Source organism: Elgaria multicarinata, chromosome 1, assembly GCF_023053635.1.
Source record: "Elgaria multicarinata webbii isolate HBS135686 ecotype San Diego chromosome 1, rElgMul1.1.pri, whole genome shotgun sequence".
Classification (NCBI taxonomy): Eukaryota; Metazoa; Chordata; class Lepidosauria; order Squamata; family Anguidae; genus Elgaria; species Elgaria multicarinata.
Window position 1 is genome coordinate 78,199,218 of NC_086171.1, and position 143,121 is coordinate 78,342,338.

At 43.6% G+C, this 143,121-nt stretch overlaps 5 protein-coding genes, 1 long non-coding RNA gene and 5 other non-coding genes across 14 annotated transcripts; 7 read left to right on the forward strand and 4 right to left on the reverse strand.

Moving 5' to 3' along the window:
• Positions 1–13,150: 13,150 nt before the first annotated feature.
• Positions 13,151–21,092, reverse strand: EIF1B (eukaryotic translation initiation factor 1B). Of its 2 annotated transcripts, XM_063130747.1 has the most exons (5): positions 20,858–21,092; positions 16,756–16,924; positions 15,786–15,949; positions 13,983–14,084; positions 13,151–13,520 (listed from the first exon to the last, which is right to left on the reverse strand). In XM_063130747.1, exons 2-5 carry the CDS (start codon positions 16,775–16,777, stop codon positions 13,476–13,478), a joined length of 333 nt encoding a protein of 110 aa, XP_062986817.1. In that variant the 5' UTR covers positions 16,778–16,924; positions 20,858–21,092; the 3' UTR covers positions 13,151–13,475. The 2 variants fall into 2 exon arrangements, with proteins under 2 accessions (XP_062986817.1, XP_062986809.1); XM_063130739.1 differs by lacking the exon at positions 16,756–16,924 and having other exon boundaries at positions 20,858–21,090.
• Positions 21,093–26,798: 5,706 nt separating this feature from the next.
• GLRX5 (glutaredoxin 5) lies at positions 26,799–35,444 on the reverse strand. The gene is made up of 2 exons (XM_063130760.1): positions 35,082–35,444; positions 26,799–30,085 (listed from the first exon to the last, which is right to left on the reverse strand). Exons 1-2 carry the CDS (start codon positions 35,389–35,391, stop codon positions 29,907–29,909), a joined length of 489 nt encoding a protein of 162 aa, XP_062986830.1. The 5' UTR covers positions 35,392–35,444; the 3' UTR covers positions 26,799–29,906.
• A 326-nt stretch (positions 35,445–35,770) lies between these two features.
• Positions 35,771–38,556, forward strand: LOC134392239 (uncharacterized). Its single transcript, XR_010025035.1, has 3 exons — positions 35,771–35,849; positions 37,425–37,624; positions 38,222–38,556. It is a non-coding gene; the product is annotated as an uncharacterized LOC134392239 (long non-coding RNA).
• Positions 37,845–38,118, forward strand: LOC134413491 (small Cajal body-specific RNA 13). The gene has a single exon (XR_010026499.1). It is a non-coding gene; the product is annotated as a small Cajal body-specific RNA 13 (non-coding RNA).
• A 5,670-nt stretch (positions 38,557–44,226) lies between the features above and the next one.
• Positions 44,227–44,297, forward strand: TRNAG-GCC (transfer RNA glycine (anticodon GCC)). Its single transcript has one exon. It is a non-coding gene; the product is annotated as a tRNA-Gly (tRNA).
• Positions 44,298–44,566: 269 nt separating this feature from the next.
• Positions 44,567–44,638, reverse strand: TRNAA-CGC (transfer RNA alanine (anticodon CGC)). Its single transcript has one exon. It is a non-coding gene; the product is annotated as a tRNA-Ala (tRNA).
• Positions 44,639–55,134: 10,496 nt separating this feature from the next.
• On the forward strand, positions 55,135–70,045 carry PDIA4 (protein disulfide isomerase family A member 4). The gene is made up of 10 exons (XM_063130774.1): positions 55,135–55,603; positions 58,238–58,406; positions 59,927–60,132; positions 61,457–61,595; positions 62,652–62,857; positions 64,383–64,541; positions 66,097–66,248; positions 67,995–68,151; positions 68,239–68,472; positions 69,164–70,045. The coding sequence occupies exons 1-10, from the start codon at positions 55,516–55,518 to the stop codon at positions 69,577–69,579; spliced, it is 1,926 nt and encodes a 641-aa protein (XP_062986844.1). The 5' UTR covers positions 55,135–55,515; the 3' UTR covers positions 69,580–70,045.
• Positions 70,046–77,011: 6,966 nt separating this feature from the next.
• Positions 77,012–77,130, forward strand: LOC134413528 (5S ribosomal RNA). The gene has a single exon (XR_010026533.1). It is a non-coding gene; the product is annotated as a 5S ribosomal RNA (ribosomal RNA).
• Positions 77,131–78,763: 1,633 nt separating this feature from the next.
• Positions 78,764–78,882, forward strand: LOC134413459 (5S ribosomal RNA). The gene has a single exon (XR_010026475.1). It is a non-coding gene; the product is annotated as a 5S ribosomal RNA (ribosomal RNA).
• Positions 78,883–82,284: 3,402 nt separating this feature from the next.
• On the reverse strand, positions 82,285–91,976 carry SLC25A38 (solute carrier family 25 member 38). Of its 3 annotated transcripts, none has more exons than XM_063130785.1 (7): positions 91,856–91,976; positions 90,445–90,566; positions 89,442–89,526; positions 88,099–88,278; positions 87,758–87,926; positions 85,496–85,662; positions 82,285–83,984 (listed from the first exon to the last, which is right to left on the reverse strand). In XM_063130785.1, the coding sequence occupies exons 1-7, from the start codon at positions 91,946–91,948 to the stop codon at positions 83,862–83,864; spliced, it is 939 nt and encodes a 312-aa protein (XP_062986855.1). In that variant the 5' UTR covers positions 91,949–91,976; the 3' UTR covers positions 82,285–83,861. The 3 variants fall into 3 exon arrangements, with proteins under 3 accessions (XP_062986855.1, XP_062986874.1, XP_062986864.1); XM_063130804.1 differs by lacking the exon at positions 91,856–91,976 and adding an exon at positions 91,711–91,796; XM_063130794.1 differs by lacking the exon at positions 91,856–91,976 and adding an exon at positions 91,146–91,685.
• Positions 91,977–104,379: 12,403 nt separating this feature from the next.
• Positions 104,380–114,878, forward strand: CX3CR1 (C-X3-C motif chemokine receptor 1). Its single transcript, XM_063116399.1, has 2 exons — positions 104,380–104,535; positions 113,735–114,878. The coding sequence occupies exon 2, from the start codon at positions 113,748–113,750 to the stop codon at positions 114,810–114,812; it is 1,065 nt and encodes a 354-aa protein (XP_062972469.1). The 5' UTR covers positions 104,380–104,535; positions 113,735–113,747; the 3' UTR covers positions 114,813–114,878.
• Positions 114,879–143,121: the final 28,243 nt, after the last annotated feature.

Consider the following 143,121-nt stretch of genomic DNA (forward strand, 5'->3'; position numbering starts at 1 on the left):
AGGTAGATTCACTGAGGAAGGGTGCAGGTGTCTTGCCCAACAGCCTTCAAAAACATGTATGGTGGGAGGTATTAATAAGACTCCATCCTTGTGGCTATTCAAGGGTTCAAGACATAGATATAGATACAGATACAGATGATACCTGCAAATAAATCAAATAGCAAAAAAGGAAGGACACAGAAGCTACTAAGCAGATAAAGGAAAGGAACCTCTCGTGCAAGCACTGAGTCATTACTGACTCTTGGAAGGACGCCAGCTTTCGCTGACGTTTTCTTGGCAGGCCTTATAGCGGGGTGGTTTGCTGTTGCCTTCCCCGGCCATGATTACCTTTCCCCCATTCCCCCAGCTAGCTGGGTACTCATTTTACCGACCTCGGGAGGATGGAAAGCAGATAAACCAATGTGCAAATAATGTATATCTTACTACGATCTTCCCCCAACCTGGGTACCCTCCAGATAGGTTGGATTGAGGCTCCCATTATTCCCATGCAGCATAGCCTGGGGCTATGCTTGGTGGAAATGATGGGAGTTGCAATCCAACACATCTGAGAGCTCTAAGTTGGAGAAGACGTATCTTTGTTTTATTTTTATTTTTTAAACCCCTTTTCTGTGAAGTTTTTGGCACTACTTCCTAATCCCCATACTCTACTGTAGCCCTTCTGAACCTGATACCCTCGAAATATTTAGGACTACAACTCCCTTCATCACTGGAAAATTAGCTATCCTAGGTGGGGCTCATGGGAGCTGAAATTCAAAACAACTGGATGGGCAAAGTTGCTCTGCTGCAACTCAGCCTAAGTAATGGAAGTAGCAGCATATTCTTCCCATTTGCTCTGCCTCCATTTCTGTCCCTTCTGTTACCTCTCTTCATAATCCTATTTCTAAATTGTATGCCAGAAGCAGCAACCAGCTGTACTGAGCCTTGTCATAAAGGTACTGAACGAAATGCTTCACACATGTAGGGCTGGCCCAAAACATTTTGCTGCCCAAAGTAAAAGACAAGATGGCGACCCCTCCCATTTCATGAAAAAATGCCCAGTGGACTGGCAGTTGAATCTTTCTTCAATACTGGGCATGTGACCGCATCCTCTGTGGCACCTGGAGGCAGAAAGTTATCTTAGCACGCCCAGGGCAGGCTGTATTGCACTTACTCCTCCAGACTTCTGCTGCTACCTCCCAGCATCTACCACCTGAGGTGACTCTCTCACTCTGCCTAATGTTAGGGCCAGCCCTGTGAACACATGCATAGCATTACACACAAACACGCAGATTTTAGTATTTCAGACATGTTAAATGCAAGATGCCAAACGTAACCAAGAGATGTAACATTGAAGTACGGCATATCTTTATTAATTAAAAATAGAAAATATATTTCTTTTCCTTATGAATGAAATTCTGAGCAAATAGTTTGAAATGTATGTCCTGATTAAATGTTAGCGTGTTAGGAATTGCACTGGCTGCCTATACGCTTCCAGTTGGAATTCAAGGTGTTGGTAATGACGTTTAAAGCCCTAAACGGCTTGGGACCTCGATACTTGAGGGAGCGCCTCTCTTTATATATGCCACCTGAGATTGAGATCTGTTGGAGGAGCCCTCCTCCGTATCCCACCAACCCAGCACATATGCTATGGTGGGATGTGGGAGAGGGCTTTCTCTGTTGTGGCACCCCAACTGTGGAATGCCCTCCCCTTGGAGGCCCAACTGGTGCCAACGCTGACTTTATTCTGGCGCCAAGTAAAAATACGGCTTTTTAATAAAGCCTTTAATGGTTAAATTCACCTGGCTTGCACATCGTTTTAACTGTTTTTACTGCTTTTAAATTATATATTGGTTTTAACTTGATCAATGGTTTAATTTGTTTTTAGCTGTGTATATATTGCTTTTATATTGTATGGTTTTATCTGTATGCCGCCCTGAGATCCTAGTGATATAGGGCAGGATACAAATGTTTTCAATAAATAAATAATGTTACAGGGGTTAAGATAGAATTGCATCTGGGGCCAGCTGTAATTCTAGGGAAATGGAGGGGAAATGGGTACACAAAGATGTAAGAACAACTGCTTTAAATGCTATTAAGGTACACGCTGTTACTCCGGCAAAAAGCCATGGGTGAATTCAAGAATATGGTGCTGCTCTATGGTGAAGTTTTCCTTGTATGACCCAATATAGGACTCTCTGAACAGGCTGCATGTATAACTGGATTAAGAACTATGTATATTATTATTATTATTATTATTTGTTGCATTTTTATACTGCCCAACAGCCGAAGCCATATTTATGGCAAGGGAACGAGAGCAAAGTGAGAAAGTGCAAATCATGCTCTATCTTTTGTACGTTTCATCAGGAGAAGGTTTTAAAGAATTGGGAAGGGCACCATGATGCTTCAATACTCTTCATTCCGTTATTTATCACTTCTCTAGTTTTACATTATACAGAATAAATGTTACTCTCTGCTATTCAATCAGGGCTAGTTAGCATACTTCCTCAAAGGTTATTTTTAGCATACCACTTCCTCTAAAAGTTCACTGTGTAGACACACTTGTGTTTCATTGGAAAAGATCTCTCTCTCTCTCTCTCTCTCACACACACACACACACACACACACACACACACACCTCTCCTCTCTATGTAAGAATGTAAGAAAAGCCATGCTGGATCAGACCAAAGGTCTATCTACTCCAGCCTTCTGTTCACACAGTGATCAGCCAAGATGCCTATGGGAGGCCCACAAGCAAGACATGAATTCTCCTGTTCATGTTCCCCAGCAACTGGTATTCATGTCAGCAATTGACATGAAGGTAACATGCGTTCATCATGACCAGTAGCGATTGATAGCCATACGCTTCATTAACTTGTCAAATCCCCTTTTAAAGCCTTCCAAGTTGGGGGCCATCGCCACATCTTGTGGTAGCAAATTCCATGGTTTTACTCATGGTGCTCTGAGAAGTACCTCCTTTTGTAGATCCTGAATCCCCCACCATTCAGCTTCATTGGATGACCTCTGAGAAATCTTTGGTTTTTACTAGAACTTCAAAATCCGCTAGCTGGAGCCTGGAACAAACAACATACACTTAGAATTAAAAAATCCTGAGCCCAGGAATTTGATTTGGCTTCCAGAACTGATTGCAGCTCACAGTCCTTTCATGCAAAGCTATACTCGTGGTCACCTCAAGGTTTCTTCATTTCAGCAGTATAATTCAAGGTGCGGCCAGGTCATTTTGTTGCTGCTATTGTCCTGGTGGATTACTGAAGATCACCCAGAAATGTACCACTACATCCAGATACTTTTTACCCCCTCCTCACCCCACCCCATATTAAAGTTCTTCAGTTTGGAAAAGATTGTGAAATATTGCAAACCAAAACAGAGAACAGCATATACCAAACTCCATAGATATGAAGCCAACACCCAGGCCACAGCTAGACCTAAGGTTTATCCTGGGATCCTCCAGGGCTCGCCCCTGCCTGAGCACTGGATCCCCTGTGTGTCACCTAGATGAACAGGTTTGACCTCTGGATGATCCAGGGATAAACCTTAGGTCTAGCTATGGCCCCAGTCTACTTCCAATTAGCTGGTAATATATGGGCCTCTTCTAGCCTAAGGCAATTGGGCTTTCAGTGTGGGGAAAAGCTCTACTTTTTTATTTTATTGGATGCTTAAAAATCTCCCTGTTTTTGAGCGTTCTTCACTTGAATATCTACCTCTCGCAAAAAGAGATCCTTCTTCTCTCCTAAAACCATCATGAAAAACATTCTGGTTCTTCTGAAACCACACATTTTTCATCACTGAGGTAGACCATTGATGTTAATTTGGCTTCTTCTAGTGGAATACATTTTGGATTAGACAGTTACTGCCAAGGCCACTTCACTTATTTCCTATTTTCATCTGTAATATAGAACTATAAAATTAGAATGGTCTGTGTGACCAGATTATTAATATTACCCTCAACATACCAGCACACCATACGTCAATGTCTCCCACTTTAGCAAAGAGAAGCATTGTAATCCAATGCCTGCAAACCAAATATGTTCAGATGCATGACTGGTTCAAGGCATTTTGTTGTCTGTGGCAAAGGACAAGATGGCGCCCCTTTCCCATGCCATGTGCAGAAGCTAGCTGGACTGGCAGCTGAAACGTACTTCAACACTTGTAATGGGATGGTATCCCTGACAACACATGAGGCAGTGGCTTAATTTAGGGGAACCAAGAAAAGTTGTACAGCATACACAGCTCGGTCCCCACAACAGAAGGAAATGGCTGGGGAGTTCAAGAGGAACAGCTGGAGGGCTGCTACCCCATCAAGCATTTGTTGTTTGAGGTGAATGCCTCGCTCTGCCTAACGGTAGGGCCTGCCCAGACGATTTAAGGCTTAAGCTATGTGCTATAGGGAAAGCCAAATCAGAACAACAGTGGCATTCTAAAATACATTCAATTCACATTTTCCCCAACACATGGAAGAAAAATGGCTAAAATTGGGGTCAGTTTTTTTTTTAAAAAAAAATCACAATTTTTTAAAATTGTTACAAGTTTTAGCCGTAAGTCACCTTGGGGGCATTGGTCAGGCCAAAAAGTGATTAATAAATGTTCAAATAAATAAACGAAAGTGAAAAACAATAAGTAGTATTTGACATGGATTCCCATTTAGTATTTAAAAAAGCAACTTTTATAAGGATTATTGTTGATTATAGATTACTTACAGGTAAAGCTATATGCAGATGGTGTCTGTGGTCTGTAATGACCCAAAATATTTAAAAGCATACTACACATCAAAGACAGTTCAGTACTAACTGACCCCACATTCCAGGAACATGAAACACTAATATACAGAATTCCAAAATTTCAGGGAAGTGGGAATAACCAATGTGTACTGAAATTTAAGAACATAAGAAGAGCCATGCTGGATCAGACCAAGGGTCCATCTAGTCCAGCTCTGTTCACACAGTGGCCAACCAGCTGTCGACCAGGAACCCAGAAGCAGGACACGGGTGCAACAACACCCTCCCGCCAATGCTCCACAGCCACTGGTGTATATAGGCTTAATGCCTTGGATACCTGAGGCAGCGCATAGCCACCAGGTCTAGTAGCCTTCTCCAGGAATTTATCCAAATCCCTTTCAAAGCCATCCAAATTGGTGGTCATATTACTATATCTTCTTCTTGTGAATTCCATAGTTTAACTATGCATTGTGTGAAAAAGTACTTCCTTCTATCTGTCCTGAATCTCCTACCAATCAGATTTATGAGATGACCCCAGACCGATTTTTAACTATCCCTTGTGATGGATGTATTTTTCATTAGAACAAAGCGGTGCTGCCATCTCATGGTTATAGCAAGCTCTAGCAGAGGCCAATAAAAATCAGCTGTTTATTTACTTGTGAGAAGTGGGAATGACAATTCAGAGCATTTTCTCATCAGATATGGGAACGAAAAAGTCGGTCACTATTAATGCCGCACCATAGGAAAACTATCCTGAATGAAATTAAAATGTTTCTCAGATAGCGGAGAATAGTCTAATGATGGCCTCTTGCCTACTTTGCCACAAGCGCCCCCTCTCCAATTGCTACATTGTCTAAACGGATATGATACTGTGACATTCAAAAATGCTGCTTTGCTTAACCTTTTACAAGCTGGTGCATTAAAAGAACAGAAACAGAAAGCTGATGTTTTAAATTTTGACACAAAGGAAAGAGAGAAAAGACAGAGGCAAGAGAAAATATATGTGCAAATAGTTGCATTCATGTGTTTATGTCTTTATTACACATACATCCTGCCTTTCCTCCAAAGACTTCAAATCACTGAACATGGTTGCCACCCCCTTTCCCCACTCAGCTTTATCCTCACCACAATCCTGTGTGGTAGATTAGCCAAGAAATAGTGACTGACCCAAAGTCACTCAGTAACCACTAAAACATGACGGCCCTTATTTCATTTTCAGAAGGGTTGAGGACTGTGTGATGTAGCCAATGACTTCCTATCTTGTTTGTAAGCCCAACCCTCCATAAGTAGGAGTGGCCTCCCAAGGAAGCACCATGTCGATTCAGGTCAATTAAAATATGGCAGTAGCACCCACCTCAGAAGCCAACAGGCTTCTGAGGTGGGTCCACAAGCCTCTGCTTTCCAGTACACAATCATTGGTCTACATGGGTTTACTTATTTGAGCGGTAACAACTACAAAAGATGCAAGTCACATCAAGCATCCTTGGACTGAATAATTGTTGTAGAAAGATTACATGTGCTCCAAGATCCCTTCCTACTCTATGATTTGGTTTTGTACTTCCTTTTTTACTTAGGGAGATACAGTACATGTGTACATCAATGCACCATGCAATTAGGAACCTTGGAAAAGCAAGGTGCTGCCTACAATAAGCTGCACGTGTGTTGCAAATATGTATTTGAGTGAGCATATGGAAGGGCAACAGCCACTGCTCTGTCATAAGCACACTTGTTGTACATGTGGAAGACCCAGACTATAGTCTGAGCAAGACTAAAGTTGTAGTGTAACAAGAGGTAAGGTGCCCCTAACTCCCCCACAAACAGTGGAGGAGGAAGCACCTGGCCTTAATCTGATATTGATTTTTCACACTGCCACAGCCACCATGATAGTGGTGGCCATCTTGTAGAACATGTGGCAGTCCAGGACTGCTTCTGCTTATCCCTCCTTATCCCAGTTGTGCTATTTTATGCCTCTCATGGCACTAGTAGTAGGAGACATCTATGAGTAGCATGAAAGCTGTCTCTCCCTTAGAGCTGGGACTGAATTTTCTCAGAAAAGACTATTTTTCCCTGAACATTTTCTCTTTAAAGCTTCTCCTAAAGTATTGGAGAATTTCTGTCCCTACCCACCCCTGGAATGATCCGGGAACATTTTTTATAAACCACCTTAACTCAGCTCTACAGTCCTGTGCCTTCTGGATTGTTTTCCCTGGATCTGAGCAATCCCGTCATCCCCTACCCCATGCCCTCATTCATCACAAACTTTTCTTTTCCATTATATTTTCTCATGTTACTCATCTGCTGCCTTAACTGAAATTAATGGCTTAACTTTGTTGGATTTTGGGCTTGGTGGCACAGAGTGCCTTCAGCCAGCTTCAGCTGGTTCACCAGCTACAACCATTTCTGGAGAGAGAATCTAGATATCATGACCCCTCTGGTAACCCCCACTTGGATTGCTGTAATGCTGCATACATGGGGCTGCCCTTGAAGACAACTCAGAAGCTTCAGATGGGGCAGAAGATGAACACCAGAATTTTGACTGGTACAGCACATTACATCAGTTTTAAATGGACTTCACTGGCTTCCTGTTCAAGGTCCTGTCATAACTTTAAATCCCTAAATGGCTTGGGACCACCAAAAAACCCAACAACCGAAGCTGCAGCTTTTCTCATATCAAGCTGCCAAAAGGTGCGGTCCTATGCATGTTTAGATGCTAGCTAGAGAATGGTGGGAGTTGTAGGTCTTTTTTCTGTCTAAACATGCAAAGGATTACATGCTAAGTAATGTTCTTCTGCCAAAGCCCTTCTTGAGGTGACTCTCTCTCAGAAAACATTTTTACTTACCCAGGCATTAAAATTTAAGCATGCTGTGATAATTTATTGTGTTACAATCCTGAAATTCTAAATAGAATGAAGGGTGGTCTAAAAATGTTTTAAATAATGAAATGGTAAACTCAGAGCAGTAGCAGCAAGAAATTGGAGGACTGATTTGTGTGCGCCACGCAGTAGTCTGCCCTGTACCCTCAAAAGTAGCCTGTTGCTTTCACCCCCAAAACTAGCTTGTTGTCTTCAGGTGTGTTGGAAGCTATTGTCTTGTTGCCAGTGTTGGACTGAGGCCTCAGCTAGACCTAAGGTTTATCCTGGGATCATCCAGGGTTCGCCCCTGCCTGAGCACTGGATCCCCTGTGTGTCACCTACATGAACAGGTTTGACCCCTGGACGATCCAGGGATAAACCTTAGGTCTAGCTGTGGCCTAAGATTCAACTGCCAGTCACTCAATCAGTGTATTATTCCAGTCAACAGGCCTCAGCACAAGACATATACAGCAGTAGACATGGGAGGATAAAATACAAGACCATAGCTTGACTTACAGAAATAAAATTCTAAAACATAAATCAAACATCTCTATTTATACAATAGTTAAAGGCCAAAGAAACAATAAAACAACATAAACAGGAAAGTTAGACTAGTTTGATAATATTTTAGACCGTATCCGCTTTGCTTTCAGGGAGTATTTAGCTGCAGTTTTTGTAACAGACTTTTGTATCAGAAAGAAGAAAAAGAACATAGTCGTCAGATGACCTTCCTGGGGCTCATCTACACCAACCAGTTTATTCCACTATGAAAGCGGTATATAAAAGGCAGGAGCCACACTACTGCTTTATAGCGACATTGAAGTGCACAGACAATTGTTGGGGGTCCTGACACATACCATATACTGCTTTCATACCACTTTCATAGTGTTATACCCTGCTTGGTATAGATGTGTCATGGCCCCCAACAGTTGTCAGTGAACTTCAGTACCACTATAAAGCAGTCATGTAGATCCTGCAGTGCACTTCAATACTGCTTTAAAGTAGTAGTGTGGCTCCTGCCTTTTATATACTGCTTCCATACCGCTTTCATAGTGGAATATCCTGCTTGGTGTAGATTAGCCCTTGGATACAAAGAGATTATTGAGTTAATTAATTCATTATGGAGATCTCAGTTAAAGTTACAGGGGGGGAAATGGCTTTACTGTTTCAGTTCCTTCTGAGACACACTGACATAAGTCTGTTGGAATAATGTACCCCTGTAAATCTCCCATCCAAGAGGGCATCACATTAAAACCTGCAAGAGCAAACACCCTCCTATACTTTGAGATGCTTAACATTTGTAAGAATTTGGCTTCAGGGTTAACAGAATGAATGCCAAATGCTAAGGGAGTGCTGGTCTTATTTGCTGCTGCAAGTGAAAGATGAGAACCTCTATCTTCAATGCACTGTACTATAGCCGTATCAGGGCCATATAAGAGAAGTAGAAGTGGGGAGAACCACTTCTGCACATGGGATGTGGGGAGGTAGCATCTTGTCCTTTGTCTCAGGAAGCAAAATGTCTTGGGCCAGTGCTGCCCATCTAAGATGCTTTGTACAAAAAACAAAACAAACCAAAAACCATTGCTGCCATACTGAGCAAATATGCATTTCTGATCCCAGGCTTGTATGCTTACTTCTGCAGTTGAGGGCTTAGGGTTGTTTAAGGCAACAGAAGGAATAAATACTTTCTTACGGAGTCCAGAAAGCACGTCATTTCCATCATGACATAAATCTAATCCTTTCCTTTCTCTAAGTTGAATGAATGAATGAATAAGTTTATTACGGTATAACAACCAGCACTCCAATCAAACACCATACAATTTAACACATTACATTACGTTACAGATGTAGAACGTGCATATATTATTATTTCTCTAAGTTAAATCTGTGGTAAAAGTGACTTTCTGATCCCTCAGTGAATACTTTGAACCTAAGCAGTTTGTTATGTATCCCTCCAAACACTAAAGGGAAGTGAACAGCAGTTTCATTGGAGGTTTGCAGCCACAGGATAAAAAGCAGACAGCTGTAGTGTGCTCTGGCTGACGCCTCTTCATCCAGGGAGGTCAGTTGAGGAATGCAACCATTGGAGAAGATAAGTAAGGAGAGGCCCCATTCACACATGCAAGTGGGGAGGATAGGTAGAACTACAGAGCAGGGAGGTATAGGAAAACAATTATATGAGGGCCTGTCACATGACCGCCAACCGCACAGCACTCATGGTTCACTTACCCCTCCCTGCTCTGTGGATAAATCCGTGTCCTCCTGCCAGTGCCTGATATCCCAGCAGCAGGCGTGACGGGGAAAGGCAAGCACTGTGCCGGGTAGAATATCTCGCTGGCCCGCTGCGTTTTCTGTCTGTGCAACCACCACAAAGTTCCCATCACATGATATGGGAATCATCCCCATGGCCTGCTACCCCCACTGCCAAAGATGGGTAAGGGGGGGTACTTGAACTATCATGGTGTGTGTATGGGGAAACGCCATACATAACACGATAACCCACCACGGATTGTGTTTTTGAGCAATCCATGGTGGGTTAACTTCTCTTTCCCTAGCAATTTTGTTACGGGAACATGGTGGCGGCAATATCTGCTTCGGGATGGTAATTGGTGTGCCAGATGTCTGCAAAGAGGGGTACCATACAAACCACTATTTCTGAGACTATTCTAAGGCGATAGACTTGTATGACAGCCAGTGTTCTGGCAAGCTAGGCTAGCAAGGACTAAATGTGCCCAGGATAAGAGAAGGAAACAGCAACTACACACACAAATCCCCTTTTGCTTCTGGAGAAATAGGAAACATTCGAAGACGCATGGGGTTGCAAGGAGCCACATATTATTCCCTCCGTTTGCCCTCCCAGTTTTAAGGGTTCCTACCTCCCATAAAACTGGCTAAAAAGTTATGCAGGCACTGGGAAACCTAACTCCTTCACAGGTTCGCTTCAATGGTCATGGTACTTCTACTAGAGGGCGAAAGAATGATGCCTTTCAAGCCAATAAGTATCTAACCTGTTTTACGTTCATACAAATGCAACCTTTATTATTTCCTCAACGTATTTACCCAGATCAAGCAATAAATTCCTGGATTTTGTAACCAGATTATCGCTTGGAATATTGCTTGTCTAATAGTGTCTTAAAAAGCTCATTCTGCCTTCAAGTCAGAGAACAGTTGCATTTTCAGCAAAATACTGAAGCAGAATGACCCCTTGAAGAGTAGCTCTTGCTGAACTGCAAAGACATATTAGACTTCCTTTCAGCCTGAAACCGGGTCACCACCCATCTTTGTCCCAAAGTAGAATGCCTAATGTATGTGATATTTACCATTTGAAAAGAAGCCCATGGTATTTAGTAAATCATCCAACCTGTTAATATGTGGTGCAACACCCCCTTAGAAGGCTTTTTTTTTACATGCTTGAAAAAGCTGAGGGAAAGACTGTTAAGAGCTCACAATTCTAGAGCTATTTTTGTGATGTTGTATAATAAAACTAGATATTTCTGAAGACAATTTTTGCAGACAGTTTATTCAGTCAGTCAACTTGGAAGTCAAGTAGCCATTAGTGTAACAACCTAATGTCTCTGTTTATTTTGATACTTCTTCAGCACATATTCGGGTAGAACTACATCACAGGTGTGAAAGATTCCAAGCTATGAATACCTCCTTTTGACTATGTAAAGTAGTTAACAGTAGCTATTCATCTCATAGTAAAAGTGTAACCCAAGAATCCACCCTTAACCTGGCTCTTCTGTGAGATTTCTTCATGCAAATCTCTGCATGAAATGCCAGTAGAATCAACAAGCCTTTCTCCATTCCTCTGCTGATCACAAGCAAATTACCCCCACCCACCATCTCAACCATGTTTCCAGATAATACTGCAACATGCAGGATAAAAAGGGAGCCAGGACTAGAGCAGACAGAGCCCCTTGGAAGAGTTGCTCAAGAAAGGCAATTTCTTTGGGGCATCACACAGGCTTTCCCTGAAATGGGACCCAGCCAGCTATGGTCTGTAGTGTGTGCAGTTTTATCACTTATCAGCTTATTATTGTGCAGTTTTTATTGCCATATTTTATTGTTGCCTTGATAATATGACATTGTAAGTTCAACAAATTGAAACTTTATGGGAAGTGATTTCTAGACCTCATTAATAGATCAGGTCCTTGATTGGCCTGGTTTGACTGGTGGATGCATCTTTCGTCCAAGCTTAAGTTCTTGCTGCAAAGCAAGTTTACCATTTCCCAGGCAGTCTTTGCAGCTCATTTGCCCCTTCTCCATTCCACCAGCATCATTTTGGAATATAGATCTCCCTGAAAAGAACCAAGGTACCTGCAGGCAAGCTTCTTGCGGTCTACAGAAGGCCCTTGCCAAGCTCTGAAAATACAGTTGTAGGGCAGCACAGAAGATTTTAAAATAAGTTTCCATGTAAACACAGTCCGGTTCTAGTGCTTTATGCTTGCCCTATCCACATCCAAACACACATTTGCCACTTCTGCTTTCTAAACTGAATTCTGCGAAAGGGAATTCATATAGATTCGCAAGAATTGGGACCAAAATGTCTGCAATTTCACATATTTGGGTAAAAGTGACATGATTCATCAGTTGCTTTATCTTATTGCCTTAAGCATACATCCCCCAAGTATAAATTAAATTCAGGTTACACTCTAGCATTATTAACACATAAATTCAATTGAATGTAGGCCCTTTGGAGAATCAGGTGCCACAGCCTACTTTAGTCTAAAAAAAAAAAAAGCATTTAAAATGGATTTCAATCAGCCATTGCCTTCTTGACAGAAAAATATGGCCATTCACTTTGTTGTCCTTGAATTCCAACCCAATCATCTATTTCTTGTATCAGATTTATAGAGGGTTGAGCATCAACATATACTTCAGGTTCAAGCTAGCAGCATACACATTCATGAGTATGAGTTCAGGAAGGGGCAGATGTTGTTTAAAATAACAGCAGTTCAATTGCCCAGAAACTCATGTGATGCTCATGGAATATGATCTGACCCTGGAATTCAACTAAGGACAGTGTATTTCAGCCCTTCTAATGATCCCTGTAAGAGTCCGGACTCGGTCTTCAAGCATCAGATTCTTCCTCAGTAATATGATTCATCCTTCCTGAAGCCAGGAAGATGTGCCTTCCTCATCAAGTAGCAACAGCTGTCCCCACATTCAATAGCATCCCCAATCCCAAAGGCCAGGACTAAAAATGTGAAGTGTATTAATATATTTGGACCATTAATAGCATAAATCCTATAGAACCCTGTTTAGCCAGTAGTGTTTTAGAACTGGAGAAGGAAGAAACCTCAGACTGAGCACCAGCAATGACATTTCCTGGACCTAAGGCTACACTTTACCCAAGTTTTGTCATGTAGTTCTGACTGTAAGCAAGCAATAGTCAGTTTACATTATACTCAACTCCAGACTGTTATGTAATCCTTATGAAATCTTGCCATCACTTTAGTTGTGCTTGTTGAATATTTTCTTCTTAGGTTTTACCTAGTTTGCCAGATAATCAAGGAAACTACAAATTTGTTGAAGGCTCTCGGTTAATACATCCGGTTAATACATCCTAAATACTCAAAGAGGTTAAGATAAGAGACATTTTATTTAAGCTGCAACACACATGGTTTTAATACAACATTTAAATCAGGTGAAAAGTAATACACTGAACTATCAGCAGTAGAACATTTCCATTGGAAATGTGTTAAAATTCTCAAGGGTCTCGTGTTACCATCTTACTGCAGTTTTCTTATGTGTTTCTAGTCTACACTCCACATGTTTTCTGTAGTCATGCAAAAGCAAATCAGATTTGGAATGGAAAGTCCATTTATGGCAAAGAATCATATTTCACAGAATAGCCAGCGTCGGCAAGAACAAAACTCGCAGAGTTCTTCATGTAAGCACACACATTTTAGAAGCCATGAACTTTCAGCTGCTCCTCCTTAACAATGCCAACCTGCAGAAGAGAAGTAAACAGCAGTAAGCTTCCTCTAATTAGAGCCTGGACCCTCAACAAAGCAAAAATGAAACCACACAATTGTCAAAACGAACAAAGACACTCAATATACAATGCCAGATAAGACTAGCACAAAATGATCTACAGCAACAGTTTATCTTACATTCAAGTAGTGACTTATTGACTGACCATTTCTGGATCAACTCCAGCTGCACATATTATATCAATTCTCTTGTTCATGTCATCAAGCAAGGTTGTCAAAGTCAAGCTTGTTCCACTCTTCCCCCATGACTCAGCTCAGAACTCTTATCAATTTAGTCAAGGGAGAAATATGGCTCACTGCTAGCAACAATGACTCATGCGGGCCCAAAAGCATATCCACAACTGCCAAATACTTAATTTAAGTAGGCTTCTATGTATATTTTAATGCTGGAATTAGCAGCTTGAACTGCCGTCACTCACCTCCAGGAGGAACTGGCAAATGTTCTTCCTCTGATCACCTTGCAACTGGATCACTTCCCCGTATTCAGGATGCTCAATCACAGTACCATTACAGGCAAATTTCTGCAGATAAATATTTCATATATCAAACTTGTTCACCCTAGTGTGGAGGAAGGGGTTTTGGAACCTGAATTGGACTCAGAATCTGAAGAAGGAACAGCAACAGAAATATACCAGCCAAAACAGGAAGCAGGGAGGAGATTCTCCAAGACTCTTCAGGAGTCAAGGAAGAATCTTCCCAGGAGCTTATCGTGCAGAATGCTGAAAGCTCAGAGACGATCTTCCTCCTGCCCTTGGGAACTCAGCCTCTGTCAGAGGGGGATGACTGAATTGACAGAGTCCACAGCAGAGTCAAGAAGGCAGAGTTCAGAGGTGGGAGGCGGTCCCTTAGGATAGCCAATCACCAGAGGCTTCTCCAAAAAGGAACCCACCCACCCCAGGTAAAATGCTGATTGGACTGCAGGGAAACTCTCCATGTTAGATGAAAGGCAACTGACTAGTTTTGTTAGGCTAATTAAGCTTAGAGAATAGTTTCTAGCATTTACACTCCCATCAGGTGTGAAGAGATGTTGATTTGTTGACTAAAGCTTTGTGGATTACAGCAGACCTCTTTATTGTATCGCATCTCGGCAGGAGGGCTTAGAATCACAACAAAACTACAACAAATTATGTGTAGATCACTCTTGGAAAAGAACCAAAATCATGGAATAAAAATGTCCACTAGCGATTTAGAACAGTAATTTTTCTAATGAGGATCTTAGGAGAAGTTCCTAAAATATTTGGGACTACAGCTCTTAGAACCGCATAGCTCCAAACCCAGCATGACCTAAATAAACTGCAGGAATTTCTCATTTCTCTGTAACTACCATTCTGCACATTTCTCCTGCACATGACCACCCAAAACGTAGCTATGTCTTGTATCCTTTGCTCAATTTCCCTTTATTTCATATATTTCACGTAAACCCCATGTCACAACTCTATTACTGCTTTTATTCCAGGATTCCTCCAGATATTGTTGCACTGCAACTCCCAATATTCCTCACCACTTGCTGATGGGAGTTGTAGTCTACCAACATCTGTAAGGCCACATGTTTCCGACTCCTGCTTTACTCCATGCTAGTCCTCATTTTTTTTTTACTCTCTCTTGATAAAAAAGCAGAAGTGAACATTAAAAATCCAACTTGATATTATTAAGTCATGTTTTGCCCAATGTAACTGGTACTATCAAAGAACAATTGACACAGCATGATGGTATTTTTTCTAAGAACAACCAACACTGCATTCTGGTTGCCTTTTGCAGCAATATTCCCAGTTCTGTGGCTTAGATTCATTTTAAAGGGTTCAGATATACTCCTAAATAGTGGCAGTTTTAGGAGACAGCACAAAAGCTGGTTGAAACCAATTCGACCAACCTTCCCCAATCTGGTGCTCTCCGGGTGCGATGGACTACAACTCCTGGTGGCTGGGGGATGCTAGGAGTTGTAGTCCAACATATCTGAAGGGCACCAAATGGGGAAGGTTGCATTAGACCACCAAATAACACTATTTTAAAAAGTTGCTTAGTTGTTCAAGTAAAGGCATTCAACAGCTATTACATTCTTTGTTTTGCAGGTTGAGACAAAGCTGTCTTTCTAATATAAGGCAGTTTTAGGATTGCTACAGCGTTTGCGTTTGCACTGACTGTTCCACCCTAGAAATTTTGTTTACAGACATTGATCTTTCAAGCTCAAACACTCCAGAACCTGAGAGACAAGAGCTCTCTACCTTTTTAAAAGCTTTTACAAGCTTCTTTTTGTCATAGTCATCTGCAATCCCCTGAACAGTAGTTAGTGTCTTTCTGCCGTTTCGTTGCTGGATCCTTATATGGATGTAGTCTTCAGTCCCTGCCGGGAGTAAGTCGTCACCCTTAGTTGCATCAGCAAAGGGGTCTGGAGTGGGGGGAAAATTCACATGAATTAGCCCAATGCAAGTCCCCACATTCCTACATACAATCATGACTTTCCTAACTGACAGATAAAACTTTCCTCTTAGTATTCTAAACTGCCTTACGCAGGCAGCCGCAACTCTTTACCATCCATCCATAGCCACAAAAATGTGATTGTGGTTTTACTGTCATGTATGGTAATTTGCATACTTGTGGGTTCTGTTCAGTTCTCCCTCCAAGATGGCTGTGCCTAGACCACCCTTGCACAACCTGGCACTCTCCAGATGAGCTGAACTGCAACGCCCATCATTACCAGTCAGCATGTGGGTGATGGAAATTGTAGTCTAACACATCTGGAGGATACCAGGTTGGGGAAGGCTGACCTAGACCTCGTTTTTCATTGTTCACTACAAGCCAGCCTGCACTTGATCTCACCAAATACTAATCAAGAATAATTGTATTCAGGACACTAACAATTATATTCAGGACAGGCTACCAATAGTGGTGGGAACACACATCCCATAAACCGTAGGTAAGCTAGCATTCCATTAGACACTTCAGTAGTGGCAATTAGACACTTCAGTAGTGGCAGGAATTTTGAGCAGCACTGCCTTTGTCTATTCCTGCCCTCTAACCCACCAACATTTCTGTATATCAGCTACACAAGTGCCACTGCTTGCCTGCCTGCTTAATGGTAGCTCTTTTCCACCAATGTTTTTTCGTCTGATGTTCAACCCGAGGAAGATCAGTTCCCAGCTTTTTCTGAGGTTTAGGCTAAGCAGCTACCCAGATCAGGAAAGTTCAATCTACCTTCAAAGAACTCCTTCCACATCAGTCTGCCATGCAACTCCTGTGCATTGTAGTGGGGAGCTTCTGGGGCCCGTTCCAAAATACATTGTCTGTTCACACCAGGCACTGGAGAGGCCTGTTGGGCTTACCCAATGACATACAGGAGCCCCTCTGCAGCTGCACACTGAACCTAGAAGGTAATGCCCTGGCAAGTTAACAAGGGGAGGCAAGGGCAAGTCCAATATAAACACCAGGTACAAGCTGTAGAATAAGGGTATGCAATAACTGCAGATGCCATTTCCAGATGCCAGAATTCTGAGTGACCACGGCATGCAGATCACATTGCCTAGATCAGAGGTGGGCAGAAGTGGGATCTCCCAATATTTTGGACTTCAACTCCCTGAATCCCCTGCCGGCATAGCCAATGTTCAGGAATGCTGGGAGCTGAAATCCAAAAAATCTGGAGATCTACTTTCTGCCCACCCCTGGCATAAATCGTGGAGTTCTCTAGCCACTTCTGGATCTCTAAACAAGTTGCATTGTTTTCAACACCTCCAATAGCTTCGGCTATTGGGTGGTATAAAAATGTAATAAATAAATAAATAATAAATAAATAAAGGCCTAGATCTCACAGATGTGACGAGCTTGTGTCTGGGCTGCTTCTGACCAGAGGAGTGGCTATATTAGAACTGTCTCCCTGACATGCCAGTTTTCTATGTTGCATGGATCTTTTATTCTGCAGAATTAAGAGCAGACTGTCAGACACAGGCTGATCATCTCCATGAGAGTCAGGCTTTAGAATAAGTGCTGTATTCTGGGAAGAACCAGGAGGTACATTATGGGAAGGAATGGCAGAATTTTAAGAAAAGAATCTTCTGCTGCTCATAATCTACTCTTAGCTGTACAGCAGAGATGGGGAAACTGTGGTCCGCTAATCCAGAAGTTGCTGGACTACAAGTCCCATGATTCCCAACCATTCGCCATGCAGGCTGGGCCTGAGGGAAGCTGGAGTCCAACTACATCTGGAAGGCCACAGCTTCCTCACTCCTGCTGTACAGATTGAGCCTAAGCAGTCTTCAAGTCCTCCCAACTACTTGATTCTCTCCAACTGAAGCTTCTGAGGAATCAGAATGTAGCATTATGAAACTAAAGCCAATTTCCTTCCTCACTCTACAACTGACAAGTTCTGAAGCCATGACCAATTTAAAAAGGCATAAACCCCTAGCTAAAAATGCAAAAATTCCTGGCAAAGTGGGTGGGGGATGTTTGTTTCCAACAGACCGAGAAGCTGGAAGCTTATGAGAAATCCAGGGCAAGGTTGGGGTCTCTATATTCAAGACAACTCAAGTAGAACTATTTTAGGATTGCTGGCTATGGTAGAGATTGTGAAGGCATGCTGCTTCCAGAATAAGGGCTCTGGAAATATAAAGAGGCATAAAACCTTGGAAGCTCTTGCTAAATAAATTTCCAGGATTCTGAAGATGGGCATCCCCAGACTGGCATCAGAAAATGGAGACTCTAAAGCTGTGCCTTAACTGTTCCACTGTGGAGCTCACAAGACTGGATGCTTCTCCCATTAAGATAAAAATCCTCTGAACCAAAGACATGTCAGGAAAAGGAAGGATTCTCGTGTAACCTTCTTCCCAACATGCAGGATTTTAAAATTTGGGGGTGCAGAAAATTCTATCATTAGAGCCCTAACCTGCAGTTTGAAGCAGTACAGTCCTGATACACGTTTGCCACATCAGGGAGAACTAGGACTGTGATCTATGAAGCTCAGAAGAATTATGCCAAACAGGCACAAAGCCATGGATCCCTCAGAAAGAGTTGCAGCAGGGCAGCCTTCCCCAACGTGGTGCCATCCAGATATACTGCTCTAGAACTTCCTGCATTCCCAGCAAGCATAGCCTGTTGACTGGGGATGTTCAGAGTTATAGTGCAACACATATGGAGGGCATCAGGTTGGGTAAGGCTATAGTAGGGTATTACTTGGAGGCAGCTAGCTTGACTTAGCATCTTTCCCAAGAATACAGTTAAGCTAATGAATAAGGAGGGGGGAAAGGAATGTCTCAGTCATGACAGCCAGGAGAAGTCAGGAGAGAACAACAGGTCTGGTGATGTGGATTGTCTGGCTGGCAAGATATCAAACCAAGTATCCCAAATATGCTGTTGGTGGAGAATGTGTCACAAATGAACTAGCAAAACTAACACAGAAGGTTATACAGTGGGCTATAAGCCAGATTTTCTCAGAACAGCAATGATTACCGTATTTCTTCGATTCTAAGACACACTTTTTTTCCAGAACATTTGAGAACTACAAGTTCAATCGCAGCTTTTAAAGCTCAACTAAAAACTGTTCTTTTTCCTAAAGCTTTTAAAACTTGATGTTGTGCAGACTTTATACTGTTAGTTTTACCCTACCCTGTGCCTGCTTACCCTACCCTGTGCCTGTTTGCATTCTCTTCCCCTCCTTATTGTTTCATTATGATTTTATTAGAATGTAAGCCTATGCGGCAGAGTCTTGCTATTTACTGTTTTACTCTGTACAGCACCATGTACATTGATGGTGCTATATAAATAAATAAATAATAATAATAATATAAACATCTCTAAAAATGGGGTGCGTCTTAGAATTGCGGGTACGTTTATTATTTCTTAGAGTCAAAGCTTTTTTTCTGTTGGTGGTACTGAAATTAGTGTGCGTCTTACAATCAATGATGTCTTAGAATCAAAGAAATACGGTATTGGCACAAGAAGTCTAAACCACTCCAAACTGAAAGAGAGAGATCTGGAGCAGAAATCATGGATGGTGTACAATAAGTGGGCAAAGTACTATGTAGTAAGTCTGCTATATAGGGAGAGGGCTGTTTTGCTTCTTACCCAAGGACTTGTTATTCATTACGAGAATATTTGTTATGAGAACCAGGGTTAGCTGGACAGCACATTGGTAAATAAAGACTTAGTAGATGACTATACATTCTAGACCGAGGTTAAGCAAGCTCTTCTAGACTAAAAGTTCTGGATAACAGCACTCAAGCATTTACACCATTGATGCCTGCTGGTACAGCATGATCAGACAGCACACTCATTTAAAAAACAAAAACAAAAACTAGGCAGCATTCAGGCCCTGTCACTCTGAGGAAGCACAGAAGTGTTGATTAAGTTCTTAAAGTCCTAAAATTTTTAAAAGATAAGCATAAGTATTCCAGTCTCATAGCAATAGATGGTGGGTTTGTATAACAGAAGTGAAAAAGATAGGCTGGAAAACACACTCTGTTCCAGCTAATCTTTTCCTAACGGATTTGGGAAGTGGAATAGGAAAATGCGTAGTTTAATCAGTGCCAGCCCATTCCTTGTCATGAGGACAGAGGTAAGGGGCAGCCAGGCCAATGTTCATCGGCGCCCAATCGCTTAACAAAGGACTGAAGGTTCTGGATAGAGGTGGGAGGAATCAGTGCCTGTGCTAGTATCGAAACCCCTGCAATCAAGGTTTCATGGTGCTGTTACAAAAGACGCTTGGTCCCTACATGGTATCACTCTAATATCTAAATGAGAACATTCTAGGTATTATGGTAAGTTACATGTATACTTTGCTAAAAGACTAGCAGGCATATATTTGGAGGGCAGGCAGGGGAAAGAAAAAGAGGAAGATTAGAGGAATCTCTCATCAGATCCTGTTTGTTAACATGAATCAGGCGTAGCCAACCTGTGGGCCTGCAGATGTTTTGGATTACAACCCCCATCAGCATAACCAATAGTCAGGGACAACGAGAGCTGTAGTCCAACACATCTACCCCCGTTACAATGTGTTGCCTACTCCCGTTATGAATGATAGATGGAGAGCGGGGGACACAATAACATGACAACGCAAGGTCTCTTTAACAAAGGGCTGGAGGGTTTGCGTGTCAATGGGGGGTTTGAGTGTCAATGGGGCGGGGGGGATGGAGATGGAGAGAAGGGACCGGGGGGGGGGAAGGGGTTGGTGGTGGTGGTAAAGAGCCAAGACATGGACCATTCCGGTCTTATCGAAGGCAACGGATTGTGGGTCGGAAGACGGCAGGCGCAGCTGGTCCCGACCGTTTCTAACGTCACATACAACGGGCAAAGGGAGCCGATTTCTTACCGAAGGATTGGAGGTTCTGGATAGTGGACATGCGATTCTGTGGCTGGGCGCTGCTCGGGGGGAAAAGGCCGCGGCTGGGTTCGCCCGGGGCTCTCTCAGGTTCAGCAGTGGGAGGAAAGAAAGAGAGAAACGCAAACAACCGGCGAGGCCTTGACGGCGACGGATACCCGAGTCGGGGCTGGGGGGACGCAGCAGTGGCAGCTACAGCAGCGGCAGCGACGTTGGCTCACAAAATGGCCGACAGCCCGTATTTAGCCTCTGCTTTGCTCAAGCACAGAGCACGTGATTGCAGCAGGCGTCCCGTAGGTTCCTGGGAAATGGAGTCCCCCCCAGAGGAGAAACTCAACGCAAACTTCAAGGAGGGACTGCAACTCCCGGCAGACAGGGCTGAACAGAATTCCCCCCCCCCGTGCAGGTTTTCATCCACCTTCTGCTGTTATCATCTCCCGTAATTCTTGCTTTGCCCCCGAATGTCTTTGCTGATCTGAGCTTAATTTCAAAGTGTTGGCATTGACACCCGCCCCGCGAGGAAAGATGCAGACTCAAGAAAGCGGGGCCGGAGAAAAGTGTGCACAAATGATTGCACCGCAAACGCTGCAGACAGGCGGCCGATGTCACAAATGTATTTTGTGTCTGTGCACGTCCTAAACTCACAGAGCAATGTGCAACACAAGCCCTCACTCCACCCGCATTCGCGTCTTTATATGGATTTTTCCACAATATAACTTGTAAGAAGAGCTCGTCTCTGCCTAAAATTATTATTATTTATTTATATAGCACCATCAATGTACATGGTGCTGTACAGAGTAAAACAATAAATAGCAAGACCCTGCCGCATAGGCTTACATTCTAATAAAATCATAATAAAACCATAAAGAGGGGAAGAGAATGCACCAAACAGGCAGTATAAAAGTCAGAGCAAAATCAAGTTTTAAAAGCTTTAGGAAAAAGAAAAGTTTTTAGCTGAGCTTTAAAAGCTGCGATTGAACTTGTAGTTCTCAAATGTTCTGGAAGAGCGTTCCAGGCGTAAGGGGCAGTCGAAGAAAATGGACGAAGCCGAGCAAGGGAAGTAGAGACCCTTGGGCAGGTGAGAAACATGGCATCAGAGGAGCGAAGAGCACGAGCAGGGCAATAGTGTGAGATGAGAGAGGAAAGATAGGTGATGCATAGATGATGCCACGTTGTCTAACCTGCCCTTCCCAGATGTGTAGGATTGGGCTGTGGTCATGAAAATGTATTCCACACATACTCAGAGGCACTCTTTCTATTCACATTGCAAAATGAACCCTGACTTTTATTTCTATATTTCATACTTCTATAGAATAAAACAATTTATGGTGACCCTTCTCGAAGAGTTGATCGAGCAATCCAACTATCAAACCTATATCCAACTATCAAACCAACTATATTAGTGATATGAGCAATGATTATATTCACATAAAGGGTTGTAACCATGCCTCAGTCCCTCTGTCTGCAATATGGGAGATAACAATATTGGCTATCTTACAGGGTTGCTAGAAGGAATACAATTGGATAGCACATGGGAAGTGCACATTCTTCTGTATTGTACACTAGCTCAAGCTTCCTGACCAGAATATGGTTGCACTCTCTTTCCCCCCTCCCAATAAAGGTCATCCATCGGGGCAACCAAAACTCATTTGATCCCATAGCCAGTTCAAAACTCAGGCTGGAATGGGTCTAGATAATCAGTATCCTCCAAGAGTGCCTGCAGTTGCTCCGCCACGAGCTTCTCAAGTACCTTCCCCAAGAAAGGGGTATTTGCGACAGGGTGGTACTTGTCAAATAAGATTGGGTCCAGAGTGGGTTTCTTCAGGAGTGATTGCACTACTGCCTCCTTAAGGGCAGCAGAAACCACCCCTTCCTGCAGGGAAGCATTTACTACTCCATGGACCTCTTCAGCTAGCTCTAATTAGCCAGGAAGGGCAAGGATCAAGAAGGCATGTGGTTGATCATGGTGAGTTCCATCACACTTACTTTTTTATCCACTTTTCATCCGTGGTTTCCCCCTCAATTTCCTTAGCGAGTCAAGTGCTGAGCACTTTCACGTGCGTGCGTTATTGCACTTTTTCAGCTCATGTATCTTTTCACCTGGAGCACTACTATATTGCCAAAATCTCCCGCCCTGCCCCCTACATTCTCTTTTCCCCTGCAGTTAATTTATTATTTTTTAAAAATATTTATTTCTGCACAAATACAATAGTACAGCAGCCTGAAACTGCACAATTACAGTAAAAGCAAAACACCACATTTTCACCCTAAGATCTTATTAAATAAACTCCAAGGAAGAGAGGCTGTTTGTAGGAAGCAGGAGGGAGCACATGGGCCAAGACTATTGCTGCCCAATGCTTGGAAAAGGTTTACAGGGGAGGAGGAGTGAAGGTTTGTTTTGCTCATTTCAAAGGGTTGGCAGATGAACAATAATCTTAACTAATTTCTTTTGTAAAGGTGGTCAAGTCCCCTACTTTGCTCCAAGGTAACCAAAATGCTTACAGCTGCATAGTTTATAAAGATAGAGAGATCAAACTTGGCATGGCGATAGCTCTTAAGGAGGGCTTTAGCCACACCATGTTTGAATCAGATCAGTTCATCCCTTGAGTTTTTAGGAATTTTTAATTTTTTCCCCTTAAACCCTTTTCCTGATAGTCCATCTATGCGAAAGTCCACCTGTTTACATTTGTGAAGGATCAATTTTCCTTTACTTTGATCATGCAAAGCTGTGCATCTCCAGTTCATAAAATAGACATCTGCTGGTTCCCTTATTCATGAGTAAATTACATTGATTTCAACTGCATTTACATCCAAGTCATACTAAAATCCAATGCATGCTTACCTTTGAGTAAGCCCCATTGAACAGAGAGAGACTTACTTCTGAGTAAACAGAAGTAAGTCCTCAGAAGCATAGGGTTGCAGAGTACTTCTTGACAGTTTGCTGTTTTACACTTTTTAAAAAAGCTTTTGAGTGACCACACTATTAAAAGTCGGTTCCACAAATCAGACACCTTGACTGGAGCTGCACTAACAACAGCATAATGTTTGCTGTGGAAAGAAGCATTATTTTCTCAGAGTGTGATTCAAGAAGGTCACAGCAGGTCTTTGAAGGGACCAGGACTCCATTCACCGGAGAGATTGTTAACAACCTCTGGACCACCCAAAAGCGCTCCGCTGTACAGCTACTCAAGGATTCAATGGCGGCAGCAAAGTAAACCTTCTTTGCTGCCTGCACCATTGTGCAATATGCACCATTATGTGGTCTATAGAACATGCCCAGTTGCCTTCACTTTGAGTCTTAAACATCATTTGCTCTCTAGTTAATGTCCAGCCTATTTCACTGTCTGCAACTCCCCAGTATACCAAACAGCAGAGTGGGCTCTACAGTGCTGGAAAGGGCATTCAAGTACAATCAAGTTGATGGCCTCTCGACATCTCACTGTTCCACAGTGAGAGTAGGGCCTTGGCTGGATCACCAGCTCTCTCCATTGGAAAAAGCCCCAAGAGCATTCAGGAAGCCATGTGTTTGTATGCTCCAACTGTCCTTGTTTACCAGGGACAGTACCTGCTTTCTGGCACCTATCCCTGACAAAACATTGTGCCTATTTTGTCTTTTGGGGAAATGCAGAGCCTTGAGGAGTTAAATCCAAGCACGGGGTTTTACCATCCTGAGTCTAGTGCATACGCATGTAAAATGTACAAAGGTATAAAATGCTAGCAAACAGTTCCTCTTCCATCCTACCCTGCTTCAGAATGATGTATCAAGTTAGCAAATGTTTTTGAATGTAACTATTCCATTAACCAATACAATCAGTGCAACAGGGCTTTCTCTGTTGTGGCACCCTGGTTGTGGAAAACTCTCCTCTTCGAGGCCTGACTGGCACCGACACTGGCTTTGTTTCGGCACCAAGTTAAAATGTGGCTTTTTTATCAAAACTGTAGTGAGTTTGTTAGTGAGCAGAAATATGGACTTTACGGAGTTCCAAAATGCTGCTAAGAGACTTGTGTAACCTAACACAATGATCAGATTTTAGCAGGATGAGTTAACTCATTCTTTTCTGAGAGTCTTATTTCAGGATGAGCTGGGAGGTTTTCACTCCTAACAAGGCACTAGAATAGGCAATTAATTTCCCAAGCTGAGATGCTTTGGGAAACTGCCAGAGGGAGCGCCTCTGCTTCTTCTGAGAGGAGGAGGGATGCAGCCGGTCAGCTCCTGGAGAACCTGCTGTGGCTCATAACAGATGGCTTCTGTCTATCGTAGGGGCCCCAATAGACATCCAGCTATAAAAGCTTGATTAGCTAGGTGTGAACTTTCTTTGCATGTATATATTCTGCATCCATTTTCGATCAATAAACTGTTATCTTTTTGCACAAGTGGCTTGTTTCATCTTGATAACCAAAATAACCTGATGACTTAACCTAGCAAAACCAGTACCCAACTCAACACAAAAGCCTTTGAAGGCTAAAGTTACACATAGTTTTGTTTTTATTGCTTTTAAATTTTCTACTGGGTTTAGCTTAATGATTTGATAGTTTTATCTGTGTACATTATTTATTGTTTTATATGGTTTGATTTTATCTGTATGCCACCCTGATCTTGGGAGTCTATCCCCAGGAGAGTTGGATAAGGACCTGCAATTTCTTCCCTTTGTGAATTTTGTCATGTTTGGAAGTAGGTATGTTTTATAGCAGAATATGCATTTGTGAATGTATGCAGATAATTAGCCCATGGTATTTTGTGCTTAGTGTTTTATGTAATTATAACATATTATCATGTGTTTCAGGTAGCCCCTGGGGAAGGAGTAGGTCTACAAAATGGGCTAACACAAAAATAAACAGGCACTTTGTGATTCTGTCACTTTTGGTTTTTGCATTTTCTGTGCCTTCCAGTTGTTGGTCATACAGAACGCTTCACCATAATCTCCAAATTTAATCTGGAATATTGCATGGTACTACACTGTGCATACTCCATGCTAAAAAGGTTAAAATTCAATGGTCAGTCAGGCAATCCAAATTCTATACCAAGGGAACATTTTCTACAACCTACATAGCAGGGGTAGGGAACCTCTTTTGGAAAAGCTCTCAAAGACTGAATTCCATGATGGGCAGGTCCAAAGGCAAAAAGGGTGGGTCAAAATACCAGCATATTTTAGTTTAACACGCTTACTGGCAATAATTAAGCCTTAGGAGAACAATTTCTATCTTTTAGAATGGGGAAACCTGCATAAGCCATAAATTTACCAACCATCAGCAGTTGGGGAAAAGGGGCTATGGGGCCATCTGGTGAACCCTAGAGGGCTGGATTGGGACCCCAGGGGCCTAAAGTTAAACCCACCTGCTATATACAGTATGTTTAAAAAGGCACATTATCTCTGCCTTTGCTAGTCATGAAAGGCAAAGGAACTGCAACTCCCCCACACCCCAACCACTGAAAAGTCTTGTTCAGCCATCTTTCTGGCTTCTGAGATTTCAGCAGTCATTGTCCACACACTTTCACAGACATAAGAGCTAGAATTTTTAATTTCTTTTTAAAAACAATTAGCAGAGATTCTCAGGAAGATTAATCCTGCATTCACCACCATGTTCTGTGCTCCTGCAAAACTGCAGGACACATAGTGCCCTTCTGATAGTCTTGCTCAAAAGGGCCATTTAAAAGAGGGTTGGCAATGGCTCGTATATGAACTCTGAAGTTTCGGTTTGAAAGACTTAGTCTTGGACCTCAGCCAGATCTACACTAAGCAGGATATAACACTTTGAAAGTGGTTTGAAAGTGGTATATGGAATGTGTCATGAGCCCGAACAGTTGTTAATACCGTTATAACGCAGTAATGTAGATCATGCCCTTTGCCGCTAATCATTTTCAAAGCTTTCCATCATACTGAGGACTGGGAAAAAAATCTCAAGAAACAATTAAAGATACAAGATACGTAAATTCATTTTATATGCCCTTTATCTCAAAGAAAAAATGATATAATCATAGATCACAAAGTAACAGTTTCTCAAATAGTTTGCTTATACCCAACGGTGCACATTGTTCTCACATTTAAAAAGTGTGAGGAACCTAACTATACTGGGCTATTACTAGAGATGCACAATACATTGCACATGCTTTCAAAAAACAAAATATTTTTTTCTGTTTAGAAATAGAAATGTTAAGAAGCCTGATATATGGAGGTTTTCAAAAGATATCCCAACAAATATTTTGCCTCCTTTACTTTTTTTTTTTACTCTGTAACATTAAACAATTTTATCTGATCATTTTAGTCTGAAGAAAATATTCTTCAGTGAAGCAGGAATTGCCTGTGGTCTTGAAAACACACATCCATGCATAACTTTTTGACAAAATACTTCAGAATGTTAAATACCCAATAACCACTTCCAAGTGGGTTGTGCACTTATATAAAAGGTACAATGGAGAGGTTTCAAAACTCATCCGCACATACCGTGTTTGAAGCCACCAAAGAATAGACTTTAAAACTTTATACATATTAAAAGCACTGATCATTGACATGGTGAAGCTTAACAATGTGTAGTAACTGAGGCAGTCTTTTGGGCAGAGGTAGAAGTTACTTTCTAATTTTTAATGCAAACTTTTCACTATTCCCCCAAACCCACAAACAGACTTGGGAAACAAAATAATGATTAGAGTATTATTTCTTTTCAAGCTAAGAACTCAGCATTTTAACGTATTTTCTGCAGTGTTAATGTGTGTCCATAAATATAGGCTGATTGGCATTATTTACTTCCTCCCTCTTTCACTGAGAGCGAGTTCAGACAACACAACATGGGATAATTTACTGCAAGGGGCTGTAGTATGTGCTGTCCCCGATTATGAATATGCAACCCCTGGCCAGGGGGTGCCATGGCTTGTTGTGTCATCCAAACCTGGGTGGTGGAGGCTATTGGAAGGTTAAATAACTCTAGCATAACTCTAAAACAACCATGGCTTCTACAAAGATAATTTAACCCTCAAATAACCCCCACCATCCAGGCTCAGATGACACAAGCCAGAGAAACCTCTGAACTAGGCTTGCATATTAATAATCATGGACTGCATATGCTGTGGCACCGAGGGTTAATTAATCCACAGTTGGCTGTTGTGTAAGCCAAGCAAGGTCTAATTGTCTAGGTTATATATAGAACACAATTGCAAGATACAAATATAATCCAGGGTGCTTCCAGATGGGTGGCTACTAGCGTTATCCAATCATTGCTCTTCAACTACTAACTACAAACAGAATTGTAATTGACTTTCCATACTGCAGAGGGCATTGTGCTTTTCCTTTAAGTACATGTTGCTGACACTGCTCTGGACATGCTACATCCCATTCACACTGATAGACACGATATAGCTGTGGGTGGAGAAGGGAGAGGTTACAATTCACCTGAGCAGCAAACCTGGGCAGCCATTTTTAAATAATTCTTCCTGCCAGCAATCATTAAGCTGTTATTTAACTGGCATTATAGTACTTATTTACTGAAGAACTGCCCAATTACTCTGTGAAGGGTTTAAAAAATATAAAGGGATTGATTTAGATGTCCTCCAAAGATTTTTTTTTAAAAAACAGCTTCTCTTTTTCTGCTGTTTCCAACCACATATATACAATGAGGGGGGGGGAAGCAAGCACTGGCAGCTACAATCTTTCTTCACATTGAGTTCAGTGTTTTAGCATTTTGGGATTCAGCAGGCTAGAGGGGTGTGTGGTGGTAGTGAGATGGGGGAGTCTTTGCAAGTCTCTATAGGTGAAAGTGCAGTAGATATCAAATTCCCTTGAGCTTGCTTAATCTAGCCCACCCCCGTCACCTCCAAGCAAAGGAATAAATGGGCTGCTGAAATTGACAAACTGTGGTTCTCCCCATCAACCTCCTGGATGCACTCCTTTCCGCACTTTGTCTAAAGCTTCCTAAGCAGTCACAAGTTTAATTCAGGGGAGGACAATTTGAGGGCCACAACTCCCATCATCCCTCACCAGATGAAAGCTGTAGGCCAAAAATAGCTGGAAGGCTACATGTTGCCCACTTCTGGTTTAAATTACTAATTCCTCAAGTTGTTTCAGGAAGCCGACTTTTCCTACTTACATCCTTATCTGCTTATCATTTCCCTTCTTCAGTGTTGTTCATATTGTTTTTAATTTGCATTATTTTAATTTCACTGTAATGCATTAGTGCCAATTTAAACATTTTGTTAAAAATGGAATGCTAAAATGGTGCTTGCTGGGAGAATGGAGCAGGGAGCCACAGCCCTGAGACAGCTGGCAGAAGGGGACCAGGCAAGGAACACAAATACATGAACCCACCAGCCAAATGTAGGAAGTGTGTGTGGTGGTAGTGAGGCTTCAAGCCAATCATAATATTTATCAAAAATTGCAGGTTTTCAGCTTCTGCTAGGAATCTTCTCCTTAACTGAAATAATGCAAATAATTATTTTTAATATAGGTGCATTAATAGTAATTAAATTTAAAAACACAAAAAAAATCTATTGTGCTAAATGAAGATGTGTGGTGACAGGGCTCAGTTTCCCAAAACGTTACTACCTCTTCAAAACCCTGCCTCTTGGAAAAGATGGAAGAGTAGCATCTACATCTGTTCAAAGAAGTCAGCCTTTCTGATGTCCGGGAAAATATTGGGTAAGCGCAGGGAAAACAGAGCTGGATCATGGCAGGATGACTATGCCATGTAGATACCCTGTAAAGTGAACAAACAGTGAGTATTCTGGAGTAAATGCCTAGTGTGGAAGCACCCAGGAAAAATAAGTTGGGGGGGGGATTAGTTGACTCAAGCAAAATGCATACAAAGTAGTGCAAAATAGAAGTAAAATGCATATTTACTTTGATTGCAAAACAGTTGCTGTGATTATAAAAAAATTCATGACAGAATATTCACACATCAGTCTATCATATTGTACGGTGGACAACAGAATGCTTAGTGATAAACCTCATTGCGTTAGTTCAAAAAGTTTCCTTTTTGAGCTAAATTACATAAGGCTTTTCTGGTACCAAATTATCAAAAATGGTCTTTTGTCAAAGTCACAGCAGCTTGCTTATTTTTTTCCATGGTCTTTCTCTGAATCCAGAAGTGCAGAGCGAATTCCTAATTTCTTAAGCTCTTCTACTAGGTCTCCACTTTGATGCATCTGGAGAAGTATGTCGCAGCCTCCCACAAATTCACCATTGAGGTAGACTTGAGGAATAGTAGGCCAGTTAGAATAGTTTTTAATTCCTGCATCAAAAAAGAAAAGGCAAGTCAAACCACAAGTTCCCAAACACGTTTGACAACTTATAACAGTGTTTCTGAAAGTACAGGGAGGTGAAAGGCAATTAGACTACACTGGAGGTAAGAAAGGAAATGCATAGCCATTTTGAATGCCTTATTGGCCATAAGTCTACATTACTGTTGTTTCTCCCTCTCTTTTTGTTCAGGTAAGAGACCTTTCCATTTGCTCTTGCTACTCCGTAAAAAACTATTTACACCGTCAGCACTCTATAAATCAGTTAAGGCTTGAAGCTTCCAAACAAAATTTTTGACACCCACTGGAATTGTGGAAAGGTATTAGCATGTACAAAATCCAAAAATGCTGCAGACCCAGTTTTTTCAGGTTAAAGATAGAAGTAATATGGGGAAACAGGAAAGAAAGTAGGAGCTGAGAATGGAGTGTGAAACAATGTCAGGCAAATAGGAAATTATAAGTATAAGGATTATTTATTAATTTATATAGGAGCGCAGAGCAGCATTTTTGTTCAGCTGCTTTATAGGTTAGGCTGGGAGGTAGCAGCTTATCCATGGCCAACCAGTGAGCTTCATGACAATGTAACCTGGATTCTCCATAACCAAACCCAATGTACTAGCTAGTGTAACACACTAGTTTTCTGTAGGAAAAAGGAAAGTGTACACACAGTGAGATTCCAAGATTGAAAAGAGGGTATTTATTTATTACATTTTTATACCGCCCAATAGCCGAAGCTCTCTGGGCGGAATAGACTGTACATTTTGAAAGGATTATTTCAAACCATTTGAGAAACACTGGCATAAAGTACTGTAACACTTAAACTTGATTGCTTCCTACCATTTAAAACTTGCTATCTGGATATTTAAAATATTATAGTATTCAAATGGAGCCTGCAACAAAATGTTACAGTGCATTCTTCCTCCTAAAGGCATGTTCTTGTACAGAGCTCCATGCATCCATTCTCTCCAGCAGGGCATTCCACTCATCATCCCTACCCACCCCAATTTTGTGGCTACTAAGTGTGTTCAGTTGTCATTGCACTATTTTTTTTACCCCTTAGGTTTTTTTTCCTCAAGGCATAATCCTATGCATGTTTAGACAGAAGGAAGTCATACAATTCCCAGCTCCCTTAGAGGATTTTTGTACTTTTGAAAACCTTGGAGTTCCTTCATTCTTGTTTCTCAGTTGTACCATTTTGGCTATTATCCTGGCAGTGTTCACTAAGTTGCTTTTAGAAGAAGTGCTAAGAGGCAATTTGATCAATATTCAAATTCCAGCACTGATCCTTTGCCAACAGATTCATAGGAACTACATAAAGGATTATGTTTCACATGAGAAAGAAGTGTTTTTACAAAGATCTAGCACCTCTTGGACCTAAGCTTAAATATCTTTGCATATTAAACTGTTGAACTTGTCTTAAGTGTTTAACTTTTTATACACTTCTGTTTGGCCAATATACCTCTGTCCAAATTCTTTATCTCTTCCTAGCAGACCTTGGGAGTTCAGGGAGTGGTGTAAGCTGTTGCACATATGCTAGAGAAGTGTTCTGACGTATGTCATAGTCCCATAACGAAGTTGCAAGGGCACAATTTTTAATAAAACTAGCACAGAAGTTAATGAACTACTGCTATGCAGTATATTAAGTCCCTGGAACGGCCGTAATACCTCCGAAGCATTGTGCCACTCCAGAAACCAGGACTCACTATAGAAATTCCATGTATCCCTGAAGATACAAACATGAAATATGTTGAAAGTATTTCGATTTCTTCCTTGCAAAGATCTCAAGATGAATATACTTTATTGTGCAATTTCTCTCTCCCATGCCCCCTTATCACACACATACACACTGAAGGCCTTTGTCCATAATATAGGATTAAATTAGACCATCCTCAGTTTCTCACCAAGTATGCCTGTGAACCACATTCCTCATAACATTTGACACATATGTGCTTTGAGGGTGGAAAGAGAACTTTCATTTTCTCAGGTACAAATTATTGCAGTATGTATTGTCGAAGTGTACATCTGCACTACCTTGAAGATAACAGGATCAGATTTGTAAACAGACATTTGCCTGTGGCAAACAAGAATCACTTCTAGGCAACCACATCTGGAAACTTGTATTAACTGCTGAAGCATTGATCCTTTCTTTCCCTAAGTGTGTAGGGAAGAACTTAGTATGTGTGCACACACAGAAACAGAAAAGGACACCCTTGAGCTGCTAACGCAGGGCAGAATATGGAAATCAGATGCATGTTCAATCAATGTAAATTTGGGCATCTTACATGAAAATGTCCTCATACTTACAATGAGAAATACAGGAAATGCCACAAAGTATTTGCACTGCCAGATCCAATTCATGTTTATGTAGCAATACCAATACTTACTCCTACATAAGTGTGAATGAGATTACAGTACTAATGCCACGTTAAAGTGCTCTTAAGACAGTCAAGATTAATTAAAATAGATTACTCTCCCTGTTGTATCCTTTTTCAGATGCCTAGGTGTGCCAAAGCTAGGTGTGTGTGTGTGTGTGTATGGGGGGACTATTTGTTTTTCCATGTACGCACTCTGGGATAGTATAACCCCTGAAGTGGAATCACATGCATGATCACAGCATCAATGTGTTTTTCTTTTGGAGTAGAAGAAACGCATCTAGCATTTTTTCTCTTTAAAGTAGCAGCTGCTGCAATTTTCCACATATCCCCATTTCAGCCATTACTACTCACGTGAATGGACTGCACATATCAGTACCAATTACTTATAAGTTAACTAGTTGCAGTAACGTGTACTCCAGCTCTAGCCTGCATGAATAACCCATAAACACCAAACAAGGAGATGGTACTTATTCTCTGTTTCTTAATCCTGAATAGAAGGGTACAATAGAAGGGGACAAGATGATAAGAAGTTTGGCTATAAGTGAACACAGCTGGAAATAAGATACCCTTGCATTACTCTTCCATTGGTGAGTCACACCCTGACCTAAACTGGATTGAATGAGTGGTACAACCATTCTATTTTTGTTAGTGGCATTTTTATTTATTTAATTTATTTATTACATTTCTATACCGCCCAATAGCCGGAGCTCTCTGGGCGGTTCACAAAAATTAAAAACATTCAAAGTATAAAACAACAGTATAAAACCATAATATAAAATACAATATAAAAGCTCAACCAGATAAAAACAGCATCAATGCAAAATTACAAATTTAAAACACCAAGTTAAAATTTATTTATAGACTGTTAAAATGCTGGGAGAATAAAATGGTCTTCACCTGGCGTCTAAAGCATATAATGTAGGTGCCAAGCGAACCTCCTTAGGCTTACTTTTTGTGAATGTTAAGGGGGAAGGGGGAACTAGACAGAAAGAAGGACAGAACTTTATCTTTTAACAGTTGTATGGAAGAGGAAATTTCAGGAGGTACAGCTCTTCTTTCTCTGTACATAACAAGCTGCACCTGCCAAAATTCCTTCTTCCAGGCAATTGTAAGAGGAATAGAAACCCTATAATCCTTTGCATCTAGGTCAAGCAGAAAGAAAGGAAGAAAGATTAATACGTACAGTTTAAAAGAGTCTGAAAACTGGTTTACTACTGTTCTGTTGCATTAGCCTGCATAGATTAGATTAGAGGTGGTTCAGACAGATGGCGCCTAGTGCTTCCAATCAAAAGGCATTGAGCAGCTATTCTGTCTTTTCCTCCTTAATGGATTTTTTTCTAATGAGAAAAAAGATGGAAGAATCGGTGGGAAAACTTGAGAGAGTTACAATGTGAAGACAAAATTGTCTGGATGCCCTACAAATTCAATAAATGATGCAAGGTAATTGCACACACAAAAACCTTGTCTTGAACCACCCCGGATAGAACTTGTGTGGTGTACAGTAATGGATTAGGATTAGATATGCAAGTTTAAATTCTGGCTCAGCTACAGAGCGTACAGGCAGCACAATCCTATTCGTGTCTTTTCTAAAGTCCCATTGCATTTAATGATCTTAATCCTGGATAAATAGGTATATGATTGCACCCTGAATTACTTTTAGCCAGCCTTTCCCTCCTCCCAACTTTGAAGCTAAAAAGACCATGACCGCCATCCTTGCCAACCCACCCAGCTCCAAAATTGGGAGGAAGGCAGTGAGAGGAGGACTATTGGCCGCCGCCGCTTCCTAAAAGCAGCACCCAACAGTACATATTCCCTCCTATCTAGCCTATCTAAATGGAAAAGAGTGTTGCCCAAAGGCTCCCCATGTACCTTGGGAAGCAACATCCTGACAGCACACTCTCTCCCAGAAAGTGTCCCACGCACCTTTCGACAGCAATGCCCAGCCACTCCCTTGGGAAATATAGAGGCGAGCACTGGTTGCTACTTCCCAAAGGCTGGCAGGCAACAATTGCACACACACTTTCCTGAGTGAAATGTCAGCGGGGGCGGGAGAGTGACAATTTTTGGCTTGACCAGCCACACCAGCCAAAAAATGCTTGAACTGTGGCCAGCCACCATTTCTCAGCCTAAACTACCCCACAAGGTTGTTGTGAAAATAAAATAGAGGGCAGGCATGGCAAATGGGTAAGGTACCCTATGAACACCTACCTAAGGTCCAATCCTATACATGTTTAGACACAATAAGGTCCTACAAGTCCCAGTATCCCCAGCCAGCATGCTGGCAGTAGCAGGACTTTTTTTCTGCCTAAACATGCATAGGACTGTGTTTTTAACCTCTTTGGAGCCGCTCTGTGAGCCTTTTTTGGCGGAAGAGTGGGGTAAAAATACGGCACATAAATGGACAAACAATAAAATAAACAAATACAAAGGTAATAAATAAAAGGTAATAAAAAACAGACTTCTTAATAAAACATGTTAGAAGTGGGTGGCAGGTCGGGGCTTAAGGACAGGCTGGAAATGCTGAAGGGCACCAGGGGCTCTGCAGGGCCCAGTTTCTTGGAGGAGGAGGAGGGAAGCGGGGCGGGCGGGCGGGGCGGACCCACACAGCCGTTACCTTGCCGGAGGTCGGAGTCCTGGAGGACGTCGTAGGCGCGGTAGTCGTTGACGCCGTGCAAGCGCAGGATCTGCACCACGGCGTTGCTGAAGCCGCACTGGGGCTGGGCCGGGCTGCCCTTCATGAAAACCACCACAGGATGGGCGCGCACCAGCCGCTCCACCGCCTCCTTCGACCCGTCGCCCGAAGCGCCTCCCTCGCCCCCGGCGCCCGCTCCAGCTTGGCTCAGCGGCCGCACGAAAAGCCTCCAAGGCCGCGAGCCTCCCAACAGCCGCAGAGCTGCGGGTAGCCTGTAAAGGGACCCGCTCATGGCCGCTGCTGCCCCGACCTCCTTCTCCCCTCACAAAAGTATTCCTCTCAGGTGCCCCCTGCGCGTTGAGGGCCTCACGGAAACACTCCCTTCTGATTGGTGCGAATAGATGCCCGCCCCCTAGCAAATGTAAGTTTAAGAAAGGTCGGCATTCCTATCAATCACGTTGGAGCTACCAGTAACTGTAGAGAAAGGCCGCCTGTACCTTAATAGCCCCGTCCTCGCTGACCAACCAGCGAAGGCAAATCCAATACCAGGTTCTGATTAGTTAACGACACTAGCCAATTGTACGGCGCCGCTTTGGGCCTTTAAAATCCCTCTCTATAGGGATAGCGTTGAGGTTTTTCGTGACAAGGCTTAGAAGTATGGCGATGATGGTGTCGAGTTTTTGTGTGTGGTGAATCTCAAGGGAGAGGAGAAGGAACGAGTTAGACCCGTGAGGAGGACTGAAGCGCACGGTGATGTCTCTATAGTTCTATGGTAGCCTTCCTTGATCTGGTGCTTTCCAGATGCGTTGGACTACAATTCCCAGTATCCATCAGTCATGGGGATGCTGGTAATTGTAGTCCAAGCGCATCTGGAAAGTACCAGGTCGGGGAAGGCTGTTCTGTGGGTGAGTAGTGACGCTAAAGGATCAGGCTCACCTTCCTTTTCTGTTATATTTTTAGAGGGATGTGCGGAATGGCTGGTTGTCTTCCTACTGTAGATGGGCGTGCAAATTGTGGGGTGGGTAGGTGGGTGGAGTTTCAGGTAACAGGAGCTATTAATATTTAGGATTTGTATAGCATCTTAAAGCGTTCAGTGTGCTTTATGTAGCTGTAATCTTTACAACAACCGTGTAAGGTAAGTGAATATTATTATTCCCCATATTGCAGGGGTGTGGGGTACAGCTGAGGCCCAGAGTGATTTGTCTAATGCCACGACAAAGGGAGGATTTGAACTGGGGTCCTGATTTCAAGTTTAGCTACGATCTCATATTCACATGTGAAGGTGTTTGTACAGAAGAGAAAGTGTCTTTTCATATGCTTGACCTTTTGGTATAGTATTATTTATTATTTTATTTATTACATATAATAAATATATAATATAGTAAATATATGATATTGTTGTTAATCTCGGTGAGTAGAATATGGCGGGATCTTGTATTGTGTAAGCATGGAATGGATAAGCAGCCAAGTTCTTTAATGGACAGAAAATTAATACCTAACAATTCTTATTAATGAGAGAGAAACCAGGTCAGATCTGGAAGATAAATCCTACACTTGAATGATGAATTAGAAGGTAAAATGCAGTTGAATTCAGATATCCTAATTTAGGCCACAGCTAGACCTAAGGTTTATCCTGGGATCATCCAGGGTTCGCCCCTGCCTGAGCACTGGATCCCCTGTGTGTCACCTAGATGAACAGGTTTGACCCCTGGATGATCCAGGGATAAACCTTAGGTCTAGCTATGGCCATAGTGTTTCAGAGGAAAGATGCTTCTGAAGGTTCAACTGGCAAAACGAAGCTCATACACTTCCTAGCCTGGGGAACATATATACTAGTTTTCTCCTTATCTAATGATATGGAATGTACAGATTGAAGCCTATGCAACATATCTAGAGAAAATGCAGTTGGAATTCAAGGAGTTCCTTTCATTGGGCAGTATCCAATGCAACACTACTGCTAATGTAAATTACACTGGGCTAACATAAACAGCCTCTAGCATAATGCCAATCGCGTTTATGAACAGGCTTTCTGAGGAAGCTTGTAGTGCCAGCAAAAGCAGTTAACACTGCGCTACAGATCAATTATGCTAGCACAACCTGGCTGATGTTAGTGGTAGTGTTGCATTGGATACTACCCTTAAGTAAGGAACTAAGAAAGCTGCTGGCTATTTTTTCTGGGTTGTCTAAGAATGCTCAGCGACATCTTCAGTTTGAATTAACTGATCTCCAATTTTCACAAGTTTGTAGACTGTTGATGTCCCACGATAGACAAAATTCAGGAATTTGGTGAACCATGCACTCAAATTACCTTCTCTTCTTTGGCAGCGTGCTAACGTTTTTGCAGCTGAAAAAAAAGCATGAAGATTTATGTCCGCACGGTGAGCATCTCCAAAACTACATTTGACACCAGACATTCCTGCAGTACTGTCTCCCTAAGTTGAATATGAAGGTGCAAGTACTTCCCAACCTGGTTAATGGGAATGTCAGCTGAATTTGATGGAATTGACCTCTGCCTGTCATAAGAGGTAACATGAAACTAGTGCTAGAAAGATCGGTATTGCTGATCCATTCCATTAAAGACTAACACTAAAGACTATGAACTTTTGTAGGCAAGAGCCTGCTTCGTCAGCATCTGTATGGGCTTCCTTACAAAAACTCATGCCACAATAAATGTGCTGGTCTTCAGGGTAACACAAGATTTTGCAGTTCTTGTGTGGCGTGCCAAGCTATCCATTCATTGCAGTAAGTCTGCAGCCTTGAAACTGCCCTTAGTTGCATTTGTACTCTGGGTCTATTGGCTTTGCAGAAAGAGCATCTGATTGAGGAAGCCGAGGCAGGACTGTAAAAAGTAATGGCAGCGCCATGTGCAATGTTCCTCTGACATACCTAATACTGTTGCCACGGAGATAATGATTGTCCCAGTGTCATTATCCATCTATCAACAGTAAGAGTAAATTTGCTGTGCGATATTGTTCAGCAAAGGAAGCATTTCTGTTGAACACTAAAAACTGCTACAAAGTTTAGTGTATTCTCTACAGCCATTTAATACATCTGTATGTTTTATGTTCTGAACATACCAAAATTGGTAACATTTTCCCTTTTGTGTGTATGTGTGTTTTCAGGTTAAGTGAATTCAAGTCTTCCCCGGACAATCCATAACTGAAGATTGAGTGTCACAAATGCCACTGGTCAGGAACAGTGTTCAGTACTTAAAGTAGTGCAGCTTTTTGCCTGCTGAAGTTGCCTTTTCAAACAACATGGGGGCAGAGGTGCTCAGTGCGACTTGGTCTAGTAAGTATGCTGAGGATGTCAGCCTTAGTCAGTTCTTTTGCTGGTGAGACACTGTGCTCAGAATCTAGTCATCCATCTTGCAATGTTTTTGTTAATACTCCTAGATGCTGCATACACTACACAGAGCAGATTTACAAAGAACTAGGATGCAATATTAAGTGCTCAAACTTGGATTTTTTAGTGCTATTGTAATTAGTAGTTTGAATGCCTTAAAGCTTATGTATGCCAATCCCTTTGGCCAAGATGAAAAATTAAAATTTAAACCAATCTTGCTGTATTCTTGCATGGATACTAATGGTGTTTTTGTTCAGTGAGTCTGTTGCCCTCAATTATCCACTGTTTCTTCTTTCATGTAGAAAGCAGAGGTTCACATATTCTGGCTGGACTTAATAGCCAGCCATTATTTGTAGACTAACACTACCATACCTCTTCCAAAGCTTCTGACATATTTGGAAACTCAGGGCATGAAACGTGTTGTTTGTCACTTTTCACTAATAGGCAGCTGGCATTGTAGCTGTTGTGTATTTCCTTGTGTACACAAGAAATACACAAACCTTGTGTATCCCCCCCTTTAACAGGTTGTATAAAGCTTCACTCTCCCCCCAAAACTGACTCACCCCCATCCCCACCCCCAATATTCTATCATCACTGCTGTTAAAGGTTTAACACTAGATGCCCAGATCCAGTGAAATTTCTGGGCAACATTTTTGAATCTGAATACTTAAATATTAAAACAGGAATAAGCTGTCATTCAGTAAATTCTCTAACATCCCATTGAACATGTGGATATTCATATGGATGCATGGCTTAAGCATCTTAACTTACTGCAGTTTTCTCCCTCATATTGAATTTTAATTTTCAGCTTGTAGGCTGGATCTCCTCTTTTGTAGGGAGAGAAGTGATGTTTTTCTAACACTACTTGTTCTAGATTTCCTGTACAACCAACAGAAACCATGCAAATGCAAATTGGCCTTTACTAAGAAGGATGTAAAGAAAGATGTGAGCCAGCTGTAAACATTACAGAAGTGACATTGCTTGATTCTAAAGTTGCTGTCTTGGTTCCTCTTAGAGATTAAATTGAGCCAAAATAACTTGTATTTTAACTCCAATTGTGTAGCCATTCTCATCCGTTCTCTTGAGCACTGTTACTGTAGGAAATACATGAAGATGGTATGCCTATCCCAAAGTCTACCAGTGGAAATGGATATTCAGGCATGGATAGATATTATAAAAGAAGAAATGTATGTATTGATGAAACTTCTGCTTTGCCACCCTCAATCCCATGATAGTAAAGTATGGCATAAAGTCCAGTTGTGAGTTTGTTAGTAATTCAATAATTTTGTTGAGCAGTGATACTGGAATAAAATTTGGTACATATATTCATAGCCCAGTTCTGTATTTCATGTTCCATGGCCAGTACATTGCCTGCTGTTCAGTGGGCAGTCAGGAGCTCCCAAAGGGAGCCATCCCCATGCACCCTGCAGAATTGTTGATTATGCAAGGAAACAAGCAGGGCGTGTGCCCCTTTTTCAAAGCTGAATTGTGCAGCAGCTTTCTGGTGGGCTGTCAGCAGCCTGATTCTTCTGGGAAACAAGACACTGCTGAGATCCTGGTGGCAGGGACCAGGGGGCTGCACAAACAGCCACGGCAGACTGTACGTTGCCCACCCCTGCTTCGCAGTGTACAGGAAGACAGGTCATCTGGAAAAATGAACCAGCACCTACTTCCACATGTATGGAATGCCCCCCCAAATTGGAAGGACGTTTTGGTTAAAGTCAAAGATATTATTAAAAGTGTTGTGTGTCTTAACTAAAGGGAAAACTCCAAACCATCCTATATTAAACCGGTTCAGCAAAATCTGGTCAACAACTTATATGTATGAACTAACATCTTTTTTTAAAAAAAATCAAAACTCAGGAACAGAAAGACAAACTTGTTGAAAAATGGATTTTGTCTATTCTTAGAACTTTAATTTTCAAGACAACATGCTATGACCTCTCCCTTAAAATAAACATTTTTCTTATTAAAACGAGCAACAACATGTCTACTTGTCTCCTATCTCTTTTGCCCTAACCCCCCCAGATGTTCTCCTTTTGCAATGAGATTAAAAAGACCCCATACTCGTATCTGACTACATGGCCCCTCCTTTCACTCACATCTAGCAATTCTTGTGCCTAGATGCTGTTCCCTGCCTTCTCCTCTCCACCAGTCCATACCTTACTTCTATCACTAGAGGTAGGGGGAGAATGTCATTCCAGTACATAAATCGGGGCCAAAGAGTGTGCTTTTGAGCATCTACAGGATGCTTCTTACTGCTGGGTAAAAAAAGCTCTTCAGCCTTCATTAGCTGCTTTCTTAACTTAAAGAGGAGTAGGAACCTGTGGTTCTCCAGATGTTGTTGGGTTCTATCTCCCATCAATTCTAGCCAGCATGGCCATTATTATTATTATTATTATTATTATTATTATTATTATTATTATTATCATTATCATTACATTTCTATAAGGCCTCATAGCTGAAGCTCTCTGGGTAGCTTACAAAAGATTAAAAAATTAAAAATGATATGCAAAATTTAAAACCATAAAAACATAGAACATACGGTAAACATCTAAAAACAATTTTGAGCTGTCAGCCAAACCTAAAAACAGTTCTGGGATTAATTAAAACTCATCACATGGTGCTAAATGCCTGGGAGAAGAGAAAAGGAGCTGAAAATATAGCAATGTTGGTACCAGGCTGGCCTCGTCAAGAAGAACATTTAATAATTTGGGCGCCATCACTAAGAAGGCCCTCTCTCTTGCTGCTGTTTTCAGGGTGATGGGAGTGTAGTCCAGCACTTAGAGGACCAAAGATTCCCCCTATTGTGTTAAAGGCTGCAGCATCTCCCCTCTCTGCTTAATTGACTTCTGGAGTGGTAATTTATTTGCTACTCCCATTTCAAGGTGGAATACTTAGGGTTCCCCCCTGTTTCTCATCCAGAGCCTAATCAGACTGAGACCTGCTTTGCCTCAACAGTTGTCTGAACATAGTCAGGATGGCTTGTTAACCAAAGCATACTGCCTTGCTCTGAGAAGGAGTTAGATGTTGAACACTCACAGCACAATCCTATGCATGTTTACTCAGAAGTAAGTTCCACTGGGCTTAATGGGACTTACTACCAGGTAAGTGTGGAAAGGTTTGCAGCCCCATTATTTATTTATTTTATTACATTTGTATACTGCCCCACTGCCGAAGCTCTCTGGGCGGTTTACAACAATTAAAAATAGTAAACATTAAAAGTATACAAAAAATTAAAAAAACATAAAAACAGTATAAAAACAACAGTATCTATTTAAAAACAACAATTCTGGGGTCCATTAAAAACAAACTTAACGTTGTTAAATGCTGTTAAAATGTCTGGGAGAAGAGAAAAGTCTTGAACATTAGCAGAGAGACAAGGTTCTTTATCAGATGGAGAAGAGAGGGAGAGAAACAACAAGGTGATACTGTGCCATGAGACACCACCAGGTGATAAGGTATATCCAGAGAGTAAGAGTCTGCTAAGGCCGTGTGATATTGCACAAAATATACTTGATGGCCGCAAATAACCACAGCTAACGTCTTATCCTCAAACAAAATTCAAGATGTGAGGAAGTTCCCAAAGAGAGTGGTGTGGTTTACATCCATGGACTGAGTATACTGGAAGAATGTGTGCAGTTTACTGCATCTCATGCAGATTTTTTTTTCATAAAAATATAAGAAGAGCCTTGCTGGATCAGACCAAAGGCCTACACTGGCTCTACAGTGCTATCTAGAAAGACCGAGGGGACAGGAGCAGGCAGAAGTAACATCGGGGCCTGCTCCTGCTGGACTCTTCCCCCCCCCTACAGGGCAAACTGCCATCTTGGCCCTGTGGGGAAGAAGAAGGACCGAGGGGACAGGAGCAGGCAGAAGTAACATCGGGGCCTGCTCCTGCTGGACTCTTCCCCCCCCCACAGGGCAAACTGCCATCTTGGCCCTGTGGGGAAGAAGAAGGACCGAGGGGACAGGAGCAGGCAGAAGTAACATCGGGGCCTGCTCCTGCTGGACTCTTCCCCCCCCCTACAGGGCAAACTGCCATCTTGGCCCTGTGGGGAAGAAGAAGGACCGAGGGGACAGGAGCAGGCAGAAGTAACATCGGGGCCTGCTCCTGCTGGACTCTTCCCCCCCCCCACAGGGCAAACTGCCATCTTGGCCCTGTGGGGAAGAAGAAGGACCGAGGGGACAGGAGCAGGCAGAAGTAACATCGGGGCCTGCTCCTGCTGGACTCTTCCCCCCCCCTACAGGGCAAACTGCCATCTTGGCCCTGTGGGGAAGAAGAAGGACCGAGGGGACAGGAGCAGGCAGAAGTAACATCGGGGCCTGCTCCTGCTGGACTCTTCCCCCCCCCCCCACAGGGCAAACTGCCATCTTGGCCCTGTGGGGAAGAAGAAAGATCGAGGGACAGGAGCAGGCAGAAGTAACATCGGGGCCTGCTCCTCTTGGACTCTCTCTCTCTCTTTCTCTCTCCTGGATTCCTTTTCCTTGTGTGTCATGTCTTTATTAGACTGTATTATTAGACTTTATTAGACTTTTTTGCTAAGTGTAAGCCGCTCCGAGAGCCTTTTTTGGCTGAGGAGCGGGGTATAAGTATGATAAATAAATAAATAAAAATAAAAAATCTCTCTGTCCTCCAGCCAAGGCACTGGTAATTCCTCTCCAGGGATGGTGGGCTCCTCTGCAGACTGTCCTCACTCTCTGCCCTGCTCCTCACCCAGCTGTTAGGGAGTTTGCACTGGTGCTCCTTTTGGGATGACATCCCTTCTGTGTTTCTGTATATACACACACAACTATTAGCTGAGGAGGATACTTCACGAATCTGATGAAGTAGCCTCTCATCCACAAAAGCTTTTGCACAATAAATGGGTTTGATCCAGATGATGTTAGTTGCTCTTGCATCCCATTGAAATCAATACAAAAAGTTAGTTGTGCTTAATAATATAATAAATTTATTTTATTTCTTACCTGCTTCTCTATTTGGATCGAGGTGGGGAACAACAATAAGTATAAAATACATAAAACTGAATTAAAAACATAGTATACATTGATAAAACATCCTAAACTTAAATCCCATTGATTTCAATGGGATCGAAGTGTGACCAACTTAAGGTGCAGTCCTATGCATGTTTAGACAGAAAAAAAGTCATACATTTCCCAGCCAGCATCCTTAGTCTAGATCTAATAACATGTATTCATCTTTTAGGTATCAAAATACTTTGAGTGCTTCATGACAAGCCTTTTATTACACCATTGTCCTGCCTCATTCATAAAATTTGATGAGGGCTCCCAGACAAAATAGTCTTCCTCTTCTATCCCTCCTATGTTTTTTCATCACTTCTATCTTTTTTTTTTTATTACCACTGAAAAACCATTATGGAGGAAAAGACAAAATAGCGACATAACACCTTCTGATTGATAGCTTTAGGATCTTTCTGTCTGGATTTTGGAGTGCCCTAATTTACAGAGGAGGGTCCTCTATTTGAAGAGCTGCCAGAGGACCATCACCTATTTGAAAGTGTCCTCTACTTGAAGGGCTATGAGGGCAGGATGTATTGTATTTCTAATTTGATTCTCGTAATCATTGCTAAATTTGCATCTATACATATAAATGAGTGCATGAACATTTTATACTCCCTTCTTTTCTTGGTGAGATATTTCCACTTTTTGGACAATGTATGAGTTGCCACTTTGAGAGGAAAATACTTGGTCTTTGAAGTTAGTTCAGCAAAGTACAAACCTCTTTCCTTGAAGAAGCCCTTGAAAGACTTATTTCATGTATGCATTGGTGGTTCAGTGGTAGAATTCTCGCCTGCCACGCGGGAGGCCCGGGTTCGATTCCCGGCCAATGCAACTCAATTTTTTATTTTCTTTTTTGCGTTGCACTTATTTTACAGTTGAAAAGTGCTTTCATTACATTTACATTGCAGAAGTCAACACCGGTGTTGTCTAAAATTAGGAAGAAATCCCCACATATTGTCTGCAATGATCTCAGCAATGTGTTTTAAACAATTCTATATATTTATGAACGCAGTAGACAAAAGTATAAGTACTTCGGTTGTACTGGAGGACAGCGAGGCTTGACCAAAAAAAAATAAATTTTATAGGCTTGCAAAAATCCCTGGAGATGCCGGGGATTGAACCCGGGACCTCACACATGCGAAGCGCGCGCTCTACCACTGAGCTACATCCCCCAGCTGCTTGTGTTTGCTCAGCAAGGTATATGCAGTCTACGTATATGCATGTTCCAGAATTTTTTTTAAAACGTTTCAAGAATTGTTTTGTACAGTACCTAAGTATGAAAAGGCAAGAAAGTGAGTACCAAGCCCCAGAAGCCAGGACACTTGCGTGTGAAACGCTACACGAACATACACAAAAGAGCGCTCGCTGAACATTTTCCCCAGGGTCACGTTGCACTTTGCAAAGCTCCTCCTCCTTTTGTTGTCTAACAAGGCGGCAGCCTGAGAGACGCACCAGTCCATTGTCTATTTGTATTGAAGTGAAGCCCGAGACGTCTTCTGCTTCAATGTGTCTTCAGGAAAGAGACCTTCGTCTCTACCAATCTTATCAGCAAAGCCCAACATGAAAAGGCTGCTATAAAAAACTAGAAGTTCGATTGTTTTGAACCTATGTTCTTCTCATCTGCTACAGCCTCAAAAATGCTGGCTCTCCACATAGTAAGGGAATCTTTTTCCCCCTCCCAAAAAGATGTTTTAATTTTCTAAATACAAAGTCAAACGTACAAACAAGAACCGAACCCAAAAGAAAATTACATCACGTTTAAATGTAGTTGTTGACAAGGAGTAACATATTTTCCCCATTGCTTTAAAGGCAAAAATGTGAGTACAATCCACTGGATATTTTCTCTATGATTCTTAATAAGAGCAAATTACATTTAGGGTGCAATCCTATGCATGTTTAGACAGGAGAAAGTCCTATAATACCCAACATCCCCAGCGAAATGCTGAAAATTATAGATCTTTTTTCTGTCTAAACATGCATAGGTTTGGAACCCTAAAGGTACAATCCCATGCATGTTTAAACACAAAAAAGTTCTACAACTCCTTGCATCATGCCATATTGTATAAAAAATCAACTATTTTAACTTTTGCTAATTTAAGTTTTTGTGTCAATCTTTCTGCCATGGCTATTTGCCGCCATATAATAAGTAATCATCTTATTCGTTCTGACCATGCAAATGCTCTTGATTGATTTCTGTGCACCCCATCTACCAGTGTGAGAAACTAGGAATTTAGTATACACACTTTCAGCCATAAAGGCAAACAAAAACAACAAGTTTTGTCAGTATCAGATATCTGCTTTCATTTTTAATTGAATCAATAGTCCTTTCCATATAGCAGGTGCATCTATCTCAGTGAAACAGGAAATATTCATGTCATATTCTTCTAACATTCTTAGGGGAAATTACCAGATTATCTCTCAACACATGTAACTGTGGTTCTAGTTGATGATTGCTTTGTTTTCATTTAGAATTTTATCAGATGATGCGATTAAGAATGTATTTTGTTAAGTATTTTGAGCCAAAACATTAAGGCTTATTGTGTCGTGTCAATCATTCCTAACCATGGTGGCTACATAACCACAATTTAAACACACTCACTAACCATTGACTGCAAAACGGTTAACGGCCTAACCATGAACAGGCCCAGAGTATCTGCTAGTATTATCTACTAAAAGAAAAACTGTACTCTTGAGCTAATAAAAGAAATGTGACTATTGTAGATGTACATGTGGGCATATTCCATTCCTCCTTTTGTGCTGTGGTTTGGTAAATTCAGCAATGGACAATTACAATACTAGGGGGCGAGAGGAGTTTTGTCTTTGCTGATTTTGATTCTGCTTGTCTATGACCTTGCTTACCTATCATAAACTTTCCATGCCGCACGTTGGAGAGGCACCTTCACTTATCCCTGTGTATACATGGCCTTCCTCCCCCTCATTCCAGCTTTGCCACTTCCCATTCCAAGCATTCTGAATGAATGCTTCAATCTCACCATTCCCCTGTACTTTGCAATCCATTTATTGTACCTGGTGAAGCACGCCAATGTTTGCAATAGTGGCTATGGTGAAGAGGATTCTTGGGTATGGTGTAGCAAATGAGAATAAGATTTTAAAAACACTGGGGGGGGAAACAAATCCCTATGTTTCCCATTCTTCAAATGTCCTACCATCATCTATCCTGTGTAAACACTTCCCCCTCTCCATTCGCAAGCATGGCTTCCCTATTAGCAAGTGCTGCCTTGCGTTCCCTATTGGCAAGCGTTTTCCTCCTGGCAAATTACACTTCTGCGAGAGTATGGAACATGTGCCCTCCAAATGTTGTTGGACCGCAACTCCTATCAATCCTAGCAAGCATAGCCAACTGTGAGGGATGATGGGATTTGCAGTCCAACAATGTATGGAGTGCTGCATGTTTGTTTATTTATTTAAAACAGTTGTATCCCGCCCTAAATCACTAGGATCTCAGGGCAGTGTACAGATAAAATTATACAATATAAAACAATATACACATCTAAAAACAAAATAAACCATGAATCAAGTTAAAACGTGTTCCTCACCCCTGTCCTACTGGCAATTGTGTATTCTGTATTGGCAAGTACTACCGTATCTCTTCGACTGTAAGACGCCATTGATTGTAAGACGCACACTAATTTCAGTACCACCAACAGAAAAAAACAAACCCTAAGACACACCCGTGATTCTAACTGCCTTCCAACTGCCTCCTAGCAGACTCAGGCTCCCAGCACAGAACCATCTCACCCCCAGCTGCAACAACTTTTTGGGACTGGGAGCTTAAGAGGCAGGCTTCTTTGGGGGCAGATCCACCACCAGCGGGGTCTCCTCTGAAGGGGGCGACACCAAGGCGAGGGCCTGTCCCATTGTTTGTTTGTTTTTTCTCCCCCTTGTTGTTGTTTATTCGTTCAGTCGCTTCCGACCCTTCGTGACTTCATGGACCAGCCCACGCCAGAGCTTTCTGTCGGCCGTTGCCACCCCCAGCTCCCCCAAGGTCAATTCTGTCCCCTCCAGAATATCATCCATCCATCTTGCCCTTGGTCGGTCCCTCTTCCTTTTGCCTTCCACTTTCCCTAGCATCAGCCTCTTCTCCAGGGTATCCTGTCTTCTCATTATGTGGCCAAAGTACTTCAGTTTTGCCTTTAATACCATTCCCTCAAGTGAGCAGTCTGGCTTTATTTCCTGGAGTATGGACTGGTTTGATCTTCTTGCAGTCCAAGGCACTCTCAGAATTTTCCTCCAACACCACAGTTCAAAAGCATCTATCTTCCTTCGCTCAGCTTTCCTTATGGTCCAGCTCTCGCAGCCATAGGTTACTATGGGGAATACCATTGCTTTAACTATGCGGACCTTTGTTGTCAGTGTGGTGTCTCTGCTCTTAACTATTTTATCAAGATTTGTCATTGCTCTCCTCCCAAGAAATAAATGTCTTCTGATTTCCTGGCTGCAGTCAGCGTCTGCAGTAATCTTTGCGCCCAGAAATACAAAGTCTGTCACTGCCTCCACGTTTTCTCCCTCTATTTGCCAGTTATCAATCAAGCTGGTTGCCATAATCTTGGTTTTTTGAGGTTTAACTGCAACCCAGCTTTTGCACTTTCTTCTTTCACCTTTGTCATAAGGCTCCTCAGCTCCTCCTCGCTTTCAGCCATCAAAGTGGTGTCATCTGCATATCTGAGATTGTTAATGTTTCTTCCTGCGATTTTAACTCCAGCCTTGGATTCGTCAAGCCCAGCACGTCGCATGATGTGTTCTGCATACAAGTTGAATAGTTAAGGTGAGAGTATACAACCCTGCCGTACTCCTTTCCCAATCTTAAACCAGTCCGTTGTTCCGTGGTCTGTTCTTACTGTTGCTACTTGTTCGTTATACAGATTCCTCAGGAGGCAGACAAGATGACTTGGTATCCCCATACCACCAAGAACTTGCCACAGTTTGTTATGATCCACACAGTCAAAGGCTTTAGAATAGTCAATAAAACAGAAATAGATGTTTTTCTGGAACTCCCTGGCTTTCTCCATTATCCAGCGGATATTGGCAATTTGGTCTCTAGTTCTTCTGCCTTTTCTAAACCCAGCTTGTACATCTGGCAATTCTTGCTCCATGAATTGCTGGAGTCTACCTTGCAGGATCTTGAGCATTACCTTGTTGGCATGTGAAATAAGTGCCACTGTCCGATAGTTTGAACATTCTTTAGTGTTTCCCTTTTTTGGTATGGGGATATAAGTTGATTTTTTCCAGTCTGATGGCCATTCTTGTGTTTTCCAAATTTGCTGGCATATGGCATGCATCACCTTGACAGCATCATCTTGCAATATTTTAAACAGTTCAGCTGGGATACCGTCGTCTCCTGCTTCCTTGTTATTAGCAATGCTTCTTAAGGCCCATTCAACCTCACTCTTCAGGATGTCTGGCTCTAACTCACTGACCACACCGTCTGAGCTATCCCCGATATTATTATACTTCCTATATAGATCTTCCGTATATTCTTGCCACCTTTTCTTGATCTCTTCTGTTTCTGTTAGGTCCTTGCCATCTTTGTTTTTGATCATACCCATTTTTGCCTGGAATTTACCTCCAATGTTTCTAATTTTCTGGAAGAGGTCTCTTGTCCTTTCTATTCTATTGTCTTCTTCCACTTCCGCACATTGCTTGTTTAAAAATAATTCCTTCTCTCTTCTGGCTAACCTCTGGAATTTTGCATTTAATTGGGCCCCTACTGACTTATAATTTTGTTGCACATTTTTAAACTTCTTTTTTTTACATTTCTTTTCCTATGTTTTAAAATGTATGTTTTAAACTTTGTAATACCGCCTTGAGGCCCAGTATTGGGCAAAAGGCGGGATACAAATAAATATAATAAATAAATAAATAATTCTAAGACGCACCCCATTTTTAGAGATGTTTATATGGGGAAAAACGTGTGTCTTAGAATCGAAGAAATAGGGTAGTACATGTTTTAAAACAGAGGTACCAAACCTCTTTCAGCCTGATGGCTGATTCCATTTTGGAGAACCTCTCAGGGACTGCATTCTGGGGGGGGGGGGGGGAGGGGGCTGAAGGGAAAAGGGGGGCAAAAACTCCAAAATACAAGTATATTTTAGCTTAACATTCTCAGTGCCGGTAACTATTATTTCATTCACTTAGAATGGGAAGGAACTGTACAAAAGCTGGGAAATCACCAAATAATCCGTGGTTGGGGGAAAGAGCATGGCCTTTCAGGGAACCCTCGAGGGCTGGATTTCGATTCTGTGCCGATTTTAGACTTTTAAGCTACCTGTTCTTCACACAAACTCCTGTTCTTCCTCATGCCACCATCACAAGTTTTCAAAGAATACTCCCAGAAAATCCCATCTGTAGAAGCACCCTTTTTGAAGGCCCAGTTTTCCAAGCTACAGTTGCTGACAAAATGGAGGCCAGGCTGTTTTCTTCTCCTCAAACTATCGGGGTAATTGCTTACCCAAAAATATAGCAGAGTGCGAAATAGCAGCAGCGTAGAGTCTGGAAATGGTTTCAGCTTGAATTTAGGAACAAAAAGAAGCACTCACGGTCTTTGGTCAGTAAGAAGCTTTACTGACACTAAATAAATTACTTACAGAATAAATGGTCATATATACAGTCCTTTCACAGTACAGCAACAACGTAGCAGTATAACATTAGCAGTAAGTTCCAGCAGTAAGTTCCAGCAGTAAGAACCAGCAGTAAGTTCCAGCAGTAAGAAGCCATACAACACGGACTTCTTAAATACACTTTTCTCCTTGGCCCAATTAACCAATAGTCTCTTCATCTTGTACATCTCGTACCGCACGTAGGCCAGGGAAGAATCTGCTTCATACTGGACTTCTCCTGGCAGAGACAATCTGGCCAAGGACATCTTTTTAACTCTTTAGAGTCCTTTTCCTTCTGTGGTTAAAAACCTAACCACAACACCCTTTCATTTTTAACTACAGAAAAAATACAATTTACATTTCATTACATTTCACCTGTAAGAAATCAACTTTACATGTTTACAACAATCCCAACATTGTGTACATTTCTCTGTGTTTTACATTTCCCAGAGACTTATTTATATGTAAGCTTTTCTTTTCTTCTTCTTCCAAGCACTGTTGAAAAAACTTGGTGCTTTGGGGCGTTGAACTACTTTGCAATCTTCCAACTTGCAAACTTTCAGCAATTTTAAAACTTTCTGCTTCTGGCTTTTTAGGTAATTTCCTTTGGAAACTTTTCTACCTCTACACCAAGGTAACACCTAACTTTCCCCAGAGACTTCAGTTTCAACCCTTCCTGCAGCTTTGGGCTGAGTTTTCTTGAATGTGGTCTTGGGAACTCCCTGCCACCAGTAGACGAACCACTAGCTCCACAATCATGTACTCTTTTGCTTGCCCCTTTGCATACAGACACGTGTGTTTGAAAACACCCCCTTTCAGTTTTCGCTGCCTGAAAACACTTTTCTTGCTTTTGTTCAGACAATTTCAACACACCACTGTAACTTTCAGGTTCAGACTTCACATAACATACACTGAATTCATCTGAATACTTTAAAGGTGGAATTCCTTTGTTTTTTCTTTGTGAACGACGAGGTACACTGGCAATTTCTTCCTCCCTTTCATTTCCCTCCTCCCTTCCACTTTTGGGAGTGGAAACACTCTTCTCAGAGATGTGAGGGCTCTGAGAAGTTAACCCCTGAGTTACTGTTTTCTCCTGGTTGTTCACAGTTTCTAACAGAACTTGGGAACCTTGAATCCTGTCCCAACCTGCCTCCTGAAAAGTAGCAGACCTAGAAACAACCACCTTCCCATGACTTAGGGAAAATCGCCAAGATTTGGATTGCATGCCTGAATAACCCACAAAACGTAATTTCACAGACTTGGTTTCACCTTTAGATCTTTTGGACTTTGGGATATGCACGTATGCCCAAGACCCCCATGTTCTCAAGTGAGACAAATCTGGCTTTGAACCAAAAAGTAAACAGTAAGGCGAACTGCCTGTAACCCTGCTCCAGGTTCTATTACACAGATAGTTTGCGGTTAAAAATGCTTCTCCCCACAAATCTTGCTCAGCGTTTGCATCAGCCATGAGAGAATCTTTCTTCATTTGAAGTACTCCAATTCTTCTCTCAATTGACCCATTTTGAAAAGGAGTTTGGGGATCTATTAACCTGTGTGTGATTCCTGTTTTCCTAAACCACTCACAGAACCTTCCAGAAACAAACTCACCCCCACGGTCCGACTGCACAGAAATAATGGGCTTGTTAAAGAACTTTTCCGCCCAAGTTTTCCAATCCCTAAAAGTTTCAAAAGCTTCTGATTTTCGCTTCAGTAAATAACACCAACTAAAGCGTGTGTAATCATCCAGAATTACAAGCACGTAACTGGATCCCCCTTGTGTAGGCGTGAATGGCCCTACCAAGTCAATAAACACCAGTTCAAAAGGCTTTTGTGACACCCTGTCACTTTTCCTGCAGATGTTCTGCACCCGGGATTTGGTCTGATGACAGATTGAACAATCCAAGAAATTTTTACAGTTTCGCAAGCTTAACCCTGTACACATTTGAGGCATGTGACTTAACACTTTAAAACTTGCATGACCTAAACGCCTGTGCAACTCATGAACACAATTTTTATGGTCTGGCACGTTACCAGTTTGTGCCACCCTTTCTTTACCTGCACCCATGTAAAACAGTCCATTTTTAACATGTCCCAGTGCCACATTTTGTCCATCCTTAATCACTTGGCACTCATCCTTCTGAAACGTAACAACGTATCCTTCAGACGTTAGAGCACTAACAGAAAGGAGACAAAAATCTAAATCTGGAACATACAGAACCTGTTCACACTCCTTTTGCAGACATGGAACGTAGCAACAGCCAATTCCTTCCACCCTCGACGTTCGTCCATCTGCAAGCGTGATTGACTTCACCTTGCTTGGTTCCAACTTCCGAAACGCCTCTGGATTATTAGAAATTGTTCTGGACGACGCAGAATCAATCAGCCAAACCTCTTGGGCCTCGTTACACCTCACTGTGGCTGAAACAAATGCATTCGAGCATTCCTTCTCCTCTCCAGCCTGTGTAACTCCCTTCTTCCTCTTTTTACAGAAGCGTTTGATATGACCCGGCTGTTTGCAAAAATAACACTCTCTTATTGCAACTGCGGTTCTCTCCACACTGTTGTCTTGGAAACACTTATCTCTCTGCATTCTTTCTGTGCTGCCAAGGGCTGACTGCTTAACCCTTTCCTGGCAGTTTTCCTCTTTCCTGGAAAGACGCCGTTTCTCTTCTTGGAGCAAACGACCCGTCAAATAATGAAGAGTGAGTTCATCAGTCTTCATACTTTCCAGACTAGTTGTCAGAACGTCCCAGCTTTGAGGCAACGACCCCAAAATCAGGTAGCACTTATGCTCTTCCGTAAAAACGATTCCGACCTCCTGCAACTGGACAAATAGAGATCTCACCTGTTGGAGATGATTTGCCAAACTTCCAGCCTCCTCCAACTTTAACCGATACAGCTCTCTGGTGAGGCTCAGCCGTGTGCTTGCCGACGCACGCACATAAATCTGTCTCAGCGCATTCCAGCTGTCTCTTGCCGTCTCATCTCTGTTGATATGGACAATTTGCGAGTCCTCCATACTCAAGACAATGTTTGCTTTGGCCCTTTCATTCTGCTCTTCCCACACTTGTGCTTCTTGAGCAGTCTGACCAACCGGCCTCGGGACACTCACGACGTTCCAACATCTGTCCCGCTTCAAAAACATTTCCATCTTGAATGACCACGTTAAGTAATTTCTCTCATTCAGCCGTTCCACCGGAATACTGGATGCCATCTGAACCTGGGCCATCCTCACCGGCTGGGCTGGAGCGCGACTCACACTGGATACAGACCCGTCTGAGCTCGATGAACTGCCTGAGCTCGACTCCGTCTTTCCCTCCAGCGTTCCTTTGCTCTCAAGCTTTCCAGCAACCAAAAATTATGCCTTCCAGACTTTCTCTGGGCGCATAACCTATCGGGGTAATTGCTTACCCAAAAATATAGCAGAGTGCGAAATAGCAGCAGCGTAGAGTCTGGAAATGGTTTCAGCTTGAATTTAGGAACAAAAAGAAGCACTCACGGTCTTTGGTCAGTAAGAAGCTTTACTGACACTAAATAAATTACTTACAGAATAAATGGTCATATATACAGTCCTTTCACAGTACAGCAACAACGTAGCAGTATAACATTAGCAGTAAGTTCCAGCAGTAAGTTCCAGCAGTAAGAACCAGCAGTAAGTTCCAGCAGTAAGTTCCAGCAGTAAGTTCCAGCAGTAAGAAGCCATACAACACGGACTTCTTAAATACACTTTTCTCCTTGGCCCAATTAACCAATAGTCTCTTCATCTTGTACATCTCGTACCGCACGTAGGCCAGGGAAGAATCTGCTTCATACTGGACTTCTCCTGGCAGAGACAATCTGGCCAAGGACATCTTTTTAACTCTTTAGAGTCCTTTTCCTTCTGTGGTTAAAAACCTAACCACAACACAAACATGCCAATTTCTGATAACTGTTTAGATCTCTCTGCCCCATTGTAAAACATATGCCAAGAACAGACAAGCATGTTGGGAAAGAGAAGCTCCTGCCATCAACTCCTGAAGAGACCCTCAATGGCAGGACTCCCCCCCACACACACACACTTTGCTGGGGTCTATTTAACACCTGTGTGCCCTTACAGAAGTCCTACAACTTCTGGGTGAAGAAGCCCAGAGAACTTGCGCCATCAGCTCCTGAAGAAACCTTCAACCAGCCTGAGAGAACTATATTCTGATGTTTGTTTGGGGTTTTGGGGTAACCTTTGTTCCAGTATTTAGAAACTGTAAATCGCCTTGGTAGTTAATACACTGAAATGTATGAAATAAATAAATACAAAGCCCCTGCTATCTATGTATTTCATTCATTGTTAGGACTCTATAACAAGGTATGGCTACAAAAGCCTCAAGTTACTTTATCTCAAACATCTCAATTCTTCATAGCTAACCTACTAATTGTCTACAATATGCCTTATTAGCAATAAAAGCTATTACCATCAGTGCTCTATTATGCTTAAGAAGCACAGATATACTCTTTGTTAAACATTCGTTAACGTCTATCTAACCAGAAGAACCTTCCCCAGCCTTGCGCCCTTCAGGTGTGTTAGAGCACCACTCCCGTCACCCCCTGCGGCCTAGGGACAATGGAGATTGTACTCCAGCACATCTGGAGGGCGCCAGGTTGGGGAAGGCTGAACCAGAGCATTGTACCACCCACCCTTCCCGCTCTCTCCCTGCAACTCAAACTGACGTGGCGCAGCCTAACCGGCTCTCGCCTGTCCAATCATTCCTCTCACCCACCTCCACTCCTGGGACCTCATAACTCTCGGGCCAATCCGAAAGCGAGAAGTGGCTTCCCAGGCTGGCTAGCCACGTCCGCCGGCCGACCCACCCACCCTTCCTTCGTTACTTTTGTCCCCTTTGCGTTTCCTCCGCCCTAGGATTTGTTTGCGTTTCCAAACGAGTGGCAAGCCGTGATTGGTGGTTCCGAGGGTAGCCAATCAGAGAGAGGCACCTCAGAGCAAGCGTGCAGTTTTTTTAAAAAAAGGAATTCCGCTCGCGTTGCTCGCACGCACGCTCCCCTCTTGCAGAGTTCCACCTGCGCGTGCAGCAGCTGCAGCTGCAACAGCCCCTTTCTTGTTGCTAATTTAGATAGTGGGGGTTAGAAACAGCAGCAGTACACGCATGCAGCGTATTTAAAATACCGATGAGCTGCAGAGACTGGATGAGGGCATTGCAAAGTGGCCGTTCTCAAAAAGTGGCTGCAAAGACCCAGAGGCTTGCAGCTTAGCAGTCAGGCAAAGACGAGTTGCTTTTGATTGGCCAGCCGCTCAGGTTTCCCGGTCTCTTTCCCTAGCCAATCGGAGAGCGCGACTTCCTGGAGGATCGCCTACTGGGAAAGGGAGGCCTTTTTTTGCCTTTAGGGAGGGGTGAAGGCAAGGCGAAGGCGAGGAAGAAGAAGCCTTAGAAGTCGGCGCAGGGATGGATGTCAAACGAGTGTGCCTGCTGGCGCTTCTCCTGGCCCTGGTGCAGCTGGCTCTGTTGGCACAGTGTCAAGAGGAGGGGGAAGGTAAGTGTCCCTCCCTCCCTGCGTAAAAGAGCCCCCCTCCCGGAGCTTCCTTGGGGCGCCCGTCTGCACGCGGGTTTGACACCCCAAGAGAAGCGAGCGCCTGCCCAGGGCGGATCCTTCTGGAGATGAAAAGGGGAAAGGCCTTCTGGTGTAGCAGGGCAAGGGGACTGGTGGATAAGCGATTAAGGGCGCAGTCCTGTGCATGTTTAAGCAGAAAAAAGGCCCTCTTGCAAAATACCTTCACACACACACACCCAACATGCTGAGAATTGTAGGACTTTAACCGTCTAAAGAGGCATAGGATTTTGCACCCTAAGAAGACTGGGGTGGAGGAAAGCAAAATGGGTGGGAGGGGACCTCTGCGGGTGAGGAAGCAACTAGGAGACTCTTAGGCCGTAGCTAGACCTAAGGTTTATCCTGGGGTCAAACCTGGGCAGGATCTACACTACTGCTTTAAAGTGCTTTATAACAGTTTTGACCACTGTTGGGGCCCAGGACACACTCCCTATACAGTTTTCAAAATGTTTACAAAGTGCTTTAAAGAAGTAGTGTAGATCCCCCCTTAAAGACTTGACTTTCTCGACCGAAGGTATTTTATTTAAATATATTTGCTTGCAAGATACAGCTATTACCCTTCCCTACATACTTGCAGCCCCTGGGTTGTATCCAAGGCCAGTTTAACTTAAATCAAAATTACATTGACGGGTCATTCTGAGTAGAGGGCTATCATGGGATACAGCCCCAGTTTGTGTCTCTGTAACTCCCGATTATTCAGTGCTGCCCCAAAACTCCGTTGCTTCTGCTGTGTGTGAAAGGGTGTTTGTTGCTTAGTTGTGCAAGTGCACATTTTGCAAAGTAGGCAAGTTTATTCTTCATGCGAATGAGCAGGCTGAATTTTGCTGTTGGACTAGAAGTCTTCAGTGCTTCCCAAACTGATTAAAAGAAGGGCATTGTTCTGTTTAGCCATGATAGCTTAAGTAGACCTCTTCCCTTCAGGGGTGTAGAATTGAGAAGCTGGGGGCAAAACGCTGCCTTTTCTTGGTAGCTTCCTGGCAGCATCCAGCCACTTTGTTTTGATCCAGCAAAATGATTCTAAAATTCTTAAGTAAATTTAGGGAAAAGGAAAGCTAGAGGATAGTTATTGAAATATTTCAACATACATTCTGTACACTTTCTGGGGTTATACATATATTTAAAAAGCTTGCTAGGTCTCAACAATGGCTTGCTTGTAGTGTATTCAGGGAAGGGCCTTAGGCTTTGCGTGGCTGCAAAAGGTCCCAGGTTTGCTCTGTGACATCTTCAGGTAGGGCTGAGAAAAACTCCTCTCTGAAACCGTGGAGAGCTGCTGCCAAGTCAGTATGGATCTGATAAATAATCTGAAGGTGCATTTTGTATCTGTATGATTTTTTTCCAGTTAAGACCACTCTTGTAAAGCATAGATCCTACTCGTAGGGTTTGCACAATAGAAATTCATGCTGGATTGTTCCAGTTTGTTTTCTCTGTCATACAAATGAGTTCTCAGGAGAGACCATGTTTACAATTTTTAAGTGTACTAATTTAAACACATGTGATTAAATCAGCCTAAACCCTGTAATCAGTTAAGATCACACGTAAGCTGGGATAAATGCCTGAATTCAAGGTATGTCTAAACATGCGTAGGATTGCACCCTTAGTTACTGAAAACTCATTTCTAACATAGTCAGGATTGCAAGTTTGAAGGTAGGAACAATGGGATTAGAGGAGTTGTTCAGGTAGCATGATTTGAGCAGTGAATTGTCTATCTCACTTCTATAGTCAAATGTTTCAACAACAATTTCCTTGATTTAGAGCAGTGGGGGGGGAACATGTGGCCCTCCACATATTGGTGGACTGCAATTCCCAAAATCCCTTACCTGACTATGCTAGTGGGAGTTGCAGCCCACCAACACCTAGGGGGCCACATGTTCCCCACCTCTGGTTTTGAGAGCGATGGGCCTTTTCCACTGTGCCATTCTGTTGCATGGTGCAGACAAGTTGTTAATTTCCACCCCCAGCATATCCCATGGTGAGACCTCTATCACAAATCTTTATCACTTGAGTTAGCCAGTTCTAGTAAGAAACAAGTTCCGACCCACAGAGCCAAACACTACTCTCTATCCTAGGAATGTTGGCCTGACGGGTGTTTGACAAGCCACCTGTTTTTATAGGTCCAGGCAGGCAACAAAAGGTAGGACGTTTACTGAACTCCTTGGAGTTTGGGACATTGTCCAAGCCTGCACTAGTAGCACTGTTGATATAAATGAAGGCTTGAGGGGGATATAGGCTTGGGAGACACCCAAGGAAGGTGAAGGGATAGGATGGGGCCCATGACCCAAGAGTTGGGGAAGCCCAAGAGTAGAATTGTGCATATTGATTTAAACTAATGAGCTGAATCTTTGGCTTCTGAGCTCTAGTTCTGTTCTGTGACCAGGATGCCACTTCTCTTTAACTCACAAGTCAGCAGCAAAATTTTGAATGACCCATTTGTCTGGTCTACCACTTTCCTTTCCAAACTCTAGGACTTCACTGAGACAGGATTATGTTGATGGCGTTCATGTACACTGCAGTGGCAAACTTGGTATATTAGAACAGATTGATTATTTCCCCCTTAATCAGAGTCTGTTGCCAAAGAGGAGACTGACGAGGAGGAGGAGGAGGAGGATGACGACGACGACGATGATTCTGAAGTAAAAGAGGAAAATGGTGTATTGGTGTTGAATGATGCAAACTTTGATACTTTTGTTGAAGGCAAGGATACTGTGCTTCTGGAGTTCTATGCCCCATGGTAAGTTTGATGCTCCCAGTATTTCCCTTGAAGTTGATTCACACTTATTGCTGCAGATATGTCTACTGCTGGGTGCCATGGTAAATGCTGTATAGCCTTTCCTCTCCTCGGTATGAATTTCTGTCAGCCATAACAACGACTAAACATGCCATCAGCATTAACAGAGGTTTACACTAACCTGGTTCCCTCTGATTTCGGTTTTTCTAACCTGCTTCAAACGCCAATATCAAACCATGGTTCAGAGGGGATACCTTGGTTAAGATGGGTGACACTATAACATCCAGGGTATACAACATTATAACATCTAGATTCTTAGTCTGCAAAGTTCTTACTTTTATTTTATGTTCTTACTATAGAAATTCCCTTAGAACACCATTAAAATATGGAAGCTACCGAGTAAGTGCTTTTATTTGATTTTGAATCGGTGTACTATGTCTTCAGGTTTTTCCTTTTTTCCCGTAGTTATCCACTAGTGTTATTTAAAAAAATATGGAAGGCATCAAATTGTAGAGAAGATGAAAACATAGTTCTCTACAATGCCCAGTCATGTTAGAGGACGAAGAGAATTCATGCTGGGGAAGGAGTGCTCACTCCCAAGGTGTGGTTGTGGCCAATGCATGCATTATGTGCATACTGGACTCTTCATAAGCTAATTGTCTGAAAGCAAGGAACTTTTGACTGGAGAGTATTCCTACATGATTTCTGTTGCCTGAAGTGGTGCATTCCCATGAAGTCTGTACTGTATGAATGTGTACATGAAATCTAAGAGGATTTCTCTATGATGCTTTTAATCTTTTATGCTCAGCTAGAGATATGAATGCTTTGGGGGGGGGGGGGGGAGAATCCCCAACTAGAGCACCTAGACCAGGGGTGAAGAACATCTGGCCCTCTGGGGTTCCCCAGATGGCCCCCAGCTCCCTTTGGTGATTTTCTGGCTTTTCTGCCGTTTTCCCAATTACCTAGGTTGGTTGTGGGCTCTCCCACACTAGAGGCCTTCAAGAGGCAGCTGGACAGCCATCTGCTAGGAATGCTTTAAGGTGGATTACTGCATTGGGCAGGGGGTTGGACTCCATGGCCTTCTAGGCCCCTTCCAACTCTACTATTCCATGCTTCTCCCACTCTAAATGATTGAAATGCCTCTCCTAAGGCTTAGTTATTGGCAGCAAGAACTTGAAATATACTGTTACTTTGGGCTTGCCCCTGTTTGCCTTGGTCTCTGGTCTCTTGGCTTCCACCCATGGAATGCGGCCCCTGAAAACTTCTCTGAAATGGAATTTGCCCCCCTGGGCTGAAATATGTTCTGCACCCCTGGCTTTGGCTTACTGCCTAACCAGGCACTGTGTTGAAATACAACCAGCCCTATCCTTAGAGGCTTCCCAGAAGTTGTGAGGGTGCAGTCCTATTCATGTTTAGACAGAAAAAGTTTTTCTCTGTCTCAAACTGCATAGAATTGAGCCTTTAGACTCTTACTGAATTCTTTGTGTGTGTCTCTCTCTCTCCCTCCCCCACCCTGCGCTTAGGTGTGGGCACTGCAAACAGTTTGCTCCAGAATATGAAAAAATAGCCAAAACCCTGAAAGAAAATGATCCTCCTATCCCAGTTGCCAAAATAGATGCTTCATCAGCCTCTACTGTGGCAGGTCGCTTTGATGTTAGTGGTTACCCAACCATCAAAATTCTGAAGAAGGGTCAGCCTGTGGATTATGAAGGCTCAAGAACAGAAGCAGGTAAGCAGTGTCAGATGTCGTCTTAGTTCTGCATTAGCAGTGAAATGGGACTGTACTTGAGTCCATGGGTATAAGACCTCCCTCGGTGTTGCTTTCTAAAATAAAAGACCAAGGGGTTGTTTTGCATCTTACAAGGGTGCAATGGTAAGAAGATGCACAGGTGACAGAGACAACCTCTTTCCTTGCTTACATTGCAAAGGGCAGACATCTGAAATTCTGCCACAGGGAAGTGGGCGAGGTTTACCCGCACCAGGTGTGTCTTCATCTCCTCTTGGGGCAGAGGAGCTCAGAAAAGGGATGCACAAGACTTTTGCTACATTATTGTGCCGTGGAAATCACAGCTTCATACATCGAAAAGTTTTGAAATGGCTTTAATGCACTGCAGCATCAATAGACAAAAACACCCTGATTTTGCTGAAGAGTCTTCTAGACTCCCAAGACAATTGGGGATGAATCTTATCAGTAGCACTTATCAGCAGGTAAGCAGTGTTGGGAGTAAATTAGTTCTTTCCACTCCATTTTATTCTTGCAGTCTAGAATTTCGGAGCAATATCAGATAAGAATAAGGACTTAATTGCATGTGTTTCTAATGCGGTCGGTTGCCAAGTGGTAGATCAAGGCTGACCTACCAGCCAGTTTTACAATCCTCCCAAGTAGACTTCTGGGAGATAGTAGCATGTATGGGCAGCAGGCCTGGGCATGCCTGGTAATGTTTCTTAGTGTCTGATTTACAGTGGATGTAACGGATATGATAAAAAATCAGTTTCCCAGTGTGCTGTCAGTGTCGCATGTCTAAAAACAGAATCCAAGACGGGTCTGTGCTCAGGACTGGGCAACTTGTGGCTCTCCAGATATTTTGTTCTGTAATTCCTATCAACTTAGACTGCATAAAAATAGTGAGGGGTCATGGGAGTTGTAGGCCAGAACATCTGGATGGCCACAAGTTGTCCACTCCTGGTCTCTTTAGCCAGGGAAAGGCCTGATACTTAATGTCAGGCAATCCTTATAGCTTGTACCTCTATGGCATTCCTAAGGTCACCCCTTTATTTCTACGTTAAGGAAACATATGGCATCCATTCCCTTGCAGCAATGAGGAGGCTCAGTTGGAGAACAGTATTGTGGTGAGGGCACAACCTCCCCTGTCCAAGGATGGCCAAGTCTCCTCTGCCCTAAATCTCACATGTAGGGGGATGCCATGCATGTGGTCCTGGTGGTATACTAGCCTTCTCTCTGCGTGTAAACACACATCAAAATGACATCCATTTTGTAAGTTAAGAATGAAGACTCATTCATTGTGCCTCTTTAAATTCTCTCTCTTTTTTAGAAATTGTGGCTAAAGTGAAAGAAGTTTCACAGCCTGATTGGATCCCGCCACCTGATGCCACATTAGTGTTGACCAAAGATAACTTTGATGAAATAGTGAATGAGGCTGACATAATTCTGGTTGAATTCTATGCTCCATGGTAAGGCTGAACAGCATGTTTTATCTTCTAGCTGTCACAGATCTTATGTATTCTTTCCTTTGATACAGAACAATGAGTTGTTTCTGCATACCTGGCCCTGATCCAGGTATGCAGAATCTGACCTTATGGAATCCTTTTATTTCCAATTCTGTGATATATTTCAACCTGTGTTGTTGTTTTGGTGGTGGAGAGGAATTGGAGGTGGGGTTATATGTTCATCACTGGATGGTGGCATTTATCTCTTCAGAGTTTAATCTCTTAATGGTGCTGTTGGGGGAGTTGTAATAGGTATAGACTTATATGATGCATTCACCCATTTCTGGCTTTTTGTATTCATTCACACACACACACACACTCACACCCTGCAGTTTCCTTATATTTGTGGCATTCATTCTAATTAACTTAAAACTGCTAATATTTTTAGTTAAGGATCTGCAAAATTTTCGTTTTATTGCCACCTTCCTGTGTGCTGTATTTGGATATAGATAGGCTAAGTTTTTGAATTATCTCTGCAGATATGTTTGGAAATACTGTTTTAAAAGCAGAAAATACATAAACAAAGCCCATCCTTTTGAAAACATCGTGTTTTTTTATTGGAGGAAGCAGATCTCTAAACAGCATAAACCAGTTTGGGGGTGTGGAGTGGATGCATTTTCTGGTACGAAATTGACTTAAAACTACATCAAGTTTTTCACTGAGAAGCATTTGGGTTATGATCTGAATTGTAGAGCTGAGAACCAGTGCAGTGTCAACAACTTTCCTTTTGCATGTGAGCTTGTGCATCTAGCTAAAAATGTTGACAATGTTCTTGAACCTGTTGCATATCCCTGACACTTCTCTGGAAATTTGATATGTTACATTCACATCTGGATCTAAGGATGTAACCTGTCTAAATGGATGTTCACTTACTTTATATTAATACGTTAAGAGAAATAATATTATCTTTCTCCTCTATCCTTGAGATGAAATAGTAAATTCTCTCCACCTTAAACTGAAAAAACACTTTGAGAACGTTCAGCACTGACATTACCACTTTCTTTCCCAACCCCTGTTTAGGTGTGGACACTGCAAAAGATTAGCTCCAGAATATGAGAAAGCAGCTAAGGAGCTTAGCAAGCGTACCCCTCCTATCCCCCTTGCTAAAGTTGATGCTACTGCTGAAACAGATCTTGCAAAAAGATTTGATGTGTCTGGATACCCATCTCTCAAGATCTTCCGCAAGGGCAAACCTTTTGAGTATAATGGCCCAAGAGAAAAATATGGTATGGTACAGTGCCTTCTCCTTCATCTTTGCAATCAACTTGTGAGTCTGATCCATTTTGCATTCTGTAGACTAGGAACTGAGTTCGGGTTTGGTAGGGGCCACATAGCTTGAGCTGAGATTTCAGCATCAGTTGAAGTCCAGTACTCTGTCTTCTGTGTTTTAGAACTGATAAGACAATTTCAAAAATAGCAGCTGATGTTTCTGTATTGGAGCTGTATTCTCTGTGCTGCAACATTCATATGTGTAGGCCCAATTAACTTGGGCGTACACATCCAAGGTTAGGCTTTCTTCTAACATTATCCTTAGCCATGTACTTACTGTCTTCATATTGCATTAGTATTGATTCAAGTTCCTTTGCACTTGGGTACTTTCCACACAAGCATCTTCCTCACCCACCCCACTCTACCCCCATCAGGGCTGCTGATCCTGGTATGGGAAGTACTTATATGATCTGCATCATTAACATGATGTTGAATATACAACCTTAGCAAAATACCTTGGGAGCCTACCTTAGACAACCAGTAGCCACATCTAAAAGGTAACATTTGGAACCAGCCCTAACTATTGGCTAAACTCTGTACTGTAGAATGACAGCATTTTTTAAAAAAATCTGTCTGAGTTCTGTCTCTACTTGTTGTGTTTGGCCCTAAAGAATTATTATTTTTATTTTAAAGGCTTTATACAACTTTCGATTTGAAAACTTTCAGAGCGTTTCATCAGATAGCATTAAAACACAGTAACCAAGAGAACAGCAAACAATAGAGCAATAATCAAACATTAAAATGGCTAGCAATGATAAAACCACATCAACAATTAAAATGGTCTGGGAGAACAAAAGTATTTGGGTGGCACCTACAAGATAGCTGCATGTATGTTATCTCCACTTGGTGTCTTTTTCAGAAGAGAAGAGCCTTTACAAAGCATGTCGATTAAAAAAACTCACATAGGTAGAACATCCATTATTTAAAAATATTAGTTTCAAAGCACAGTACGTCAGCCTTATATGTCCTATATTTTAAAAATGTAATTAAATTTTCTAGAAGAATAAATACAGGTTTCAGTTTGTTAGAATTGCAGGTCCAGTATTTCATAATGTGAGGAACCAAAATAAAATCCTGGTGTTTAAAACCTAGCAGCTTTTCTACATCAGGCATTTATTGTGTGCTTGTCATTCCCTATTCATGGTTGTAAAGGAGTTCTTTACACAACTCGTGACCTTCCAGTTTTGTTCCTGTTTTTAAGGAGCATTTCTGGTGAGTTTTTTCCGAGCAGGGAAAATGCAGTATTTGTGACAGTGAAAGAAAAGGCTTCTTCCACTTCTGTATCACAGTACCATCTATAGGTTATGTAAAACAAAGGTGCTCTTCATGTAGTGCTCAGATCTCAATTCTACAAGAAAACTGAAAGAAGATACAGCAGATTAATATCCTCGTGTATGAAAGCCCTAATTTTAAAACAATAAAATGCTTATAGCCTAATGCTTTTTCCCAGCAGTATCATGAGACTGTATTTTCTTTTAACAGGAATTGTTGATTACATGATAGAACAGGCTGGTCCACCATCCAAACAAATACAGGCTACCAAACAGGTACAAGAATTCATGAAAGATGGAGATGATGTTATCATCATTGGGGTGTTTAAAGGAGACCAAGACCCAGCCTACCAACTGTATCAAGATGCTGGTAAGCTTTTCCTTTTATTTATGAATAACTTGTCAAAACTTGCTCACTGCCTTCCTACACATGGAAAGTGTTTTATAAACCGTTAAGAGAGTGCATAGTAACAGGGCAGAAATTTCTCCAGCTAGTAGATACTCAAAAAGTAGTTAATATTATAATTGGAATTAGGAGTGAACAGTGAAGTGGCCAAGTTTGCCAATGACACCAAATTATTTAAGGTTGTTAAAACACAAAGGGATTGTGAAGAGCTCGGAAGGGATCTCTCCAAGCTGGGAGAGTGGGCATCCAAATGGCAGATGCAGTTCAATGTAAGTAAGTGTAAGGTGATGCATGTTGGAGCAAAAAAAACCCAACTTCAAGTATAACCCAATGGGATCTGAGCTGGCGGCGACCGAACAAGAAAGAGATCTTGGGATTGTGGTGGACAGCTTGATGAAAATGTCCACCCAGTGTGCGGCCGTTGTAAAGAAGGCAAACTCCATGTTAGGCGTTATAAGAAAAGGAATTGAAAATAAAATGGCCAGTATGGTACTGCCCTTATATAAATCGATGGTGCGACCACACTAAGAATACTGTGTACAGTTCTGGTCACCACATCTAAAAAAGGGATATAGAGCTGGAAAAAGTGCAGAAAAGGGCAACTAAAATGGTTAAGGGGCTGGAGCATCTCCCCTTATGAGGGAAGGCTACATCAACTGGGATTGTTTAGCTTGGGTAAAAAGGAGAGATGATAGAGGTGTACACAATTATGCATGGTGTGGAGAATGTGGATAGGGAGACATTTTTCTCCCTCTCCCAAAATACTAGAACCCAGGGTCATCCCATGAAGCTGATTGGTGGGAGATTCAGGACAGATAAAAGGAAGTACTTCTTCACATAGTAAAACTATGGAATTTTCAGTTGCATTGCGTGTCCCACTGACTACAGAGTTCCCAAGCAAGAGCGCAAAAGGAGCGAGGGCACTCCAGAGCTGTGGGGATAGTGTTTTTTTGCAGCAATGGCTGATAGGATACCATTAGGAGGATCGAGGGAGGAAAGAGGGCAGAGGAACTGTCGATCAAACATCGCAATGGATTTTACTCAACTCCACTGTAGCCCACAGTCACACAACGGTGGAGTTAGAACATGTTGTGTGGGGAGTACCTCCTAAAAACTCAATTGTTGAGTGGAGTTTTCCCACTGCGTTGACTAACGTGTTGTCTGAACTGAGCCAATATGTTCTACAGCAGAAATGGGGGACGTGCAGGCTGCATGTGGTCCATGTTGCCTCCTGCTGCACTTTTTTTTTAACTGGAGAAATGGAGTTGCTGTTTGCTGCCCAAATTTGGCAGAAAATCCAACTTTTACTTTTTTTTAACCTCTGCTGGTGTTGCAGCAGGTCCTGTAGAGGGGACCTTGCCCCCGGACATCCGGAAGTCGCCCCATCCCTATTCTAGAGCTTCAGGTGTAGTGATGGTAATGCTATGGAAAGTATTTGGATTGCTGGAGCAGAAATGCAAAACCAACTTCCTAACTTTTCTTTGGGGGGATGTGTGTGTCCCCCAACTTTTATTTTCAGCTAACAATCTGAGGGAAGAATACAAGTTCCATCACACCTTTAGCAAAGAAATTTTAAAGTTTTTGAAAGTGGAATCTGGGAAAGTGGTGGTGATGCAGCCTGAAAAATTTCAATCAAAATATGAGCCTAAAATGCATGTTTTGGATATTAAAGTGAGTACTTATGACAATACTACATTACAGATGAATCAACTTTATTCTTCCATTGAGTCATTTATATCTCCTGATCCTTGGTGCTCACATTCCATTTTAAATCTAATGGACCATTTCCATTCAATACAGAAGTTTCCATTCAATACAGACACTGATCCAGATCCCCAAATAGTTGCCCTTAGTTGCCCTTGGTGTTGCTTTTTCATGTTGGGCATTCTTCTGCATCCTGTTCTGAATTGCCAAGTTTCTTGTTCACATGATGGAAATACTGCTAATGAAATTGTGCAGACATGACTCAGAGCTTAAATCAAACTGTACTGTGTGTATATGCTAAAAGATAAGTATTTGATCAAAATTTCCACCTAAATTTCACAAATGTTGGAATGCCTGTTCTCAAGGGCAGTTCAGTTGACAAGTACTAGGGAAGGGGGACTTCTTGGTAGTGTCCCCATATCTGTAGAATGTATTTCAGTCAGACACTCTGCGGGCTCTCAAGAAAGCTCTGAAGACCCACTTGCTTTCGTTGGCTTTCCCTTGGACTGTGTTTTTGGGCTTCTTGTTTTAGTCACAATTGTGGGTGTAGAGGGGGAGAGAGCCATAATGCTGTTGAATATGCTGTTTCCATTTACTTAAAAATGACTCCCACAACATCATAGCAAGAACCAGTCACCCAAGTTGCCCTGTAACAATTGCAGACATTCTCTGTGTACTACAGCAAGATTATCCAGAAACTTTAGGTTTGGAATGAGAAACCTTTTTCGTCCCAATGGTCACATTCCCTTCAGGGTAATCTGTTTAAAGTGGGGCCAAGGCAGAGGTGGAGCCAAAAGTGGGTGGAATCAAAGCCACCCACTCACTTACTTTGTTTCTCACAAGCATGTTCACCCCTGCACCCACACCAACCATTCCTCTTTCTCCCACCCTGTCTGCCCCATACAACAGTTAGGGTTTTAAAACAACTTCCATTAACAGTCGTGGAGGTTTTAAAAAAGAATCAATTGCTGTGCAGGGAAGGGAGGTTTATCTGTTCCCATTCCAGCTGTGACCCCCCTCCTGCCATGTGTCAGACATGGAGGTCACATCAGCTGCATTCGGGCTGGCAGTTACCTGCTCCTGCTGTAGATATTCATATATGATGTTCAGCATCTAAGGCCCTCCTCCAGATGCCTCCTCCCAGGGAGGCAACAAGAGAGGGCCTTCTCGGTTTGTGCTCCACCAATTATAGAATGATGTGCCGTGCCCAATAAGGCCTACCTGGTGCCAACATGGTTATCTTTTCATTGACAGGTTAAAACTATCCTCTTCTCTCAGGCTTTTGGCACCATATAATGACTTTTTAATCAGGTCCTGGATTATCTTTGGTTGATGGTTTAAAAAATTGTTTTTAAATATGTGTGCCATCCGTTTATATGTTCTACATAAATAGTTTTTGCTCTTCGTATAATGTATTCTTAATGTGTGTTTTTTAATTTTTGTAAACCACCCAGAGTGCTTCGGCTATGATGTGGTATAGAAATATAATGAATGAAAGAATGAGTAAATGAATGTCCTTCCACTTGGGCTTCCTGACGCTGAATGGTGTAAAATATTTTCAATAAACTTCATAGACTGTAAGGTTCTTCTGTAAAGGTGTTCTTTAGTCTGGAAAGATGTTTACGTTAGGATCTGTGCATGAATGACGTTCTGTGTGATGTGAACTCTTTCAGGTGTCACATCCTCTAGATCTGTTCTCGTTACTCTCAACAGGAATCCACTGGAGCTGATGAAGTGAAAGCCCATGTTTTGAAACATGCCTTACCTCTTGTTGGTCATCGCAAGACTGCCAATGATGCTAAGAGATACACTAAGAAACCTCTGGTAGTTGTTTATTATACTGTAGACTTCAGTTTTGATTATCGTGTTGGTAAGTATACCTAAAACTTGTTTCTTTAATATCTGGTATGGAACAAACAAGAAATCTCTAACTTCGTTGTGTGTCTGGTCTCTTCAGCTACTCAGTACTGGCGGAACAAAGTTTTAGAGGTGGCTAAGGACTTCCCAGAGTATACTTTCGCAATTGCTGATGAATTAGACTATTCTTCTGAGATGAAGGATCTGGGACTGATTGACAGTGGAGAGGATGTTAATGCTGCCATCTTCGATGAAGGTGGCAAGAAATATGCCATGGAACCAGAAGAGTTTGACTCTGATGTGCTGAGAGCATTTGTTTTGTCATTCAAAAAAGGTAAATTGTGGTTGAGTTGTGGACAGTCTTTCCTTCCTTTGTACTTTGGGTATACAGTGACTAGCCCTTACATAATAATTCCTAGTGGCTAGTACTTTTTCTACCAGAAATTAAAAAAACCTGGGTGTAACACCGTGTAAAAAGAATACTAACCGTCAGCCTTCTGACCTTCAGATAGGTGGAGTAAGATTTCACCAAAAAAGTCCCTTGGAACATCTTGTAGTGTTCTTTGCATGCCTGATGCCATTATTTCTTGGGGCAATACCTTCATTAAAACCACCCAAATTATCACAGATAGTGAGCAAAATCTCGAGTTCTTCAGAACTCATCACCAGGTTGGATGTTAAGCAGAAAGTGAGGGATTGTTGGAGTGGGGATGGCTTTGTGATCTTTCTTCACTATGGACTAACATGATATGTGTGTCAAATGCTGTGAAAGGCATTTTCTTTCAAAGTGAAGAAGCTGGTGATCTATTCTTGTAAATAATCTCTTACCTGTGGCAAGTAAGAATCACCACTTGGTGACCAGAAAGGAAAGCTTTAGAGAAGATAGGACTGTGCCTTGTATTTTGATTGCACTAATAAAACTGCTAACAATAGTAGGCTACTAACCTTTGTGGGTTAATTCTTCAAAGAAAATTATAGTGGACATGGTCTTTGTATGACAGTGTTCCTCATATTTCCTTTCCTAGGTAAACTGAAACCCATTGTGAAATCCCAGCCGATACCAAAAAATAATAAGGGTCCTGTGAAGATTGTAGTTGGTAAAACATTTGAGTCCATAGTGATGGATCCAAATGCTGATGTTCTCATAGAGTTCTATGCTCCCTGGTGTGGACACTGCAAGAAACTTGAGCCCATCTATACTGAGCTGGGTAAAAAATACAAGAACCAGAAAAAATTGGTCATCGCCAAAATGGATGCTACAGCCAATGATGTCCCCAATGACAACTATAAAACGGAAGGATTCCCCACCATCTATTTTGCTCCCAGCAACAAGAAGAAGAATCCTATTAAATTTGAAAGTGGGGAAAGAGATCTGGAGAGCTTGAGCAAATTCGTAGAAGAACATGCTACCAAACTAAGCAGGACGAAAGAAGAACTTTAGGTGGAACAAGGATTGTGCATAATAGTGTCATTGCAAAGTTACTGAAAGATTGATTGGGGGAAAACAATGCAGCATTTGAAGCAAAGGGGATTTGGGGTAGCAAAACAATGCAGTATGAGATTTTTGTATTACCAAACAAATCTGAACACTGAACTTTTTGATGTGAATGTTTTTTTATTAGTTTGTGAGTTCTGATCAGAGAAAAAAATACATTATTTTGTGACTAACTTGAGCTTGATTCTTTTCTCCATACTCCAAAGCAAAGCTTTAATAATACCTTAACAGTTATCAAACAAATCTTTGCCCAACAAGGTTGTTTGTGTCTGTTTATTAGAAGGCCAGGGATGTGTAAATGAAGAGAACTTCTCTTGTGCTTGGCCAGACATGTGGCAATAATGAACTGATGCTTCCAGGTCTTTCACTTTGTATGTCTACATTCAGAACAGAAGAATAATTCTAAATGAAAGTGGTGTCTGTGCCTTCTTTTACCAGTTGACCTCCCAGCCAACCACAAGCTGAGCAGGGGGTTGGACTCGATAGCCTTATAGGCCCCTTCCAACTCTACTATCCTATTGTTCTAAGTCCTGTAAAATTCGTTTTTAATGTAAGGGCTGGAGCAGACATTACTTTAGATCTGTGTTGGTCTTTTAAAATCTCGATTGGGGATCCTGTGCCTACTCTACAATAAAAATGAAAGATGTAGCTGTTAGATGCAGATTTAAAATAATGTCTGTCAGCTGTAAATCACATTGATTTGAGTATCATTGTGTCTGTTGGCCATTGCAATGCAAACATTTTATGTGGGAGTAAGTCAATCTCTATTCCAAGTCATACTGTCTGCCACCATGTTTCCAGCTTAACTCCCCTGAATTCCTGCTAGTGTCTTTGTTTTTATTTATCTTTCCCAAATGTTTGGAGTGGTGTTTACGCCCCGTATTTCGGGCTCTAACTAAATGGGGAGCTGGTACATTTACTTTTTCCTCGTAGCCATGTTGAGCAGAAGTATATGCTTTCTTGGGTTGGTTTCTCTTTTGTTACTTGCTGTAGGAGACACTCATCTCTACACTGTGCAAAGTAGTGCAAAGTGCTATTTGGGGCAACACATTCATATGCAAGTTCTTATTATCACTTAATACTATAGACCTCATGTGATGATTGTGCATGCATTAACCAGCCCTTACACAATAATCCTAAATTTATTTATTTCATTATGTTTATATACCGCCCCATAGCAGAAGCTCTCTGGGCGGTTTACAGAAGTGAAAAACAGTGAACATTAAAAACAAGTATTCAAAATTTTAAACCATCAGGGACATAAAAACAACAATATCCTTTTAAAAAACTATTCTGGGGTCAAGTAAGGGCAAACAAACTCAGCATATATTGTTAATTGCCTGGGAAAAGAGAAAAGTCTTGACCTGGTGCTGAAGAGATAAGCTCTATTGAACACATAAGAAAACACTGTATAACCAAGTAAAATCAGATTCATACACACATTCGTTCTTAGAGAAGCCGCAGTGCATAAACTGCAGTGAATGGTTGGGTGTAGTGGATAGTAAGATTCTTAAGGCTGGAGAGCACATCTGTATATTGGGGTGGGAGGAATCCTTGAGCTTCCAGTTGGACATTCTTTCCCTCAGTATGAAGCAGGGGGAAGCTACTATTGGTTCTTGGATTCGGTGGGTCCCAAGGTATAGCACCCTAATGTGGTAGAAGCGGAATATGTCAACTGAGATTTTTCGTGGGCTGCATCTGATCTGCTTCCCATATTTTAAGGGACATGGAAATGGTAGCAGTGATAGGGCAGAGGGCCCTTTACTGTTCTTAAGTCCTGGCAAATGGCCAACTTTGCCACCCCCCTGGAATCAGACCTGGGAAAGTCAATACCTGGAGGAGTGGGAAGAAAATGAGTTGGAGAAACTCCAGCAGAAATATTTCCTCAGAATGTTGCAAAAGCAATCAATATTGGGTATAAACTTTATTGTGTAATCAAGCTTTGGTTTCTTGAGAGATCCCAAAGCTATTTGGAGTGGCCTTGAAACAAATTGCTGTAGTGTAGATGATCGTGTAGTTGGTAGGGTAAGAAGGCACCACTGTGCAAGCTTGATGTTTCGGATTAGAAATAATCCTCCTTCAGGAGCTGATGCTGAAAACCTTATCCAGACTTGCAGCTACGAGCCAGAACTCTTTGATTAGAGGCAGTTCAGCAGAACGCTCAGAAAGGAAAAAGGCTCCAGAAAATATTTAAAATATAAGAACAAGGTTTTCAGCGTCCGCTCCTGAAGAAGGATTATTTCTAATCTGAAACATTGAGCATACTAGACACAAACAAGAATTATTAAAGATTATAATCATTTTTATCAGCACCAGAGCTAGTCTCTCAATCCCGCCTGTAGGACAATACCTGTAAACACTGTTCCCCTTTGCTCTGTGAATTTCGATGTCCAAGTGAAACTTATTTTTTCCTCTGCAATTCTTGACTAGCCAAAAAAGAGTTGAAGATGCTTTAACGTGCAGCATCCTAACTTGGGAGTCTTCCCCATTATGTTTTCATTTAACCACTTGTATGGGGACACCCCACCCACCCAGCAGATCAACATTAACAGTTCTATCACTCATATATAAAGTAATACAAGGCTGCAATTTCCACAAGTTTTTAAATTCAACTAATAAATCCAGGAAGCATGTGCATCTATCTGTCCCAGACCAAATTAGTGAGATGTGAAGAGCCTTTCTGCTTAAGTTGCTGTTTAGGGGAGTTGAACAGCTCTCTCCTGAATTAATGATTTTTCATTGCTGGTTTGTATTGAAGGCTACAATGGTTGCTTTTCTAATAGCCTATAAATACAGTTTTGCAGAATGAATACATTAAAAGAAGATTTGAGGTAATAGACAATGTGCAGTTTCACCGCAGAGTTGCATTGGTCAGAGTCTGACCTGGGCATAGCTTCTTTTGATATGATGAAGGTAGTGTGTAGCCAGATTTGTAAATCTTTTATTGCCTCTGCTGGCTTACACAAGGGCTTTAAAGAATCCCCTTTAGGAACAGTGCTAACATTAATTTGAACTAATAATTATTAGAAAACACCTATGGTACGAGAGCTTGCGGAATACAGCTGTAACAGCTTTTTCAGAAACTGATCTAAACCTTTAACTGCTGATTCCTAGCTGAAAGAATTAGAAGCAATTTGTACAAGGGGAATGGGAGGAAGAATGGACTTGATTATTCAAGACTCTCATCATTACTATTGGAGATTCTGTTTTGTTTGCATAGTTTTCCAAAGAATGAAACCACTGAGATGCCATAAAATGAAGTACTTGCTATTAGCACAGCAAATCTTGCAGCCTGACTGGTAAAACCCTCCTCCAGAATAAATTAATTACAGAATGAAAGAATATTTTAATCATTTAAATCGTAGATCAAAGTGACAAAATGCATAATCATTCATTAGCCTGATAAATACCATGAGGGTATTTATGCTGTTTACTGAATAAATCAGAAATCTTGAAAGAAATTAAATGTGTAGAGGACAAGCAGATTGAGAGGGAAATTGATCATAAACAAATCTATGCCTGTTGAAATTCTGTTGTCGGGGGAAAACGGTGGCAACCCTAGGTAGGCCATACTAAAGCTCTTTATTCCAGTGCAGGGCTTCAGACTCTGTTCCCCGCCCCCAAACACACCCAATGGTCTGGTTCAGACAACATGCTAAACCATGCTGCTTAACCACAAAATGGTTAATGGAATGCACCATTTTGTGGTTAAGCAGCATGGTTTAGCGTGTTGTCTGAATGGGGCCTAAATGGCTGCCTCCAATTCTACCTTTCTCTTCTGATCCTTAACAACAACAACAACAAAAACCACACAAAACAGAGCAAATGCACACTTTAGGTCATAGATGTCTCTACTGCTTACCCACCATGTGCTTCCTGATGAACACCCAGAAAGTTTGAAAAGGAGGCTTCTGTTTATAAAAGTAAGGTCCTAAGGACTCCAATGAGCTGTGAAAAATAACACCTTTTTGGCACTGGTCATGGTATGTTCCCTCTCAAACACACCTCTCTCCCTTTAAAACATTATTATGGTTACCAGGAAGCATCTGGTGGATGAACAGCCTGTGCATCTGTTGTGTAAAGTGTAATTGCTTCCTTCCCCTCCAAAACCTCAAAATTTTCAGAGGGCTTTTGATTCTGCAGTAGAATAGGCAAATATGATTTCTATGATACACATGATTTGTCTCTCTTACAGATCAGCAATGCCCTGTTCTGTGAGTGGAAGGAAAACAGGCAAAACAGTGTGCCCTACTCCTGCCTTAATTTCTGCCTTGGGGTTTTAATCTTAAAATTATTTTTCCTCCCCACTGTCAACCAATAATGAAGTTCGTTTATTGTTCACCTTTGCCCTAAATGCCTTTTCCTAGGGTCTTACCCTGAACTTCAGTGGAATTTCCTGCAAACTTTTTTTTTCTTCCTCTTGGCTCTAACTAAACTTTTGACTTGAGCTGCGTGCAAAAATTTGGCTTCCTGAGCAGACATCCTGTCTCCTATAATGCCACACGGGTTGCTTATAGATTTCTCATAGATGCCAGTTGTTCTGAATTAAGAGGCTTCCATTATTTCCTGAATAATTATTAAAATCCTGGAAAATATTATCCCCAAAAGGGACAATCCTTTTAAATAATTGTATAACTGGTGATGTGCCAATTATTCAGAGAACTGAAGCATTCCAAAAGGAACAATGTAATGGTCACAATTATCCCCTGACCCTAAAACACAACAGATCATTTCTGCATACATAAATCCATGTAATTCAAATGCAGCAAAACACTTCACAGTTAGAATGCATCTATTATTATTATTATTATTTATTTATTTATATAGCACCATCAATGTACATGGTGCTGTACAGATAACACAGTAAATAGCAAGACCCTGCCGCATAGGCTTACAATCTAATAAGTTGTAGTAAACAATAAAGAGGGAAGGAGAATGCAAACAGGCACAGGGAAGTGTAAACAGGCGCCGGGTAGGGTGAAGCTAACAGTATAGAGTCAGAACAAACTCAATATTTGAAGGCTATTGGGAAAAGAAAAGTTTTTAGCTGAGTTTTAAAAGCAGTGATTGAGTTTGTAGTTCTCAAGTGTTCTGGAAGAGCGTTCCAGGCGTAAGGGGCAGCAGAAGAAAAAGGACGAAGCCGATAAATTCTTGAAAAATTACACACTTTATATACAGACAATTCTGGGTTGTCTTCAATAGCAATTTAGTAAGAAAATAAACGTGTTTGTTTGTTTTAAAAAAGAAAAGACTAGTCAAGTGCAGTAGTTGGGAGGGGGAGGGTAAAGAGAGAACAAGGATATCAATCTGTAACTGACTGTGAACAATCAATTGAAATTGAAATAACCCACTACCATCGGACCAGCCCGGAAGCTAGAAAGGCTGGCTTGCTATTTATATGACTCCTATTTTACATTTTTCCAAGATACAGTGAAAATAGTTATAACTGTTCAAGAAAAAGTACATGGAGAACTTTTCAATGCATATTATTAATTAACGAAAAAGGTAAATGTTCTTTGTGACAAAGATAAGCTTGCAAGGAGAAACCTGTGTGTGCCCTGGTGCATGATGGGAAGCCAATATGCAAAACGAAGCAGAGAAAGTAGGTGTGGTTTGGAGCAAGGATTGCGAAGCTGCGGTCCTGTGTCAGCCCGCCAGCGATGTTATGATAATTGGTATAAATAAAGGAATTGCCAGTCCATCAAGTAGGGTGACCATATGAAAAGGAGGACAGGGCTCCTGTTGCATAGAAAAGGGAATTTCAGCAGGTGTCATTTGTATATATGGAGAACCTGGTGAAATTCCCTCTTCATCACCACAGTTAAAGCTGCTGCTATACTAGAGTGACCAGATTTAAAAGAGGGCAGGGCACCTGCAGCTTTAACTGTGGTGATGAAGAGGGAATTTCACCAGGTTCCCCTTATATACAAATGACACCTGCTGAAATTCCCTTTTCTATGCAACTGTTAAAGATATAGGAGCCCTGTCCTCCTTTTCATATGGTCACCCTACATCAAGGCAACAGGCATGTCCCTTTGTGTACACCAGCCTTTTCCTTATCTATGCATGACTGCAATTTCTATCGTCTACAGATTCCAGTTGTTCATCGGTGCTTTAAAATGCTAAATTTGTACCTCCTGTTGGTGGCTCACTAAGATTCCCAGCAAAAGACGCCTCACCTCCCCACCCACAAAAAACACCTCAATTTGGAACGAAGAGGAAATATTTCCATCTCCGTTGCTTTTTCTCGCCCCTTGTTGCTCCGGATTTGCTCCACTCACTTTCACTCAGGCATGCTGTGCTTGTGTGCTTCTCTAACAATGAAATCCCATGTCAATCCAACTGTGTAGGGCTTATTCCCAGGGCAGTGGGCATGGAAGTCCCCCCCCCCCTGTCTAAACATGCATAGGATTACGCCTTTAAGGATCTAACTATCTGGGGCCCTTTCTACACCTAAGGATTATCCCAGGGAAATGGAGGGGATCGTCCCTGCTTGCTCCCGGGATCCCCTATGTGTCATTTGGATGCACAGGGATGATCCCGAGACGATCCCTGGAAAAAGGCAGGTGTAGAAAGAAACAGCCTATGATGTACTCGTAATCTCATCCCGTTCTCGTCGCCTTTCCCTTTATCTCCTGCTGTTGTCACTCTTCTCCCGGTTACATCCTTAGGGCAGTAAATGGATGCCATTACATGCGATTAAGCTTTGCTTCGGTTAAGTCGGAAGACTGAGTCCTCCTTTCCTCTGTCCTTCCACCCTAATTTTATTTCCTCCAGAGATTCCAGTGGAGGTTTTCTTATTTTTAACCCACACATCCCAAAGGGTGTGGGTGATGGAATTTCAGGACACCCTCCAAAAGTGTTGCAGTCCCAGTCTGAATTGGGGCTGTGTGCACTTACACTGGAGTAAATAAGCCTATCACGCATAGCTATGCATAACTAAAAGAACATTTAGTCGGGTCCTACACGAAACATCTGTAAGGGGCAGGCATTTAAAGCTTTTTCAAAGTTTCATGAGTGGCTTCTTTCTTCCCTCTACCAATTGCAGCTTTGCTCAAAGCAATGATATCATTCTAAAACAACCTTTAAACAAAATTAGCACACAAGTCCGCTGCCGAAATGCTTCCATTTTGCTGTGTAAAGAACTGAGATATTTAGTAACTCTTGTGTAGTGGCACTCTGGCTGCTTTCCTTCTCCAGCGTATAGCCGGCATTACTTCTTTTCTCTTTGCTTGTCTGTAGCTTTCCAGTGGGGAGCGTTTGAGGATGCTTTGCTGGCACTGGGGAGCTGGAAGGCAGGCATCAAGCAGACCAGGCTTGTGTAGGGGGCTCCACGGGCTGCTTCGGCTTGAAGTGAGGCAAAACGGAGAATGTTGTTGCCTACGGCCATACTACCTTGAACACGCCCGATCTCGTCTGATCTCGGAAGCTAAGCAGGGTCAGGCCTGGTTAGTACCTGGATGGGAGACTGCCTGGGAATACCGGGTGCTGTAGGCTTTTTTTTTAATTATTATTTTTTGCCCTTGGCACCTGGATCTGACCACCGACTTTTCACGGCCCAGCTTTAGCCCGGCCAGGCAACCTCCCCTGTGGCTGCAGTGGGCCATGGTGCTTCTGAGATGTTGGAGTAAGCATTTGTGTTCGGAAGCGCATAGCCGGCGCCCCATGGGCAAGAGTCCTTGAAAAGTCTGGGGGCTGGACCGACGTTTATTCACCAAGCATCCCTGAAAAGTGTGTTAATTGTTATGAAGAGTAAATGGCGCTGTGGGTATGGAGAGGAAGGACAAGTCCCTCTTTGTGTCTGCTCCTTTGCTCTTGCCCCATCCTGGGGCTGCCGGCTGCCCTCTCCCTTAACAGACTGTCGCGGCTGGCTGGGAATGTTCTCCTCCATGAGATGCACTGTAAGAGGCCGGCGCTTGGGACATCACGGGCAGCGTCTGTTGCGGGGGGGGGGGGGGGGCAGTTTTGCCAGGAGGTGCCCGTGCAGTTGTGTGTTTGCACCAGCACACTCCACGACACAGGAGCAGGAAGGAGTGCTGAAAAGAAGGCAAACATCAGGCAGAGCTGGCTTGCATAGGGGCACTGGGGGCTGCATTGGCTTGAAGAGAGGAAATGTTGCTACCCATGGCCATGTTATCTTAAACACGCCCGATCTCGTCTGATCTCAGGAGCTAAGTTGGGACAGGCCTGGTTAGTACCTGGATGGGAGACTGCCCGGTGCTGTAGGCTTTTTTTTGTTTGGTGGGGGGGGGGGGCTTGGGGCCTGGATCTGGCCACCTACTTTTCACAGCCCAGCTTTATCCCGGCCAGGCAGTCATCCAAGTGGCTGCAGTGGGCCACAGTGCTTTTGCCCATGTGCCGAAGGCCTGTCCCCAGAGCTCCGAGAAGTTGGGGTAAGCGTTTGTGTTCGGAAGCACATAGCCAGTGTGTGATAAATCGCTGGTGTGATGGAGCTCATAATCAAGGTTACCAAAGCATGAATAAATATTCAGGAGAATTCAGTCTTCACAGAAATTGCAACACGTGTGCCACAAAAACGAAAGGCATTAGAACAATGCAGAGCTAATAAAGTGTCTGGGGAAGGCACCTCTCTTGGCCCAATGACATTCCTCCATTACCTCCAATCTTTAAAAACGAGGATTTCCCGGAAAAGCATGGCTCCTGTCCTCCCTTCCACTCTCTCAGTGCAGGGCGATGGCTCTGGAGGTGCATCCATTTCTCTGGCATGGAGCCGGGATTGCTTCCGCCTTGCCTACTTCATAGCCATTCGGTGGGCGGGTGGCGAAGCCTGAGGGTGTTTTGCCGACGCTCGGGAAATACTGGGCAGCGGCTATTGGTTAGGAGCTGTAGGAGTTGAGTTTCCCAGGGAGGGGCTGCTGTAGGACTGTGTTTGTGGGTGCTCCATGGACTGGGTTAGAGGAGGAGGCGGTGGCAATAAACAACGAGCCCTGAGAAGATGGGAACAGTGCAGCTGTGTGTTTGTGCCTGTGTGCTCCATTGACTGCCGCGTAGGAGCAGGAAGAAGTCCTGAGAGAAAGGCAGTCATCTGGAAAAAGCAGGTAGAGTTGCTTTGTGTAGGGGTACTAGAGGCTGCTTCGGCTTGAAGTAAGGGAAAGGAGGCAGTGTTGCTGCCTACGGCCATACTACCTTGAACACGCCCGATCTCGTCTGATCTCGGAAGCTAAGCAGGGTCAGGCCTGGTTAGTACCTGGATGGGAGACCGCCTGGGAATACCGGGTGCTGTAGGCTTTTTTTTTTTGCCCTTGGCACCTGGATCTGACCACCGACTTTTCACAGCCCAGCTTTAGCCCGGCCAGGCAACCTCCCCTGTGACTGCAGTGGGCCATGGTGCTTCTGAGACGTTGGAGTAAGCATTTGTGTTCGGAAGTGCATAGCCGGCGCCCCATTGGCAAGAGTCCTTGAAAAGCCTGGGGGTTGGACCGACCTTTACTCACCAAGCATCCCTGAAAGGTGTGTTAATTGTTATGAAGAGTAAGCGGTGCTGTGGCACTCGAGAGAAGGGACAGATTTGACCCTTTGCTCTTTCCCCACCCCACCCCACCCCACCCCACCCTCTCTCTCTCTCTCTCTCTCTCTCTAGTCTTGAGCCTGGCTGGGAATGCTCTCCTCCATCAGATGCACTCTAAAAAGTTGGTGCTTGGGAAATCACAGGCAGCGTCTGTTGATGGCTGGGAGCTAGTTTTGTGAGAGAGGTGCCCGTGCAGGTGTATGTTTGTGCCTGTGTGCTCCATGGACTGCTGTGTAGGAGCGGGAAGAAGTCATGAGAGAAAGGCAGTCATCTGGAAAAAACAAGCAGAGCTGTTTTGTGTAGGGGTCCTAGAGGCTGCTTCAGCTTGAAGTGAGCGAAAGGAGGCAGTGTTGCTGCCTACGGCCATACTACCTTGAACACGCCCGATCTCGGAAGCTAAGCAGCGTCAGGCCTGGTTAGTACCTGGATACCGGGTGCTGTAGGCTTTTTGCCCTTTTCTGTTAGCTCCAATAACCTTCTTTTCACTACCCAGCCAGGAAACCTTCCGAGCCACAACACAGAACAAGAGTATCTCTGCATATGTATTTTTCAAATGATTTACAAATACAGCAAAAACAAAAAAGGGGAAAGTGGGCGGAATACAAAAAACGAAGGAATATTTCTGTGATGATCACCATACTGAACGAACCACTTCCAGGAAGAAACCCATGTACTTTATATAATTTATAAGTTTCTTAACTATATATCTTATTCCTTCCTACAACAAAACAGGTATGGCTTTTTTCAGGACTACTACTATGCACCTTGACTGGGAGAGCACCATTTGCTGCTCTGTGCCACTGCTGCCTGCTTGTCCTTCTGCAGTGTGCAGCCATGATTGCTTCCCCTTTCCCATGCCGGAGGGGACGGGAGGGGATCTGAGCATGCTTTGCATTGCAAGTTTCTACTCAGTACACTTACGAGTAGCCAGTCATTAGTATACTCCACCATTTCCATTCTTTACATCAAAAGTTGGGGACTAGTGTTAAATATGGACAAGGTATTCCATTCATTTCAGGGTGCTTTTGACACTGCACGCTCCTGTATCCTGTCATGCTTTTGCTTCTGCAGCCTGGTGCTGTTTGAAGCTGATAAGAGGAAGCATCCAAGTTGCTTCTGATAAGACACATCAAGCTAGCCTGTTCATTGGCTGTCCCTAATGGCATCTATTCAGTGCAATTCAGATAGCACTACGACACACACCGTTGTTCCATGGCCTCGCTGAATGCGCCTGGCCTTATTTTTGTGTTTAGCTGGACTAAAACCAGGAGTTTCAGGACTTTAGGACAGAAAGAGAGGTTGGTATGGAGCACCACTCTAGTTTTATGGAGAATACATAGGTGTTATCTATAAAGAGGGCATTAAATCTGGAGACTTTTCTGGCTGATGTTATGGCCACCAAGAATAAAACCTTGAAAGACAGCAGTCGGAGCGATACTGATTTCAGGGGCTTGAATGATGGCTTCTGAAATGCTGGAAGTACTTTATGGAGATCCCAGGAAGGGAAACCGTGTTGGACTGGAGGTGACTTTGAAAAAGCTCCACCATCTTGCAGAAATGCTAAAAGTTTAGAAATGCTGGCTTTCTGAGCCAAGATTCTTTTCTTAGTACATCAGCTGGAAGAAATCTTCCACATGCTCTGGTGCATTCTGCAGGTAGACAGTGTCCTAGAGGCCTGCTTTCGCAAAATGTTTCCGTTCAATTTCCAGACATGTAACTGAAGCCATGCAGGGTCTGGGTGAAGAAGGGAGAGGCCAAGGGAGAGCCACAGCTAAATTGACCAGGTCGGTAAACCAGGGTCTCTGCGGTCAAAAAAAGGAGCCGCTAGAACGAGTCTCACCTTTTCTTCCTTCACTTTCCACAGAATTGCTATGAGTTTCTTAAGGTCCATTGTTTTTAGATGGATGGGGAAAAGAAAACGAAATGCATTCACACCATTTTTCTTTCGCTCCTTCTCTCCTCAGAGCACGGTAGCAACCAAGGGCCCACCCCTAAAACTTTTCCCTACAACCCTGAGCATCCATTGGTGCCAATGGAATTTTTTCTCCTCAGTTTAATTGCCACACAAGGGCCAATATTAAAGGGTGAATGCAGCTGGGAAGGGAAGGTTCAACCATCCCAACACACACACACCCTTCCCTGCATGGAAATTAACTTTAGAATGGTCTCCTGCAGAAGGGCCTCTCTCTGCAGGCCTCCTTCCAAACTGTATATTGTTTTAAAATTTTAAATAATAAATTTTAAGTAATGTCTGTTTTTAATGATTATGTGATTTTTTGAAATGGTCAGAAGACTTATTCAATAAAGGTATTCATTCATTCATGCAGGCCTCCTTCCCAGAGAACTATATGGGCAGTCTGTTGCATGTCCTCCCCTTCCTGCCCTTTGGGCCTTCTGCTCCAAAACAGGGTTTGTGAGTCACACAAAAGGACTAGAGCCACTGGCTGCAGGGATGCCTGAAGTAGCAGAGTCATTGCTGGCTTTGCCATTGGAGCTGTTAGAATGAGGGCACTGTGGTGGCATAGTTATAATGCAGGAAGGTATGTTGCAAACATCACCCCATTCATCTGAGTTTACAGGTTCCCTTTGTGGCCAGATGACATATTGACAGCACAGCCCAATTGTTAGCCAAAGGCAGCATTTCCATGGACATGTGTGGCGTATTACATAATTTTGGGATTTTTCCAAACTTCCCTCCTAGACTGAGTATATGATGTAGCACATAGGGACATGTTCACTGCGTGTAATTTGAGCATTAAGACTCCTCTTTAAATACAGTTTTTTTTAAAAAAAACCCTACTCTGTAATTCAAGTCCATCTACATGAGATACCCATCCAGAATTGAGAACATTTTGAAGTTTTCACATCATGAAGGATGTGTATTTATTAAGGCCAGATTAGACTTAGAAAAGATGCTCAATGAAGGCTGTCCAATCTAGCAGATGATAAACCAGTCTACTAACAATTACTCACTTAAATCAAGTTGATGTTTAAGAAAAAATATTATCTTCCTATTACTAGAACTTTTCAGCATGACTGTGAAGCTTTTTATTTCAAAGCATAGAGCAACCACCAAAATAGAACAGGAGAAAGTTGACAGGGAAAGAAAAAGAAAAGGAGCATTTTTAATATTCAGTGCTTTTAATAATTAACAGCCCATGATAAGGTTCTCCAAGCTCACAAGAGTCAAATGTAGTCCAAAGAGATAAAGTTCTCTAACTGGACTTCAGATCTTTGGAGAGGACAAGGAAGTGTCTCATGAACATGGAAAGCATTTCTATACAATTAGCAGAGCCACATCTAGATGTTTTAAATGACATCATTTCAGATATGATTTTCTGCCTCCACTCTGCTTTTCCACCCACTCCCAAGTTATTCTCAACTTGTTGCCCACAAAGTATGTTGAACACAACTCCCATCTATCTCCCATGCTGGCTAGGGATGATAAGGCTGTGTTCCAACTCAACTGGAGGGAAACTAGGTTGAAGAATGAAAGGTAATTGTAGCATTGTGACACTGACTTTTAAGGTTGATCTTTGGAAGTAAGGAGCATGCAATAACAAGGTAAGACCATGCTCAGCTAAGATAAAGCTGAATAAATCAGCCTTCCTGAAGGCAGTAGTCAAAGAACAACGTTTAGGCCAGGGGCTGGGAAAAGCTATGGTCTTCCAGATGGAAGTTGGAAGCCTAACATGATCTGGAGGGCCATAGCTTCCCCACCCGATTTAGACAGACAACACCTTAACATAAGAGGGATTCAAGCCAATTCAAGCCAACATTTGACTCTGTAGCTTTGCCTTAAATAGGAAAAACAATGTTAGGACTGAAAAGCTTAGGAGTGCTTAATGAAGACCATTTAAATGGATGAAATGCATTTAAGCAGAAGCAAAGGACTGAACAACGCTTCCACTATTGAGTACACTAAAGCTAACGTGTAAGGCAGACATTTTGGAATACAGATCCCATAATTCATCACCACTGCCCATGCCAACTAGGGTGATGGGAGTTGTGGCCTTCCACTTATTTTGGCCTACAAGTAACCTACCCCTGCTGTAAGCAATGGGAAGATCATGTGTCCTAGCGTTGCTTTCAGTGTAAGTTCACTCATTCTCTTAAGGCTTTACACTAGGCAAGCTTCTGAATGAGATGGACTTCTGGTAATCCTCTGTAAAACTCTCCCCAGTGCACTATTTTTGGGATGCACAAGCAAAGACACACACTGGAAACAAGCGTAGATAGGACAGGCCACACACAACTGGGGAGACTGGAGTCCAGGAGAGTAATGAGGTTGCCAGGTTCAGAAATCCCACGTCCCGCCATGTCTTTAAGAGTTTTCGCCGCATCCTCCAGAAACTGCTCACAGTAGGCAGCTGCAAAGGGTTTTCCAAAAGGGTTCCTCTGAAGATGCTGGGCTTTAGCAGCACAGCTCAGTACAATTGCCAACGTCTGTGCACTTCTCATACCCCTGGAACAGTCTTCCTGGAATGCTTCGCCCGTCATAACCACAGCAAACGTTTGCTCCGCTCTTTCCCATCTCGAAAGGTCTCCAGTCCACTACTTTCGAAGTCAGGAAGTGCCTCCCCTCCTATGGTACAAGGCACCTCCCGTGTGAAACTGCTGAGAACACCCATCTCACCCAGCAATCACTGTGAATGGAGGAACAGAGTTAGGCCGACTGTCTGCCAGCACCAAGCGTCCATCAGGATTTCAAGCCCATTTTAGCCATCATCTGCTCATATACAGTCCATGCCATTGCTGCCATCAGTGTGCGCCGCAGGGCCCTTGGAACGGCACCACGGAAAAAGCCGGCCAATCCATAATCCTGTACAATGGGAAAGCAAGCAAATACTACCATTACTCTTAAGCATTCACACTCTTGAATACTTGGGCAGCTCATAAAAGGCCAAAGCAAATTATCACTGGATTTGATTTTCAAGTTGAAACTAATGCTTAGGGTGACTGGAAGTATTTACACACACATACCTACACACACCACAAACCCTCTACATGAACATTCACTTTTTGAAAAACTGTTGGTTGTCACTACTTCTCCTACCTGCTGCTGCAGCAACACATATTTTCCTGATCAGAGATTCATCCTTCCTATCTAAGAGTTAAGGGTTAGCCAATCAGGGATCACATAACAAATACAATTACATGGTGTTATTGTTAGAATCACAGAGGGCAATGCTTTCTGGACTGGTCCCATAATTAATCTCTTTTTTTAACCTAATGGCCAAAGGACAGAACATGTTCCCTGAAATTGCTGCTTCATGAGCAGTGCTATTCTTTCTGCCTCACAGCAATTCAAGATGTTCAAGAATGATAAAACTGTGAGCTGCTACAGCTCAGTACACACAGATACTAAAAGTAAGCTAACTTATGCAATTAGATCAGTAACTCAATTATATTCTGACACTGCCAGTTTAAGAACCGAAATACTCTGAGTAGAAGAAATGTGAAAACGTCTCTCGATCTAAAATGCCTAGGAAAGCATACGTTCATACACACACACACAAAAGAAAATCAAGATGTAAAGACTGCCAGATCAGAAACTTTGGCATGAAACATTTTATTCACTGAAATTGTAAAACGTGGTGCTTTGCAGAATTATGCATTGCGGGGAGGGGAAGATATCAAGCCTTGTGAACTGGAGGGTCTGTAACTCACACCTGCTCCTCCAGGTAAGGCTAGGAAAGAACCTGTCTGAAACCCTGGAAACAAAAGGTGCTCGAAAAAAGAAGATGTGTTGTGCTCTATGCGTTTTGGAAATGTGTCCTTCTTCAGGAGCTGTATTTAGCCATTCAGTTTCTTGATTTGTACACAAACAATTATTTCCTTTTTCTGAGGTACTTGTACACGCTGTTTTCAGCGCTTTGACAACAGCGTGTGCAAGTACCTCAGAAAAAAAGAATGATTGCTTGTCTTGGAATCAAAAAATTGAATGGCTATATACAGCTCTTGAAGGAGACATTTCCAAAAAGCTTAAAGCACAATAAATCTTTTTTCGAGCACTGGAGTTTGCCTGCCTTTTGTTTCCAGTTCACAGTGCCTTTTTCCTCTTTATCCCTGAAAAGCCACCACCAGTCAGTGTAAAAACCCTACTGAACCAGAAGGACCAATCATCTGACTCAGTGTAAGGAGCAAAGATGAACAGCTATTTGAGCCACAAGGGGCCAAAGTCCTTCCTTCTGACCGCCTACCCAGACTGAAACTTGTTACAGAGCTTTAAACAGATGATGCCAGCCTAAGCCGACTCACAAGGTTGGAAACCCTTCAGCTCCTTAGGAGGACAAAAATAATAATTTGATTAGTTAACTAATTCAGCTGTACCTTGAGGATCAAAGCAATTGCCTGGCCTGTCCGAAGGTATTTTTCAGATGAAAGCTGCACATGGGTTTTGATGACATCAGCAGGCTGAGTAGCCAGCGATGCCAGAATGCCAGCAATGGTTCCACAGCCAAAGTTCACTAAAGGTGCGAGTGCTGGATCCAGCTGGTCTAGAAGGGAGCAAACAAAATAAAATAATTTAAAAAAATATTTCAGAATTGGATTGCTAAAAGAAAGGAAGGATCATAAAAATCCAAGGTCTTACGCCAAGTCTCTATTTATTAGATTATAGTTAATTATACTATAAACTTCAATAACCACTTCTTATGAAAAAGTACTTGAATAAAAATAACTCAAAAGCTTGCATAGCATTTTGCAACCTCCAAGATGGCCTAATAAAGGTATTACAGCAATACGGATTTTGGGACTTTTCCACACCCCCAAAAATGTGATTCCAACTTCTTTAGGCAACCTGTACCATTTTTCAATTGTTCTCACAGTTAAATCCAGTCCCATCTTAAATTTCCAAAACCTCTTTCTTTACCCAGGCTAAACCTAGCTTATTCCTCCAATCTTTTGCCCCCTATCTTGTGCCAATCTTAATCTTGTCTACTTTGAACATTGCTTCCTTAGAGCATGGTATTCCAAATTGGCTCCTGACACTTCAAGTAAGCTCTAACTAGTGTTGAGTGTTGCAATACTTTTACAGCATAATATATAATTAAGATAAGATCTGTCAGTAAAGCAAATTCAAGTTACATTTGTGACACTCTCCTATGCTGATTCAGGTATGTATTCTACTTCCCAGATCGTTCAGTTCTCAACAGTAATCTGGCTAACGTAGATAGCTGAGTAAACAGATTACACAGCAGATGATGTCAGCAGCGCTTGCATTTGGAGTTCGTTCCTCCTGCAGAGTAAGGCAGCAATCCTGCGCTCACATGTATTGTCGAAGACTATAGGACTTACTTTTGAGTAGACCTATTTAAGATTGGGCTGAAAGTTTCCTAAACCGCATCCTAATCTTTGTGAACCTCAATAGACTGAGATGAAAGGAAGGCAAGAGTAGACAATAGGAAAAGGACTAAGTTTGGAACAAGCATCCACTAATACTGAATCACAGAAGCAATTATGTACAGAAATCCTCATTACAAATATCACAAGCTGAAAAAGACAGATTTCAAAAAGGTCTGAAATCTCAGATTGCAAAAATCAGTAATTTCATTCACTAATAATGAGAGGAGTTTGGCCAATAATAATAATAATTCCAATCAACATTGCTGCACTCCAAATAATCAAAAGCAACCTGTCATTCCCACTCCATCCCTCAACCCAACTCATGAAGCTCATTCTTGGGTCAAGCAGGTAAAGAAATTGCTCAAGGCCTCATCTTTTAAATGTATTAATTTAAAATATATTAACAAAAGAATATATTAACAATATATTAACAAAAGAAAAAATCAAATCCAACTGCAGGGAGTTAAGTGACAATCATAGTTAAATTTACATTAATCACAGATTAATCATCAAATCATAATTAAAGCTAGTATAACTTCATAAATATTAAAATATCTCTCCATTTATTTGTTAAATAACTTTTAACATGTCTTTAACTTTCTGATAATTATTCTTTTGCTTCTATATTGAACAAACATATTAGCAATCATCTTTTTACTCTTAGACAACACAAATGCATCCATTCTACCCAATAAAAGGAACATAAGAGTCCATGGGTAGTTTATACCCAATGGTTTTCTCAACAATCATAATTACAGTAGTTCTAAAATAGGGAAGGATCCAACAGTGAGCTACTGCTAGTGCTATTGACGTTGCCCTAGCAGATACCAATGGATGTGCAACACCAATGCCACTTGCTTGTGCAATGAATTTCCCAAGAAATATGTTGCACTAGTGTTTTGATGTTGAGCAGGCATTGATTTCCACTAGTGCAACATCAGTAGCACATTCTAACATGATGGCAGCACACCACTGGACCCTTCCCATAATTTCTGTCTTTACAAGACTACTATCTTGTAATCCAAAATCTACAGTCTTGACCATAAGATATTTGGGAATGTATACATTTTTTGTAACTTATAAGATGTGAAATATCACAAATACAAAATCTTATATATAGAAAACACCCGTTACAGCAAAGGCTTCATCTTGTTCCTATTGTGAAAAGCCCAATGTGCCTCATTTAAACTCTGCAGTTTAAATTACAAGAACAATGAAGTGAGAGAACAACAGTGCAAACACTCTTACCATATGGAGCTATCTTTTTGGTCTGTAGGTAGAACATCAGGTAGACGCCAGAGAAGGGCGCATCACGTAGGAGCGTAGCTGTCAGGCCACTAAACAAGCCCAGGACACCTTCCGACCGATAGATATTTCGCAGAGCTCCATGTATGCTTTCGTATCCATACCTCCCACTCTGCAAACCAAACACAGATGTGAAACAGCACACCTACGTACAAAAGCGACCGAGTGTATAGGCTGAAACCCTGCAGATGTGAAGGGCAGAAAATAAAGTTTATGAACCAGTCGAGGGAATGCATACCGCTAAAATTCTCCATTTTAAAAAACATGTTATGAAAAACCCTCACCTCATAGCGTGTTTTCACTACAGTGATAGGTAACATGCAAACAACAGCTACAGTACGCGAGGTTCCACCCAAGAGAACTGACTCCAAGGCTGTGGGTGAGCAATCCAGCAGAAAACGCTGTTTTATCATATATAGGGTACTGAAGTAAATCCCCACTCCTGGAATGCATCTTGCAAAGGACTATGAAACGATAAAAAGCAGAGAAAAGAGAATATATTAGGCAGAGAGACCACACTGGAAACTCTACAGCAGCTTTCTCCAATCAGCACCTTCAAGATATTTTTGCACTACAACTCCCATAATCCCCCATCCATCTGGCAGGTGGATTATGGCAGTTGTAGTCCAACAAATCTCGAGGGTGCCAAGCTGGGAATGGCAGCTCTACAGTGTATTTGGTTTCTTTTTTTCAATAGCCATCTTTAATGTATATCTCAAAAACAAGCCCAGAGGAAGTAGGTTGGTAGTAAATCTGAGCCTACTTTTTAAAAGAAAAAAATAACACGTCACCTATCCCTTCCCAATGGACACAGGGCAAGAGTGGAAGGGGAGGCTGGCAGCTGATCATAGTATAGGGGCAACACAGGAATGGGGTGGGAAAAAGGATACACATACCAGGCTTGGGAGGAGGACCAGTAAGGAATCCCCATAAGCAAGTATACATAACCACTCAAATAAATAGCGGTTGGGGAAACTGAAGGGGAAAAGGGCAGGGAGAAGTGTTCCCACACTTTATAAATAGATACCAGTCACCCCCATATTATAGTTTATGGCCAGGGGGTACTTGATTGACGGTACACCCTAAACAATAGGATTTAGATTGCTTCTACGCTTGCTGTGTTTGTTGTTGAGGTTATTGTGATACAATTGAGAAATCAAAAAAACAACTTTGGGGGAACTAGGTGTATCTGGAAGTTACCCTGCCAATTGACAACAGCTTTCTGTGCCACTTTAAAAAAAATGCCCACCAGGCAACAGTATACTACATAGAGTCCTCCTGCAATATTCAGGCAGAATTCTCTACCTGCTCTGTGCAGAGCAGTAGATGCATGACCCATTTTAGGGATCACAGCTTCCAAGCATCAGCCCTACATCATTTATCCCAAGTCTTATTTTTCTTGAGCGGCTGTTGCACACGCTCATCATTGAACTGGTAACCATTTAGATTTAGATTTATTATTTATTTTAGATAATAGCGCTTTTCATTTTTTAATGAAAACGTTTTGGGTATTTTAAATAGCAATGATTAAGTGCTGCTTATGCTGTTAGTCTCAAAGTAGACAAACTAAGTTTATTCCAACAATTCCAAATAAAAAAGAAACACACTGTTTACTTAAACAACTTACAGGAGAAACACCCTTCCACAGCCCCAGAATGCTTTCTGTGCGAACAACTTTAAAGAGCAGAGTTACCATCCCAACACGACCTGACCTGGAAGAAAACAAAATCTGATCTTAAAAACAGACAGGCACATCACAGCAGTCCACCTACAGCAGCCAATATTGGACTACAGCACCTATCATACCCAGCCAGACAGCCATGCCAGCTGTTATGATGGGTGCTATAGTCCAACTCATCCTGGATGGCATCAGGTTGGGAAAGGCTGACTTATAGGCACATGAAATATACACAGTATAATTCTTTCCTCCTGCTCTTTGCTAAAGCTTTCTAAAGATAAGTACATAGATCCACTGAAGAGCGAAACTTCCCCTCCTAAACAAGTTACTCCTTGTCCATTTAAAGCAGGGATGATTGAACCCCTGCCCCTTTTATCTATTGACTGCCACAAATAATGACATCATCATGTGAAAAGGTGAACTACAAAGTAGCAACTCCCATCTTTTCATTATCTCTAGAGTAACTGCTGTGTCAATGGGATGGCTGACAGCATCACCACGGTTGGGATCTACGGTAAATATTAACACCATGTTTTCAGGACATCTGTAGCTGTATGGGGCATAAAGTGGGATACAAATAAATTAATAATAATAATAGTCACCCTAAGCAAGACAGGCTCAGATACATTATCTCGATGCTTTTCCTTTACAGAACTGCATTGAGAACCCTCAATAAGAAGTAAGTTGTATTTGGGACAGTCTATAACCCCTGTTCCCCATTTGGAAGAAATATAGATGATTTTGGTTATCTGCTGACTGACCACACCACGTGGATGCATTTTGTCAGATAAAAAAGTGAGGAGAATATAAATCCTTTACCATCATGATCTTGTAACCCCTTTGGGAACTCCTTTGCTTGCTCAATTTCCAAATGCTCCGCTCCCTCTCCATCTCCAATACAAACTCAAAGCCAAGAGCATAAAAGTCCCTAATGGAAGTTTCAAACACTTACCCATTGACAGATGGTTGCAGGGTCTGCAGCCGAGTTTTAAGCAAGTCTAGAGGCTGGAATAGCAGAGTGGAGCAGGTCCCACTGATGGAACCGCAAACAAAGGCTTTCAGTACAGGGTGCATCTTAAAACAAAGAACCAGTACAATATTAGAAGAATTCATCTTTGAGGGTGCAGTCTTATGGGTCGTGCCCCCGCAAGATGGAAGCCTCCAACCTCCTTCCCCTGCCAAAGTGTCATCACTAGATGGGTAAAAAACCCGTCTAGCAAAAAAACGCAACAATTAGTTATGTATGCTTTCAATTTCTTGTAAAATATATTAATTTGCAGTAATCTCTTGTGAATGTAGCCACTTGTATGGAAGAATCAAGTTACACATCACCACAATTAATCGGAAATAAAATATGATTGTTTAATAATACACATAGTGTACATTTTGAATTGTTCTTTCTTTCATCTTCAGTACAATCCTATGCATGTTTGCTCAGAATGAGCCCCACTGTGTTTATACAGGCTTACTGCTAGTTAAGTACAGCCTAAAATCCCCACGAGTACTTTAATGATGCATTCATGCATTAGCAACTCAAAAACACGACAACAACCATGTTAAAAACAACAGAATTTTTAACATGGATATATTAGCCTGCACAAGGATACTCTCAGTGTTTTTTGCCATTACAATTGCAGCTTCAGACATACTTACTAGGAAATGCCCCACGGAACAAAGGTGCCCTCCAGATGTTTTGGAGTACAACCCCAGCATCCACCAGCCAGTCATGCTAGCTGGAGAATGCTGAGAAATGTAGTCTAAGGTTGGGGAAGGCTGCTTTAGGGCACAATACTACGCATGTTTAGGCAGAAAAAAACACCCTATAATTCCCAGCATGGCTGGCTGGAGGGATGCTGAGAGCTGTAGAACATTTTTCCCTGTATGTTTAGGATTGGCCTTCAGAAATTAAACAAGGGAGCATCCGAGCCCCAACAATTTAATGGAAGGGGCAACTGCAGCATCAACTCTGAAGGAAGACTTTTCTGCAATTCCAGCAGTCTCCAACCAGCTATGGGCCAACACGTAATTACTGGTGGACTCTACAGACAAGATTCTCAAGCTAGCAGTCTCTTCCATAGACGGAAGCGGGTACCATTCCAATCTTATCAGCCTTTCCAAACTTGGCGTCCTCCAAATGTGTTGGACAAACCCTATCATCCCCAAATTGATGGGACTGGTAGTCCAGAAGCCACTATGTTGGGAAAGGCTGCACACTGACCTCAGGCGGTCTTACTGCTGAGTCAACGCCCCAGGACCGGGGTGCAGGACATCAGCCTTCCCTTCCCCCAGCCCCACCACCGCCTCTGCCTCCGCTTGCCTCCCAAAGAGAGGGGGAGCGGGATAAGGGGGAGCGGCTCACTGACCAGCGCAGCCTCTCCCCCTCTTCCGGGGCCCTTTTCCGCCGCGCCTCCGAACCAACTTCTCAGCTCCACTTCGGATCTCGCCGGTGCGGACATTCCACCCAGCTTCCATCCGGGCACAGCGAGCAACCGTACTTGACGTCAAAGGCTCGCCTCCGCCACCCGGCCAATCACAAAAAAGAAGAAGAAGAGGGCGTCACCAGGCCATGCGAAGGCTGAAATCGTCTTAACTCTTTCTTCGCCGTGAGGGCCTTCTCTACGCTATGCAGCAGGCATCGGCAGCTTGTGGCGCTCCGGATGTTTTGGGCCTACGAATCCCATCAGCCCACACCAAAGGCTGTGCTGAATAGCGCTGATGGATGTTATAGGCTAAAGCATCTGGAGGGCCACAAAATGCCCACTCCTGCAACTATACAGGCACAACACTCTTATAGATGTAGCCAACAATGTTGAGTGGTCAAAGGAGCATTGCAGCAATAATTAAACAAAAAGGTCCTACAGTTTATATAAACAAATCCTATTTCTAGACATGAATCCCGTTTTTACAACTAGACCAACTCTAGAGGCTTAATCTATTTAAAGTGCAATCCTGAGCATATCTACTCAGAAGTAAGCCCCATTGAGTTCAACAAGGCTTACTCCCAGGTAAGTGAATATAGGATTGCAGGGGTAGCTTTTTCACCCACAGCCCACCTCCCCACCCCCACAGATAACTGAGACTCAGTTGAGCTAAAATACCCATGGGCAGCCAGACTTTATTTAAACGCTCCCCAATCTGGTACCCTCCAGATGTGTTGTACTTCAATTCCCATCATTCCCAGCCATAACTCCTCCTCCCTCAACTGTCACCAGCAGTAACCCATTCCAGCAGGCTTGCTGAAGGGAGATGAGGGTGCGGAGCAGGGCCATTCCACCAGCCCTGCTGAAGGACTCCCCCATGGAGGTTTCAATGTCTTAAGGGTTGGACTGGGAGTCGGGAGATCCGGGTTCTAGTCTCCACGCGGACATGGAAGCTCACTGGGTGACTTTGGGCCAGTCACAGACTCTCAGCTCAACCTACCTCACAGGCTTGATGTTGTGAGGATAAAATGGAGCAGAGGAGGAGGATTATGTACGGATCCATGGAGGAAAAAAGATTGTAAATGCAATAAATAATAATCTCTAGCAGCCATCTCAACAAGGCTGTATTGAGGGGAAAGAGATTTGATTGATTGTTTTTCCTCACCTATTCCTTTTCCTTGTGTTGTGCCTTTTAGACTGCAACCTGTGGGTAGGAACTGACTTTTATTGATTACTTGGAAGCTGCTTTGGAAGCCATTTTGACTCAGAAGCAGGAAAAATTATCTAGTTAATGCACAATCCTATGCATGTTTAGACAGTAAAAAGGCCTACAATTCCCAGCATGTCACAGAGGCATGTTGGGAATTGTAAATGCACACACACACACACGCCTAAACAGTCGCAGTCCCAACACATCAGGTTGGGGGAAATTGTCTTATGCATTTATACAGAAGTCCCACTGAATTCACTGGGCCTTACTTCCAGGAAAAGTGTGCACAGGACTGCAGCCCAAATCCTCCAAATCAAACCCAACAATAGCAAGGGTACTTGTTTCTGATGCCTGAAACTTGCTTATGTTCATCACAGCAACTTCTATTTTCTTACCATTAAGAGCTCCTCTCTGTCTCCTACATCTGGCGTCTGGAACAGAGCAGCAGCAAGAGTCAACCCACCCAAATTCACAGGCTCCCACCTCCCACAACCACCAGCCAACCCGGCTGACAGCCAATCGCGTCCAAAAGTAACGACACAATTAAGCAGTTTATTAAAAGAAAAGTATTAAAGGCTTTAGCAGAGGTAGATTATTTAAGAAGGGAATGGGAGGGGTAAAAGGGAAACAATTAAAGGTGTTAATTAAGACAGATAGCAGCAAGCAATAAAATCATTGACAGTTGTAAAACCCACCATGGAGGCAACCAAATTCCCTGGAGCAACTAGACCAAAAACAAAGGCTGATTTTACCTGCAGTTTAACCTGAACACAAGGGCCGCCACCATGCTAAGCCACGTTATCCCCCCAGCTCCAACGATGGGGCGACTATTTTGGCCAATCAGGCCGGGTCCCTCTTGAGCCTTCCCCCCTCCATGGGTCGGAGAACACTTCCCCACCGGCTCAGCGATGCGGACAATTTCCAACAGCTGGAAACCAATTAACTCTGGCTTTGACGGCCTGGTTGTGCTTGGCGGCGGCTGATAACAGCCCAGGTGGTGTTGATTCCATAGGGATAGCTGCCTCCTCTGGATGATTTAGCAAAAACAGCCACAGCCATTTTACATGTTCTTCACAGCTATGGGTGATAGTTCTTGAGGTTTGGATGGAGGGGGGGGGGGGGCATGCCTAGCTTCTGACCCCATGGCCCTGCCCCATGACTCTGAGCTCCAGTTTGTGCCTGATGACTGCCTGTGGTGTTACACCCCACAAGTCAGTTCCCAAATGTATGTCTGCAGTTTGTAAGTCTGTGGTGAGTTTAGAATGTTGGCCTAAGTGGGTGGAGTTAGAATGTCTTGGGAGGGGGAGGAGTAATATATAAGGGAATGACTGAGGAGATTGAGAGAGACTTTTTAGGTACTCTTAGAGCTTTTAGTACTTAAGTTCTGAGAAATTTGAGGTTCAGTGTAGAGAGTGGTGTCTTTGGAGTGTGGTGTGCACATCAGATAATAAAGAAAGCTCAAGAGTAATTGTGTGAGAGAAAGGAAAGTGTGTATGTGAATGAGTGGAAGGATTAGATGAAAGGTTTCAAAAAGGTTTTTAAATATTTTATTTGGAACAAAGCTTGTAAACTTAAGAAAATAAATTTTAATTATTTTGTTTTTAACTACCACAAAAATCCCATGTGTCTGTTTGGCATTTATCATCTGAAGTTTACACATTTAGCACCCACTCTGACAATAATTCCCTCAGCACATATAACTCACAGTGTTTTATTTTATATATTGAAATCCTTCTCCATTTAACCCCTTTCTCCACATAGTTTGGAGGAAGGTGGTTTTTATCCCTTGCCTCAGGCGTATCAAGCGGTGGTGCTTGGCTTGAGCAGGGAGTAGCCGCAGCCAGGCTTGGTGTTCAGAGCCTGTGTCGTGGCAGTGCCCCCCTAACCACTCAAGGAACAAGCCCCTCCAACTGCTCTCTGAGCCATCCCCCCCACCACCACCACCTGGAACCCCCAGCTCCACGCTAGAGATGTAAAATTTCCGGAAATTTTGAAGCCATGGGGGAAAACCGTTTTTTTTTTCTGTGGGGTTTCGGGAAAAACGGAAATTTTAGGAAAAATTTCAATAATGCAATATTAGCACTTTTTACAGATTGAAGGTCACTTTGTTACTTTAGGAACATAAAATGTAATTATGTCCAAGTTGGTTTGGCATAAAATTATTACATCTGTTATATTAAAAGTACAGTGTATTCAAACAATTATTACAAACTGAATTTACTTTTTATTTTATTTTTTACCTTTAAGGTAACAAAAGGAGCTACAAGCTCCTGAACTGTGAGGAGATTTATGTCTCCTCTAGTCCTTCACAGTGTCAAGCAGACATAAAGCACCCATTCCCATAAAAAGAATTGAGGGGGGGAAAGGGGGGGGGAGCAAGATTCAATGAAAATGCATGAAATTTAATCAGACTCATTTCCTGAGCTGTAGCTAGCTATCAGTTAGCTATCAGTTAGCTTCAGCGGCAGTGCCTCCAGAGGCAGAAATGCAGCCTGCTCTTGCATTTGAGAGTGGTGGTCTCAATTTGCAACCTAGGACTTTAATAATAATAATAATAATAATAATAATAATAATAATAGTAATAATAATTTCTTACCCACCTCTCCCTTTGGACTTGCTTGTAGTTGCACAGAAATTGTAACAATCTAATACTGTACATAGTGTTTAGAATTTTTTTTGAGAAGTAAATATCTGAACACCTTGTCTTAAACATTTTATTCAGCATGCTAAAATAAACATCCCATAATCCATTTTTTCTTCATTTTTTTTTCAATTTTTCAGGAAAAAAACCAAAAGGCTTTGGAAAAAAACGGAAACACACACACACACACAGTTTTTTCCTAAATTTTTCAAGGTTTTTTCCTGGCCTTCACATCTCTAGCCCCACTCCAACCACCCACACCCACACCCTGCCAACTGTAGACACTCAGCGCCAGCACAACTTTCCACCTCCCATCCTCCAGCTTTGTAATGCACCAAACCTAGCTAATCTACCAGCAAATTACGCAGCTATTTACATGAAAAATTCAGGGCCATTGGGACAAGGAGGAGCTTAGCTATGCCCCAAAACCTGACTTTTTACCCCAATTGGAAAAATGCGCAAAATGGAGTTCCCAACCATAATGATGGGTGGCCCGACTGGGCTACTTACAACACTGTGTGAAAACAACTTCACAGAATCATATAATAGTAGAGTTGGAAGGAGCATATAAGGCCATCGAGTCCAACCCCCTGCTCAACTTCCTCTTGTTTGTCCTGAATTTCCTACCATCCCTTCATTAAATGATCTCAAGTTCTAGTACCATGAGAGAGGAAGTCGTTTAAAAGTATGCATGGTGTGGAGAAAGTGCATGGGGCATGGGGAATGCCTCTTTCTCCACACCATGCACAACGTTATACACCTCTATCATGTCCCCTCCAGGGATCTACACTATTGCTTTTAAAGCACTTTGAAAACGTTTTGAAACCTGTATATGCTCTGTGTCCTGGGCCCCAACCGTTGTCAAAACTGTTATAAGGCGCTTTAAAGCAGTAGTGTAGATCCCCCCCCAGTCACCTTTTTTCTAAACTACTGGTGATTTGAAGTAGATCAGTTTGGATTTCTGGCTCCGGATACAACCACACCCACCCACCGCCCGCCCTGTAAATTTGGCTACTGAAACTCAGGGAGCTTGTGGAAAAACGAGAAGTGGTTTTGTGTGTGAAATGACTGTGGGCTGAGTTTTGATATTGAAAGCAGATTCCCAGGCTGAAGATGAGCTCACATGCATCTGTTTTGTTAATGCTAAGTGTACATGTGTACCTCTGAACCACTATTTTGCTCCTGTACTCAAGTCAGTGGATCTCAGGGAGCGGGGTATAGCAAATTAACAAAGTAGATCTTGCTAGCCAGAAGACTGTAGTGATGCTAAGTAATAGCACATCCCAATTACAAATCACACCATGATATTCTGTTTCTCCTCTTTTTAGCTAGATGGCAGTGCAATGCAGTACTTTGATCCTTCTATCAATCTGGATTTTCATTTTTTGTTTTTTTAAATCAGGCTTGGCAAACAGTTGTACTGTTGTTCTAATATCAGGAATATAGAAGCAGTTGTGAAGCACAAAAAGGTAGTTTTTTAATGGTTTTTAATGCTGTATGTGTGTATGTTCTATGTTTTAGAAATTTAAAATTTTGTATACTCATTTTAATCTTAATTTTAGAATTTCTGTAAACTGCCCAGAGAGCCCTGGCTATGGGAGCGGTATATAAGTGTAATAAAATCTTCTATATAAATAAAAATGTAAATGTTCGTTCGAAACAGATGTTATATCTCCGAAAGTTCTTCACCGATTGCTTTGAAATTTTGACACAACGTTGCATTTGAATACGCGAGCGTTGTTATGTAACTATGTTCTATATGGGGTCAAAAGTTTGTCTTAAAATCGAAGAAATCGGCCTCCTCAAAACCAGTCCTGCTGATCATTGTGACATCGCCAACCAGTAGGCCAATCCACTGCCTCTGCGTCCTCTCCTATTTGCATGTTCTCTCACAATTGGCTGAGTGAATATAGATGTCACACCTGTGACAGTTACACGTTCTGAAGAAAGGTAACTGCCAGGAGTTTCCACTAACCTCCTCACCGTAAAAACATCCTTTTTTAAAAACCAAACAATCTGCTTTACTTCATCCAAATAATGCCTCGCAGAAGATCACACTTAGGTTGTCATACTCGCTGAGCAGAACCACTGCGACGAGAAATTGCAAATCAGACTGAGGAAGAACGGGCATTAGCAAACGAGAAAAAAAGAAAAAGAATGTCTCAAATACATGCCAAGGAACCAGCCAAGCAACGTTCAGCCAGACTTGAGGATGCACGGTTGCGAGCACAGCAATCGCATTCTACAGCTTCAGATCTGCTTTGTTCTCAACAGAATGAACGCGACAGGCTGAGAGTGGCTGAAAGACGTCAATGAGAAACAGCACATCAGCGTTAAACACGACTCCATGGTAAACAATCACACGATTACAATCGCCTTGCATTCCGGTACAACCCAGCTGATGATTATAGTTTGAGGTGGCATGTTCTCATCGGCACTATGACTGAAGTGTGTCCTTATTGCAGGGCTCTTAAATTTAATGGAGAAACAAAAGGAATGTGTTGCGCTGCTGGAAAAATTAAACTGCCTCAACTTGGAGAACCACCAGAGCCATTACAAACTTTGCTTGCCAGATATACCGCAGAATCAAAGCATTTCCTATCTAACATCAGGAAATACAATTCATGCTTCCAAATGACGTCGTTCGGCGCAGAAATCATCACAGCTCCATTTATGCCAACTTTCAAAGTCAAAGGACAAATTTATCATAAAGCCGGCTCCTTCCTTCCATTTCAAGATAGTCAACATAAATTCCTACAAATGTATTTCATTGGTGATGGCAATGATGAATTGAATGCACGCTGCGGAATTTATACCGGCATAAAAAGGTCCATCGTTTCAAAACTGCAACAGCTACTTCACGAAAAAAACAATTTAGTACATTTGTTCAAAACAGCAATTGACATGATGACATCTGATACACACAAGATTGTTATTCATGCTGACAAAACGCCTGCTGGAGAACATGTGCGAAGATTCAATGCTCCAACTATAGACGAAGTGGCAATTGTTATAGTCGGAGATCAATCTTGACAGGACCTTTCAAAGGTGAAGATGTCCTCATTCCTCGCATTCCTATGATTCCAACAGATATGCCATTTCAATGTAAGAGATTGCAATTCCCAATTCGATTGGTGTTTGCAATCGCCATCAACAAAGCTCAGGGCCAATCTTTAGAATTGTGCGGTTTAGATCTAGACACAGATTGCTTCTCACATGGACAATTATATGTTGCATGTTCTAGAGTCGGCAAACCAGACAATCTCTATATCTACACAGACAATGGAACAACTAAAAATATTGTATATCCGCAAGCATTGTGGAATTAAACATATTAGAAACATCCGCTTTGTCTTTTCTTTCTTTTCAATTTAACCAGACTGAGCCACAGCAACGCGTGGCAGGGTACAGCTAGTAAATGAATAAATAAATAAATAGTTGGTACCCTGTTTCCCCGAAAATAAGACAGTGTCTTATATTAATTTTTGTTCCCAAAGATGCGCTAGGTCTTATTTTCAGGGGCTGTCTTATTTTTCCATGAAGAATACGGTACACATTTATTGTTGAACAACAACAAAAAGGTCTTATTTTCGGGGGGATGCCTTATATTACAGTGAGAGGCAAAACTGGAAGTAGGTCTTATTTTCGGGAGATGTCTTACTTTCGGGGAAACAGGGTAGGGTGGGGGAGAAGAAAAATGGTGGCTAGTGTCTCTAATTTCAGTGGGGCTCTGAATCCATTCTGGGTTGCAGTCAAAACCAGCCAGAATTCTAAAGGAGCTATCCAGGATGCTGGACCCATAGGATTCACAGCCCCACCTAAATTAGGGCCACCAGCCTCCACTGAATGTTACTTGTATGCTTCACAAATAAAATAAAATAATTTCCCTAGCACTTCTTCCATCTTTTTTCTTATCATGAAAAATCTGTTACAGAAGAAAAGATAGAATTGCTGCACAGTGCCTTCAGACTGGTAGCAATAGGAGTATCTGGAAACGCCCTAGGTCTAGCCAAATATTCTCTGTTGAAGACAGGGGCACCTGCAGTTTCTTAATTACTTTTGCATGTTCTTTAAGTTTCAGTAGCTGTAGTCGTGCTTATATATTTTTGTTAGTTCCTGAGAGAAATTGCACAGCCTTGAAAAAAGTGGTGAAACTTGCAGTTTCTGCTTTAAACTTATCTGCTTGATGCTTCTTCACTGCTGTGGTTATAACCACATTTCTTTCTTCCATGTATATTTCCTGTGCAGTGCATTGGATTCCAAGTTTCAGTTCTGTATGGATGGATAGATGGATACTGAGGCTGGTTGGGATGACTCCTTGCTGAGCAGCAAAGGAGCAAAATTTTGACCAGCCTTGTTCACTTTTGTTCAGGTGTAGATTTGGAGTTTTCACTGTTGTCAACATTGCTGTCATGTAAAATGCTGGTTTGCCTCACAGTAAGTAAGAGGGGCTGAGATCACCAAGCTGATAAAGCTGACATAAAGGCTTTCAACTCTAGGGACCCAATCAAGTGTAGTGCCCAAAGATAGCAAACCTTTTGCACATCAGATTGCAAACAATATTTCCTCCGCCCAAAATAACGAACTGAAGCTGAAAGCATGGTTCCAATAGGGCATCTAAATATAGATATAAACTACTGAAGAAGTTTGAAAGGGTTTGTTTTAAAATCCATTTTGGCTCTGGTGTGTTATATACAGTAGAATATTATGTTCCACTCCAGATTACTAGACTGCTGAATAAGAAACTAGACTAAATGGTCTTTCCTCCAATCACACTATGTAATATATTATTACTATTATTGAAGCTTAAGCCTTCAGGGCAAACTACACGTTACTCTAATTATGTGGTGTGGCACTCATATATATTCATGCAAGGGCACGCAGTTCCAATTTGGATCAGGACCATGGTGCTCCAGGAGGGAGGGAGAGAGGGTTAAAACTTTCTTCTCTACCTGTTTCCTCTGAAATTCCCCCTTTGGGGGCAGGGGTGTAAAAAAAAAAAGACTCTATTGGAATCAATGGAGACTTTTTTCTCTATTTTTAGCCCTCCCCCCGGGGGGGGGGTAGGGGGACTTAATGGAGGGGGAAGGTTTAACCCTCTCTTCCCAGAGTCCCAATGACCTGACATGCTTTCCCATGAGTAAAAAGTAAGGCATGCCTCAGCTACATGCTATGTGATAATGTGTAGTTTGGTTCTTAGAACTTTTCTACATGAGCGATGGTGCAGTGGCAATTATACAACACAGCTGCTATTGCGCATCCACCCCAGAGCTTTCTGCTGAAGCTATAGAGAAAAAAAGTCGGGTCTCCAGATGGCTGCCCAGAAAGTTAGACAACCCCTTATTAAAAAGGCGTTGTGGAGTCCAATAAACCTGAAACAGAACTTTTTGCTGAATAAGTTGTAACCTGAGATCCACAGAAGCTTCAGATACAGATGTTAGGGCAACCGCCCATTGGTTAGGCAAGATAGGGCACTTCAATTCTCTATTCCAGTCTAGTCTTAAACTATGGGTATCATATTTACTTACTGCTACTATATATATGGATTGTGGATTGATGTGTCAGTTCAGCTGTTATAAGTGTTTCTAACAGTGCTGGAGGCTCTGAAGCTGTAAAAGCAGATGGACTACTTTATGAAAAAGCCTTTTATGCCAACTCTGAAAAAGACACACTTTTGTGATTAGTATGTGTACGTCTTGGCTTGTGCACTGGAGATATGTAGTAGAGCATTGGGTGCAAGGAATCCCCAATTCAAATTTAGGTGCCCTCTCAGAATGTTTACCTATTTCTCAGCAATACAAGCAGTCTTCCTTAGCTCTTCATAGCAACTTGCATATTTTCTTTCCCAAGAATGACAATGAGACGTGTGTGACAGGCAATACAAAAGCATAAACCACGTAGAAACAATAGATGTATAGAGAACCTAAAATTAATGTTAAATAAATAAATAAAGTCTGGTGCAATCCAGAAAAAAATAATGTTCCCAGAAATACTTGTAATTTCACAGAGGACTGGCCCAAGGCATGGTGTGGCCTGAAACAGAGCAGCAAATTGCACACACCTACGCACAGAGAGGAGAGCCAAGATCTTTTCTTGATCATCCCAGAGTGCAGGACACGGAATAATGGTCTCAAGTTACAGGAAGCCAGATTCCTGCTGGACATCAGGAAAAAGTCTTGACTGTTAGAGCAGTACAACAGTGGAACCAATTACCTAGGGAGGTTGCGGACTCTCCCACATTAGAGGCATTCAAGAGGCAGCTGGACAACCATCTGTCAGGGATGCTTTAGGGTGGATTCCTGCATTGAGCAGAGGATGGACTTAATGGCCTAATAGGCCTCTTCCAACTCTACTATTCTATGATTCTATGACTGACACACACACATTAATGTCAAGGTGCACAGTTCCCAAGATCAGCCAACTTACTTTGGCACTGCCTCCTCACTACTAGTAAAAATAAAATGTATCCAACGTTAGTCCTATTTAATGAATACCAATTGAAATTAATGGGATTTCAGTTAGACTTACATTTGATATAAGCCAACAGATACAACCCAATAATAATAAATTAAATGATTAAAATTTTGCTGCCCTTTTATGCCACCCCAAGTCAGTTGTTTAAGACAGCTGCCTCACTCTTCCTAATGTTAGGCTGATCCTGGTTTCATATGATTCAGACTAGGGATGTGCTCCGCTCCGATTAGGAGCGTAGAAGCAGTAGCGGATTGGCCTGCTCCGCCTTACCCAGAGGCGGAGTAGGAGCGGACCGCGGACCCCCTAGAAGCAAGGCGAAGAGAAGCGACCATTTTTCGGAGCTCCGAGTTCAGGCGGAGCGCTCCGGTCGCCATCTTGAAAACATTTCGCCATAGGATTGCATTGCGGCAAATAATCGCGCATAACTACGTTGTTTTTGAAGCTATCGTTCTGGAAATTCTTGTGCACAGAGAGTCGTGGATGGGGGTCATTTTGAGACCACTCTCAACTTTCTGCGTTGTCTGGGTCGCGGGCTATGTTTTTGTGAAAATCGGGTCAACCGCGCGGCTCAAACTGCATTTTCGGCTTTTCGCCCATAGGATTGCATTGAGGGAAAGAATCGGGGATAACTGGGGGGGGGTTTAAGCTATCGTTCTGGAAATTCTTGTGCACAGAGAGTCGTGGATGGGGGTCATTTTGAGACCACTCTCAACTTTCTGCATCGTACGGGTCGCGGGCTATATTTTTGTGAAAATCGGGTCAACCGCGCGGCTCAAACTGCGTTTTCGGCTTTTCGCCCATAGGATTGCATTGAGGGAAAGAATCGGGGATAACTGGGGGGGGGTTTAAGCTATCGTTCTGGAAATTCTTGTGCACAGAGAGTCGTGGATGGGGGTCATTTTGAGACCACTCTCAACTTTCTGCATCGTACGGGTCGCGGGCTAGACGTTTTTAAAAAATCGGCGGGAAAAATACCTTTTTCAAAGGGCTGAGGGGCAGAGTCAGCTCCCGGTCATGATGATCCCAAAGTTGGAGGAGGGCATAGGCAAAACAGGTAACTTGGGATTCTGGGAAACTTCTCTTTCTTCATCTGAACGGGCTTTTCCCCGTGTTTTTTAACACAGTAGCCCCACCAAATGCACAAACACAACCTGAAATCATATACTAAGCCAAGAATAAGAGATAGAAACACAGCACTGCTCCCCACCCTAACCTTGGTGAACAACTGAATCGATGTGGTGCAAGGGGATGAGCTCCCCTAGGGCATCTCATCGTGGACGTGCCCCCACTCTCTCCTGCACTGGAAGGCCATTAGAGCCTTCCAAAGAGAGTAAAACGGTGGAGCAATGCCTATCATGAGTTGAAGTGAATGGTCACTTTTCAGTGGTGGAGCAATGCCTGTTCTGAGTCGAAGTGAGCGTTTTACTTCTTCTCAGAGCTGTGACTGTCAGTGTCTTGAACTGGCAGCTACTTCCCCCTCCCCCGGGCACATCCCCCTATTGCTGGTAAAAGACAGATATAGCCTTTTAAAAAAAGTTCTTCTTGTTGTTTATTGAGCAACACTGCTGCTTTTAATTCCACCCCTCCTTTGTTTATTGATTGATTTATTCCATTTTATATGCATTACTGGCTTATCCTTGGCTCACTTCCTTATGCCCCCAGAAATGCCAGCTGCATGCCTGCCTGCCTTCCCTCCCTCCTCCCCTGCCCACCTCGCAGGGATGGTGTGTGTGGGGTGCCCGATTTTCAAAAATTCGCCAAAAATCAGGGGATGATGGGATTGCTTTGAAACTTGGCATGCGTGTGTATATCCCCATGAGGTGTCATGGTGCCAAACATGAGGTTTCTAACTTGAACAGAAAAAAAGTTGTATAATTTTTTAGCTTTCAATGCAAGCCTATGGGGGGGGGGGAAACGGAGCTCCGGATCCGGATCCGGAGCTCCGGGCGGAGCGGGGGCGGGGCGGAGCGGCCCGATCCGGAAAATGGCGGATCTGCAAGTGAAGCGGAGCGGGGGGTCTGTGCACACCCCTAATTCAGACCTTTGAGGGCTTGATGGATATCATGTCATAACCCTGCCCCTTCTCTCAACCCAATGCATCAAGTGCAAGACACATGCCATGTAGAACATCCCCATGCAATTGTGGGCAGCCTATGCAAGAACGTCTGAGGAAATAGTTCATTCGTCTTGCTGAGCTTGCGATAGGAAAACAGCTTCTACAGTAACTGTTCTCATTGTCTTCTAAAGGAGAAAAGGTTTGGATCTGAATATATTCATAGCAAGGCAGAATTTATTAAGGTAAGACTAAAATATTCTGTATAATATTTGAAAGACAGCACGGCAAAAATATGAATAGGAAATTGTTCAATTCCCCCTCCCCTCCACTGATACATGTACTGCTCATTAGGCACCAGCTTCATTAATCTTTATCCCAACCATCGGCTATGAAAGTATATATTAGGGCTGTCAACTTATTAGTGATGTTTTAGTAGATTAACCATATGAGTTATAGTTGGTTAATTAATTGATTAAACTTGCATAGGAGTAAAAATCATAGTTCTACAAAAAGCATACCCTATTTTAGATTATACATGCATATGACAGAGTAGGCACCTTAGAAGAAATGTTCCCTTATCTAGGGAAGAGAAGAAATTTGTCTTTTGATACAGTTTTGCCATCTGTAGCATTTTATAGTACTTGTTCTACAATCATATTAATCTACTCCCCATCAATGAAGGATACATTTCTAATTGATCAAAGACTTTTTAGTTCATTAACTGTTCCAGCCCTAGTAAAGATGGGAGGGGGAAATATACCTTGGAATGGGTTGTCTCATACAAACAATTAGAAAATGGGATGATTTACCAGAGATTACAGTACTACCACTATAAAAAGAGAGAGAGAGAGGCAGAGTTGAAACACCAATTGAGGGATCATGAAATGGAATAATTTAATGGTATAACAGCAAAAGTAACAGAGTGTGGATTGGATCCAGGCGTAGTCTTGCTTGGAGAAGAACCATTGAAAGAAATAATACACATGTCCTGAACCATTTGAGTGTCCAAAGTTATCTCAGTAAACTTTGCTTCACCATTGTAAAATAAGCTAATATTATTCCCATAATGCAGATGGGGAAGCAGAGGCTGATAGAGAATGTTTTGCCTAAATCCACCTACTGACTTCATGGCAGTTTAGGAATTTGGCAGAAGAAACAGGAGTGTAAAATTCTATAGATACCAAGAAAGACATGATCTATAATAAACTAAGAACCCATGAAGCCATGGGTATGAAATAAATCCACAAGAGGATTAATTGGATAATTGAGAATAAAGGAGAAAATACAGATATACAGTAAAAAGATATATAGAACATGGCCAAAATAATGATCAAGACTGAGAAAATAAAGGTAGGTTTATCTATATTTAAATGTCCTTAACTCAATAATTTTAGAAATCTACAGTCAAATATAGGTCTCGGAGCACAGAATGGTTTTCTCTGTAAGTTTTTAAAATCATACATCATCCTACAAAATTAGGAATCTTTTCCAATAATTAATACTTGCTGTATCTTTTTCCCCAGTGTAACCTTTCCCCATCTTAATTTTCCTTTAATAATATTTAAATAGATCATAATACATATGCAACTTTTTTCAATCAAAACTTATATTTAATTCATGTTGAAGACTATGCCCAGCAAGCTAGACTATTTGTCAAATGTTGTTCTTAGAAGTTATAATATTTGACCCATATTCTATAAATACTGTTAACTCCTATACACAGTAGAATAAAACAATTGCTGGTTGACAGTGAGTTTTATGCAATTTGAATGATTGATTTAACCCTATTATGTTATCACCTATGGTCATTGCTTTCATGCAATTAGCATAAGATGGAGCAATTACCATGTGGATGATACAGCCAAAATATCTGAAGGGGAAAACCAAGTTGGAGAAAGCTGGTATACACCATGGGGAAGTGAAGCTTCTCTCAGACTACTTTCAATTCACTTCTTAAGGATTATTTATTCCAAACAGCAGCCATTAGCCCAGGGAAAGACAATATCCAAACCTCTCTGGCCTCTGGTATGTCCCCTGCTACCTACAGTGACCATATGGAAAGGAGGACAGGGTTCCTGTATCTTTAACAGTTGTAAAGAAAAGGGAATTTCAGCAGGTGTCCTTTGTATACATGCAGCACTTGTGAAATTCTCTCTTCATCATGACAATTTAAGCTGCAGAAGCTATACTAGAGTGACCCGATCCAAAAGAGGGCAGGGCTGCTGCAGCTTTAACTGTTGTGACGTAGAGGGAATTTCACCATTTGCTGAATGCATACAAATGACACCTGCTGAAATTCCCTTTTCTATGCTACTGTTAAAGATACAGGAACCCTGCCATCCTTTCCATATGGTCACCCTACCCTGCTACCCCAATTCAGCTGTGTGGCAACAACAAAAATACTGGTGGTTTACTGCTGAATTTCAGCAGTAAACTGTAATGGAGGATGAAAGAGGACAAATTTAGCTTATTTTCAATGTTTTGGAGCTTTTCTACATGAGTCTTTTAACCCTCTACCAAGGCTTCTGCTTCCAGATTCTTTATGGGATTAAGATTGGCTCCTTTGCATGTTGTTTTTTTCCAGAATTTTTTTTTCTCTGCATTTCCTTAATCTAAAAAAATGGGGGAAATGGTTGCAAAGAGCAGGAGACATGCTGGAGAAGGACAGCGTCATGTAAAGGATCCACAAACTACCGTGAGTGAGCACTCACAACAGTAGAATAAAAGCCTTGTGTAGAAAAGCTGTTCGTTGGCCCAGCAGCTGGAGCATGGTCCGGGGGTGGGGGGTGGGCAGAAATTTGCCTCCAGAGCCCATAACTTCCCCAACCCTGCATTAGGCTATCTCAGGCAGCCACAAGGTACAAAGCTCTTTTGTTTAATCCTGCTATTTTAGGTTTTATGCATAACAAGTCAAACACACACATGACAAACTGCATCAGGGAAGACAGAGAGTGGCAGAGCAATCCTAATCCCCAGATCCTTTGGCTGTCAGGATTATCATGAGGTGGAAGCATCCCTCTGCCAACATAGAGATGCCATACTGGGAAGGAGGACCTAGTGCCCTCCGGGTACGCCTGCAGAAAGTTCCATAGGCATAAATAGACTTAACTTTCTAGGAACATTTATGTGGCATCCCTTTTACTTGTATGATAGGTGTGTTTCTGGGGGATAACTGTTCACCACTACTTGTGGGGGAGGAATCAGAAGATATGGTATCTTGCACATGAGTTGTTCAGATGGGGAGCAGTCCCTCCCCAAGCAACCAAAAAGACACTTAACACTAAACAAAAGCCGCTAAAGTACAAATCGCATGGCTCTGTTGAGCTTACTGATTTAGTTCTTCTTCACTGATGCCAATGGGGCCTTCTTCCCTCACCCCTTTTTTAAAAATTGTTTTCGCCTCTACGTGCGTGCACACACACATACATGTCAGTCTGTTTATATGTAAAAAATAAAATCCTCTACCCACACGTTTGCCCAAATCTAGATTAGGGCCCTACACACTCACCTGTAAATTTAAAAAGTGCCAGTGTGGTGTATTAGAGTATTGGACTGGGAATGGGGAGACCCAAGTTCTAGTCCCTACTCAATCATTCAGCTCTCTAGGTGTCTTTCTGCCAGTCACTGAGTCTTAGAATCATAGAATAGTAGAGTTGGAAGGTGCCTACAAGGCCATCTAGTCCAACCCCCTGCTGAATGCAGGAATCCACCCTACAGCATACTTGACAGATGTACCCTAACCTTCCTCACATAAAATGGAAAGCATGGGAATTATGTACGTTGCCTTGGGCTCTTGGAGGAAAAGGTGGGAAATAAATGTAACAAATATATATAAAAAAGAAGTTGTGAGGATAAGTTGCATGCTATGTTATTTAACATATCACATACCTTAGCCCTGATGACATAATTCATACATGCACACAGTAGCAGAAGGGAGCAGCCTGCTCTTAGATTTGGGAGACTGGGCTGATGTTCCTGAGAATGTGATGCTTTCTGTATGCTTGATTCTGCACCCTGTATGAAAATAGCAAGAAGCATCTTGAGAAGCAGACTACCCCTGACACACGGATCACGCCCTGTGTGGAGGGAAGGCACTTAGGCCAGAAGCAGAAGTGTCATTTGTGGGGAGGAACCTATCGAGATGAAAGCTAGCTCAGCACCCATGGGCCTTCCCACAAAGGTTCCCACAGGTTTTTTGCAACATTGCCACACTGGGCCTGCCCCCTTGTTGCCACATTTGAGGTTAGGTGGGGAGATGCATCCTGTTCTCAGTGTGCTGAAATCACACTTGCTTTGACCAAGCAGCTACAATACAGCTTCTTTATGTAATGGGTGTCTCTGAGGTGGGAAAATGATAGAGTTATGTCTTAGAGTGGCCCTATTGCATGGTTTCAGGCCTGGATTGAAACTAACACTAAGAGTGGAACCATCAAAATTTGAGTGCTGAGGTTTTGTTGTTTTGGGAGGGGAGCAGTGTTTCAGTAAATAAAGTGTGGTTGTGTGTGTGTGTGTGGTTTTTCAGAGAGAGAGAGAGAGGTTGGCTTATAGAGAAGAGTTAAATGTTAACTATTCTGAGGTAAAGATAGTTGTCTCTGGAATCCACCCAAAAGGCACAAATGGACACTTGATGACCTGGAAATTCAACAAACTCAAGACGTTTTAATACCCACAAGTTTGCCTTTCAGAAAGAAGGATATGGTATTTCCATCTGTTCAACATTTAGGGGCAGACTAGATGAGATGACAGAGATCCATGATCAGATCTCCTCTCTTGTATATGGTCAAACAAACAGCCACTGTGAGGCCCAATTTGGCCTTCAGCACTGGGGGGTGGGATGTTATCCTTTTCTCCTATACATGAATCATCTCCCTGGTTAAAGTCTAGGGTGACCATATGGAAAGGAGGACAGGGCTCCTGTATCATTAACAGTTGTATAGAATAGATTCCCTCTTCATCAGAACAATTAAAGCTGAAAGAGCCATGCCCGTTTTTGTATCTGGTGATCAGATATAAAAAAGGGCAAGGCAGCTGCAGCTTTAGCTGTTGTGATGAAGAGGGAATTTCACCATGTGCTGCATGCATACAAAGGATACCTGCTGAAATCCCCCTTTTTATACAACTGTTAAAGATACAAGAGCCCTGACCTTCTTTCCATATGGTTACCGTAATACCCCTGCTGTGATTTCCTTAGGGAAAATTTAGGCCAACCTGCTTTTAATATACATTTAGGCCTTAGCTAGACCTAAGGTTTATCCTGGGATTGTCCTGGGATCCCCTGTGTGTCATTTACATGAACATGGAGGACCCTGGGACAATCCCGGGATAAACCTTAGGTCTAGCTAAGGCCTTAGAGAAGTGGAGACCCAGGCCTTTGCTAGACCAGGCTATATCCCGGGCTGATACCTGGGATCGCCCCTGTGCATCCAGATGACGCACAGGGGATCAACCCTCCCTGGCCCCGGGATATAGCCTACCCCTTTCAGCCCGATTTTTCCCGCGGTCTTGGGCTGAACCCAAGACTGCGAGCATGTGGCCCGTTCCACCGCTTTTCCTGGCTCTGCGCAATTACTCTCGCATAGCCGGGAGAAGCTGCGCCCATTGGGGGCAGGGTGGGGGGGAGCAAGGAATTCTTTTTTTAAAACAACAACAACTTACCTTTAGTCATTCATGCGCTCCTGAGCAACCGTCCCTTTAATTTTTTTTTAAAAAAATGGCGGATGCGACTGGTCTTTCCTTTAACCCATCGCGTCTGATGTGTAGACAAGGGTGACAGCCTGCGATAGCTGCATCACGGGCTCTCCCCTCCTCACACCCAGATTTTAAAGTAGGTCTAGCAAATGCCTCAGTCACAAACCTCTATCTAGTTTGGAGAATCATCAAAAACAGTCTTTGCATGGATGAAAAGGGGATGTTTTGTTTCCCCAGCACTTCGAGGAAGTGTTTCCAAATCAATTTGTGTGGTCAAGTTTGGGACTGTCCGGAAAACGCCAAAAATATCAGAGGAAGTAGACGGCGAACGACAGCACAGAAGTATCTAAAAAAAAGGGTGACATTCTGTAATTATCAAGATGCACATTTCAATGCAACATGTCTACATATTATGAAAGCCAATCAATTTGGTTTTAACAGAGGCTTAAAAAGTCAGAGACTATGAATCCAAGAAGCCTCCAATGTCTCTTCTACACATGGGTTGTATTCAGGCGGAAATAACCCCAGTTTTCTTACATTAGTACAAGGTTGTAGCACAGTTTTTTAACTGTTCATGGCAGTAGAAGAGCTCTGTCCTATTTTGACCAGTATGGTTTAGCTGAAGTGGTGGTAGATACCTATTCTGACCCATTACAGCTAGAATAGCCAGTTATGCATTGCCAAAAAAGAGGAAACACATGCCCAAAAGTGAGGACCCAGACTTGCACAAATTTGCCTATGCTATGCAGAGATGCAAATTTAGAAATAATTTAAATAGCAATACAGTACATCTCACCATCATGCGGAAAACTGTGATCAGGTGACCAGTGTGCCTGCTCAAGATGCTGTCCAGCTGGGAACTGTTGATGGGCAACTTCAAGGGTCCTGGCTGCTCTGGATCAACTGTGCTGGCAGAAATCAATTTCTTCATCCCCTCCTCCCCATGGCAGTCCTGTGGAAATGCTACACAGTGAGCCAGGTCGTACTTCACAATGAGCCACAATGGGTTAATTAACCCTTGGGGTGCTATGGCATGTGCCAGCCACCATTTTGAATATTTTTATTTAATTTATTATTGCATTTATATCCCATTTTTTTTCCTTCAAGGAACCTAAGATGGCGTACATAATCCTCCTCCTCCTCTCCACTTTATCCTCACAACAACAACCTTGTGAGGTGGGTTGGGCTGTGACTGGCCCAAAGTCACCCAGTGGGTTTCCATGGCTGAGGGGGGACTAGAACCCAAATCTCCCGACTCCCAGTCCGACACTCTAGCCACTACACCACACTGACTACACCACAATATGCTAGCCCCTTGGCAGATGCCATGGCTTGTTCTGTCATACAAAGCCAAGCAGCAGGATTTAGACAACGCCCAAATAACCATGGCTTGTTTTAGGGTTATTTGAGGGATGTCTAAACCTCAAACAAGCCCTACCACCTGGCTTTGTGTGACAGAGTAAGCTGGGATTCTCTGGGCTATGGAAAAATGGCATCCACAGGCACCCATTATGATGTGACAACCCCCATAGGTAAATTAAGCACAGTGGGCCATCGTGTCATGCAAACCAGGTCAGAGAGTCTGTTCCACCAGCTCAGCACAAGTCCGTTCGTTTGACTGACAGACTCAGCAAGCTGGAGAACTACACCTCCCTTCTCTTTTGTCAGCAGGACTGCCCCAAACAAAAGCAACATAGCATGAAGACAGCAATACACAGGGACAGAAGGGTGCTTTTATTTTGCATGGAGAAAATATATAGGCCTTTCTGGATATTTTTTGTGGATGGCAAGAGGGGTGGGAGGTGCACGGGAGGCAGACGACATCATGAGAATGACACACAAAAATCTGTAAGTGCCCAGCAACTAGCGTGCAATAAACACTCATCTGATGGAGCTCCTACACCAACCAGGCTATTCCACTATGAAAGTGGTATATAAAAGGCAGGAGCCACACTACTGCTTTATAGCGGTATTGAAGTGCACTGACAACTGTTGGGGCCCATTGACACATACCATATAATGTTTCCATACTGCTATATCCTGCTTGGTGTGGCTCCTGTCTTTTATATACCGCTTTCATAGTGTTATATCCTGCTTGGTGTAAATGTGTCATGGGCACCAACAGTTGTCAGTACACTTCAATACTGCTATAAAGCACTAGTGTAGATCCTGCCTTAGTCCTTGGACTAGTATTTCTAGCAGTGTGCTCCCCCCCTTTGAGAGGTCATTGCTGTTTGCTGTGAGTTCCTTGCTCAGCAAACAGCTGTGAGGGGCACATGCATGGACTTGTCCACCATTGCCACATGTTTTGGATGGGTATTGGGATGTTTTACCACTGAGTGTGGGTTTTTTTAAAAAATACAAAGGTATCTCTGCGCAGGAGTGCATATTCAATGGGGTTTCCCCCCATGTGTTGCTGTGTGTCTGCACTCATGTGCATGTCTCATGAGTCATTAAAAAAGTCTGCCCTGTAGCCTAGCACCACCCCTTCTGCTAGTCCACATGCACAAGTGGCGTAATGGGGCACACATACTCCCACAATGGCATTCCTGAAATTGTAGTGCACATCAGGGCCGTGTGCTCCGTGAGTGCCGATCACAAAAGCAGGGAACAGTTGGACGCATCCCTCTTCCGTGCTAAAATGCCTGCAGGTGTAGATTAGCCCTCAGTCTCACCAAAATCAGCAAGATGCACAGAGCATTCCTTTATGTGTCTAGTCAAATGTAAATCTCATCAGGTTCAATGGGGCTTACTTCCTGGTAAGTGATCACAACTCCCCAGATGTGAACCACAACAACTACTAGATATGATGGACCAGAACTCTCATCGTCCTCAGCAAGCATGACAATTGACAATGCTACTTGGGGTTGATGAAAATTGTAGTCCAGTGCATCTGGAGGGAAGCAGCTTGCAGATGGCTGAGGTAAATGATTGCAGACTCAGGCATTTAAACTGCACACATTTACCAGGCCCCCGTCTATATGATAATGGGTTTGCTCCTCATTGAATATAAACCTGAATTTTCATAGATTCGAATCTACGCAAAGAGCATCACACTGCAGCAGTTATTAATGCGCACATACGAGGCTATGGAATGCTTAAGTTTTATCTGCGGCGCCTCGCAGATTCATATGAGGAAAACCAAGGGGGGAAAGGAATGAGGCAGCAGATGATGATGTGAGCAGGGGACTGAACATGTCTCCTCCCTCTCACTGCCCGTTCCCCCCTCTTTATTTTAATTTTAAAAGCTCTCTCTGTGGACCTCCACAGATTCGTATAATTCAACATGAAAACGGCAGGAAGGAACGAGGCAGCCAGAGGATGCGATAGGTGGAAAGGCGACCAATCGGCCAATCACTTTGTCCTGCCCTCAAAGTTACACCCACATTTCAAAATGCTATTTAACTCCCCCAAGGACACATAACTATAATGCGGTGCAAACTCAAAGGTTGATCCAAATATGTGCATTATCGGGTTAAAAAACCGGTGCTACGGCAAGTGGGCGGCTGCGTCATGTGTCCTAAAATGCAAATCTGCGCATTTAGGTCGGAGTAAAGAAGCCGTATATACATCCCCTAACTTTCCATTTATCAACTATTTCTGAATTGCACTCCTATCCATGAGAGAAAATGTTCAAGTCTTCATCTGAAGGCTTGCTGCTCTGTTATGCTTGTAACTGCTGTGCATTTGAAATAAGAACTCTGTATCCCCTCCATAGTTAATGGTGTTTCTCTCTTGTATTTTATTTTACAGACAAGTATTCACCATGACTGGGGAACATATTGAGATGACCACTGCTTTTGTCTATGAGGAACTGGCATCTCCGTGTGATAAAATGGACATCCAGATATTTGGGAAACTTTTCCTGCCAATTCTATATGCCATTGTGTTCATAATTGGGCTAGTGGGAAATTTCCTGGTGGTTTTTACTATTGTGAGAGGTGGCCGCCAAAAGAGCATCACTGATATATATCTCTTGAACCTGGCCATCTCTGATCTTCTCTTTGTGATTTCTCTCCCTTTTTGGGCTTCTTATATCCTACATGAATGGACACTTGGGAACCTTTCATGCCAAATAGTGTCCTCTTTCTATTCCGTGGGCTTCTTTGGAGGCATGTTTTTCATCACTGTCATAAGCATTGATCGGTACCTGGCTATCGTCCGTGCAACATTTGTTGTGAAAGCTAGAACGGTCAACCACGGATATCTCATTAGCTGTGCAGTGTGGGTACTGGCAATTTTATTTGCAGCTCCTCACTATGTGTTCATCCAAAAGACAGAGAGAAAATGCACTTCCCTGTATCCAGAACACCTTGAAAAAATCTGGCCCATTTTCAGCCACATGGAAACAAACATCATAGGGTTCCTTCTCCCATTGTGTATCATGAGCTTCTGCTATCTGTGGATCATCAAAACTTTGCGCTCCTGCAAAACGAACCGGAAAAAAAGAGCCATCAGACTGATTTTAATGGTGGTGGTTGTGTTTTTTCTATTCTGGACCCCATATCACATATCGCTTTTACTACAGGTATTAAAGTACTATGACATCTTTGAGACCTGCAGCACCTTAAGGATTTTAGATTACATGATCCATGTGACCGAACCTTTAGCTTTCAGCCACTGCTGTCTTAATCCAATCATCTATGCTTTTGCTGGTGAAAAATTCAGAAAGTACCTGTCTCAGTTGGTTCTTAGGTGCCTTTCATTCATCTGTTTCTGTGTGCCTTCCAGGCAGTGTCATGATGGAGGTCTCACACCCATTCCTGAAGCTGGCTTTACCAGCAACCAGACCCAGAATACCAGTGAACAAGATGGCTCTGTCCTTCTCTGACTGTTTAATAGTGGACATACTGGAAGTTATTTGATATACTGGGTGCTTAGCAATCATTTTGACTAGTTGTGAACAAACATGTGGTTTTCCTCTCTGTTCCTGACAAAATAGCAACATTGTGGACAACATTTTCAGTTATTCCTTTAGGCCCGGAAATGTTGTAAATATGTTAGAAAACTGTGTGTGTGTTTTTACATAGCAGCTTTCATTATTAGCGCACAATACACATTTATGATTATTAGCAAATAGCTTGCATTGGCTGCCTGTACATTTCAAAGCACAATTCAAGATGCTGGTTTTAACCAATAAAGCCTTACACGGCCTGGGACCAAAATACCTGACGAAACGCCTCTCCCGACATGAACCTACCCATACACTACGCTCAACATTTAAGGTCTTCTTCTGGGTGCCTACTCCGAGGGAAGCTCGGAGGATGCTAACAAGGGAGAGGGCCTTTTCAGTGGTGCTGTAACCTCTGGCTGTTTAAAGGACTTGCAACTGCACAAATGGATGTAGGGAACACAAGAACCTAAGAAGTGCCCTGATGCTGGATCAGACCAAGGGTCCACCTAGTCCAGCATTCTGTTCACACAGTGGCCAACCAGCTGTTGACCAGGGACCCAGAAAGCAAGACATGGTGCAACAGCACCAACCACCCATGTTCCCCAGTAACCTCTGATACTGGAGGGAGCACATAACCATCAGGGGTAGTAGCCATTGATAGCCTTCTCCTACAAGAATTTAACCAACCCTCTTTTAGAGCCATCCAAACTGGTGGCCATCACTACATCTTGTGGTAGTGAATTCCATAATTTAACTATGCACTGTGTGAAGAAGTACTTCTTTTATTTGTCCTGGATCTCCCACCAATCAACTACATGGGATGACCCCAGGTTCTAGTACTTTGAGAGAGGGAGAGAAATGTCTCCCTATCCACATTCTCCACACCATGCATAATTTTGTACACCTCTACCATGGCTGCCCTTAGCCTCCTTTTTTCCAAGAGAAACAATCCCAGCTGTTGTAACCTTCCGTCATAGGGGAGATGCTCCAGCCCCTTAATCATTTTAGTTGCCCTTTTCCGCACTTTTTCCAGCTCCATAGTATCATTTTTTAGCTGTGGTAACCAGAACTGTACACAGTATTTGAAGTGTGGTCACACCATAGATTTGTATAGGCAGTTTTATTCTCAATTCCCTTTTTATAATGCTTAACATAGAGTTTGCCTTCATTACAGCGGCCGCACACTGTTTGGACATTTTCATCTAGCTGTCCACCATAACCCCAAGATCTCTTTCTTGTTTGGTCACCACCAGTTCAGATGCCATCAGGTTATACTTGAAGTTGGGGTGGGGGGTGGGGTTGCCCCCACGTGCATCACCTTACACTCGCTTACATTGAACCGCATCTGCCGTTTGGGTGCCCACTCTCCCAGCTTGGCGGGATCCCTTTGGAGCTCTTCACAATCCCTTTGTGTTCTAACAACCTTAAATGATTTGGTGTCATCAGCAAACTTGGCTACTTCATCGCTCACTCCTAATTCCAGATCATTTATGATCAGGTTGAAAAGAACTGGAGCCAATACCAATCCCTGTGCGACCCCCACTGTTTACTTCTCTCCATCAGGAGAATTTATCTCAGAGCTGTAATAACTCCCTGCCCAGTTCCTGGCACTGCCGTAAATCCCATGAACAGCTGAAGGATTAGGTGCAGGGCCCTTCTCCCTCCTTTCTCAGTCATTGTGCCCTTTCCTCAGGGCTAGAGGTGACAATGTGGCAAACGAAAGGACAAAATTATCTCCAGAGGTGTTTCCGTATGAGACCCACACAAATAAGTCAACAGCAGGGTGTTCTGCTGACTCAGGTCAAAAGGTATTAAACCGTTGTAGTTCCTGAAATTCATAAATGATGTGGTATTTTGTAATTCTGTGCTCTGCCTAAAGAGGAAGGGGGTGGAGCCAAAAATTACTATTATATTTTAAAAGACCACCACAACAAACCAAATAATCCATGATGTTGCTTTTATAAAATGCTCATCTACTGTGAAAGAGGAAGAATCCTTTCGCCAAAGGCAGAAGTCCCATCCATGCCACAGCTGCAACAAAACAAAGCGAGCGTGGGGCTTTAGCAAGACCCGAACAAGCTGACAGACTAGACAATCCAACCACTTCTGTTTTTATCCCTCAGACCAAGTTAGCGAGCCTGTTCTCTTTTGAAACCATGACACGTAGGGGACTCTTTTTTACTTACTTTTCTGTTTTAGCAAACAGCACATTTCAAGGACTCGCCTTAGATATTGCACAACCCTGGGGGTTGTTGGTTTTGCACCTTTCCTCTCTTCTTGCCTCACTTGAAAGCATAGGTGTGTGCAGCACATTTCATTATGCGCAGGTACAGGTAATAAAAATATAAAGAAATGGGGTGGGTGGGGAGGAACGGGCAGCCAGAAAGAAGACACATGGTTCACCCAGTCCCTCTCCTCACCCCCTCCTCTGGCTGCCACATTCCTCCCCCCCTTATCTGTGCAGCTGTGCAGATACAGACAATAAAATTAAAAAAGGGGGAAGAATGGTCCCGTTTCTCTCCTCCCCCCCAACCTGTTTTTACTTTTTTTACTTTTCCAGAGCTGGGAAATTCCCACCTGTGTTCCGTCCTGTGCAGATGCCGGAAAGGAACGCGAGTGCGGGAGCAAGGCACTGCCGTAAAGACAGGGCCAGGGATGTGAGGGGAAAGCCTGCCTCTTCAGCTGCATCTCACAGCCACGTGTCCGACTGGTGCACTGATGGCCCAAACAGCTTTCTGATAGCATTACCGTTGCACTCTAGATCATGTTGCAATCTGTAGGGGTTGAATTCCACGTTTGGATGCTCTCACGTGGTGGCAGGGGGACCTGTTAGCGTTAGGAGTAGCCGTGCACCTAGATGTGTGTGATGTTTCCTGTAGTTCCACCAGACGGTGTGCGGCTCCTCCGCCCCGCCCCATGGCCCTGCCAAGTACTGGAATCGTTAATTTCAAGAGTTGGCCAACCTGCCTGTTGACACACTTACGTTGTACATATGTTAGAGGAGGGCTCACAATCCCAAGTATCACTCTCCACCGCATAATATGTACAATATGCTCTGATTATCCTGGTTATCTAGATTCGTCATGTCTCCAACTTAGGCAACAAAAGCAAGGAGCAATTTTAATTCTCGATGGCAGAATAGGTGCTGCCTCTTTTCTTTCAGTTCTCTGACTCAGTTGATTTTTATTCATAACGTCCAGGGAAACAATCACTCGTCCAGCATTGTGCTCTGCTCAATCAGTCCACTGAAAGATCACACTGTGCACTAGTCAGGGTAGAAGAGCTACTAGCCTTGAAGCCAGGAGTGTCCAACCTCTTTGCCCAAGGGAGACATGCACATTTAGTGAAGCTCTCAGCGGCCAAATGCCAACGGTGGGCCAACCACACTTACAAAGCACAAGGGCTGGACCATTCAAGGAGTGGCTCCATCAGTCCCCTCCGCACGATGCCATGTGAATCACGTTGCTTCTCCCTCCTTCAGCTCCCGCTTGAGGAATCGCTAAGTAAACGTCCCCCACCGTTGTTCTGCAGAGCTTTAGGCACAGACTGATGTCTACCATTCATTTGGATTTTTGCTCTGAGCTCCCCACACACAAAGTCAAAGGATTTCTCTGATTTCTCTGGCCCGCCATATTGTACCCCAAGGGGGTTCACTATTCCGTTTAGGGGCGCAATCCTATGCATGTTTAGACAGACAAGAGTCCTACAATTCCCAGCATGCCCCAGACAACTGTACTGCCTGGGACATGCCGGGAGTTGAAAAACATTCTCTCTCTCTAAACATGCATCGGGTTGCGTCTTAAGTGTTTTAAAGCCCACGGCGCCACCCCGCTCCCAGGAGTATCGCTCTGTTGAGTTTGGGACAGAGATCTCTGAATAGAGGAAAGTAAGCCGGCGCCGATGCGCCCAGACCCCGAAATGAAGACACAAGACAACAGTGCTTTAGTTGAATAAGGACTACTGTTTTATTTACCATTGGCATTTAGTGCTGGGTGACCATATGAAAAAGAGGACAGGGCTTCTGTGCCTTTAACAGTTGGATTGAAAAGGGGAATTTCAGCAGGTGTCATGGTTATGCATGAAGCACCTGGCAAAATTCATCACAATAGTCAAAGCTGCAGGAGCCCTGCCCTCTGACCAGATACAAAAGAAGCTGTAACTGTTGTGATGAAGAGGGAATGTCACCAGGTGCTGCATGCATACAAATGACACCTGCAGAAATTCCCCTTTTGAATACAACTGTTAAAGATACAGAATCCCAGTCCTCCTTTTCATATGGCCACCCTAACTTAGAGGATCATCGTTGCAACATTTTTATTCTATCTCTCTACCTCCTAACTCTCCAGTGAGGACACACTTTGGGGTAAGGTAGAGTAGATGGCTCTACTCACTTCTCTTGCTGGCTTACACATCTGGGAAGGTGAGGACCGGGGTCTGCCCACCTCACCATCACTCCAGGCCTCATACCTTAGGGTGGGTGAATGGTGCAGATCTAAAGCTGTGCTCCTGTGCCTGTTCCTCAAGCCTTCAGGTCCTGACAGCTGGGTCTCAGGCAGCACCTGCTCCTCTGCCTCTCCTGATGCCTCAGGATGCTTGTCAAACCTCCTTCCTGTTCTCTAGGACTGTGCCCAGGCACCCAAGGGGTTTTCACAGGCACTCAAGGGTGCCCACAGGCACTCGGGAAAGCTTGGCACAAGGCAAAGCAGGGGTCCATTGGACTGCTCTCCCCTCCAGCTCTCCCCATCCCTCCTGGCTTCCCACAGACACTGCAGGACTTCCTGAAGCCTCCACATGCACAAGAAGCCACCTGTCATCTCAGAGAGCCACTCTATCCTGCCGTAGATCTACTGTGGTAATCTAAAACAGCTGGAAATGTTCATTTCTGACCATTTAGTCTACAACAGTAGATCTATGGCAGGACAGAACGGCTCACTAGGATGATGGGGGTGCACAGAGGCCTCAGGTAAGTCACATGGGCAGATGTGCAGGTGGGGAGAAGCAGCTGGCCATTGGACCAAAATGGCCATCAGGCTGAATCGGCTGAGTCAGGCCAAAGCAGCCCAATCGCGTCCCATGCCGAATTCGGGGTGAGGTGGACATGAATAGGCCCCCTTTGACTTGGATTTCGGGTACAGACCCAAGGCGAAGCACACCCCTGCTATTCTTCACCCCTCTAACTGACACTACACCTGTTTATGCACCTCTTGATCCAATGGGGCAACTTTTATTACTGGCTGCCTGCCCACGAAGGGCTGCACAACCCCAGGTCAGTGTGGAGTAGGCGAAAAAACCCTGTGGGCCCCCAGCCAATCTAGGCCCACAAAGGGGGAAAAATTCCTACTCGGCCCCAAACAATTGGCGACCAACCAGACTCACACTGATCTCTGCAGGCTGTGGGCAGGTGCCAGACACGGGAGAACTAGCGCAAGGATGCGGGACTACCTGGCTGGCAACACCTGTGTAAACCTTTAGACCTGTCTTCTCCAACTTGCTGCTCTCCAGATGGGTTGGACAACAACTCCCCTCATCCCCTGGGTGGGGCATTTTAGGAGTTACAGTCCAACACATCTGAAGGGCACCAGGTTGGGGGAGGCTGCTTCAGAGGATCCTCAACAGGACAGTTTTCTTCTACGCATCTACCTCCCATCCCTCTAGTCCAGGGACGCTGTAGTCTGAGTCGCGGAGGCCTTCTCGTATTGCCTCAGCCACACAGGCCCATGTGGCCAGTGAGGAGCAGAGGCAGGCCTGCCCACGTCACCACTGCCCTGGCCTTGTAGCTCTGGGTGGGTGAATGGTGCAGACCTAATGCAGTGTTTCTGCTCCAATTCCTCAAGCCTTCTGGTCCTGATAGCTGGGTCTCAGACAGCCCCCGCCTTTCATCCTATCGTAATGGGCTAGGGTATTTCCAAACCTCTTTCCCATTTTCTGAGGCTCTGCCCACCCACCCCAATTCACCTCAGAGACTGATTTGGACTCATAGCAAATTTGACGAATAGCAACTTGGCCCACTTCGGATTCAGTTCCGAATTTGAAGCTGTCCAGCTGTTTGCAGTTTCCGAGGCACCCAAGGTGCCTGGGAAAGTCAAGCACAAGGCCAACACGGAGTTCATTGGACTGCCCCCTCCTCCTGCTTGCCCCCTCCCCTCCCGCTCATCACTTTCTCTCCTGCTCGCCCCTGAAGCCTCCACAGGCACAGAGGAGCCGCCCATCCTTATTGAGAGCCGCTCTGCTCTGAGGTAAACTACAGCAGGTGGGAATGGCCATTTTTGGCCACCGTAGTTTACAGCAGTAGATCTACAGCAGGTCAGACTCCCTAGGAGGATGGGCGGCTCATTGGTGTGCCCAGAGGCTTCAGGTAAATCCCGTGGGCAGGTGAGGGGCAGCGGCTGGCCATGGGTCCAAATTGTTTCAAAGTGCTTCAGCTAAGTCAGACCGAGACAGCTCATTTTGGCCCCGAACCGGATTGGGAGCATGGCGGGCCGAATCGGCCCACTTTCACGCAGATGTGGGGTTCAGACCCCAGGTAAAGCACACCTTTATGCTTCACCCATCTTACCCATGCCGTACCTATATATGCACCTCCTGATCCAATGGGGCAAGTTTTATGATTGGCTGCCTGCCCATGAAGGCTACACAATCCCAGGTCAGTGTAGAGTAGGCAGGAAAAAAACCCATGGGCTCCTGGCCAATCAGGACTCACTCAGGGAAAAAATTCCTACACTGCCCCAAACAATTGGCCACCAGCCAGGCTCACACTGTTCTCTGCCGGCAGCGGGCAGGTGCCAGACATGGGAGAACTAGCACAAGGATGAGGGACTGCCTGGCTGGGCCCTTCTTTCCTCTCAGCAGGCCGCATGAAGTTTCTGCAACCAACCTGTCATCTCATGGCAACTCAGCCCACTTTGGATCTGGTTCTGAATTTGAAGTGGACCAGCTATTTGCGGTTTCCCAGGCACCCATGGGTGCCCACAGGCGCTCCGGAAAGCTGGGCGCATGGCCAACCAGGAGTGCAATGGGCTCCCCTCCCCACCTGCTCGCCACCTCCCTCATCCTTGCCCACTGACACCGCAGGACTTCCTTAAAGCCTCCACATGCACAGGCGAGCCACCTGTCCTCTTAGAGAGCCACTCTGACCTGCCCTAGATCTACTGTGGTAATCGACAGAAGCTGGAAATGTCCATTTCTGGCCACTTAGTTTACAACAGTAGTTCTACAGCAGGACAGAGCGGCTCAATAGGATGATGGGCGTGCACAGAGGCTTCAGGTAAGTCCCGTGGGCAGGCGAGCAGGTGGGGAGTAGCAGCTGCCCATTAGGCTGAATTGGCCGCTTCAAATTCAGAACCAGATCTGAAGTGTAGTGTCAGTTAGAGGAGTGAAGAACAAGGATGTGCCTCGCCTTGGGTCTGAACCCAAAATCCAAGTCAAAGAGGGCCGATTCACGTCCACTTCACCCTGAATTCGGTATGGGACACGATTGGGACGCATTGGCCTGACTCAGCTAATTTGGCCTGATGGCCAGCTGCTGGCCCCTCCCCACCTGCTCGCCACCTCCCTCGTCCTTGCCCACTGACACCGCCGGACTTCCCTGAAGCCGCCACATGCACAGGCGAGCCACCTGTCCTCTTAGAGAGCCACTCTGACCTGCTGTAGACCTACTGTGGTAATCGACAGCAGCTGGAAATGTCCATTTTTAGCCACTTAGTTTACAACAGTAGACCTACGGCAGGACAGAGTGGCTCACTAGGATGATGGGCGTGCACAGAGGCTTCAGGTAAGTCCCGTGGGCGGGCGAGCAGGTGGGGAGGAGCAGCTGGCCAGCTGGCCCAATCGGGTCCCGTACCGAATTTGGGGTAAGATGGACGTGAATTGGCCCACTTTGACTTGGATTATGAGTTCAGACCCAAGGCAAAGCACATCCCTGTTCTTCACCCCAGTAAGTGACACTACACCTGTTTATGCACCTCTTGATCCAATGGGGCAACTTTTATTACTGGCTGCCTGCCCATGAAGGGCTGCACAATCCCAGGTCAGTGTGGAGTAGGTGAAAAAACCCCATGGGCTCCTGGCCAACCAGGACCCACACAGTGGGAAAAATTCCTACTCAGCCCCAAACAATTGGCGACCAGCCAGGCTCACACTGATCTCTGCAGGCAGCAGGCAGGTGCCAGACACGGGAGAACTAGCACAAGGATGAGGGACTGCCTGGCTGGGCCCTTCTTTCCTCTCAGCTGGCCGCATGAAGTTTCTGCAACCAACCTGTCATCTCATGGCAACTCGGCCCACTTTGGATCTGGTTCTGAATTTGAAGCGGACCAGCTATTTGCGGTTTCCCAGGCACCCATGGGTGCCCACAGGCACTCCGGAAAGCTGGGCGCAAGGCCAACCAGGAGTGCAATGGGCTCCCCTCCCCACCTGCTCGCCACCTCCCTCATCCTTGCCCACTGACACCGCAGGACTTCCCTAAAGCCTCCACATGCACAGGCGAGCCACCTGTCCTCTTAGAGAGCCACTCTGACCTGCTGTAGATCTACTGCGGTAATTGACAGCAGCTGGAAATGTCCATTTCTGGCCACTTAGTTTACAACAGTAGTTCTACAGCAGGACAGAGGGGCTCACTAGGATGATGGGCGTGCACAGAGGCTTCAGGTAAGTCCCGTGGGCAGGCGAGCAGGTGGGGAGCAGCAGCTGCCCATTAGGCTGAATTGGCCGCTTCAAATTCAGAACCAGATCCGAAGTGTAGTGTCAGTTATAGCGGTGAAGAACAAGGATGTGCTTCGCCTTGGGTCTGAACCCAAAATCCAAGTCAAAGAGGGCCGGTTCACATCCACCTCACCCTGAATTCGGTATGGGACCCGATTGGGACGCCTTGGCCTGACTCAGTTAATTCGGCCTGATGGCCAGCTGCTGGCCCCTCCCCACCTGCTCGCCACCTCCCTCATCCTTGCCCACTGACACCGCGGGACTTCCCTGAAGCCGCCACATGCACAGGCCAGCCACCTGTCCTCTTAGAGAGCCACTCTGACCTGCTGTAGAGCTACTGTGGTAATGGACAGCAGCTGGAAATGTCCATTTTTAGCCACTTAGTTTACAACAGTAGACGTACGGCAGGACAGAGTGGCTCACTAGGATGATGGCCGTGCACAGAGGCTTCAGGTAAGTCCCGTGGGTGGGCGAGCAGGTGGGGAGCAGCAGCTGGTCAGCTGGCCCAATTGGGTCCCGTACCGAATTTGGGGTAAGATGGACGTGAATCGGCCCACTTTGACTTGGATTATGAGTTCAGACCCAAGACAAAGCACATCCCTGTTCTTCATCCCACTAAGTGACACTACACCTGTTTATGCACCTCTTGATCCAATGGGGCAACTTTTATTACTGGCTGCCTGCCCATGAAGGGCTGCACAATCCCAGGTCAGTGTGGAGTAGGCGAAAAAAACCCATGGGCTCCTGGCCAATCAGGACCCACACAGTGGGAAAAATTCCTACTCGGCCCCAAACAATTGGCGACCAGCCATGCTCACACTGATCACTGCAGGCAGCGGGCAGGTGCCAGACACGGGAGAACTAACACAAGGGTGAGGGACTGCCTGGCTGGGCCCTTCTTTCCTCTCAGCAGGCCGCATGAAGTTCCTGTGACCAACCTGCCATCTCTCCTTTTCTCTGGCTGGCTTGGGGCAGAGCTGCACCCCTGCCCCATGTGTAGCAGAGGGGGGCGAGGTGCACTTGCACCCAGACCCCATCATGAAGAGATGGGACCCCTAACGCTTGAGTTTAATAAAGGTAAGACCTGTATAAACCTTCAGAGCTGTCTTCCCAGCCTGCTGCTCTCCAGATGGGTTCGACAACAACTCCCATCTTCCCCTGGGTGGGGTATCATTGGACTTATAGTCCAACACATCTGAAGGGCACCAGGTTGGGGGAGACTGCTTCAGAGGATCTGCAACAGGACAGTTTTCTTCTATTCCTCTACCTCCCATCCCTCTAGTCCAGGGACGCTTTAGTCTGAGTCGCGGAGGCCTTCTCTTCCTGCCTCAACCACACAGGTCCACGTGGCCAGTGAGGACCTGACCATGTCACCATCACCCCAGGCCTCATAGCTAGGGTGACCATATGAAAAGGAGGACAGGGCTCCTGTATCTTTAACATTTGTATTGAAAAGGAAATTGCAGCAGGTGTCATTTGTATATATGGGGAACCTGGTGAAATTTCCTCTTCCTCACACCAGTTAAAGATACAGGAGCCCTGCCCTCTTTTAATTCTGGTCACTCTAGTATAGCTCCTGCAGCTTTAACTGGTGTGATGAAGAGGGAATTTCCTTTTCTATGCAACTGTTAAAGATACAGGAGCCCTGTCCTCCTTTTCATATGGTCACCCTACTCATAGCTTTGCATGGGTGAATGGTGCAGGCCTCCAGAGAAGTTGTCGGCCCTGTTCCCTCGAGCCTCGTGGCCTTGAAAGGCAGGTCTGAGGAAGCCCCAAGAGTGCCCTCAGGATCCTCACCAAACGCCTTTCTTCTTTCCTCCTTTTACTAGCACTACATCTGCCATAAAAGAGGGGGCCGGCTTCTGCTTCGTTTCCCACCTCCTCCACAACCCTGCTTGCATCCGTATCGTTAATAATACCATCTTCCTCGCCAAGCCTGTTCCGTTTCACATCCTATGAGATTGGACTTCCAGGAATGACCCAGCACCACACCTGGGTGCCCAGCAATCGCTATCCCCAGAGGTTGCAGATGGGGTGCGGGAGTGAGAGACAGAGTGAAAGAAAGCAAAAGAGAGATCGTGTTAGAGATGTGTGGTGGCAAGGTGGCCCACAGGAGAACTTCTGATGTAGAGCAGAGCTCTTAAGCCATCTCATGGGTGGGCAGCTGGGATTATTGAGATATCTGGACCCGGGAAGAAATCAGGAACCATAACCTTAAAGATCTGCAAAAGGAGTTTCTTGGGATCAGTACAAGAAATGGAGGCAGAACCAGAGAGGGCACAAATGAAGAGCAGCTGAAGGAGGTGGCATCTCAGACAACCAGGCACGGCACTACAAGAAAAATGAAGTGTGGTCTGCAATAAAGCTGCCAATGGGACAGTGAAAGCTGAGAAGAAACACTTCAGAAAGACTTCTCACATGGAAAGCAGAACTCAGGGATGCAGACATCCAGGAGACAAGGAGGGCGCAAAGCTGCAAGATGCATTCTGGAAAGAGGCGTGAGGTCAAGCCCTTCTAGAACCAGCCTCAGGAACCGCATGTGACGGACAGGAGCAATGCAAGGCCTGTGGGAGTCAGTCAGGAGAGTCAAGGAAGAGATGTTAGCATAGGCTGAGAGAGAAGAGGACGAAGACAGTGAGGATTTTCTTCCCTGATGGCCTTGAGACGACACTAGATTGCCAAAGCTGAACAGAAGGGCGGCGCTTGAATACTAGGCACAACATCAGTTAGCCCAAAACACATTTACTGACATTTCAAGCTGAAAATCTAAAATCAAAATGTAATTATTTTTTATTTCTTACCTGATGGGTGGCTTGGCCTGCATGAAGGAAGTCAATCAATGGTTAAACAGTGCGGGGAGAACAGCTTGGACATGAGAGAGCTTCAAGGAATTTGCTTTCTCCGGTTCCCTTCTCAGATGGCCTGGGAGGGGCGAAGGGCATGTTAGTTGGGCGGGGGGCACGGAGGGGCGCTCTCTAAAAGGGGGTTAATCTGCCCCAGACGGCATGCGTCGCCTTGCAATACGAGAGGAAAAAAATGGCCTCTTACCTGGTTGATGCTTTTGCCTGCTTGAAGGAACATGGTTAAGTAGAACATACCTGACTACCTAACCTGGCCACTAACAAAACAATTCATATATATCTATAGAAATATATATATAGGAATATATATAGAAATGTATATATAGATCTGGTTATAGATATAGATCCATAGATATTGGTACATAGATATAAATATAGATGTATATGGATTTATAAAAGAAATAAAAAGCAAGTCATGTCCACAGATATAATTTGCAGCTAAACTGTAACAGTGCAATCCTATACATGTCTGCTCAGAAGAAAGGCTCCTTCAATTCAGTGGACCTTACTCCCAGGTAGCGTGTGTAGGATTGGAGCCCCAGACGTTTAACTTCAACCAATTAAATAAATATCATATATATTCCATATACATTGATATATAGCTATAGAGATATATATATAAATATATATATATATAGATATATAAATATATAGCTATTACTATATGTAGATATAAATACATAGGTATCGATGCATAGATATAAATATAGCTATATATGAACATAAGGAATAAAACAAGTCATATCTGCAAACATAAGTTGTAGCTAAACTATACCTAACAGTGCAGTCCTATACATGTCTAGTCAGAAGTAACTCCAATTAATTTCAATAGGACTTACTCCCGGGTAGCATGTATTGAATTGCAGCCTAGGACATTTAACCTTGATTAATTAAATAAATAAAAATAAATAAAAATTCATATATCTCTATAAATATATATATATAAATATATATATATAAATATAGATATAGATATAGGTATAAATATAGATATAGATGTATAGATATAGATGCATAGATATAAATATAAAGATATATGATTCTATGCATGAAATAGAAAGCAAGTCATATCAGCAAATATAATGGGTCGGGTCGCTAATCTCTAAGCCTAACTAACTAACAAACGCAAAGACTTAAATAGCAGCTTCAGAGTTTCAGTAGAAAGCTCTTTACAGCCGGCTGGCCACTGCTGCGGGGACGACCTCCAATGCCACAGCAAGGAAGGTTAGGGGGCTGGGTAGTTTGGGGGGAGGGGCGACCTCGTCAGCAAGACAATGTCGGAGTGGTAGTAGGAGCTGGCAAAGGCTTGGAGTTTGTGCTTCTTAGTGCAACCCCACATGGGGACTCCAGCGAGACCAAAACGTGGGGGCCACCCATTAGTTGTCTATGCCTGGGGCTCCCAAGGGACGAGAATTTCAGACACGTCTTCTGTTCAGTTTAGGTTTGGCTCTGAAATTCCGCACCCAGAGAGGGGCGTTTTGCACCCTCTCTCTCTCCCAATGTATGGGACCCGGTGTGGGTGCTCTAGACTACCGATTAAGGGAACAGCTTTTGCCTCTTTGCTTGTATCTGTAATTCTGTGGGGCGGGTGACAGGCGCTCAAGGCCAAAAAGAAGCCTGTGGCATTCTTTGTCCTTTTCCTTTCTCTTAGGGAGTCACAAAGAGGTAAGTAGGCTGAGCTGGGGCAGAGCGCTGTGGGGCAGGGCTGGGCTGGGTGGGAGGGGGGCTGGGCCGAGAGGGCAACTTCACATTTTTCAGAACACCTGTAATAAAAACATGATTAGTTTTGGTTTCTTACCTGGTCAATGTCTTGGCCTGCATAATGAAGGGTTAGGGTTAAATGCAACATAGGAACCCGCCCCCTAAGCCTGCCATCCAACTGCACAGATGGACCCTTGAAGGAGAACCTCTCAAAAGCAAATTCCTTTCCGCCAGGCAGACTTTGGGCCTGCGGGATCAACGTCGCATTTCGCTCGGAGCCCAAGGCCCTCTCCTCAGAGCAAAGTGAAAGGCAGTGGCTCAAGAAGACAGACACCGAATTGCGGGACAGCGTGCCTCTGAGCAGATGCTCAGGCCAGGAATTGGTTTTCAGGAACAGAACTGGCGCTCACACCCAAATCGTTTCACACCCAAATCTCCTCCTGTTTCCCCCCAAGCATTGAGATCTCGGAAGCCTGATTTCAGAGGGGAAAAGATCTGTTCGTGTCAGTAGTGTTAAAGCATGAGCCGCAAATCACCTGGCGATCTCCCAGCAGGTCTCAAACTCTCACCTGTCCGCCTGGCTTCAACCTCTCTCATGTCCAGAGAGAGAAATTCTTGGGACCGGGAGGCCTGCAGCTGGCCCAGGGGGCCTCCAGGCAAGGCTTCTATTGTGCAATCGCCCCGCCTCCTGCATGGAATTAGAAATATAGAAATAGGGACACAGGCGTCAATTCATGAAAGTGAAATATAGAGGAAGTCCTATCTGCAAATAGAAGTTGTAGCCGAATTACAACTAATACACATCTCCTCCAAAGCAAGTCCCATGAAGTTCTCTCCCACCTGGGGAGAGGGGGAAAGTCCAGCCCTTGTTTGATCTCTTACCTGATGGGTGGCTTGGCCTGCATGAAGGAAGTCAATCAATGGTTAAACAGCGCGGGGAGAACAGCTTGGACATGAGAGAGCTTCAAGGAATTTGCTTTCTCCGGTTCCCTTCTCAGATGGCCTGGGAGGGGCGAAGGGCATGTTAGTTGGGCGGGGGGCACGGAGGGGCGCTCTCTAAAAGGGGGTTAATCTGTCCCAGACGGCATGCGTCGCCTTGCAATACGAGAGGAAAAAAATGGCCTCTTACCTGGTTGATGCTTTTGCCTGCTTGAAGGAACATGGTTAAGTAGAACATACCTGACTACCTAACCTGGCCACTAACAAAACAATTCATATATATCTATAGAAATATATATATAGGAATATATATAGAAATGTATATATAGATCTGGTTATAGATATAGATCCATAGATATTGGTACATAGATATAAATATAGATGTATATGGATTTATAAAAGAAATAAAAAGCAAGTCATGTCCACAGATATAATTTGCAGCTAAACTGTAACAGTGCAATCCTATACATGTCTGCTCAGAAGAAAGGCTCCTTCAATTCAGTGGACCTTACTCCCAGGTAGCGTGTGTAGGATTGGAGCCCCAGACGTTTAACTTCAACCAGTTAAATAAATATCATATATATTCCATATACATTGATATATAGCTATAGAGATATATATATAAATATATATATATAGATATATAAATATATAGCTATTACTATATGTAGATATAAATACATAGGTATCGATGCATAGATATAAATATAGCTATATATGAACATAAGGAATAAAACAAGTCATATCTGCAAACATAAGTTGTAGCTAAACTATACCTAACAGTGCAGTCCTCTACATGTCTAGTCAGAAGTAACTCCAATTAATTTCAATAGGACTTACTCCCGGGTAGCATGTATTGAATTGCAGCCTAGGACATTTAACCTTGATTAATTAAATAAATAAAAATAAATAAAAATTCATATATCTCTATAAACATATATATATAAATATATATATATAAATATATATATAGATATAGGTATAAATATAGATATAGATGTATAGATATAGATGCATAGATATAAATATAAAGATATATGATTCTATGCATGAAATAGAAAGCAAGTCATATCAGCAAATATAATGGGTCGGGTCGCTAATCTCTAAGCCTAACTAACTAACAAACGCAAAGACTTAAATAGCAGCTTCAGAGTTTCAGTAGAAAGCTCTTTACAGCCGGCTGGCCACTGCTGCGGGGACGACCTCCAATGCCACAGCAAGGAAGGTTAGGGGGCTGGGTAGTTTGGGGGGAGGGGCGACCTCGTCAGCAAGACAATGTCGGAGTGGTAGTAGGAGCTGGCAAAGGCTTGGAGTTTGTGCTTCTTAGTGCAACCCCACATGGGGACTCCAGCAAGGCCAAAACGTGGGGGCCACCCATTAGTTGTCTATGCCTGGGGCTCCCAAGGGACGAGAATTTCAGACCCGTCTTCTGTTCAGTTTAGGTTTGGCTCTGAAATTCTGCACCCAGAGAGGGGCGTTTTGCACCCTCTCTCTCTCCCAATGTATGGGACCCGGTGTGGGTGCTCTAGACTACTGATTAAGGGAACAGCTGCCTCTTTGCTTGTATCTGTAATTCTGTGGGGCGGGTGACAGGCACTCAAGGCCAAAAAGAAGCCTGTGGCATTCTTTGTCCTTTTCCTTTCTCTTAGGGAGTCACAAAGAGGTAAGTAGGCTGAGCTGGGGCAGAGCGCTGTGGGGCAGGGCTGGGCTGGGTGGGAGGGGGCTGGGCCGAGAGGGCAACTTCACATTTTTCAGAACACCTGTAATAAAAACATGATTAGTTTTGGTTTCTTACCTGGTCAATGTCTTGGCCTGCATAATGAAGGGTTAGGGTTAAATGCAACATAGGAACCCACCCCCTAAGCCTGCCATCCAACTGCACAGATGGACCCTTGAAGGGGAACCTCTCAAAAGCAAATTCCTTTCTGCCAGGCAGACTTTGGGCCTGCGGGATCAACGTCGCATTTCACTCAGAGCCCAAGGCCCTCTCCTCAGAGCAAAGTGAAAGACAGTGGCTCAAGAAGACAGACACAGAATTGCGGGACAGCGTGCCTCTGAGCAGATGCTCAGGCCAGGAATTGGTTTTCAGGAACAGAACTGGCGCTCACACCCAAATCGTTTCACACCCAAATCTCCTCCTGTTTCCCCCCAAGCATTGAGATCTCGGAAGCCTGATTTCAGAGGGGAAAAGATCTGTTCGTGTCAGTAGTGTTAAAGCATGAGCCGCAAATCACCTGGCGATCTCCCAGCAGGTCTCCAACTCTCACCTGTCCGCCTGGCTTCAATCTCTCTCATGTCCAGAGAGAGAAATTCTTTGGACCGGGAGGCCTGCAGCTGGCCCAGGGGGCCTCCAGGCAAGGCTTCTATTGTGCAATCGCCCCGCCTCCTGCATGGAATTAGAAATATAGAAATAGGGACACAGGCGTCAATTCATGAAAGTGAAATATAGAGGAAGTCCTATCTGCAAATAGAAGTTGTAGCCGAATTACAACTAATACACATCTCCTCCAAAGCAAGTCCCATGAAGTTCTCTCCCACCTGGGGAGAGGGGAAAGTCCAGCCCTTGTTTGATCTCTTACCTGATGGGTGGCTTGGCCTGCATGAAGGAAGTCAATCAATGGTTAAACAGTGCCGGGAGAACAGCTTGGACATGAGAGAGCTTCAAGGAATTTGCTTTCTCCGGTTCCCTTCTCAGATGGCCTGGGAGGGGCGAAGGGCACGTTAGTTGGGCGGGGGGCACGGAGGGGCGCTCTCTAAAAGGGGGTTAATCTGCCCCAGACGGCATGCGTCGCCTTGCAATACGAAAGGAAAAAAATGGCCTCTTACCTGGTTGATGCTTTTGCCTGCTTGAAGGAACATGGTTAAGTAGAACATACCTGACTACCTAACCTGGCCACTAACAAAACAATTCATATATATCTATAGAAATATATATATAGGAATATATATAGAAATGTATATATAGATCTGGTTATAGATATAGATCCATAGATATTGGTACATAGATATAAATATAGATGTATATGGATTTATAAAAGAAATAAAAAGCAAGTCATGTCCACAGATATAATTTGCAGCTAAACTGTAACAGTGCAATCCTATACATGTCTGCTCAGAAGAAAGGCTCCTTCAATTCAGTGGACCTTACTCCCAGGTAGCGTGTGTAGGATTGGAGCCCCAGACGTTTAACTTCAACCAGTTAAATAAATATCATATATATTCCATATACATTGATATATAGCTATAGATATATATATATAAATATATATATATAGATATATAAATATATAGCTATTACTATATGTAGATATAAATACATAGGTATCGATGCATAGATATAAATATAGCTATATATGAACATAAGGAATAAAACAAGTCATATCTGCAAACATAAGTTGTAGCTAAACTATACCTAACAGTGCAGTCCTCTACATGTCTAGTCAGAAGTAACTCCAATTAATTTCAATAGGACTTACTCCCGGGTAGCATGTATTGAATTGCAGCCTAGGACATTTAACCTTGATTAATTAAATAAATAAAAATAAATAAAAATTCATATATCTCTATAAATATATATATATATATATATATATATATAAATATATATATATATAAATATATATATAGATATAGGTATAAATATAGATATAGATGTATAGATATAGATGCATAGATATAAATATAAAGATATATGATTCTATGCATGAAATAGAAAGCAAGTCATATCAGCAAATATAATGGGTCGGGTCGCTAATCTCTAAGCCTAACTAACTAACAAACGCAAAGACTTAAATAGCAGCTTCAGAGTTTCAGTAGAAAGCTCTTTACAGCCGGCTGGCCACTGCTGCGGGGACGACCTCCAATGCCACAGCAAGGAAGGTTAGGGGGCTGGGTAGTTTGGGGGGAGGGGCGACCTCGTCAGCAAGACAATGTCGGAGTGGTAGTAGGAGCTGGCAAAGGCTTGGAGTTTGTGCTTCTTAGTGCAACCCCACATGGGGACTCCAGCAAGGCCAAAACGTGGGGGCCACCCATTAGTTGTCTATGCCTGGGGCTCCCAAGGGACGAGAATTTCAGACCCGTCTTCTGTTCAGTTTAGGTTTGGCTCTGAAATTCTGCACCCAGAGAGGGGCGTTTTGCACCATCGCTCTCTCCCAGTGTATGGGACCCGGTGTGGGTGCTCTAGACTACAGATTAAGGGAACAGCTTTTGCCTCTTTGCTTGTATCTGTAATTCTGTGGGGCGGGTGACAGGCGCTCAAGGCCAAAAAGAAGCCTGTGGCATTCTTTGTCCTTTTCCTTTCTCTTAGGGAGTCACAAAGAGGTAAGTAGGCTGAGCTGGGGCAGAGCGCTGTGGGGCAGGGCTGGGCTGGGTGGGAGGGGGGCTGGGCCGAGAGGGCAACTTCACATTTTTCAGAACACCTGTAATAAAAACATGATTAGTTTTGGTTTCTTACCTGGTCAATGTCTTGGCCTGCATAATGAAGGGTTAGGGTTAAATGCAACATAGGAACCCACCCCCTAAGCCTGCCATCCAACTGCACAGATGGACCCTTGAAGGGGAACCTCTCAAAAGCAAATTCCTTTCCGCCAGGCAGACTTTGGGCCTGCGGGATCAACGTCGCATTTCGCTCGGAGCCCAAGGCCCTCTCCTCAGAGCAAAGTGAAAGACAGTGGCTCAAGAAGACAGACACAGAATTGCGGGACAGCGTGCCTCTGAGCAGATGCTCAGGCCAGGAATTGGTTTTCAGGAACAGAACTGGCGCTCACACCCAAATCGTTTCACACCCAAATCTCCTCCTGTTTCCCCCCAAGCATTGAGATCTCGGAAGCCTGATTTCAGAGGGGGAAAGATCTGTTCGTGTCAGTAGTGTTAAAGCATGAGCCGCAAATCACCTGGCGACCTCCCAGCAGGTCTCCAACTCTCACCTGTCCGCCTGGCTTCAATCTCTCTCATGTCCAGAGAGAGAAATTCTTGGGACCGGGAAGCATTTAGCTGGGCCCAGGGGCCTCCAAGCAAGACTTCTGTTGTGCAATCGCCCTGTTTGCATGGAATTAGTAATATAGAAATGGGTGCATAGGCATAAATTTATAAAAATGAAATATAGAGGAAGTCCTATCTGCAAATAGAAGTTGTAGCTGAATTATAACCAGCAGTGCAGCATACACTTGCTTACTCAAAAGTAAGTCCCATGAAGTTCTCTCCCACTTTATTATTATTAGCATGTGTCCGAGAGGAGCAATTCAAGGCTTTTTGTGGCAGTTTGGAGCATCAGGGAAGAGAATTAGATGTTAGAATAGAATGACAGAGTAAAGAATGGTAGTGAAATAGAGAGTTTTCTTCTCCGATGACCTGGAGGCAACAGTAATTTGCCATAGCTGAACAGGTTTGCCCAAATTCCATTCGCATGGTTCAAGAAAAATTATGTGTGGTCTGTGACAAAGCTGCCATGGCAAAATGAAAGCCGAAAAGAAAAAGAATGGAGCTATGGTTTCTTGAGGATGAAGTCTCAAGGCTTCAAGGCGATGCATGAGTGCTTCGAGACAGGAAGGTGAGTGTCCAGGGCCCTCTCCGCTATGAATGTTGCATTGCACTTCTTCCATGACCTCAAAGGGAGGAGATACAGCATAACAGAAATGCCTCGGAGAGCCCAAAAGCAAAGGAACTCGGCGCAGGACCTCATGACAAATCTCTGCACTGTCAGAACGGCCCAGGAAATTAAATTGAACGCATAGACTCCGAAGACTTCTCAAGCGGGAACTCAGGAAGGCAGGCACACTCCTTACTGAAACCAGAAATGAAGGGATGGGGGGAAACCAAACTTGTGGTTCAGAAGTCCATCAGCAACAGAGAAAAAAGGCAAGGAGCAAGAACCACCAGTTGCGAGCCCAGATGTGGAGCCCAAGAAAAACAGGGCCAGTGGAAAGGGCTGGTATGCCAGGGTCTCAGGGGCGGCTGGGGCGGTGGTGGAAGAGACATTGCTACGCAGATCAAGCAAGCCTTCCCTGACGAACGTCAAGGGAAATGAACAGCCCACGTGAGCTGGGATGGGCGGTCTGAGGATCCAAGCCTCCCAAAAGCTTTTAGGCCTCATCTTGACAGAAAAGCTACAATACAAGCATCATGACAAGTAGGCCTCCTACTTGGCAAATGGTTTTGCCTGCATGAAGGAACACTTTCAAATGTACAATATTAACCTACCTAACCTTTCTACCCAAATTTCTAATACACTTACATAGCATTATCAATATCTCAATGAAACATAAAGCCAAGCCTATCTGTCAATGTAACGCTTAACTAAACTAACTATGAACCTCAGCAGCTAAAGTATTCAAATATATAACCAAATTAAAGCAGGACTGAAATATTTCAAAAGCGACCATCTCTGGGTTGGATCCAGATTCACACTGGAGCAACTGCGCTGAGGGAAGTGGGTTTCCACGGCCCCTCCTTCCCACGACAGTCCTCCAGGCCCCTGGAAATACTACACAGAGGCACAGAAGCCCCTGCTCAAGGAGGTGATCTGCGATCTGGGGGTGGAGATCCCCCCCCAAATTAGGCAGAGGGACTTCCCATGAGCAGCAGGCGGATCCTAGACCCATCCCTCTGTTGAGGCTCCTCAACTGTCCTAACGGCTGTTAGATATGAAATGACATCACAGAGGTGATGACATCACTTGGAACCCAGAGCGTTGTGGCCTCAGAGGTGTTGTGCATTTCTTCCTCTTAAAGCTATATCCCACGTCCCCAAGGGAAGCAGCCTGCCTGCAGGGCAGGGCACCATACAAACTTGGATTCAAAACCACAGGATGAGACAGTACATCATTTCAGCTAGCTTGATGCTGGGCTGGTGGTGGCCTCCAAAAGGGTCCGCCAAGGCAGTTTGCTGCCTGAGCCAGAGCAGCAAATGGTCCCACCTGCCCCTACAAAAGCCACGGTATACAAAACCACAAACGTTATTTTGGCACCTGAAGCAGAAAACCCTACAAGGGCCTCTTTCCCCTCCCTGGCAATAAGAATGCCGAACAAGGCGTGGGCCACCTTGGCTGGTCCCAGGCCTGCCATCCTTCCCATCTGGATTCTGGATTTGGGCCTGAAAGGCCAAGGGAAATTGTGGGTGTAAGTTGTAAGCATGCACAAATTGTGACACTGCACCGCATCATCACTGATCATGGGGCACATCTGTTAGGGCATCAGCTTCCCATTTCCTGGCTGTTTGGAATTTGAGCCAACGATAGAGTGACCATGAGCCCGTCCCGTCCCCCCATGCGGCTCCTCTAGACCCGGGCCCACACGCTGCCTGTAATGGCTTCCTTCCCCTTTCAGGAGCCGCGCAGCACCTGCACGTCCGACAAGGTATCGTGAAAGATCCCGCGATGCCTTGTTGGAGAAGGGAGAAGAGGCTTGGCGGTCCATGAATCTTCCCTTCAGGAAAGTCGGAGTGTGCAAAATGACCCCCTTACCAAGAACTATGGAGGCAACACGGGGCTTGGCAAGGGGGTCATTTTTCCCCACCCCCACCCCCGATTTCTCATTTTTTGTTTTTGTTCTTATAATCCCATTAGAGCAAATGGGATTTGGAGAAAAACAACAAAACAAAACAAAAAACATTAGGAAATCAGGGGTGTGTCCCCCCCAAAAATGACCCCCTTGCTAGACACTGTGTTGCCCCTACATTGCTTTGCAAAGGGGTTATTTTGGGGGTGGGGGGGCAATTTCCTGCTTTTTGTGTGTGTTCTTATAGAATCGTAGAACAGTAGAGCTGGAAGGCGTCTATACAGCCATCAAGTCCAACCCTCTGCTCAATGCAGGGATCCATCTTAAAGCATCCCTGACAGATGGCTGTCCAGCCGCCTCTTGAAGGCCTCTAGAGTGGGAGAGCCCACGACCTCCCTAGGTATAGGTAATTGGTTCCATTGTCGTACTGCTGTAACAGTCAGGAAGTTTTCCTGATGTCCAGCCAAAATCGGGCTTCCTGTAACTTGAGCCCATTATTCCATGTCCTGTACTCTGGGGTTATTGAGAAGATATCCTGGCCCTCCTCTGTGTGACAACCTTTCGGGCTCCATCCCACCAGCTTTTCATCATACTCTCGACATGCCTGGTTTGCTGTTTTGCAGCCTGGTACTCACATGACTTCGTTCCTGTCCTGCAGTCACCCTGCCTCTTCTCCTCCATTTTTCATGTTTTCCTAGAGTAGGGAAAGTCTGGTTTATTTCTTTGACATGGGATTAAAGCACTTTCCCACCCCTGTGTATTGCTGTCCTCGCACGATGTTTTTGAACTTGGCCATTTCTATTAGATCCTCTATGATTACTTGTCTTTCTAATAGCTAACTGTAAGTGTTTCTGTATGTAACTATACAGAAGTAATATGTCCATTGACTGCAATAAATTGTTGTTGTTATTGTTCTGTCCTTTGTTGGGGTGCTTTGAAGGGAGGTCTTGCTGACCGGTTCATCCCTTGATTTTTTAGGATTTTTTTTTAAAAAAATTCTCCCCATACACACTCACCCACCCTCTGATTCTGTGTTAATTCACTCCTGAACATTTATGAAGGGAGCTTTTATCCTTTACTTTGCTGATGCACAGCTGATCTATATTTTTCAGTTTATCAAAATAGAGATCAGTTGTGCATCCCCAAAGTAAATGATAAAAACTCCCTCCATAAATGTGCAGGGCTGAATTAATATAGAATCAGAGAGGGTTGTGTTTAGTGCTTGCAGTGTTAATGAAATGGAAGTCAACCTAGAAGGTGCATATCAGGAAAAATGTAGGTGTGTGATGGAGCTCTTCAAGTATTTGAAGAGTGCTATCATTTTTTTAATTTTAATTTTTATTGTGTTTTACAAAATACAATATCATGCAATACGACATTTCCCACCCTTCCCTCCCATCCCTAGATTGAGTTACAAAGTATGAAAATACACAGTTCCTCAGAAAGCATATTCAACTTTTGAAAATAAACAATAGTAGTACAAGTATGACCATGCATCAAACTCCTAAGCCCCGCCCCCTGGCAGGTGCCCCTCCCCCTTTAGACCGGATGTCCCGCCTTAGACGGAAGTCCCTCCTCTGGTAAGTATTGCACAGATAAGTAAAGATTGATTTTTAATTACCGCCAGGTTCTCTGCAGAAATTACTTCTAAGACGCTGTGCCACATTTGGGGTGTCTCAGCCTGATCAGTTTGTTCCATCTCTAGACGTTTACATGGGAGGAAAACATCATCTTCAGAACTAGAACTGATATACCGTTTTCGTGAGGCTTTATTCATCTTTCTGTTTTGATTCCTCAGGGGTGTCTGTGGAGGAACTGGTGAAGATCTGCTGGCGGGGGGTGGATTCGCCATCTTATTTATCTTTCTGTTTTGATTCCTCAGGGGTGTCTGTGGAGGAACTGGTGAAGATCCGCTGGCGGGGGGTGGATTCGCCATCTTATTTATCTTTCTGTTTTGATTCCTCAGGGGTGTCTGTGGAGGAACTGGTGAAGAGCCACTGGCGGGGGGTGGATTCGCCATCTTCTCTATGCAGGAAAACGTGTCTGGGCAGGCAAAATGGGGGATCCCTTCTATATGCGTCTAGAGCGAAGGGGGTTGGCCTTACAGGACCACGTGCACCCTCTAAAACCCCTTCCTATTGGTCGAGGACGGTCTTCCGCTTTCCTAGAGGGGTCACATGACCCCCTTTAGTCCAATCGGCATCGAGATATCAATCTAGGGGAGATTTCTCCAATCCCGTAAGGGTTAGGGCACTAAAACCGCTTCCTATTGGTCGAGGGTGGTCTGACGCAACCCTAGAGGGGTCACATGACCCCGTTGAGGTCATGTGATCCATGTCAGGTGACCACTCTTTCTGGAGGTGGGACTTCCGGCGGCGGGACTTCCGTGTAAGGCGGGACATCTGGTCTAAAGGGGAGGGGCACCTGTCAGGAGGCGGGGCTTAGGAGTTTGATGCATGGTCATACTTGTACTACTAACAATATCAAACAATTTACAACAACCATAATGATTTATAACATGCAGGTACCATCCGGCCATGTTCTGCCACATTAGTGTATTCGATAAACAGTAACCAAACAGCCGCAAAGGGTCATACTTTCACTGACCTCTCATGACCTGTAATTTTTTATATGTCAATTTTTCCATTATTGCTGTCTTCCACACCGATTTATACCACTGATTCAAGTCTGTAAATTTGAAATCCTTCCAATGCGATGCTATTACTTTCCTGGCAGCAAACAAAAGATGGGAAATTAGCTCCTTATGCTTCAAATTAGTATTTACTTCAACAAATACGTTCAATAGCCCCAATTCCGAATCCATATGCACTTCAACTTTTACAATCTGTTTTTAATCATCATCATCATCATCATCATCATCATCTCACTGAACAAATAAAATGTCTGGGAAAAGAAGAAGGTTTTCACCTGGGTCCCAAAGCTTCATAAAGCTTTAAAGCACAATCCTTTGCGTGTTTAGACAGAACAAAAGGCTCGCACCTCCTAGCATGGCTGGCTGGAAAATGTTGAGAGTTGTGGAACGGTTCTTCTGGCTAAACGTGCATAAGGTTGTGCCCTTCGAGTTTGAATGCATTTTTAAAGACACTAGACATAACTAACCATTTTTACGAAATTATAGAAAATAGAAAAAGTGGAGGAGTTATTGCTACAATCTTTTTTAGAGTTCAAAATGGAACAGAAGTGTTAAAATCAAGGTGCAGATTTTGATGGTGCTATCATGCTGATAGGATCCAGTGTGCTAATGCTCGTAGTTCTTTACAAACTCAATTGCAGCTTTGAGGTTTCAAATAAAGACCCACCCATGCTAAGCTGGCACACTGAGTTCTGGAAAGTGTCATGACCAAAGAGTTCTCACCAGCTTTTGGGGTGGGGGGAGGTGGGTTAACTCCTTTGACGCCTAGGCACCAGGATTTCCAGAAAATACGGCGAATTTAAATATTGCCTAGTTCCACAAAACCGTATTTTACAGCTCTCACTTCCCCTGACAGAAGGAAGCTCCAGGGTCAACTGCTACAAAGTTTGCTTACTGGCAAAGTGCAAGGGGTTTACATTGACTGGCCAAGTGCAGGGCTCTAATTATTTTAAATTGTTATATCTTTTGGAACGTCTGTTTGTTTACAGATGTACAATCGGAGCATGAAGAAGCAGTCTGGACTGGTACCCACTCCAAAGAATGGTAGTCTTTAAAACATGGTCACTTTGCCTGGAAAGCAAACAGCACGAAGCCTTTGCAGATCTTCCAGTCTTCCTCTTGCAAGCCAGGTCCAAAGCTCACACTTTGGTCCTTTGCTGGCTATCTTCCAACTGCCCAGACTTTTACGCCTCATCATCTGCTGCCCTTCCCCCCGCCCCGTCCAGTCCAGGTGGGTAGGGTAGGCTTTATCCTACAACCAAGAGCGATCAGCCACCAAAAGCAAAATAATAATGTAACCCTATGCATGTGCTGGCTGGGAATGCTGGAAGTTGCAGGACTTCTTTGTGTGTGTCAACATGCATGGGATTGTACCCTAAATAAATATATTTAGTTATACAGAAGCCTAGAAATGGTTACTGGCTGCCCATACTTTTTGTTAAAGCAGTCCCTATTTTCCGGTACTTAGTGTATCTATTTTGCCTTTTGGAAATGGCTTTTAGAAATTCCTAGTATGCGCACATGTGTATTAGATTTTGTTTTGAGTTTCAGACTCCTGCTTCCCACAAGGGGGAGACAGAGAATCAAATTCCACCCACCCTCCATAGCTGTTAAACGTTCTGATGTTTTTCAAATAGTTTGAAAAGATAGTAGTACATTTTGGGCTGTGCCCCTCCAGAATCAAACCCAGACTGCAGGCCTAAACTTATGTGTTTGGCACTTACTTCCAAGTAAAGATAGTTAAATCTGAACTCCAGAGGTAGTTGTTACAGTAATTCCCTGTACTTGCCTTACCAGTAGCTTCAACGGCTTCGCCTGCCAGTATTTCAGCTTCGAGTAGCTTTCCCGGGCCTCACTTGCCGGTACTTGCCTTGCTAGTAACTTCCCCGGCCTCACTTGCCAGTACCTTCTGTGCCAGTAGCTTCAATGGCTTCACTTGCCAGTACCTTCCCTGCCAGTAGCTTCAACGGCTTCACTTGCCAATACTTGCCTTGCCAGTAGCTTCAACGGCTTCACTTGCCAGTATTTGCCTTGCCAGTCGCTTCACCGGCCTCACTTGCCAGTACCTTCCCTGCCAGTAGCTTCAACGGCTTCACTTGCCAGGACCTTCCCTGCCAGTAGCTTCAACGGCTTCGCCTGTCAGTAGTTCAGCTGCTGGTAGCTTCAACATCTTCGCCTGCCAGTATTTCAGCTGCCAGTAGCTTTCCCGACCTCACTTGCCAGTACTTGCCTTGCCAGTAGCTTCAACGGCTTCACCTGCCAGTACCTACACTTCCGGTAGCTTCAATGGCTTCACTTGCCAGTACCTTCCCTGCCAGTAGCTTCAACGGGTTCACTTATCAGTACTTGCTTTGCCAGTAGCTTCAATGGCTTCACTTGCCAGTACTTGCCTTACCAGTAGCTTCAACGGCTTCACTTGCCAGTACCTTCCCTGCCAGTAGCTTCAACGGCTTCACTTGCCAGTACCTTCCCTGCCAGTAGCTTCAACGGCTTCGCCTGCCAGTATTTCAGCTGCCAGTAGCTTTCCCGACCTCATTTGCGAGTACTTGCCTTGCCAGTAGCTTCAACGGCTTCACTTGCCAGTACCTTCCATGCCAGTAGCTTCAACAGCTTCTCCTGTCAGTACTTGCCTTGCCAGTAGCTTAAATGGCTTCACTTGCCAGTACTTGGCTTACCAGTAGCTTCAACGGCTTCACTTGCCAGTATCTTCCCTACCAGTAGCCTCAACGGCTTCACTTGCCAGTACTTGCCTTACCAGTAGCTTCAACGGCTTCGCCTGCCAGTATTTCAGCTGCCAGTAGCTTTCCCAACCTCACTTGCCAGTACTTGCCATGCCAGTAGCTTCAACGGCTTCACCTGCCAGTACCTACACTTCCGGTATCTTCAATGGATTCGCCTGTCAGTATTTCAGCTGCCAGTAGCTTCCCGGGCCTCACTTGCCAGTACTTGCCTTGCCAGTAGCTTCAACGGCTTCACTTGCCAGTACTTGCCTTGCCAGAAGCTTCAACGGCTTCACTTGCCAGTACTTGCCTTGCCAGTAGCTTCAATGGCTTCACTTGCCAGTACTTGCCTTGCCAGTAGCTTCAACGGCTTCACTTGCCAGTACTTGCCTTGCCAGTAGCTTCATCGGCTCACTTGCCAGTACTTGCCTTGCCAGTATCTCCAACGGCTTCACTTGCCAGTATTTGCCTTGCCAGTAGCTTCACCGGCCTCACTTGCCAGTACTTACCTTGCCTGTAACTTCAATGGCTTCACTTGCCCGTACTTGGCGTAAAAGTAGCTTCAACGGCTTCACTTGCCAGTACCGTCCCTGCCAGTAGCTTCAACGGCTTCACTTGCCAGTACATTCCCTGCCAGTAGCTTCAACGGCTTCACCTGCCAGTACTTGCCTTAGCAGTAGCTTCAATGGCTTCACCTGCCAGTATCTTCCCTACCAGTAGCTTCAATGGCTTCACCTGTCAGTACTTGCCTTGCCAGTAGCTTCAATGGATTCACTTGCCAGTACCTGCCTTACCAGTAGCTTCAACGGCTTCACTTCCCAGTATCTTCCCTACCAGTAGCTTCAACGGCTTCACTTGCCAGTACTTGCCTTACCAGTAGCTTCAACGGCTTCGCCTGTCAGTATTTCAGCTGCCAGTAGCTTCCCGGGCCTCACTTGCCAGTACTTGCCTTGCCAGTAGCTTCAACGGCTTCACTTGCGAGTACTTGCCTTGCCAGTAGCTTCAATGGCTTCACTTGCCAGTGCTTGCCTTGCCAGTAGCTTGCCAGTAGCTTCAAAGGCTTCACTTGCCAGTATTTGCCTTGCCAGTAGCTTCACCGGCCTCACTTGCCAGTACCTTCCCTGCCAGTAGCTTCAACGGCTTCACTTGGCAGTACCTTCCGTGCCAGTACCTTCAACG

Excerpts from the sequence above, each read along its gene's own strand:
- EIF1B (XM_063130739.1), bottom strand. The coding sequence starts at position 20,888 with ATGTCCACTATCCAGAACCTCCAATCCTTCG. Across the intron at positions 15,950-20,857 it reads CCAGAACCTCCAATCCTTCG|ACCCCTTTGCTGATGCAACT; the intron begins GTAAGAAATCGG and ends CCCCCACTCCAG. Across the intron at positions 14,085-15,785 it reads TTGTAAAAGCTTTTAAAAAG|AAATTTGCCTGTAATGGTAC; the intron begins GTAGAGAGCTCT and ends ATTTATCTGCAG.
- CX3CR1 (XM_063116399.1), top strand. The coding sequence starts at position 113,748 with ATGACTGGGGAACATATTGAGATGACCACTGCTTTTGTCTATGAGGAA.
- GLRX5 (XM_063130760.1), bottom strand. The coding sequence starts at position 35,391 with ATGAGCGGGTCCCTTTACAGGCTACCCGCAGCTCTGCGGCTGTTGGGA. Across the intron at positions 30,086-35,081 it reads GGACTCCGACCTCCGGCAAG|GAATTAAAAACTATTCTAAC; the intron begins GTAACGGCTGTG and ends TTTTTGATGCAG.
- PDIA4 (XM_063130774.1), top strand. The coding sequence starts at position 55,516 with ATGGATGTCAAACGAGTGTGCCTGCTGGCGCTTCTCCTGGCCCTGGTG. Across the intron at positions 58,407-59,926 it reads CTGGAGTTCTATGCCCCATG|GTGTGGGCACTGCAAACAGT; the intron begins GTAAGTTTGATG and ends CCCTGCGCTTAG. Across the intron at positions 62,858-64,382 it reads TGGCCCAAGAGAAAAATATG|GAATTGTTGATTACATGATA; the intron begins GTATGGTACAGT and ends TTCTTTTAACAG.
- SLC25A38 (XM_063130785.1), bottom strand. The coding sequence starts at position 91,948 with ATGTCCGCACCGGCGAGATCCGAAGTGGAGCTGAGAAGTTGGTTCGGA. Across the intron at positions 85,663-87,757 it reads CAAAAAGATAGCTCCATATG|ACCAGCTGGATCCAGCACTC; the intron begins GTAAGAGTGTTT and ends GCTCCCTTCTAG. Across the intron at positions 83,985-85,495 it reads CAATTGCTTTGATCCTCAAG|GATTATGGATTGGCCGGCTT; the intron begins GTACAGCTGAAT and ends CCCATTGTACAG.